The sequence below is a fragment of the Crinia signifera genome, chromosome 4 (genome assembly GCF_055691185.1).
Source record: "Crinia signifera chromosome 4, ASM5569118v1, whole genome shotgun sequence".
NCBI lineage: Eukaryota > Metazoa > Chordata > Amphibia > Anura > Myobatrachidae > Crinia > Crinia signifera.
The window spans coordinates 298,822,063-298,966,241 of NC_139220.1; the positions used below are offsets into that span (position 1 = coordinate 298,822,063).

General features: G+C 47.1%; 6 protein-coding genes across 11 annotated transcripts in view; 4 read left to right on the forward strand and 2 right to left on the reverse strand.

Moving 5' to 3' along the window:
• Window positions 1-217, forward strand: part of LOC146072812 (histone H3) — a 466-nt gene extending 249 nt beyond the window's left edge. The window contains exon 1 of the mRNA XM_083180007.1: window positions 1-217. This exon is cut by the window's left edge and continues 249 nt beyond it. Coding sequence (XP_083036133.1) covers window positions 1-162 — 162 coding nt within the window. The 3' untranslated portion in view covers window positions 163-217.
• A 706-nt stretch (window positions 218-923) lies between these two features.
• On the reverse strand, window positions 924-1,316 carry LOC146073251 (histone H2A type 1). Its single transcript, XM_083180440.1, has one exon. The coding sequence runs from the start codon at window positions 1,314-1,316 to the stop codon at window positions 924-926; it is 393 nt and encodes a 130-aa protein (XP_083036566.1).
• A 7,052-nt stretch (window positions 1,317-8,368) lies between these two features.
• Window positions 8,369-25,433, reverse strand: YIPF2 (Yip1 domain family member 2). The gene is made up of 8 exons (XM_083185155.1): window positions 25,281-25,433; window positions 22,851-22,993; window positions 22,651-22,731; window positions 17,237-17,324; window positions 17,045-17,161; window positions 15,958-16,124; window positions 10,353-10,535; window positions 8,369-8,690 (listed from the first exon to the last, which is right to left on the reverse strand). The coding sequence occupies exons 1-8, from the start codon at window positions 25,309-25,311 to the stop codon at window positions 8,595-8,597; spliced, it is 906 nt and encodes a 301-aa protein (XP_083041281.1). The 5' UTR covers window positions 25,312-25,433; the 3' UTR covers window positions 8,369-8,594.
• Window positions 25,434-25,663: 230 nt separating this feature from the next.
• On the forward strand, window positions 25,664-29,082 carry TIMM29 (translocase of inner mitochondrial membrane 29). The gene is made up of 2 exons (XM_083185156.1): window positions 25,664-25,833; window positions 28,344-29,082. Exons 1-2 carry the CDS (start codon window positions 25,716-25,718, stop codon window positions 28,934-28,936), a joined length of 711 nt encoding a protein of 236 aa, XP_083041282.1. The 5' UTR covers window positions 25,664-25,715; the 3' UTR covers window positions 28,937-29,082.
• Window positions 29,083-45,950: 16,868 nt separating this feature from the next.
• LOC146075683 (dynein light chain Tctex-type protein 2B-like) lies at window positions 45,951-68,078 on the forward strand. Of its 2 annotated transcripts, none has more exons than XM_083185158.1 (5): window positions 45,951-46,178; window positions 55,112-55,249; window positions 57,457-57,564; window positions 65,818-65,868; window positions 67,617-68,078. In XM_083185158.1, the coding sequence occupies exons 2-5, from the start codon at window positions 55,157-55,159 to the stop codon at window positions 67,962-67,964; spliced, it is 600 nt and encodes a 199-aa protein (XP_083041284.1). In that variant the 5' UTR covers window positions 45,951-46,178; window positions 55,112-55,156; the 3' UTR covers window positions 67,965-68,078. The 2 variants fall into 2 exon arrangements, with proteins under 2 accessions (XP_083041284.1, XP_083041283.1); XM_083185157.1 differs by lacking the exon at window positions 45,951-46,178 and adding an exon at window positions 54,046-54,321.
• Window positions 68,079-77,766: 9,688 nt separating this feature from the next.
• Window positions 77,767-104,955, forward strand: SMARCA4 (SWI/SNF related BAF chromatin remodeling complex subunit ATPase 4). 5 transcript variants are annotated; one of them, XM_083185159.1, is made up of 34 exons: window positions 77,767-77,905; window positions 84,550-84,788; window positions 85,215-85,347; window positions 85,660-86,037; window positions 86,263-86,361; window positions 87,199-87,457; window positions 87,702-87,828; window positions 87,913-88,086; window positions 88,228-88,401; window positions 89,044-89,211; window positions 89,311-89,361; window positions 89,704-89,834; window positions 90,966-91,023; window positions 91,220-91,341; window positions 91,478-91,625; window positions 91,819-91,982; window positions 92,613-92,679; window positions 92,787-92,897; window positions 93,137-93,379; window positions 94,721-94,834; window positions 94,942-95,049; window positions 95,147-95,233; window positions 96,053-96,099; window positions 96,208-96,374; window positions 96,565-96,728; window positions 98,034-98,261; window positions 98,365-98,484; window positions 101,570-101,788; window positions 101,899-102,149; window positions 102,234-102,342; window positions 102,428-102,529; window positions 103,339-103,471; window positions 103,722-103,861; window positions 104,379-104,955. In XM_083185159.1, exons 2-34 carry the CDS (start codon window positions 84,582-84,584, stop codon window positions 104,409-104,411), a joined length of 4,836 nt encoding a protein of 1,611 aa, XP_083041285.1. In that variant the 5' UTR covers window positions 77,767-77,905; window positions 84,550-84,581; the 3' UTR covers window positions 104,412-104,955. The 5 variants fall into 5 exon arrangements, with proteins under 5 accessions (XP_083041285.1, XP_083041289.1, XP_083041287.1 ...); XM_083185163.1 differs by having other exon boundaries at window positions 98,407-98,484; XM_083185161.1 differs by having other exon boundaries at window positions 77,810-77,922.
• Window positions 104,956-144,179: the final 39,224 nt, after the last annotated feature.

Consider the following 144,179-nt stretch of genomic DNA (forward strand, 5'->3'; position numbering starts at 1 on the left):
CGCTTCCAGAGCTCTGCTGTCATGGCCCTGCAAGAGGCCAGCGAAGCTTATCTGGTGGGGCTCTTCGAGGACACCAACCTGTGCGCCATCCACGCCAAGAGGGTGACCATCATGCCAAAAGACATCCAGCTGGCCCGCAGGATCCGTGGGGAGAGGGCATAGATACTTGGCACTTCTAGAAACCCAACAACGACAACAAAGGCTCTTTTCAGAGCCACCAAATCTTTCTAAACGAGCTATAGCATCAATGACATAGTAGTGTTCACACTGGAGGCATGGTAAGGTGCCCGGTTGTCCGCTAAAGGCCTTAATTACCAGACACACAGCTTGTGTTCGCCTTCCGTCCTTCACAACATGGGGCACTTTAAAAAAAAAATCTGTATACGTATACAGACTTGAGCATAAGTTACATTACTAGCTATTATAATTGGACATTCTTTCATATATATATATTTATATGAGACTTAAGCATAAGGTACATTACTGGCTCAAGCCTCGGCTGTTTCTTATCTTCTCCGTGATTTGTCACCAGCCTGTTACTTGCACGAAACAGGCACAATCTTCATCTATCCAGGGAACGAACAGACTACCGGCCTTCACAGTAAAACGACTGATGTTAAGTACAAGAAAAGTCTCAGTTCTAGCTCCTTCATCTCTTTCCAGGGCTAGGCACAAGTCTCCCTTCAGATAAGCGGGGCATGTTACGCGGGACGGTAATGCAATATCACTACACACGTTAAACTCAATTTACGTCCCTGTTGTTAAGCGTAGAAAGGCCACAGTGGCACTTACACCTGTCCCGCTAATTCGGGCGAATAACTTCCATGTATACATTTTAAACATGAATCAGCTCTTTAAGGTCGGGGTGGGTGGCTCTGAAAAGAGCCTTTGTGTTTTAGGTAAAGTATTTTTTTGCCGTTGAATTACTTGCTCTTAGCTGGCTTGTGGCTCTCGGTCTTCTTGGGCAGCAGCACTGCCTGGATGTTAGGCAGAACACCTCCCTGGGCGATGGTCACCCCACCGAGCAGCTTGTTGAGCTCTTCGTCGTTGCGTACAGCCAGCTGCAGGTGGCGGGGGATGATGCGGGTCTTCTTGTTGTCGCGGGCAGCGTTTCCGGCAAGCTCCAGAATCTCAGCCGTCAGATATTCCAGCACCGCGGCCAGGTAGACCGGGGCACCGGCACCCACTCGTTCCGCATAGTTTCCCTTCCTTAACAGACGATGCACGCGACCAACTGGGAACTGGAGACCAGCCCTGGATGAACGAGTCTTGGCCTTAGCCCGGGTTTTGCCGCCTTGTTTACCTCTTCCAGACATAATAGCTAACGGAGCAAAAAAGCTTTACAAATACAGATGGAAACCTGCGAAAGTGTAAGTGTAAAATACCGCCCTCCTCTTATATACTCAGCTACCCGATGCTGTCTGCTCTGTGATTGGCCTGCTTACAAATTAACCAATGCAGCTCAAGTTTATCCACAGACCAATCCGTATCTGAAGGGTGGAGTCAACGATGCTGCTTTTCGTCACACGACAATTCTACCCAATAGAGTAGCTTACAGCAGCGATGCCTCGTTTGCATAAGATCCCTATAAATAGAGCAGCTATAGCCGACGTACGGCACTTTTGCACACAGTCATTTCTTCTCGAATTTGAAGCGGTTATTTGTTGATAAGCTACAATGCCTGATCCAGCAAAGTCTGCGCCGGCGCCCAAGAAGGGCTCTAAGAAAGCGGTGACCAAGACCCAGAAGAAGGATGGGAAGAAGCGTAGAAAGACCAGGAAGGAGAGTTACGCCATTTACGTGTACAAGGTGCTGAAGCAGGTGCACCCTGATACCGGCATCTCCTCCAAGGCTATGGGCATCATGAACTCCTTTGTCAACGATATCTTTGAGCGCATTGCTGGGGAAGCTTCCCGCCTGGCTCACTACAACAAGCGCTCCACCATCACCTCCAGGGAGATCCAGACCGCCGTACGTCTGCTGCTGCCTGGAGAGCTGGCCAAGCACGCCGTGTCCGAGGGCACCAAGGCCGTCACCAAGTACACCAGCGCCAAGTAATCTCCCCTTCTCCCACCCACACCAACACAAAGGCTCTTTTCAGAGCCACCCACATCCTCTCTAATCGGGCTGAGACTGATGGTTTATCATTTATTTACTGAATTATTCTGCATGAGTGAACTATGAAACCAGTTCCCGTAATTTAGAACATGGCCGTCTACACTTAATATAAAATATATCATGAAGTATAGAGTATATACTCTAGTGCAGCAACTTCATAGGCAGTGTTACTGCATCTGATCGGATTGAACTGTTACTAAGTATTCGTGTGGTATGAATTTTTTACTTTGTCCGACTGTTGCATTTTGTAGTTTAAATGCAGTTCCAGTGGCTCTATTCAATCGAAGGTGAGTTTCGCGATCACACAATACTTGCTGAGGCACACAGGCAATTGCTGCTCCCTCTGAAACAGCGGTAACAGGAGCAGCGGTGTTTCGGTTCGGGGCTGGCTAAGTATAACAGTATGTTAAGATAACATTATTTTTGAGATGATTCGCAGACCGAGGCCGGAAAACTTAGCCAATATGGTGGACCTAAAGAACAAAGAAGCCGCGCATATCATTGGGATGATTTTGTTTAGTCCCGCTGAAATTTGGTCTAATCTCATTGGTCCGTTTTGAATATTCCTCCTATCATCCCAAGGAAGGTGGGATTTTACTGTGTATACCTGTTTTTAGAAGAGGACCTAAAGAACAAAGAAGCCGCGCATATCATTGGGATGATTTTGTTTAGTCCCGCTGAAATTTGGTCTAATCTCATTGGTCAGTTTTGAATATTCCTCCTATCATCCCAAGGAAGGTGGGATTTTACTGTGTATACCTGTTTTTAGAAGAAATACAAAGTATAGTAGCAAAATGGAAAATCGCTCGGTGAAGTATGTCTGTAGAGCTCACAATAGATATTTATATACAATGATAGCAGTTTAAACACAAATGCTTTATTTTACTTTAAATCTAAAAATACATAATTCGAATTTAGGGGCTGTAGAAGTTATTAGGGGCTGTAGAAGTTAAAGTGTTTATTTGCTATATCTTGGTTATGTATAGTATCTATTGTAATCCCTATATCACATGTTATACTTCACATGAAGGATACAACATCTTAGGGTAGTATATTATACTGACACTGTAGCAGTTACAAGAAACTCATGGAAAAAAATATATTAGGTGAGTGTATAGCTAGTATGTAGCTTCTGCTCCTAATCTGATATGCAGTAATTTGTAAAAACAAATATCTGTTACTTCTCTGACCGATATGCCTCTGTCTCGTTCATTACATCTACAGAATGCATTGAATTGGAGTGGTTAAATTATCAACCGCCATTTTTATTTCATGGTTGTCCTACTCACATATAGTAGGCCCTTATTCAGATCTGATCACAGTACAAATTTATTCTCAAAATGGGCAAAACCCCCTGTGCACTGCAGGTGGGGCAGATGTAACTTGTGCAGAGAGTTAGATTTGGGTGGGTGTGTTGAAACTGAAATCTAAATTGCAGTGTAAAAATAAAGCAGTCAGTATTTTCCCTGCACAGAAACAAAATAACTCACCCAAATCTAACTCTCTCTGCAGTGCACATGGTGCAAAATAACTCACCCAAATCTAACTCTCTCTGCAGTGCACATGGTGCAAAATAACTCACCCAAATCTAACTCTCTGCAGTGCACATGGTGCAAAATAACTCACCCAAATCTAATTCTCTCTGCAGTGCACATGGTTTTGTCCATTTGAGAAGGAATTTGCTCTGAGAGTGAACCAGAAGGCCCTATGGCCGGCAGGAACATAAATTACTGTAACCTTTGATCCTTGTACTAAAGGCACAGGGGGACTTGCCCAAGTGGCCCGGCAGTGAATAGATGGAACCCCGGAATGTCTGAGAGCTCTCTGTGTCCCTCTATCCACATGCAGGCAGAAAGGGATCAGGGGAGGGGTTGTGTGAGGGGAGCCCACTCCCACTACTAGCAAATGGCCACCCAGGGACTATGACCTCATGCGGCAACGGTAAAATGGTGGCTCACACTTGGCGTTCCCACTTTCCGGCACCACTGCCCCCACACACTGGTTCCCTGGTGGTCTAGCGAGATCGATGGCGGACCAGTCCAGCTGCGTGCTAACGCAGCCAGGCTGTTCCAGCCATTCAAGCATGTGCGGGGAGCGCGTTCCCTTTGTCGGTGTCCCAGTGCCCGTCACGGCTGTCGGTCCCCCAGTGCCCAGGGCCAGCCACAGTCACGCACCAGTGAATGGTGTGCGGCTGCCAAGCCCGGGTGATGGGGAGGCAGTGCAGGCGTCTGATAGGCACATTAGGTAGTGGCGCCACTGGCTGCTGTCATGTCAAAAATAGAGAGGGGCAGCCTTATTTCCTAATTTAAAAGACTTTATTTATTTTTCTAAGTGCGTGTTGGCTCCTGCCAGCATATCTAAATTTGAAACTAGCTGGGCCTGGAGGCGGGGTAGAGGAGGGGAGGAGCCTGATTGTCCTGGGACAGGACAGCCAAGAAGTTTAACCTTTCTGGTGCTAGAATGGTCTCGCTCATCCGCTCTCTACCCACTGTCATCCCTGTGGCCCTTGACGCCTCCTGCAGAAGAAATCAGGGGCAGGTATTCAATGATATTTTTCTCGGTACTTGTGTAGTTTCACGGCGCCACCGCGCGCACAGTGAAACTTTGAAACTTGGCAGTCTGCCAGAATCTGTGTTTACTGTGCACGTGCCGCTCTAGCTGTTCTGAGCGCATCGTGTGGCTGCTTTCCTTATGTAAGCTACGTTATCAGCATAGCGCTGGGCAGCAGCAGTGCAACCAGCGCTGACAGGTCACTGTGGTACTTGTAGTTCCACAGTGAAATAGGCAGTCCTGCGCACCGCTGCCAACCCGGCAATTTAGAAGTCTAGATTTAGACGTCTAAATCCAGACTCCCTGCAAACCGCTAACATGGGGGCATCTAAATTTAGACGGTAAAGCCTCTAAATTTAGTAGGGTCTAGGGGTACACTATTAAACCTGTTCACAATGACACTAGTCGACGTAACAGCTGTCGACCTTGTTAATTCCACTATCCACGCCAACCCGAAGTGTGGGGAGCGCAGCGGTACGCATCCTACGACCTTTTCATACCCCCACTATCAACATCGGCGTGGAGTTGATTTTATAAAGTGTGGCAAGCGCAGCGAGGGGACGCGGATACCTGTGAAGCCCGCAAGGGGATGCAGATACCTTCACAGGTATCCGCGTCCCCTCGCGGGCTTCACAGGTATCCGCGTCCCCTCGCCTCGCTGCACTCACCACACTTTATAAAATCAACTCCACGCCGACGTGGATAGTGGGGGTATGAAAAGGTCGTAGGACGCGTACCGCTGCGCTCGCCACGCTTCGGGTTGGCGTGGATAGTGGAATTAACAAGGTCGATAGCTGTTACGTCGACTAGTATCATTGTGAACAGGTTTAATAGTGTACCCCTAGACCCTACTAAATTTAGAGGCTTTACCGTCTAAATTTAGATGCCCCCCGGTTTGCAGGGAGTCTGGATTTAGACGTCTAAATTGCCGGAGGAGTCTAAATTGCCGGGTTGTCAGCGGTGCGCAGGACTGCCTATTTCACTGTGGAACTACAAGTACCACAGTGACCTGTCAACGCTGGGTGCACTGCTGCTGCCCAGCGCTATGCTGATAACATAGCTTACATAAGGAAAGCAGCCACGCACTGCGCTGAGAACAGCTAGAGCGGCACGCGCACAGTAAACACAGAGTCTGGCAGACTGCCAAGTTTCACTGTGCGCGCGGTGGCACCGTGAAACTACACAAGTACCTTTTTCTCTATGTACAGCTGCACATTTGTAGAGTTCCGGAGGGCTGGAGCATTCGCTGCCAGGCCTCCCTCTCACCCTATTCAACGCGGGGATTTTTAAACACACACACCCCACCTCCCCCCCCCCACCCCCCGCAGGGAGCTAGGGGGGGACGGTGCAAGGCAGGGAGATAGAATCCTCCCTGCCTGCGCCGGGTGCCGGACAGGTTCCCGACAGTCGGGATCCCGACAGTCATTTACCCGAAGTCGGGATCCCAACTGTCAAAATGCCGACAGCCGGGTGCCTGACGGACACCCGCTATTTTCCCTCGTGGGGGTCCACGACCCCCATAGAGGGAGACTAGAATAGGTGGCTCGCGTAGCGAGCCATCGTGCCCGCAAGGGGCTTTTTTGCGCTCGCCATGCTGTCTGACTCCGGGCAGTCGGGATCCCGACGTCGGGATAATGACTGTCGGAGTCCCATACCACACCCGCCTGCGCCGGACACTGTGGGGGAGATGGAGGGCTCCCGGGGACACAGGCCGCCCCCGAGGAGAGCTGGCAGGGGATGCAGTGGAGGTAGCTGCTGCGCTGGTCCCGCTCATTACATATGCATATGTGTGCAGTGAATATGTAATGAGCGGCTCCCCCTGCTGACGTCATGTGTAAAAAAAAAAATAATAATAATTAAATATATATATATATATTCATGTAATCCAAATAGCATGCCCCTTCACAGAATAAAATTACTGTTAATATCCCCCCCCCCCCCCCCAAAAAAAAAAAAAAACTTGATTTTAAAGATCACATTCCAGTTCACCTTAAAAAGATGTTGAATGCAAAACATTGAATCATGGCGAAAATCATGCTGGAAGCAGTTCTCCATCCCATGAAACAGAGAACTGCCCGGCACTCACTGGTCGCTTTTGGCAAACAGTGAACATTGAATAGGGTGAATCAGATTTTCACCGCAAGGAGTGAAAACAGCCCGATTCACCAAAAAAAAAAAAATAACGTTGAATCGGGAGCATTGAATACTGCCCAAGGTGTATGTCAATGTTTCGGGCAACCTGGCCCCTGAGGAAACCCCAGAACCTGCTCAGCATTAAGCCTTAGCAGTGTAACTAGGGTGGCCAATCCCGGGATCGGGATCCGCGGGATCCCGGGATTTGGCCCCCAAAACACCGGGATTTCAATCCCGGGATTGGAGTTTCCAATCCCGGGATTTCGAGATTAGACTGCGCATGCGCAGTCTAATTCCGGGCAGCGTCTGAGTGGGTGCTCAGCAGCTGCCCGGCTTCTCCCGTCCCGGGCAGTGCGGCTCTGCGCAGCGTGACGTCAGAGGTCACACTGCTCAGGCCGCACAGGCTGTCTGCCTCCATCCTGTCCCCGGATCAGCCCGCCCAGCCGTCCTGTCCCCGGACCAGCCCGCCCGCCCAGCAGCGGACCTGCCGGCACACCGGGCCACCAGCGGACCAGCCCGGGCTCCATCACCCCATCTCGCCCACCCACCCGGCCGCACCACGCATCTGTAAGTAAATATGCGGGGCGGCCGAGGTGGGTTTTTAATAGTAGGGAAGCCGATCCCGGGATTGGGCATTTTTCAATCCCAAATTCCAGGATTGGAAAAATGCCCCGGGATTGGCTTCCCTAAGTGTAACAGCACAACTATCTCCTATAGGGGTAAATGTATGAAGCTTGGAGAAGTGGTATTTATCCCCATAAAGAACATTATGGGCAAGGTTATAATGCACCAGCCAATCAGCTCCAGTATGTAATTTGAGAAGAGCTGATTGGCTGGAGCATTATCACCTTGCACGTAATGTTCTTTATGGGGATAGAGTGAGTTATCCTTGATTCCTCACTCTTCTTCAGTCTTACAGTCCTGCCGTTTCCATCTCTGTTTCCATGATCAGACCCTTTCTCACCCACGATTCTACTAAGACCCTCATCCACTGGCTGTCATCTCCAGGTTGGACTATGGTAATCTTCACTCCAATGTATCCTCAGTGCTGACGCCCGAGCTGGGTACACACCTATAGATGTATCTCTAGATGGATCGGGCAGTATGTTCTGCATATACAGTACGGACAACTGGACGGGAACTTACACACACCAGCCCAGTTGTGCTTTGGAACATCACCGGCTTGTGCAGCGACTGTACGGGTGGGTGATGATCACCCATGCCCACCACACGATGCACCGGTATATTGGCCATTGGCCACTGTCGATGCGATATGTCCGGGAACAATATATATCAGCCAGTGTGTGTGCACCATTAGAACGCTTTCTACACCATACTCCTACAGCGGCACCTGTCCCCCGCTTTCTGCCACCCTGATCCTTATTTCAGTGTCCTGTTCCATGATGCAGCAATGTGTATATACATGGCACTTCTACATTGTCTTTTTTTGCTCATTTATGTACTATGTTAGGTCGTGCGAACCTCCGATGGCACCATATAAAATGATAATTATCACCAGCAGCGGGAGTCCAGTGTTATCACCATTGTCTGAAAAGAAGCAATCGCCTTACAAGAGAAACCTGCCCTTTATTATCCAACCCTGGTCTTTCCCTAAGTAAATAATCTCAACCAATAAAAATAGAGAGGAATTTGATGAGCACAGAATAACTGAATTTCCATTGGACGTAAGAATAATGTCTGATTATGGGTAATGCAAAACCCAAAGTGCCGTATATCTGTCCCACTGTGTAAATGTCCTTCATAATATTGTCCATGTACACACATAGACACGGTTACTGCTTTTGTGTGGTTATGTGCAATTGTGGTGTAGTAGAGACAATGACAGAGGCTCCTGTAGTGCTGCCTTCCACTGTCCTGAAGAAATACACCTGTAGGAAATAGAAAAAAAAAACATTTATTCCCCTTGTTTTCCCTGTGTTTATGCAGGTTTACGTACAAGAAATAAGTGCCTCAGTGATAGTGACCTCATCTATTGGGAGTACCAGAACTGAGGCAGCATTGCTAACCACTTTGCCACCCTGCAGAGACGTCAAAAAGATCGATTAAGCCCAGTTGAGCTGCATACGGTTCCTGACTCTCCCGCTTAGTGATCATTATGGATATTAGAATTTACTAATATAGCATCAGCATTCTGAACTTTACAATTGGTATCTATACCAATTATGAATACTCTGGGCAGGTAGTGACATCTCCAAGTGCCGGGGACCCTTGATAGTCAGGCTGGGGGCAAGCCAAGCACCAAGGTAAGCTGCTGGGCGGCACCAGTGCGCAGGGTGAATGGATGCCGCACACAGGTATCCATACACCTCCTTCCTGTCTCCACTACTGCCCCCAAACTCCATGTTGACTACAGGACGCTGCGGTCCTGAGGTTGAGCTTCACCCATTGCTTTAAACTGGAGGTGGGTCGGATGACCCGGCATACCCATTTACACTGCCCTCGACCCAGGTCCTGTCAGTTATTTACCCTGGTCAAGCCATTTACCCTGGTCAAGCCCAGTCAGTTAAATTGCAAAGTGATATATGTTCCTTTTTTTTTCCAACATTAAATGCTCTCTTCTCATTACTGGGGGACACTGGAATTGCCATGGGGTACAGAGTGCTATGACAGCGCTTTCTGTTAGCAAAATATCAGATATGGCACAGAAAATCCTAAAGTTGTTGTATCATTTTTGTTTAACAAAAACATTTTAATATTAAAATGTGGCATGGACATGAACTATAAACCATTCCGGGCACCTGAGACCCCTTATACTTTCTCTCATACGGCACCAACTGAACGCTCCTGTCTTTGGTTCTGTGAAATTCCTGTTTAAGTGCAGTGGTCTCAGATTTCCTTATATCAAACGAAGGTGGCTTCACTATGATAAGGACCTATAGGAGACCTGCGGTCTGCAGAAAATACAGTCCGGTCCTGAAGGGCTTTGACATTCACCCAATCAAGAGATCAGTCACATCAATTACTGCATTGAAAACTATTGACCTGTAAGGGACCCATTTATTAATAATCACATTTGCAATATGCAATTACATCAGCAGCGTGTATCAAGGAGAACTTGCATGCACAAGGGCACCAAAGGTATCCCTTCCCTGCGATGTGATTGGAGTGGAAGCGGATAACCTGTGCATCCGCAGTCCCGCCTACCGCGTATGCGAAGCATAGCGAGCGATGCGAGGGGCTGTGGTTGACTTCCAACTGTGTCCATGTCGACTGTGTCAACATTCAGGTAAAAAAATAAACAGTGAAAAAACCCATGTTGGCCTAGTGACCTGTCGACCTAGACACCTTTCGACCTTCACCCCTGTTGACCCAACTGTGTCGACCTAATGACTGTCGACAATACAATCCACACCCCTCCATAGAAACCTATTGGGTTGGCGGCTGCAGTCGGGAATAGAGGAATCGCAGCAGATATTGGTGTTCCCCCAATCATACATTTGTACGATACAACATATTTGCGGTTAACCCAACCTTTAATGTTAAATGGGCCCGGAGTACTCCCCTGTAAATCATCTTTATAATGTACGTACCTTACAGCCGATAGCCAGGAGCACGTGTAGAACCAACATGCTGGTTACCATGCCAACAGATACCATTTTGTTGTCTTTGCGGATATGCGGCCAGAAGGCCAGAATGAGGACGAAGCCGGAGAGGCACATGGCCACCAGCAGGATGATCCAGCGGAAGATTTCATTAGGGAACACACACAGGACCTGAAAAACAGAGCAGAGATGATTCATGGCGTTACCCCTGTACAGATCCTTGGTACAGTCCTGGCTAATCTTTACTAATTAGAGAGTATTTAACACCTCAGGACACAGGGATACGGCAACACTTATCCATGGAAGAGCCACTATCACTGCAACTCATGCAGAGGACAGTGTGGTTTTCAGAAAGAAAACTTGAATAAACACAGCCCATCCCACAAACCTGACTAAGAACCGGACTCCGGAACACCGGACAGGCAGGGAAGGAGAGATTATAGCTTCCCTGCATGGTCCAGACCATTCCAGCTTTTACTAAACCCTCGGACCATACAGGGAGGCTTAGCCCGGTGACAAGTGTAACAGGCAGCCCTCCAGACGGGACAACCCCCCGGACTGGACACTATGACAGAGACTAATGAATGGAGCCTGTCCAATCTGTCATTTCGGGGTTCTGTCCGGTTCCGGTTTTTACCTATTACCATTTTTTTCCGGTGGACTTACTTGGAAGCAGCAGTGATGCACAGATATGGTAATGCTACACGAAGGCGCTTCTTACATGTATGTGTAATCCAGGGCTAGGAGAATGCAACATCGGAGCACTTGCAACACTGTCGGCAAGCTGACAGACCTATGAGGTGCATGCTGACCGCCACAGCTCCACCTATGAGGCCAGGAAATCTCTGTCAGGAGACGAATATCCTGGCCTTGGAACTCCTACAAAGTGGAGGTGACATGCCTCCGTTGCTTGAAACAACAGCTGTCACTGGCACCTCCCTGCCCGAAGTGCTGCAGACTGCCAATCACTGGGTATCAGAGTAGTCGTAACTATAGGTTACAAAGTTATCCCCCTAATGGTCGACAACTGAAAATGGTGGACATTGCCAGGTCGACACAAGCTTACTGTCCACATGGCCGACAATGAAAAGGTTGACACACGTTTTCCACCATTTTTTGTTGTCATTTTTTGTTGTCTGCGTCTACATAGGTTGACATAGACACTGTATACATGTACCACGTCCCCTCACATGGCCCGCTGCGCTCGCCATGCTTCGGGCACACTATTATATGCCCACTTGAATAGTAAAGTATGAACCAAGTCGGTCTACACCCAAAAAACAGGATTTCTGTACTTACCGTAAATCCCTTTCTCCGAGTCCACAGGTGTCACTGGAGCGTAGACAGTGGGGATAGAAGGGCGACCACAGGGAGCTAGGGCACTCTATGTAATTTCAGTGTGGCCAACTCCTCCCCTTCTACCCCCCCCCCCCTTCTACCCCCCCCCCCCCACGGAAATGGAGGGAACAGGTAAACAAAACTGAATGGCCAGGGAGCCGTCAGGGCATCCACCCCCGCTGCTGCTTGGTCTCGGGTCCGTGCGAAGTATAACGGAAGCTGATGGTTGAAACGTGATGCCATCAGGTCGACTTGAGGACAACCCCATTTTCGAACCAATCGCTGAAAGATCTGAGGATGAAGGCACCACTCTCCCTGGTGGACATCCTGCCGACTCAAGTAGTCGGCCTCCCAATTCTCCACTCCTGAAATGAAGATGGCTGAAATGGCGTCGCATGGTCTTGAGCCCATAGCAGGATTCGGCTCACCTCCTTCATGGCTGCCCGACTTCTTGCGCCGCCCTGTTTGTTTATATAGGCTACCGTTGTTGCGTTGTCGGACTGAACCCGTATTAGTCGACCTTGAAGGAGGGGTTGTGCTTGGATGAGAGCATAGTATACTGCTCTGAGTTCCAGGACATTTATATGCAGGCGAGATTCCTGACAAGTCCAGCGTCCCTGAAATTGATGGTCCAGAGTTAGTGCTCCCCATCCTCGGAGACTCGCATCCGTTGTGATGACTGTCCAGTTCCAAAGAGCGAAACGTTTTCCCTCCCTGAGATTGGCTGAATGAAGCCACCACGAAAGGGAAAGTCTCGCCCACGGGGACAGGGTCACCAGACGTTGTAGGTTCAGGTGCGAACCTGACCATTGTCTCAGAAGATTGAGTTGAAAAGGTCTTGACCTGAAGCGAGCATACTGGACTGCTTCGAAGGAGGCTGTCATCTTCCCCAGCAGACGTGTACAGAGAAGCACCGAGACCTTCCTGTGTTGTAGTACTAGACGTACCAACTCCTGAAGCGATCTGATCGTGTCTTCCGGTAAGAAAACCTTCAGTTGTATGGTGTCCAGGATCATATCCCAAAAACTGCATTCTCTGAGATGGTTGCAGCTGGGACTTTTCGTAGTTCAGGATCCAGCCATGTTCTACGAGTATCTTCTTGGTTAGATTGAGGTTTGTCAAGAGTTCCTCCTGTGAAGAGCCCTTCAGAAGGAGGTCGTCGAGATATGGGATTATCGTAACACCCTTTGAGCGAAGAATCTCCATCATTACCGCCATCACCTTGGTGAACACCCGTGGTGCTGAGGAGAGTCCGAAGGGCAGGGCTTGAAACTGCCAATGGCAATCCAGAACTGCGAACCTCAGAAAGGCCTGATTAGATAGGCATATTGGGATGTGCAGGTAGGCGTCCCTGATATCCAGGGATACCATGAACTCCCCCTGGCTCAAACCTGCTATTACAGATTGAATGGATTCCATCTTGAATTTTCGAGGCTGTAGGTACGGGTTCAGTTGTTTCAGGTTCAGGATGGGACGAGCCGATCCGTCCGGCTTCGGTACCAGAAATAGAGTCAAATAAAACCCTTTGTTCCTTTCTTCCATCGGGACTGGTAGAATCACTTCCATCCTTTGAAGCTTGGCAATTGCTTCCTTTAGAACATCTGCCTTTTCTGGAGAGGCCGGCCAACCTGTTTTGAAAAATCTCTGAGGAGGAGGAAGCATAAATTTTATCTGGTAACCGTTGGACACCAGATCCCGTACCCAAGCATCCTGGCAAGATTGAAGCCACACATGCTTGAAGTGTCTCAAACGCGCCCCAACCTTAAGGGTCTCCTTCAGGGAGAGGAGACAGTCATGCTTGTTTTGGGGTGGATTTAGCCTCCTGCTGGACTGTGGCAATACCTCTTCCTGGGCGACGAACGCTCCTATAGTCCTACCTCGAAATCTGTTTTGGGGACAAAAGGACCTAAAAGTGTGACTCTGAAAAGTCTTACGTGGAGCAGGTGGAGCCGCTGTAGGGAGGAAAGAAGACTTACCACCCGTTGCTAGAGAGATCCATTTGTCTAGTTCTGCTCCAAACAAGACCTCTCCTTTGAATGGCAAAGCTTCAACCGCCCGTTTGGACTCCGCATCCGCCTGCCACTGTCTGAGCCATAATGCCCTACGCGCAGAAATGGATAAAGCTGAAATACGAGCGGACATTTTACAAATGTCAGCCGAAGCCTCCATCAGGTAGTCAGAGGCCTCCCGAATGTGTTCGGCCAACAACATAAGTTCACTCGGATCTGGGTTATCCCTTAAATTAGCAGAAATCTTGGAGGCCCAAACCCCCATTGCTTTGTTCACCCAGAATCCTACCTGCGCTGGTCTCTGTAACACTCCTGCAGCAGTGAATATAGACTTTAAGGTAAGTTCTAACTTACGGTCAGAAGCATCCTTTAAAGACGTGGCACCAGGCACCGGCAGTACCGTCTTCTTAGATAGACGAGTCACCGATGGGTCCACCACTGGAGGCGTCTCCACTTTCTTCCTACTATCTGCAGGAAGTGGATAAGAAACATAAAATTTCCTAGGAATTTGACATTTTTTATCTGGATGATTCCAGGCCTGTGTAACAAAATCATCTAACTCCTCCAATTGAGGGAAGTTTGATGACTGCTTGGGTTTTTTTCCGAACAGCGAAGGTCTTTCTGGAGTCTCAGAGGTATCCACATAATCAGTGGCTAATTTAACCATGGCAATTAAATCCTCTAAGCCATGTACCACAGGATCAGCGTCGGGAAGAACAACCATCTGAGGATCCTGAGCCTCTGGAATAAAGCATTCTCCTTCCTCTAAATCAGGCATGTCATCTGAGTCAGAGTCGGCGACATGAGTAAACTGCCTTCACCCTTGTGAAAGAAGAGGGGGTGCAGTTGAGGATGCCTGGCCCCGTTCAACAGGAGCCACAGGAGTAAGGGCTTAGTTAACCCCTGTACAGCCGTGGCTAAAGAGATCTGCTGATCTCTGGCCTGCTCTCTGTCTTTCTGTGAAGCAGAGAGTTCAGAAGACAGACGTGTCATAACATCTGTGAGCTGTGAGGCCCACACAGGAACCTCCTGAGCCTTAGATGAGGAGGGGACAGTACATTTCTCACAGAAGGTTTCTCCAGCTTCAGAAGGAGTAAACCTCCCCTTACAGCCCTTGCATTTGGTGTTCACTCCTGCCATAATGAACAGTATATGACACCACACACTCACTTCACAGTACAGAGGTTAGGAGTGAGACTGACAGGGGAGACAGCAGAGAAAGGGTTAAGAGCTGGCCTGGCCAAACTTGCTTTATAATAAAAGCACTGAAGCCTATACTTTTGTATAGCCCAATCTGTCTCACCCTACTCTAAACCCCCACTGTGTACCTCACAGACTGGGTAGAGTCTATAGCAGGACGGTCACCGGAGGCTTATCAGCAGCGTGCAGAGGCGCCAAATGACACAAAAATGGCCGCCCGCATCGCTGAGGAGGGTTGGACTATGCGGGGTTAACTACAGCTGCCCGCGTTAAGCCCCGCCCCCTCCGGCCGCTCCGTTCCCGGTGCCAGGTTAATAAAAAAAAGAACCCTCTGCTAGCCGCCTTGCAGTCTGACCTCCACTAGCTGGAGAGAGGTCAGTAATACTCACAATAGCCGTCAGCGCTGGCCGGTCGGCGGCTTGGCTCGGGAAGCGTCCATCGCCGCCATTTGCATTATGGGGTGCGTGACGCCACACGGAGACTGAGGTCCCTTCAGCCGGGATCCCGGGCGCAGTGCTTTGAAGCAGCGACCGGGTCCCCACCGGCAGCTTCCCGCGTAGCAGGCAGGCAGAGACAGCTAACTGCCTGCCTGTCCTCTTGCTTGTATTTTCCCTAATCTAATAACTCTGCCCAGGAGCAGTCATAAAACATGCCCAGCTCCCTCAGGGCACAATCTAAGACTGCCGGGGGGGGGGGGGGGGGGGGGGGGGGTAGAAGGGGAGGAGTTGACCACACTGAAATTACATAGAGTGCCCTAGCTCCCTGTGGTCGCCCTTCTATCCCCACTGTCTACGCTCCAGTGGCACCTAGTGGAGGAAGGACAAAAACATGAAAAACTCGTGTTGACCTTTTGAGTGTTGACCATGTCCATGTTGACCTTAAGCTTGTGTCAACGGTGTTAATGCTGACCAGTATGTCAACCATTAGTGGTCAACCTAGACATTGACGACCCAGGGGCGGCATACCAGCGAATAAGCAGTCGTATTTAACGAAGCAATAGCAGCTCTTCCTTGTTATAGAGGAAGAGCTGCTATTTCTATACTTACTGTGGATGGGATGAACGCGGACAGAGAATACCCATAGACGCACACAGTCTCCATGAAGCTGTAGGTCCCGACAGACTGGCTCACTCCTTTCCTCCACTGCAGAAAGCCCCAGAGCCCTAAAGGCACCAGCCAGGCATAAGTGTATATTGCAATACCAGCGACCGTCACTGTAAGAGCAGAAAAGACCATCAATGAATACATCAGATGGCCACAAATAAGTGCAAATTGTGATGACAACAAGGACTCATTTACAAAGCGCAAAACAAGACCCTGAAATGCCGAATCAGACATCAAACTCTGCATTCCGGAGCTTGTAGTGTCAGGTCCTCCGGTCCGGGAGGTGCCCTGTCGGGGAAGGTGGGGCTGCCTGCGATTGCTGTCATCAGGGAGAGGAATAGGGGGAGAATAAAGCCTCCCTGTAGGGTCTGAGCATGTAGCAAAAACCAGAACGGTCTGGACCACACAGGGAGGCTTTAATCTCCCCTTCCCCATGTCTCTGGTAAAAGCTATCATAGGCAGCCCCCCCGGACAGGACATCGACCGGACGAAACACCCCTGGACTGGACACTACAAGCTCCGGTCCGATGTTCCATGGTCTTGTCCGGGTCCAGTTTTTACTTAGTCTCGACGCGCCTTCATTTCCACTGATGTAAACAGTTGAGCAAGATATTATTTCTGTTTGAAGAGGAACACACTTGCACTGGTCAATAGAAGATAGGTTAAGCTTACCGAACGGATCCTGAAGTGTGTGCAGGTAAGAGATCTATGGGGGTTATTCTAGTCCATTCTTTCTGACAAAATCCTTCTTAGATGGACAAAACCTTGTGCACTGCGGGTGGGGCAGATGTAACTTGTGCAGAGAGAATTAGATTTGGGTGGGGTTTTTCTTCAAAGTGAGATCTATATTGAAGTGTAAAATCATGCAGTCAGTATTTTCCCTGCACAGAAACAAAATAACTCACCCAAATCTAATTCTCTCTGCACATGTTACATCTGCCCCCCTGCAGTGCACATGGTTTTGTCCATCTAAGAAGGATTTTGTCAGAAAGAATGAACTAGAATAAACCCCTATGTGAGCTAGACTCACCCTTGTGGAATTGTGGACTGTAGATATAACCTGGCCGGTCATTCATTTCAATAAATGTTGCCAGGTTCCCGACAACGGTCACCGTGATCACCAGTGTGGCACATATCCAGAATGGCCCTGTAAAAGGAGGGAATAGAGTGAGTGTACGGATAGAAATGTCAGGCTCCGTGAGCTGGGAGAGCGCACACTTACCATATAAGTCTGGGTTATTGCGCAGGTGATGTTTCACAAAGTTCCTACCAGGAATAGGGAGGAAGGAAGCTTTGATCCGGTCTAAGACCTAAAATGTAAAAAATTATTAAACTGGCCGAACAGTATATTTGTTGATATAAGATTGATCAATTCCTACACAAAAGAGAGATCTTCTTGATCAACAGTTTAAAGCATGGGTCTCCAACCTGTGGCCCTCCAGATGTTGTGAAACTACGTGTTCCAACATTTATTGCCACATTTTTTTCCTATAAGAGCATACCAAAACTGTCTGGGCATGCTGGGACATGTAGTCCCACAACATCTGGTTTAAAGAATCTTTGTGGGAGATCAAGAAAAGCTTAGATAGAAGCTGATTGGTTGGTAGTTTCCGTCATTTTACAGGCTGTGCTTTAAAAAAAGTCAGCCAATCAGCTTCTGGCTTGCATTTATCAACTGTTCTTCGAGTATGATAGACAGAAACTGTTTGGTTGTTTCAGGCAACTTTAACATCAATACAGAAGGCTTAATAAACCTTTGCCTAAAGCTGGCCATACACTACTGAGATCTCTCACAAAGCGGTGTATGGCCAGCCATTGCCCTGCAGTTGCCCCGTCCTGGACCTTCCTGGGCGGCATGGTTGCATGCTCACGTGATGGATCACATGTGACCCCTGTAACCCCGCCCCAGGAGGAGGGTCTGAGGTCGGACATTCATGACAGTCCGACCTCCGACTCAGGTCCGATGCGCACGGGACTGCGCATCAGAACTAAGGGGACATCACACTCACCCGATCTGGAACAGGTGCACATGGAACAGAACACAAACCTTTCCCACTGGTAGGTATTTTATATCAGTACATATACACTGAATGATATAGATCAGTGATGTCACGGGTGGGTACGCAGTTGTGCATATAGTCTGCATGCTCAGGCAAGGAGGGGGGAGTGGTTAACAAGGAGCAGTAACGTGCATTGTTAACGATACCGACATACACACTACAAATTTGCATCACATGTTAGAATATGACCTCTCATAACATAAGAGATTCATATCTGGGACATTTCTATTAATTGTCTTTTGCATAATTGGTCAATTGTTACAATTGGAATGCCGCCAGCTGGAATTCCGGCTCTGGCATTGAGAGCAATGTTGGTATTCTGGCGTCAGTGTTCTGACCACGAGTCAGTATTTTGGTGCCAAGAATTCTACCAGCAGCATCCCGACCAGAAAGTGATTATATTTACACAAATACATGGGAGACTAAATCCCAGCCCTGAGGTTTATGCAGCACATTGTACAGATAGTCCTGCAGCCTTCCATACTTGATGCCCCTCCTGTTGCGCCTTGCAGTCCCCTCCTGCACTCCTCCCATGGTCAACACACAGCCATGGCTGCTTCAATGGCTGTCCCTCGCAGCAGCAAGTCATCCCCCACATCTGTAGTTCAGCAACACACAGCTGCCCTGCAGGACTTCACATACTTCATGGTGTTGTAGCAGTTTCTGCCTCTCCCCCTGGCGCTGCTCATTATCCAGAGCTCAGAGCCTCTCTCATTGCCGTAACTGTGTCTTTGGAGCATGGCATTCCTGGAAGCATAGCTGGTTGCAGGGGACTATGAGGCTGTACACACAGTGACATCCAAAGGCCCAACACCCTGATCCTCGCTGTCAATTTACACTTCCAACTGTAGCTTAAATTTCATCTTGGCCAGAAGAGAGTCGGAGCCACACACAGTGTCAGATGACCTCCCAACAGTTGGAATTCCGACGTCGGTCTTAAGCTGCCCATAGATGGTCCGTTCCCGTCCTTGAAAAAGCTGCTCTGTGCAGTGAAACGCGTTGGACCAGGCTCCTAACTGCCCACCACAAAACGCTGCCCTCCACTGCCACCTATTTCCACTGAGAACCGTTTGGAGATTTCTACTTGTTCACCATCACCGGCCATACCAACCTGGAGTGAGGCACTCACCTCTTGAAGGCAAGCCGCCTATCTAATACCCACCCAGGGTCCTTCAGCGGACACTCAACTACTATTTCCTATCCAAATTGGGAGGATCGCTACCCCCTACTACAATTGGAAGAAGAAAAAACTACTTTTGAGTACCGCCACGGCCAGTTTTAGACAATCCATCTGCTCCTCAATTTAAACGGTTATCCATTGGACTGTGGACTCAATACCAGGTGATATCACTTTAACAAGTGGACGCAGCTATTTTCATACATCCCTGCCATTCCCCCTTCCCCATCTTTTATATTGTGTACCTTATTACTGTGTACATTGTTTTTTATGTTTATTATAGCATGCTATTTGTATAAATAAAATATTATTTTTAATTCCTCACTCTGTAATCAATGAGCGCAGTCTACCATTCTTTTCTTGCATTTTCTATAGGGATTGACACCCCCTTTTTTTTTACAGCTGCTAGCGAAAGCCACTCATACAGGCGCCCCTACAGTTACCTAGGTAACTGACCCCCAATTTTTTTCTCCGTTCCCGGACCGTCCGGTCTGTACTATGAGATGCGCGCTCCCGTGCATCTCATCATACGGTACAAAAAGTATGTGATGAGCATACTTTTTGTACTAGCTGTTCATCGCATCACATGCACACTGCATGCACAAGGCATGCGATGCGATGTGTACTATTTAAGTCCCGAACGGATCCGCTACCAGGCATGTCCAAAGTCAGGCCCGGGGGCCAATTGCGGCCCTTGCTGTCATTTCAAGCGGCCCGCAGCCTCCAGCTGGAAGCGGACAGAGCATACAGAGAAGGGAGGGGGCAGAGTGGGGGACATACAGTGAAGGAGGGTCAGGCTGGGGGACATACAGTGAATGGAGGCAGTGATGGTCATTCAGAGAATGGGAAGCAGGGGCAGGCTGGGGGATATACAGTGAATGGGGGCAGAGTGGGGTACATAGTGAATGGAAATCATACAGTGAAGGAGGGTCAGGCTTGGGGACATACAATGAATGGAGGCACTGATGGATATTATGAGAAGGGGGGCAGGCTGGGGGACAGAGTGAATCGGTGCAGAGTGGGGAACATACAGTGAATGGGGGACATACAGTGAAGGAGGGGCAGGCTGGGGGACATACAGTGAATGGGGACAGGCTGGGGGAAATACAGTGAAGGGGCAGGCTGGGGGAAATACAGTGAATGGGGGCAGAGTTGGGGACCATTCTGATGTGATTAATGATTCAAAGAATTTCAGGCTGAATGGTCGGCCCCCACACTTTTATACTTCACCAAATCTGGCCTTCGTGGCAAAAAGTTTGGACACCCCTGCGTTAAACGGACCGTGTATGGGCAGCTTTACTGTTAAAACCTGAGTCAGGATCCGGTACTTGTGTACTAGCACAACGCCCATCACATCGCAGACCATATCGCATGCGATGGTATGCGATGCAACGCGATATCGGCCGATGTTGTACAATGGCATACAATTTTAAAATAGTATGCCATTGTATATGGCATACAATGCGATGCGATTATAAATTGTATAAGCAACCCAATGGGTGCTTACAATGGTTAAATGCACCCCACGCCACCCCCACTATAAATGTGAACCCGAAGCGTGGCGAGCGCAGCGAGCTCGCGAGGGGCGGCGGTACGCGTCCTACGACCTTTTCATACCCCCACTATCCACGTTGGCGTGGAATTGAGAATAGAAAGTGTGGCGAGCGCAGCGAGACACCGAGCCCGAAGCGTGGCGAGCCCCGCGGATACCTTCACAGGTATATGTGTCCCCTGGCAGGGCTTCACAGGTATCCGCGTCCCCTCGCCACGCTTCGGGCTCGGTGGCTCGCTGTGCTCGCCACACTTTCTATTCTCAACTCCATGCCGACGTGGATAGTGGGGGTATGAAAAGGTCGTAGGGCGCGTACCGCTGCGCTCGCCACGCTTCGGGTTCACGTTTATAGTGGGGGGTGGCGTGGGGGTGCATTTAACCATTGTAAGCACCCATTAGGGTGCTTATACAATGTAATATCGAATATGAGTTAAAATCGCATCGCATGCCATCGGGTGTATGGCATGCGATGCGATTAAAAAAAATCGGGCGACTAATTATCCGGGCGCCGTGCTAGTACACAAGTACCCAGGATCCTGACTTACAGGGGCTATTCTCCCTCATGGGAGGTCCACAACCCCCCTACAGAGAGAGAATAGAACCTGTGGCGAGCACAGCAAGCCCACAAGGGGCTTTATTGCGCACATCCCCCAGTTGGAGTACCGGCGGTTAGGATTCCGAAGTCAGAATCCAGACTGTTGCCCCCACCCCCCCATACCACACCCGTCTGAACACAGTGGGAACCTACTAATTTAAATGACATGCTTTGAAACCCCTACACCTGTAACTTACTTTGTCAAGCCCTGCATTATTGTGTGGTAGGGAAATAGATTGTAAACCCCACCGTGGAGTTAGCATTCATTCTAGCACCCTGCACCTTTCAAAACCTGTGCAGTTCCTCTTTCCTGCCTGGGGTGTCACTGTCTGTTTTGATGCTTCTAGTGCAGTTTGGACTGTATTTAGACACAGACCAGACTGTACTAGAAAGACCAGAGCAGAGAGTGACACCCCAGGCAGGAAGAAGGAACAGCACCAGTTTTGAAAGGTGCAGTGGGCTAGAATGAACACTAAAGGCTCATACAGACTTCAGCTGAAAGCCACTCAGTGTGTACGGGGCAGTGAAGAGCGGTAAGCACTGATTCACGCCCCGCATAATCGCTGCCCCGGCTGCTCATCTGTGGGAATTTCGTCTCGCTATGAAAAGCTGTTCACCCCGGGGAAAATTACTGATCAGGGGGAAAATCCCTTAGCGTGTATGCACTAAGCATCCCCCCCCAGCCATTTTCCCCATCATCGTTATCCAGACACGCTGGACATATATGCCCAGTGTGTATGGACCTTAAGCTGGAACTGAGCCTCTAAACATAGGATTTGACAGCAGATATGAACCACTTGGCCCATCTAATCTGCCCCTTTTTTAAACATGTTACCTCAAACCATATTTGATCCTTATTTCTGTGGAAGGATATCTATCCCAAACATGTTTAAATTGTAAAACTGTATTTGCCTCTACCACCTCTGATGGGAGGCTATTCCACTTATCTACTACTCTTTCTGTGAAGTAATTCTTCCTCAAATTTCCCCTGAATCTTCCTCGCTCTAGTGTCAGTGCATGTCCTCTCGTTCTGCTGCTCCTCTTCCTGTGAAGAATGTCTCCCACCTGTACCTTGTTAAAACCCTTGATATATTTGAAAGTTTCTATCATGTCCCCCCATTCCCTTCTCTGCTCTAAATTATACAAGTAAGTGTACAGCTCATTGTCATATATTGGCACTATATAAAGGAGCGACAATTTCATATTTCTGTACATACACAGTGGAGCCCGGCTAAAATCTGCATTTACATACTTGATACGTGTCTATATCAAAAAGATCTTGGTAGTATTGGAATGTCCAGAAGCCAGGGGATTTCTTCTCAGGTGTGAGGAGCTGAAATGAAAGAATCACAAAGGCAAATAGAACGAAGATAAGAGGTCATATATTCATTCACCAATAAAAAGAAACGGTCAGATAAAAACAACAGAAAAAACCCAATGAGCTACAATTACCTCTGTCTGATCAGTTTCCCCCTGTTCTTCCTCACTGTCTCCACCCACATGCAAAGTGGCGTGATCTGGCCTCTTCTCCTCGCTGAGGCTCTTGGTTGTGGCATTTGGACTTGCAGCGAGGAGGTCAGCGGCTTCATCAAACTCTACACATACAGATAAAAGTAAGAAAGTCTGATTCCAGCAAGTTAAGTTTTAACCTCTATAGGGGGGGCTCTAGGGGTACTTAAGACCCGGGGCCAGATAGAAATGGGGCCCGGATGGCAGCATTGCGCTAAGTACTGGGCTGCCAGAGACACGGACAGAAACGGCATTAGGAATGCGACAGCAGCACTAGCCGCGAGCCAGCGGGAGCTTCCTGATTGGCAGCCAATCATGAGCTGGGGCTTGCATAGGGCAGCCAATCAGAAGCCATTGCCATATTCCTAATGCTGGTGTGTCTGTCGACGTCTCTGATGCATACCTTATGTGAGAGCATGCTCATTGCCACCGTCTCATGTTCCCGAACGACTCAGGATTTCCACCCCTTCCTTGACACGTTAAATCAGTCACTGAGCGAATGGCCATCGTAGCTCTGATTGGCTGCCCGGTGAGGAAGGCGGAGCCGACAGTGACCCCGGGCTCTGCCTGATGACGAGGAGGGTGAAGTGCCAGGTAGCTGGCGGCATGGACAACCATAGCCTGGCAAGGAGGGGAGCCCTGCAACGGGACCAGCAGCATGCTGGATCCAGGAAGCTGGAAGAACTTTACTCGCCAGGCGAGCCAAGCAGCATGGGAGAGACGGACACACCCGGTGCTAACCACATGCCCTTTACCAAATGCTCCACTAGGGTCCAGGCGTGCCACTAGCACACCGGGGTTATTCTGGTTCACTTGCAAAGGCATTCTTAAATCGACAACACCATGTGCACTGCAGGGGGGCAGATGTAACATGTGCAGAGAGATTCAGATTTGGGTGTTATTTTGTTTCTGTGCAGAAAAAATATTGGCTGCTTTATTTCAACACTGCAATATAGATATCATTTTGAAGTAAAACCCAACCCAAATCTAACTCTCTCTGCACATGTTACATGTGCCCCCCCCCCCCCCCTACAGTGCACATGGTTTTGTCCATTTGAGAAGGAATTTGCCTTTGCGAGTGAACCAGAATAAGGACCATAGTATAGACACTCCATCACCTGAGTTGTGGTGTACCCGGGCTAAGAAGAAGTGGTGGTGGTGCGTGTCCCATTTACACTGTAGCTCCACCTACATTATCTACAGCTCCGCCTAGGTATGCACTCCACCTTTTCCTTATGGGGGCCCCGCAATTTGAGACAGCAGCCCTGGGTGGTCCATAACCAAATTAAGGAGAGTGATAAAGTAGAAATATAAATTACGTAGCATGCCAACATTTCAAATAGCTGATTGGCTGGTGCTTTCTTTCTCTCCACTGTATCACTTTCTACGACTTAATACCGGAGTCGGACCACAGATAAAAACCACGAAGCGAGCTGAAAAAAAAATAATCTGGGTCCATTTCCCCACGAATCCCACCCTGGTCCTGACCAGGATGGAACACGGAGAGGATCCAAGTGGGGGGCAGTGTAAATAGGTATGCCGGGTCATCCTACGGTCAGTATGGATGTTGGATGGGAGTGCAGACAGCAGAGGAGGCAGGGAGGAGGTGACTTGTGTGGTGTGCAGCATCCGTTCACCTCGAGCACTGAGGCTGGGGGCTGCCCAGCAGATTACCTTGGTGCTGGGCTTGACCCAAGCGTGTCGGTCCCGAGCCCCTGCACGGCAAACGGTGGTCCCTGCGCTTGGTGACGATGTTATCTCCAAGCGCCAACTTTTACACTGCCGCTCGGGACCGCAGTGTAAATGGAACAAATCCTGTATCCGACCTGGCTTGGAAATATGTTCTAAATACCAGGTTGGCTTCAGGATTTAGGTGTAAAAGAGGTGTGATTGCCTGGTTTATCTCTCTCGGGCTCTTCATATTTATTTACAGCTACTTATATAGCACAGCATATTCCGTTGCACTTTACAATTGGAAACAATAGTGATTAAACAAAATGGGTAGAAACACACCGACATAGAGGCCCTGCCCGCAAGCTAACAATCTATAGGGAGAATAGGAGGGATACACAAGGATAGGATTCCATAGCATGGCAGTCCCATCAGATTACAGGACAGTTCTGATGGGACATATCTAAGCAGAACTCCGCAGGGTGATGGTACATAGGCGCTATGCACCGCCGTTTACGTGTCACGTTGCAGATAAGAGTATAACTGCTATGTACTACCAGCACGCAGCGTACACGTCACCGTTACAGCAAGTGCCCTCTATGGAGCGTCTGCACGGCGCTATATTCAGCAGTGTGAGCCGATGTCGCCGGAGAGATAGGGACCTGCTTCCGGTACCGATGTGTGTGTAGGACCGCCACGTACCTTGGAACTGGAGCTGATCGGTGGCCGCCATGTCGTCAGCTGCAGCAGCGGCGCCACCTGGTCATGTGACCACTGCTACTCTGCTGCTGCCTCCATCACACAGCGCCGCGTCACCAACTCAGCTGACAGGGGCTGGGCTGTACCAACTGCAGGGGGGAGCTCGGTACAACAGCACGGGCCATACCAACTCTTCTCGAACGCGATGATTATATAAAACGTTATGTTTCGTGGATCTTCATATTTACTTGCATAATGTTTATAGTAATCTGTTTTATTTATAATGAGAAATGTTTGTGTTAGTAAAAATAAATAACGAATAAAAAAACTCATCCGCGGAACCTACCGGCGGTAAACACCGTTTCCTGCGGAATAATATTGGTGTAGCTCAACTAAGGGCAGAGACGAGGGCGGAAGTTGTCTCTGTGACAGAAAGAGATGGCCACTCGGCGTGCTGTGAGTGCGCTATGGCGGAGGTCGTGCTCTGCTAGTGCGGCCCCGGCGGTAGCGGAAACGAAGCCGGGCCGCTGGGAGCGGATAAAAAGCTGGAAGATGGGTGAGTAGAGTCCGAGGGGTGCGAGGGTTATAGCAGTGACCGATAATCGGGGGGGTCGTAACCTTGTTACCCGGGCAGGGGCACATGTGGTCGTCGCGGGGATTTGACGCACTGTTCGCTCTGATTCTTATAACTGTTGCTTCACCCTAATTAGTGTGCGTCCCCCTCTGGCTAAAAGCAAAAGGGTACTTGTGTAGTTTCACAGCGGCAGGCTACACTACGCTATCAACGTAGCCCAACGGCAGCCTAATGTAGTGTCCCAGCAGGAGCCCTGCATAGTCAGCGCAGTGTCCACGTCAGGCAGCGTAATCACCGTACTGTCCCAGGCAAGCCTAGTGAGCGCCTCTTACACAGCGCCGGTAACTGCCAGATCCCCTGTGCTGGCGGAGAGGGGATCATGTGGGCACCGTCGGAGAGGCTCTCCATCATACGCTTGTCGTAAAGGACTTATTTGCCAGTGCTCCATATAACATACTGGCAAATGCCTCCATTTCAAACCTCCACTATCCACATCAGCCCGAAGCGTGGCAAGCAGACGCAGTACGCGTCCTCGTGATCTGTTCCTACTAGGGATGCCAATCCCGGGGCATTTTTTTCAATCCCGGGATTCGGGATTGAAAAATGCTCAATCACGGGATTGGCATCCCTATCTCTATCTTAAGGTGGCCATACACACGCAGATTTATCTTCAGATCTGGCTGGTTGGAACAAAAACATGGTTATGGATGAGAGCAAATGACAGTTGACCAATTGCTTGAAAATGCTGGAAAACTGACAAACTGTCACTCATCCATAACCGTGTTTTTGTTCCAACCAGCCAGATCTGAAGATAAATCTTACTAGTGTATGGGCACCTTAACACAAGTGCAAAAATTGAACAGCAGTGTTCAGGCTCTGATATAAAGCCAAGTGTAGAGGTTAGACTGTGGTATAGATATTTTAAAGTTTACTGGAAAAAGAACGACCGATTACTACAGCCAAGGTGGATGCAGGTTTGAAGCTTTTGATTACTTGATTAACATTCAATACAGATGACCACATGCATAATAAAAATGCCCTGGCCGCCCACTATTTACTTACTTTTGCGGAGGTTGCTGAGTGGGTGGCCAGGAGCCGGGTATGCGGGCGGGAGGGCTGCTGGCTATGTGGCCGGGTAGGATGGCTGGGCGGGCTGGCGGAAGGCTGAGCGGCGGTACGGCGGTGCCCAGCGCAGCGTGCCCTCTGACCTCGTCACGCTGCGCAGGCCGCACGCCGGGTATGGGAGAAGCCGGGCAGCGTTTGAGCGGGTGCTCAGACGCTGCCCGGAATTAGACTGCACATGTGCAGTCCAATCCCGAAGTCCCAGGATTGGAAACTCCAATCCCGGGATTGAAATCCCGGCGTTTTGGGGGGCCAAATCCCGGGATTGGCCACCTTAGTTCCTACCCCCACTATCCACGTGGGCGTGGAGTTGATTTTATAAAGTATCCGCTCGCCTCGCTGTGATCGTCACGTACTCTCACGGGTCTTGCCACGCTTTGGGCTGACATGGATAGTGGGGGTGTTTCAGGAACACATTCACACCTGTCATGTCAGGCAGGTTAAAAATGGTCAATGGTTCCCACACAATGTAATAAGCGCTGACTGACTGTGTTATGCTGACTGACCGCTAACTACGTAAGCTCCAGCTAGCCTCGATGTACTGACTACGCTGGCTGCGGGAACACAACGCTGATACTGACAGGGACGCTAACTACACTGGCTGCAGGAACACGACAATGATACTGACATGGACGCTAACTATGCTGGCCGCGGGAACACTACGCTGATACTGACAGAGACGCTAACTATGCTGGCCATGGGAACACTACGCTGATACTGACAGGGACGCTAACTATGCTGGCCGCGGGAACACTACGCTAATTCTGACAGGGACACTACGCTAACTACGTAACTGCCGCCGTGAAACTACACAAGTACCAGCAAAAGTATTAAAGTAGCCCAGCCACCCCCACCTGTACATGCTACAGGTATGCTATTGCTAACGTGGGCATGGGCATCAATGGTTTTATACAACTATGATGGCGGCATTCCGATGTTTTGCCATCGAATGGTGGACATTCAATGATGTTCAGATGCTTGTACTGGGTCCTGCCTCCAGTCCTATTCAGGGGTGACCATGCTCAGAGGGTTTGCACATGTTCAATTTCGATTGATAGTTTTTTTTTTTTCTATGTAATTCATCTGATTCAATAGTTAGTTACCATAACCTTGAAATAAATTGATGGTGGAAGCTCAGCCATCATCTGATGATGGTCTTCCAATGTCCATCTCTATGCCAATGTTTGGGACAAGCCTAATCCAATCTGTCCACCTACTGGGAGTCTCTGCTCCGTCTTGTGTAAACCACTTTGTTTAAAAATAGTGAATTCTTCTAAAATTGGGACAGCTGTTTGGGTTTGACCAAGAACAGCTAAGAAGTACATTTATTGATAGTATTGCATTGCTGACTCTCTGTGCTCCCCTGGCAGTTTTCTGGACGAAAAACCTCCTGCGTGACTATGGTGAGGCCTGCAAGGACATCGTTGTGGGTGCCAAGGAGCGCCCGGGAAAAGCCACCATGTACCTTTCGCTGCTGGCCGGTGTAGGGGTGTGCTCCTCCACAGCCCCATCCGAGGACTCCTTCCAGTGCTGTCTGCTGGAAGCTTCGGCATCTCTTCTCCTGCTCTCCCCCTGGACGCGGAGTGGGAAGTCCGACCAGCACGTGCAGCGGCTCATCGAGCTGAGGAATGGGGGCCGCCTGCGCCATATCAACCTCCTTTTATTTTCGCTGGTATATGAGGCGCCTTATGATCCAGATTGCGATCTCTACACCACCCAGTGCCCGCACTTGCAGCCCCGCTGGTCTGACTTTCCACACAGGGTCCTGGACATCGGTTTCTTTGGACACTGGTGGCTTATCCAGAACAAGATGATAGACTTTGATGTAAATGAGGAGGAGTTCGCCAACCTTCCTGCAAACATGAGAACCATTTCCTTTAATGACCTTCACTCGCAGGAGAATGAAAAACTCTACGAGGGCAAATATCACCCGGTTGTGATGCTTGATGATCATGTGGAGTAAAATGGAGAATGTGCAGGGAAGAAACTGATGAAATATATCTAGGCTTGGAGAGAAATATAATACCAACTGGCACAGCATGTACAATGGCTGAAGCTGATTTGGTGATAATATCTCGCTTCTGGCTTTTATAAATCTTCCCCCTGTTTTTTTTGTTTTTGTTTTTTTTGTGTGTGCATTCGCTATGTATTTATATGTAGAAATGTGTGCACATTACACTTAATTTAAACAGGATGAACAAATTGATTGTCCTATAATTCCACTACAGCATGTGTACTCCTGATATTTGGGGAGATTTATTAAGCTTGATGAAGTGATAAAGTGGCCGGTGATAATGCAGCAGCCAATCAGCTCTTAACTGTGAAGCTACATGCTGAATTTTTTAAAATGACAGTTAAGAGACGATTGGCTGCTTCGTTATCACCTTCCACTTTATCACTTCACCAGGCTCCCCCTTTATTACTTATTAAGAGCAATGAGTATCCTTCAGGTTAAAAAAAAAAAAAAAGCATTTACTGGAATTCATTTTTTCCATTTGTCACTTCGGTGGTAACATGGACTAAATGCCTCTTTGTCCAACACCACAAACTCCACTTTGCAGCAAGCATCATGCCACAAAAAGTAAGCATGTCCTTTTTTTTAGGTGGGAGGAGTTTTGTCTTATGGTTTGCTTAGAGTGAACCGTTCTAAACATCACCAATGGACCTCTGCTTCACCACCTGCAGCCCCCAATAGCTTCCTGCTTTATGGTCTGATTTGTTTCACAAATACCTTCTGGTATGTTACTGCAGATAAGTGTCTCACTAATGCTGGCCATACATAACTAGTTGTTTGGATGGAGTAAAAATATGTTACTGGATGGGAGCAAATGGGCATAAACTGTTGGTCAGACAAGGTTCTATAGTTGAATCTGTTTTATATAAACAATTTGACTTAAGGTGCGTACACACGGATAGATTTGGCCAACGATTCAATCTCGTTGACAATTTCCTCTGAACCTCCTGCACAAACGATTTGGTGACAAATGATGAACGATTGAGCAAACGATTGATCTTTGACTGGCACCCTCCACCATCGTTAATCAGCCTTACCAAATTGTTCATCGTGCATACACATGAAACGATTGGTACACATCGTTAACGATTGGTCGCTGATCTTTTTGCATGCAGGAAAGATCAGCGACCTCTACCAACGACCGTCGGGTACGCGCATCGTCCGATATATCGTTCATACACACGGAACGATTTGAGCGATTGGTCGTTTCAGTCGGTCAGCAATGCCCAGATCTTTTGCCAAATCTACCCGTGTGTACGCATCTTTAATGTTTCTGTCCAACCAACCAACTGGTTGTTTGAAAATTGGTCTAGTTTAGTGTATGTCCAGCATGAGTGTAGTAAGTTAACTTCTTACTGAATTTAAGTCTTCTTTGCTGCTCTTATGAAGGTTATAGGACTCCTGCAGACTGTATTTGGCTTCCTGTCACAGATCAAAATAGAATTCTCTTGCATTGCATTCTTGGCTAAATCTAGAAAGTTGTTCACATGTGTTTTTTTTTTCCTTATTTATTTCTTGCAGCAATGCATAGGCACTAAATCGTTTATTTGATGTAGTGGGCTGGAGATCATCTGCCATTGTGGGCAGGTGACAGGCTGTACTGTAGTCTAAATATTGCTGAATTTACTGCTTGCTGATGCTTTGCATGTGTTCAGCAGTGAGCCTGTACACTAGGTAAGGATGAGCCTACTGAACTTATATGGAGATAAGACAAGTATCACAGGTGGCCTGGATAGTGTTAAGAGTGCGATACCTGTGAGCAGGCTCGGCAGCAGGGGAGGGGTCAAAAGGGATAGCTGTCTTGGGCCCCGACGATCTGAGGGGTCCCAAAAAGTGGCAGTGATGTACTCATCCACCCGCTCAGCCCCCTAGTCCATTAAGCCGACTGCACAGCCAGAGACAGACCATATCCAGCCGCTGCTAAACCATACCCAACGGGCCCCAAAGCTGCTGGGCTACAAATGATGACATAAGCGTCATGATTGCAGCGGAGGCAGGCAGTCATTCCTCCACCTAAGGTGCAACAGCTAGCACATGTGGATTCTGGAGGTGGCAGTGTGGTGGTCTTGGATTCGTTGAGGGAATATGTATTGGTTCCCAAGTCTTCTGTTGCTGGCCCTACCCATGAGAGCTCAAATGCTTTGCAGCACTATGTCATTTCTTTTGCTTGCAAATGTTTACTTATTTTCTGATACTCTATAGGGAACTATCAGAGGTAAAAAGAAGCATAAACCTTTTATAGCCAAAGTAGATGGCTGTAATAAGGCTGCTTGATGACCATGAATGACCAGATCTTATAACCTCCTTTAGTATGGTCAGAATTGAATGCACACCGAATGTGTTGTTTGTTCGTTTGGCAACTAAGTTTCAGATTTAAATATTGCCGTTCTCGGCCAATGATGGCGCATAGTATGATGTTTATGTAAATGTATGTAGGAGGTTTCTAGCACCAGGTCTCTCTAAAACATCTGGGATTACCATATAAATGATGGTCCTGTGAATGTGTCCACCCCTCCCTTTGGGTTTTAACATGAAACTTCTTCTGCTGACAAAAAAACCACCTGCAGCCTCCTTCATCCTTGTCTGTGGAGTTGTTTGGGTCACCTTGACCAGCAGTACAGAGCTTCAGTAGAACAATCAGTAGTGATGATGAGAATTCTAAAAATAGCTTTCTTTTGTATTTGACATTTATCACCTGGTGCAAAATCTGGCCAAATTATATCTGTAGTCCACATGTAATTTACAGTAAATTATCCTACACAAGCAGCATTTTCAATCCTCCTTAGAAATAAATAAAACTTTTTTGTGTATTGGAGACTTAACTGCTCCCTAGTTTCTGCTAGAGGTTCCTGAATCTGCAGTCTTAAGGCCCAGACGGGAAGCTTCTGGGAGGCTCCAGAGGGCTTGGATGCTCATACACTGTTGCTATACTTCAGTCATGTATGCCAGCTTTACTCCATACTGTCTTCACTAGAGCTCTTAAGGCTTTAACTGTTTGACAGTTATTACCTGGATGGCTGACAGACAGATGTATCAACCTTCAAAAAGTGATAAAACGTAGAGTGATAAACAACCAGCCAATCAGCTCCTACCTGCCATGATACAGGCTGGGTTTGAAAAATGGGAAGGGCTGATTGGCTGGCTGTTTATCATTTTCCATTGTATCACTTTTTGAAGCTTGATCCCTCTGGCCCAATGGCTAGATAGTCAACATTGACTAAAGGTTCATGTGTGACGACAACCCATACTGAATCAGGCACATTGGATGCAACTAAATTGCAACACATCTCAGGCCCTCAAAAGTTAAAGAAAAAATTTAAGGTGATATACGTTTGGATATTCCAGCAACATAGTAATCCCAACCGCAGCTCAAAATCAAGCAACGTGTCCACAGTACATGCACAGGAGATTAAGGTTCTAGAATGATTGACAGTCCTTGACTTTTGGACATTACTGAAAATTGTTGTGCGATCTTGGAACTAAGTATACTCCTTATATAAAAGGGTTGTGTGTGGGAAAGGGTTTCTAAGTAGAAATGGAGGCTCTTCGGTCTATTTACTAAATGGTAGCTAGTACACACTTAGCCAGAGCTAAATGTAGTCCTCGTGGGGCCCTAGGCAAGGTGCCAGTTTGGGGTCCCTCCCTCAAACATACCATGGCACTATATTTTTGTTCCTGACTGACAGCAGCATCGCAAGAGTATCTTGGTGTGTGCATGTGCAGCCTCGATGTAGCCCCCCTTCCTCGCTGCCCAGCCTCTCATTCCTCCCTGCCCTGGTCCCCTTACTTGCCTATCGTGACACAGCTGCTCCATGAAGCAGGTGATGGAGACAGGAGAAGCGCTTTTCTCATGTGGGGACATTGGGCCTTATTCTAGTTCACTCTTCCTGACGAAATCCTTCTTAGATGGACAAAACCATGTGTGCAGCAGGTGGGGCAGATGTAACATGTGCAGAGAGAATTAGATTTGGGTGGGGTTTTACTTCAAAGTGAGATCTATATTGCAGTGTAAAAATAAAGCAGCCAGTATTTACCCTGCACAGAAACAAAATAACTCACCCAAATCTAATTCTCTCTGCACATTTTACATCTGCCCCACCTGCAGTGCACATGGTTTTGTCCAACTAAGAAGGATTTTGTCAGAAAGAGTGAACTAGAATAAGGCCCATTGTGTGGACAGGCTGGCTTGCCTGTCAGCAAGAAGGCAGCAGTAGGAACAAGATCTCTCCTTCCTCTGCAACACTCCCTCCTTAGCACCTTCCCGCAGTGTTACTCTGTGAGTGCAGGCCGGTCTGCCACAGATTTTGCACTGGATTTCATGGGGGTCGTCCAAGAGCCCCTTTGGACCTGCTGGGCCCTAGGCAGGTGCCTTGCTCGAAATCATTGCTACAAGGAGCCGTACCCACTATTGTGTCAAGTGCAACTAGTACCTGTGCTTGCTTTTATTGAGACCACTATTCACTGCATGGATTTACTATCTCTTAGAGCAGGCATTCCCAACCATGCTCCTCCCAACAGTGCAGGTTTTGTAGATATCCAGGCTTGAGCACAGGTGACTAATACCCCTTTTACACCAAAATCCCTGGTCGGACCCTGGTCTTTGAACACAGGAGTTTCCAAGGTTGGACCCAGCTTCATACCCCATTTACACAGCACTGTGACCCAGGTCTGCGCCGTTTACACTGAACCTGGATCAGCCCTGCTTTTCCCTATGGATGACATTAAAAATGTCCATTTTAGGACTGATAAACTTCCAGCCAACCTTCCTTCAATGATTTAAAATAAAAATTAAAAGACATGACTAGTTAGCATTGAAGAATGTTGGTTTGTTTATTTTGTAAAATATTTTTCAAAAAGTTTTATTCAGTGCTCAAGCACACATAGCGGTATAAAAGTGCAGCATCTCCCATGTGCTCTCCCCAGCCCCCTTCCCCTACAGCAGCAGACCGAATCTCCCATGTGCTCCCCCAGCCCCCCCAAAGAAAAAATTAATAATAATATAAATGATACTGCATCCAATTATGATGTCTGTGTACACTGCCCGTATCCTTCCTGGCTGCTGTCTTTTGCCACTGCAGCGCACTGTGGAAAGGCGTCCAGCACTTCTGGTATCCTTTCAGCACTACCCGGATGTCCCAACCTGGGTTGGGACCATTTACACCGCCCACGACCCAGGTCCAACCAGTGTTGAACCCTGGTCAGGACCTGGGTAGGAGACCAGTGTTACTGGACCTGGGTTGACCCCTTTTACACCAACGTTGACCTGGGTTCGACCTGGGTCCAACCTGGGTTATTCCTTGGTGTAAAAGGGGTATTAATTAGTATCTGAGGGATTCTGATTAAACCATCTGTGCTGAAGCCTGGATATCACTAAAACCTGCACTGTTGGTGTGCCTTGAGGACCGTGGTTGGGAATGCCTGTTTTAGAGGATTAATTCCCCTTAAGAATGGGCAAGGGGACAGAAATGGGCCTGCTTTTAGATAGTCATGAAATCACATCCTGTGCAAGTATACAAATGACTATTATGGAACGACTGCTCATGTGTATGGATCGTAGTGTGCATGCTCTAGGCCAGGCATGTCCAAGCTGTTGTAAAACTGCACATCCCAGCATGCCTTGCCATAGTTTTTGCATCCCCTAGTAGCAAAACTATGGCAAGGCATGATGGGACGGTACTTGTTTCCTAGAACGGCGCCCGAAGCGTGGCGAGCGCACGCGGAATATGAGCCCGAAGCATGGTGAGCGGACGCGGAATACATGTTAAGTAATCCGCGTCCCCTCACGGGGCTCGCCACGCTTCAGGCTCGCTGTGCTCGCCACACTTTCTGTTCTCAACTCCACGCGGACCTGGAGAGTGAGGGTTTGAAAAGGTCGGAGGACGCGTACCGCTGCGCTCGCCACGCTTCGGGTTGACGTTGATCGTGGGGTGGCGTTAACAATTGGGGGGGGTCATTTCACCTTTCAGGGTGGGTATTTGGGGGTCTGTGGGCCATTTAACATTGTTCCCTATGTGAAATCGGGTCAATTGGGCCATTTAACATTGTTCCCTATGTAAAATAGCGGTAATCGTGTTGGCCGCTTCGCATGCGATTTTTTGGCCGCATGCGATGCGACCGACGCAATTTTTTTCCTTGCGATGCCTAAGCTCAAAATCGTGGGCGCCGTTCTAGGAAACAAGTACCGATGGGACTTATAGTTTCACAACAGCTGGAGGGCCATAGTTTGGACATGCCTGCTCTAGGCCAAACCGATAAAAATCAGCAGTCTGCAATCTCCTCGCTATTGGATTGACAAGAAGCTGGCATTTGGTGGTGACAACCAAACATTTTCTGGGGGGACCGTGTGACGTCCACTCTGGTCTCTATCAGCCTGTCTCTGTCGCAAGGTTGTAGAAGGGTCAGAGTTACACACACACACACACACACACGTACAGACTGGAAAATTCATTCAGTAGTGAGTTGTGAATCGATTTTCAAATCTGCGATCCATTAGCAAGTTATTTACAGACATGTACAAGGCAGGAATTCACTATCTGAGCAGCGGCTATCTGGTCGCAGGGTTCTGCAAATGTGCATAGCAGCAATCAAGTTTGAATCAGCCCCTATACATGCATGAACATGGGACATCTGAGAAACCCTTAAACTGTGTACACACGCTTCGATTTGCTTTAGATTCGATGTTAGATTTTATTTTTAGATTAGATCTGCCATAAGATCTTCCCATTCAATTTGGCATTAGATCTGTACTTTTGCATTAGATTTTGATATTGAATTTGATTTACATTCAAGGTAGTGTACACGTTCGATTTGCTGGATCAAATTTAGATATTTCCTTGGCTGCACAGTCTATTTTGCTTTTCGATTTTGAGAAAACGGGAGTGCGCATCCAATCGAATGCAGATCGAAAGTGTCCTAAAAACCATTCGATGTGTGTTAGATTTTGCTTCTATAAGCAAAATTGAATTGAAAACAGGGAAAAATTGAAGCGTGTGTTCACCGCTTTAGTCTCACACTGCTGGAGCCATTAAGCTGCATTAATTGATGAAGCCACTGGCTAAGGAACACTCAAAATGGAGCCGATGCTTCAGTTTTATCTGTTCCTAACCCAAATGCCAGGAGAATGTCAATCACACTGCAGTGTTTAAGGTCCCCGGACAAGTCGGACCTGAGCTCCCCCCGTCAGCTGCCCAGGAGAGCTCACTACAATTTGGCACTTAATGTGGCATTTTTTACATTGCATGCTATTTATCCCATGTAATTCCCGGGGGGGGGCAGAACGTCTGGGCTGTGGGTGCAGCATTGGGTGGGCAGTCTGCAGTGTCCCGGAAGCGCCGGGCTGGCACTGCGGACATCAGCGGCAGAATGTGAAAAAAATGAGCCTGCTGCTGATCAATGGCGAGCGCACTCACCGGCCGCAGTGTCTGCTCAGTGCTTTCCAGACACTGCAGACTTCCACCACCCCATGCACGCCATCCTGCACCCACAGCCCATGCGACTGCCCACCCCCTTCACATAGGTGTGTGCCAACGGTGGGTGTTAAAAAGCACCCGTGATGCGCCTCTGATGGGTCCAATCCAACAGATTGAACCTCCAGAAGTATCAATCTGCAGGGTCCGATCCGATGAGCATCGGGTCAGATGGGGTGCGTGTCAATCACACGGCCTAAATCGGATAAGTGAATGGGGGCCTTTGGGAGCACTGTGACAGACATCATAGGAACAGATCTACCCATGAAGATCATTAAACATCTGAGACTGTGTAAATACAGAATTGTTTACAGGAATGATTATAGTTAATACCAGTATTCGGCAAGTGAAGCATTCAATGAGTTAAGACAGAATGTATGCAGGCCGTTGCTAGGGCAACATACAATGTGATTAGATTGGGACAGTGATGCAATTAATTGCATCAATTAAAAGATTTAGAAAGAGGTGATTGTAAGTTGCTGAGTTACCCGGACGCTGAGGGGAAGTCAAGCTGACGTTCTACTGTACTATACTGTTCTTGCTGTATAGGGTGAGTACACATAATTGAGCGGTATATTAAAATAAAAAAGTAAATCTTGCTGTAATGTGAATCTGAAGGGCCAGTAGTCAATCGAATCTGATACTCTTACACGTTTTATAAAGTTTATTTTAATGTCTGCAGACTTTGGACTTCATATACTTTATAAAAGGATTCATAATGTATTACAGGTACACTACCGATTTTCCGGCAACCGTTGGTCCGGAACCTCTTTTAATCTGGAGAATTTTGATTTGTCCGGATTAAAAGAGTTTAAGGACCTCTTTTAATCCGGACATAGCAATATTCGGATTAAAAGAGGTTAAACTCTCTTAATCCGGAACACTTTCTGTGCATGGGCGTAACACGCAATAGGCGCAAGTGTCAGTGAGTACAGCTTCCGCGGACACTGCCGGTGACACAGGAAGCATCATGGCGTATGTGGTCAAAGCAAATACCATATGGCGTCCAAGGACCCAGCAAGTACCGCACATCGGCGGAACACACAGCATAAGCAAGTGCCACTGGGTACAGCTTCCAAGGACACCGCAGATGACAGCAGGCAGCAGTGGGGCTGATATGGCGTCCAAGGTCACAGCAAGTACCGCACATAGGCGGAAGACACAGCACAAACAAGTGCCACTGGGTACAGCTTCCGAGAACACAGCAGGCAGCAGTGGGGCTGATATGGCGTCCAAGGTCCCAGCAAGTACCGCACATTGGCGGAACACACAGCATAAGCAAGTGCCACTGGGTGCAGCTTCCAAGTACACCGCAGATGACGCAGCAGTGGGGCTGATATGGCGTCCAAGGTCACATTAAGTATAGCACATCGGCGGAAGACAGCACAAACAAGTGCCACTGGGTACAGCTTCCAAGGACACCGCAGATGACGCAGCAGTGGGGCTGATATGGCGTCCAAGGTCCCAGCAAGTACCGCACATCGGCGGAACACACAGCATGAGCAAGTGCCACTGGGTGCAGCTTCCAAGTACACCGCAGATGACACAGCAGGCAGCAGTGGGGCTGATATGGCGTCCAAGGTCACATTAAGTATAGCACATCGGCGGAAGACAGCACAAACAAGTGCCACTGGGTACAGCTTCCAAGGACACTGCAGGTGACACAGCAGGCAGCAGTGGGGCTGATATGGCGTCCAAGGTCCCAGCAAGTACCGCACATCGGCGGAACACACAGCATAAACAAGTGCCACTGGGTACAGCTTCCAAGGACACCGCAGATGACACAGCAGGCAGCAGTGGGGCTGATATGGCGTCCAAGGTCACAGCAAGTACCGCACATAGGCGGAAGACACAGCACAAACAAGTGCCACTGGGTACAGCTTCCGAGGACACAGCAGGCAGCAGTGGGGCTGATATGGCGTCCAAGGTCCCAGCAAGTACCGCACATTGGCGGAACACACAGCATAAGCAAGTGCCACTGGGTGCAGCTTCCAAGTACACCGCAGATGACGCAGCAGTGGGGCTGATATGGCGTCCAAGGTCCCAGCAAGTACCGCACATCGGCGGAACACATAGCATGAGCAAGTGCCACTGGGTGCAGCTTCCAAGTACACCGCAGATGACACAGCAGGCAGCAGTGGGGCTGATATGGCGTCCAAGGTCACATTAAGTATAGCACATCGGCGGAAGACAGCACAAACAAGTGCCACTGGGTACAGCTTCCAAGGACACCGCAGATGACGCAGCAGTGGGGCTGATATGGCGTCCAAGGTCCCAGCAAGTACCGCACATCGGCGGAACACACAGCATAAGCAAGTGCCACTGGGTGCAGCTTCCAAGTACACCGCAGATGACACAGCAGGCAGCAGTGGGGCTGATATGGCGTCCAAGGTCACATTAAGTATAGCACATCGGCGGAAGACAGCACAAACAAGTGCCACTGGGTACCGCTTCCGAGGACACTGCAGGTGACACAGCAGGCAGCAGTGGGGCTGATATGGCGTCCAAGGTCCCAGCAAGTACCACACATGGGCGGAAGACAGCATTTATTTATTTACAGTTTCATATATAGCGCAGCAGATTACGTTGCGCTTTACAATAGTAAACAGTGATAAAACAAACTGGGTAACAACAGACAGACTTGGCGGTAGGAGGGCCCTGCTGCAAGCCTACAATCTATAGGGATAGAATAGGGAAACACAAGGACAGGCACCAGTAATAGCATAGCAGTCCCCACCAAGTTACAAGTCCAGAAGGGAAGCTATATAATACATAAGTGCCTCAGAGGGTTATGCGTGTAGAATTTAAATATGGGTACAGCTTCCAAGGACACTGCAGGTGACACAGCAGGCAGCAGTGGGGCTGTTATGGCATCTGCACACTGTTCAAGTGACAGTAGTGCTGCTATGCCTTCCAAGAACAGTCGTGGAACAGGTACCATGACTGTTCTTGGAAGGTAAAGCAGCACTACTGTCACTTAAAGCGTAAACACAAGTCTATATCGGTGCAGGCAAAAGTTGAGACATTACGAAAACTTGACCGTGGTGTGTCTGTGTGATACATACAGTCTTGGTTCCTCAACAGTGTATGACAAAGATAAAAGAAAAGGGAGAAAATATTGCAGAAAGTGAATCTAAGAAGCAGATGAGCATTAGGAAAACTATGAAAACTGGTAAAAGCACTGCGCTTGATCGAGAAGGAATATTGCGCTCTATAAAGGCCAAGTATCGCACACTTTTCATGAAACACATGCTAGATGTGGTGAATTCAGGAAAGCCTATTCAGTCATTTATCAAAGACTAGTGGCCAGATTCTCTAAGCTTCAAAAGTGATAAAATGGAGAGTGATAAACCGCCAGCCAATCAGATCCTAACTGACATTTTTCCAACACAGTCTGTGACATGGCAGGTAGGATCTGATTGGCTGGTGGTTTATCACTCTCCATTTTATCACTTTTGAAGCTTAGAGAATCTGTCCCTTTAACATGAAAGATGTACTTTGGTTTGTTGCTAGTGCCTGGGAGAATGTAAATCCATTAACACGAAAGAATGGGTGGCATAAGTTGTGGCCTGCCATGGTGTTTGAAAATGCACCTGATGAAGATCCCAGTATTGCCTTCACAGGATTTCTGTACTGGAACTGCTGCCAACGATCTATCAAGTAGGCTGAACGAAGAAAACCTGGCAGAGTGGATGGAGGTTGACATTGAAATACCTGTTATACGTCACTGTACTGACTCTGAAATTATAGGTTTTGAATCATGAAAAAATCATTGAAAGTGATGATGGTGACAGTGAAGAAGATGTAATTGAAATCCCCACTGGATACTGACAAACTGAATGAGATGACAAGTGAGCTAAACAAAGGACTAGAACAACGTAACTTTGGGCCTTATTCTAGTTCACTCTTTCTGACAAAATCCTTCTTAGATGGACAAAACTGTGCACTGCAGGTGGGGCAGATGTAACTTGTGCAGAGAGAATTAGATTTGGGTGGGGTTTTACTTCAAAGTGAGATCTATATTGCAGTGCATAAATAAAGCAGCCAGTATTTACCCTGCACAGAAACAAAATAATTCACCCAAATCTAATTCACTCTGCACATTTTCCATCTGCCCCCTCTGCAGGGCCGCCGACGGGGGGACTGTGGGGTCTGGAGTCCCGGGCCCCGGCAGACATGGGGGCCCGGGAGTCAGCTGAATACCCCTGCACACTGCACAGGCAGTGAATGCAGCAGCCCTGCCAGTGCTGGGGATCGCAGGGAGGCAGTGGTGTAGCTAGGTGCCATGGTGCCCGAAGCAAGGGCATGTTTTGCGCCCCCCTCCCCCCCTCACCCATCATATGTAGTAGGCGGGGCTCTTGCATGGTGAAAACGGGTCGTAGCCTAATGGAAAGGAGGCATTGCATCACAAAAGAGGGTGTGGTATTACACATTATACCACACACTGTAATGCCCATTGCACATTTTAGCGAACTTCGTAATACCCATTACACATAAAGCCACATGCCGTAATGCCAATTACACATAAGACCACACATGATGCCCATTACCTACTATATAACAAACTGTAAGGCCCATTATACATTGTGTTCAGTGATTGTGTTGGATCGGTTTCTATTCAGTTTTTTATTTGTTTTATACGTCCTTTACACAGCATGATGCACATCACCGGAATAAATGCAGCCATCAAAGCCAAGCGAGTGAGCGCTCACAGCCAGGAAGCTGAATGCTATACCTGCAATGCTGCTGGTGCCTCACAGAAGGAGCACGCACCTACTAGTGCACACTCACACAGTCACATGGAGATAGCGCTTCTTGTAGAAAAAGGAATTGGAGTGGTTGATCTATCACAATTTTTTTTAATGATAATAGGCTGTTATATATAAAACCTCTTAAACAGAGTGTATGCACCCAAACCCACTCCTTAGGGCTATTGTGAAGTGCGGCTTTACTTTGGGCACCTTGTTAGATGGGCTGGGCCCTCGTGGATTATCCCTAGAATGGGAGGCCTGCCAACATGGAGGAGATAGGGGCAGTACTTGCAAAGTGGTCAATGGTATTGGTCAGATGTTGCCTGGGTGAAGGAGGTGCCAGTGGGACCAAAAGACTGGAAGGGGATACACTGGGGTACAGGTTGGCCAATCTGGGTGCGGGTACCTAACTGTCTGCATCCGTTGCCGTCTCTGACCGTTCACAACTTTCTGCTCCGGGTGAGGGCTGCCCTACTGTACAGTCCGTCCGACTGCTGTGCTGCTCCGGGGCCTCAGGCTGCGGGGAGGACGCTCTGCTAGCTTCTCCTACCTCACGCCCAGGTCCCGTCAATCACCGCCGAGCTTCTGTCCTGCTGCGGCGCTGTCACTGTGCTGTGCCAGTTCCCGTCTGATGGCAGCCTTGTGTGGGACGCTGTGCCGGTCTCCTCACTCCGCTCAGCTCTGCCACCCTGAGTGACACTCCTCTGCTGTGTCGCTACTTACTCCTTACTGACACGCTGCTTACTCCTTACTGTCCCACCCTGACCATTGGCAGACAGCAGGCGGGCAAGCGGCAGGCAGAGCACGGCTCCGGCGCCATGTGAAATCTCAGCGCCTGGAGCTCGTGCTCCGCCAGCTCCACCCTCGCTACGCCGCTGCAGGGAGGAGACCCGGCTTGGGGACCGGGAGGTGGAGGAGCCCTGCACCTACAACGCAGATCAGAGGAGGAGGCCTGACGGGGGACTGCAGGGAGAAGACTTGTGGACTCCCAGCAGGGGATCGCGGGGAGATGACGCGGGGACCGGAAGGAGGACTCCTGGCAGGGGATCGCACTGACTGATAGGAGGACTCCTGGCAGGGGATCGCGGGGAGATGACTCGGGGACTGGAAGGAAGCCCCCCGAAAGGGGATCGTGGGAAAGAGACCCATCTCGGGGACCGGGACCGCAGCACAGAACAGAGGAGGAGGCCAGTGTGTACGGTATGCTTTATACTGTGTAGTGTGTGTGTGTATATGAATGTATGCTGTGTATGTTTTGTATGTAGCTATGCAGTATGTTTTGTGGGGGGGGGGGGGGGGGGGCGGAATAGAAATCAGTCCCGGGCCCCACAATTTCTAGTGGCAGCCCTGTCCCCCTGCAGTGCCCATGGTTTTGTCCATCTAAGAAGGAATTTAACAGAAGAAGTGAACCAGAATAAGGTGCTTAATTCCCCCAGACAATCTGCCTACAGTCATACATGCATTTGTATCATCACGCCTAGACTACTGCAATGTCCACTACCTTGGGCTCCAATATATGTGATTAACCAACTATTTAATATATAAGGTTATTAACCAACTTCTCCCTTCACTGGCTACCTTGAAGATTGGAATTGCTTTTAAGATTGGCTTAATGACTTTGCCCTTCATGACCAGAGCCCAAGGTACTTGAAGCAGCTTCTGAATCTTTACTGCCCATCTCCATTACTGTGATCTTAAGGGGTGTACACAGGGAGCAAATTTGTGCTATTTTCTAAGCAATCTGACTAGATTGCTTAGAAAGTAAGCACAGATCTCTCCGTGTGTATGCTCCAAGAGATTAAATATCTCTTGCTAACTAAGTCAGTGCATGCAGTCAAAATCTAGTTAGATTGCTTAGCAAATCTAAAGGGGCATACACACGTAGAGATCTGTGCTAAGCAATTTTGCTAAGCAATTTTTCTAAGCAATTTTGCTGGTGTCAAGATCTCCCATGGAGAGCACATACACACGCAGAGATTTGTGCTATGCAATTTTGCTAAGCAATTTTGCTTAAGCAAAAAAAGGCCGGGTAGTGGTTCAGAATGAGAGATTGCGATCAGTATCTCTCATTCTGTACACATAGAGAGATTTGCAGTCATTTGCTAAGCAATTTGACTAGATTTTGACTGCATGCACTGACTTAGTTAGCAAGAGATATTTAATCGCTCGGAGCATACACACGGAGAGATCTGTGTTTACTTTCTAAGCAATCTAGTCAGATTGCTTAGAAAATAGCACAAATTTGCTCCGTGTGTACACCCCTTAAGATTGCTACTGCAAATCTCTCTGTGTGTACAGAATGAGAGATACTGATCGCAATCTCTCATTCTGAAAAACTACCCTGCCTTTTTTTGCTTAAGCAAAATTGCTTAGCACAAATCTCTGCGTGTGTATGTGCTCTCCATGGGAGATCTTGACACCAGCAAAATTGCTTAGCACAGATCTCTACGTGTGTATGCCCCTTTACTCAGATGATGGACTATTAACAATACCCAGAATCTGCCTGAACTCATCTGAGGGTAGAGCTTTCGGCTTTGTGGCTCAGACTTTATGAAACTCTTTCCCGCACAGTGCGAGAGGCCCCCACTGTGGAATCCTTCAAAAAAAATACACTCAAGACTTTCCTGTTCTCTCAAGCATTTCACTAATATCCACTTAAAGTTGTTTTGTTTTGTGTGCTGTAAAGGCAAATGTAAAGCATTTTGAGTCCTCGGGAGAAAATTGGGTACTCTTTACCTAGAACGGCACCCATCGCGACCATCGCGACCATCGAATGCACTAAAAAACGGGTGCGATGCGATGGCCGCGATTTCCCATAGGGACCAATGTTAAAAGTGAGATTGGACGCGATTTTAGTGTTCAATGCCTCAATGCCCGCGATTTTTACATAGGAAACAATGTTAAATGGGCCACAGAGCCCAAATAGTCACCGTGAAGTCTGAAATGGCCCCCACAATTGTTAACGCCACCCCACGATCAACGTCAACCCGAAGCGTGGCGAGCGCAGCGAGCCCGCGAGGGGCGGCGGTACGCGTCCTCCGACCTTTTTATACCCCCACTATCCACGTCGGCGTGGAGTTGAGAATAGAATAGTGTGGCGAGCGCAGCGAGCCACCGAGCCCGAAGCGTGGCGAGCCCCGCGAGGGGACGCGGATACCTTCACAGTTATACGCGTCCCCTCGCGGGCTTCTCAGGTGTCCATGGCGACGCGGACACCTGTGAAGCCCGCGAAGGGACGCGTTTACCTGTGAAGGTATCCGCGTCCCCTCGCGGGGCTCGCTGCGCTCGCCACGCTTCGGGCACGGTGGCTCGCTGCGCTCGCCACACTATTCTATTCTCAACTCCACGCCGACGTGGATAGTGGGGGTATGAAAAGGTCGGAGGACGCGTACCGCCGCCCCTCGCGGGCTCACTGCGCTCGCCACGCTTCGGGTTGACGTTGATCGTGGGGTGGCGTTAACAATTGTGGGGGCCATTTCACAGTTCAAGGGCACTATTAGGGCTCTGTGGCCCATTTAACATTGTTTCCTATGGCCAAATCGCGGGCATTGAGGCATTTAACAGTAAAATCGCGTCCAATCACAGTTTTAACATTGATCCCTATGGGAAAATCCCGGGCATCGCGGGCATCGCGTCGCACCCGTTTTTTATGTACCCGCGATGCCCACGATTTTTTACCCCCGACGCCGTTCTAGGTAAAGAGTATCGAAAATTGCTATATAAATAACATTATTAGAATTATTATTATTATTATTATAACATGTAGGAAACGGAGAAAAGGCCCATAAGGCCCAAAGAGGTGACTTTGATCTAAAAGCAGGATGTAAGAGCGCGCTGTGGAACGCATAACAGAGCGGAGCACTTCCGGGTATGACGCAAGCTGGAACGCAAAACGTCACTTCCGGCGGAACCAGGAAGTAACACGCTGGATAACATCAGATGGATAATTACAAAGCGCCAGCAGCTGAAAACGCTGAGAGAAATACAAGAACTGGACAGAATGCCAAAACGGAATACTGGGGAAAGGTGGGGAATAGTGGATAGGATGAGTCTATGTCTGGAAATAGGTTTCCCCGAATAGGGGTATAAATATAGCACCAGATGCTATAGCTCCATATGCCTTGACAAAGAGACCATTGTGGTCAGGAAACGCGTTGGCCGTGGAGCAGAGGGCTAAGGACTTGGGACTCGACACCAGAGGAGGCTGCAGGGACGCCTGTGTTACATCTATCTGCCTTTGTTGTCTGCATTTTTCTGTGTGGACAATATCGTTTGGTGAGAGTCCTATGTACCATATGCCTGTTATTTGTATTTTTTTATTGTCTGTGAATAAAGCGGTATTACACTATACCAGCTTTTCTTATTTCATATTCTACAAGTGAAAAGTGGACCACGTGGGAATCATTCGGTGATTTGACCGCCCCCTACATGCTGTTTTAGTCTACCTTAAAAAAGTAGACCAACTGAAAGGGTACGAGTCCTCCCATGTCCATTAAGGATTGGATGTTATCTCAGCTTGTTTAAGATTGCATTTAATTCACCATAACAGTATTACACTATTGCTGTTTTTCTATTTATTTTTGGGTGTTTGTCCTGAGGAATTGTGGAATAACCCTTGTTGAGCAGCGCCTAGAGGACAGTATTGGTATTTTCTTGTTCGAATGTGTGTCTGGTATGTAAGGTGATTCATATCCTTCAATACTACCTAAGGCAGCGACCCAGCGCACTGGTAATCCAGAAAAATCTTTGTATAAATTCTAAAAGCAGCTCAGTTACGCGTCTAAACTGTTTTCGGCTCTAAAGCCGCCCAGTGTGTATGGGCCAGCGGAGAGCGGTGAGGCCTGGTATTACCAGCAGAAGAGCGAGGGATTGGATGGCTTTCCATAAAGCCTTGCTATGGAATGGAAGGCCGTCCACCCAGGGAAATATCGCTGAACAGGGCGAAAAATTCTCAGTGTGAATGACAACCCGAAGGTAAGTAACTTGCTGTAATGTAATGTCATGTTTTTTTCAGATTTTAATTAAATCTATTTTTAATCAGCCATAAAACTATTGAAAGCTCAGTATGTTAGTTTCCATGGAAACAAATATATGCATGAGAGCCAAGGTGCCGAATGTTAGCAAAGTCTTCTGATATTCAGTTCTGCACTATGAATACGTTGTATGATTAAGGTGGGGAGCAGTCAGGGAGATATATAAAGTAAAAGGAGACAGAGAGAGGTTATACGGGGTAATAAAGGAGATATAGGGAGAGGATATATGGAGTAATAGGAGGAGATATAGGAAGAGATATATGGGGTAATAGGAGGAGATATAGGGAGAGGGTACATGGGGTAATAGGTGGAGATATAGGGAGAGGGTACATGGGGTAATAAAGGAGATATAGGGAGGGAGTATATGGGGGTAATAGGAGGAGATATAGGGAGAGGGTATATGGGGTATAGGAGGAGATATAGGGAGAGGGTATATGGGGTAATGGGAGGAGATATAGGGAGAGGGTATATGGGGTAATAGGAGGAGATATAGGGAGAGGGTATATGGGGTAATAGGAAGAGATCTAGGGAGAGGGTATATGGGGTAATAGGAAGAGATCTAGGGAGAGGGTGTATGGGGTAATAGGATGAGATATAGGGAGTGGGTATATGGGGGTAATAGGAGGAGATATAGGGAGAGGATATATGGGGGTAATAGGAGGAGATATAGGGAGAGGATATATGGAGTAATAGGAGGAGATATAGGGAGGGGTATATGGGGTAATAGGAGGAGATATAGGGAGGGAGTATATGGGGATAATAGGAGGAGATATAGGGAAAGGGTATATGGGGTAATAGGAGGAGATATAGGGAGAGGGTATATGGGGTAATAGGAGGAGATATAGGGAAAGGGTATATGGGGTAATAGGAGGAGATATAGGGAGAGGGTATATGGGGTAATAGGAGGAGATATAGGGAGATGGTATATGGGGTAACAGGAGGAGATATAGGGAGTGGGTATAATTGGTAATAGGAGGAGATATAGGGAGGGGGCATATGGGGTAATAGGAGGAGATATAGGGAGAGGGTATATGGAGTAATAAAGGAGATATGGGGAGGGAGTATATGGGGGTAATAGGAGGAGATATAGGGAGAGGGTGTATGGGGTAATAGGAGGAGGTATAGGGAGAGGGTATATGGGGTAATAGGAGGAGATATAGGGAGAGGGTATATGGGGAAATAGGAGGAGATATAGGGAGAGGGTACATGGGGTAATAAAGGAGATATAGGGAGGGAGTATATGTGGGTAATAGGAGGAGATATAGGGAGAGGGTATATGGAGTAACAGGAGGAGATATAGGGAGAGGTTATATGGGGTAATATAAGGAGACATAGGGGGAGGGTATATGGGGTAATAGGAGGAGATATAGGGAGAGGGTATATGGGGTAATAGGAGGAGATATAGGGAGAGGATATATGGGGTAATAGGAGGAGATATAGGGAGAGGGTATATGGGGTAATAGGAGGAGATATAGGGAGAGGGTATATGGGGTAATAGGAGGAGATATAGGGAGAGGGTATATGGGGTAATAGGAGGAGATATAGGGAGAGGGTATATGGGGTAATAGGAGGAGACATAGGGAGGGGGCATATGGGGTAATAGGACGAGATATAGGGAGAGGGTATATGGGGTAATAGGAAGAGATATAGGGAGAGGGTATATGGGGTAATAGGAGAAGATATAGGGAGAGGGTATATGGGGTAATAGGAGGAGATATAGGGAAAGGGTATATGGGGTAATAGGAGGAGATATAGGGAGAGGGTATTTGGGGTAATAAAGGAGATATGGGGAGGGAGTATATGGGGGTAATAGGAGGAGATATAGGGAGAGGGTATATGGAGTAATAAAGGAGATATGGGGAGGGAGTATATGGGGGTAATAGGAGGAGATATAGGGAGAGGGTATATGGGGTAATAGGAGGAGATATAGGGAGAGGGTATATGGGGTAATAGGAGGAGATATAGGGAGAGGGTATATGGGGGTAATAGGAGGAGATATAGGGAGAGGGTATATGGGGTAATAGGAGAAGATATAGGGAGAGGGTATATGGGGTAATAGGAGGAGATATAGGGAAAGGGTATATGGGGTAATAGGAGGAGATATAGGGAGAGGGTATTTGGGGTAATAAGAGGAGATATAGGGAGATGGTATATGGGGTAATAGGAGGAGATATAGGGAGGGGGCATATGGGGTAATAGGAGGAGATATAGGGAGAGGGTATATGGAGTAATAAAGGAGATATGGGGAGGGAGTATATGGGGGTAATAGGAGGAGATATAGGGAGAGGGTGTACGGGGTAATAGGAGGAGGTATAGGGAGAGGGTATATGGAGTAATAGGAGGAGATATAGGCAGAGGGTATATGAGGTAATAGGAGGAGATATAGGGAGAGGGTGTATGGGGTAATAGGAGGAGATATAGGCAGAGGGTATATGGGGTAATAGGAGGTGATATAGGGAGATGGTATATGGGGTAATAGGAGAAGATATAGGGAGAGGGTATATGGTGTAATAGGAGGAGATATAGGGAGAGGGTGTACGGGGTAATAGGAGGAGATATAGGGAGAGGGTATATGGGACAATAGGAGAAGATATAGGGAGAGGTTATATGGAGTAATAGGAGGAGATATAAGGAGAGGGTATATGGGGTAATAGGAGGAGATATAGGGAGAGGGTATATGGGGTAATAGGAGGAGATATAGGGAGAGGGTATATGGGGTAATAGGAGGAGATATAGGGAGAGGGTATATGGAGTAATAAAGGAGATATGTGGAGGGAGTATATGGGGGTAATAGGAGGAGATATAGGGAGAGGGTGTACGGGGTAATATGATGAGATATAGGGAGAGGGTGTACGGGGTAATATGAGGAGATATAGGGAGAGGGTATATGGGGTAATAGGAGGAGGTATAGGGAGATGGTATATGGGGTAATAGGAGGAGATATAGGGAGAGGGTATATCGGGTAATAGGAGGAGATATAGGGAGAGGGTATATGGGGTAATAGGAGGAGATATAGGGAGAGGGTATATGGGGTAATAGGAGGTATAGGGGGAGGGTATAGGGGGTAATAGGAGGATATATAGGGAGAGGGTATATGGAGTAATAGGAGGAGATATAGGGAGAGGGTTTATGGGGTAATAGGAGGAGATATAGGGAGAGGGTACATGGGGCAATAGGAGGAGATATAGGGAGAGGGTATATGGGGTAATAGGAGGAGATATAGGGAGAGGGTATATGGGGTAATAGGAGGAGATATAGGGAGAGGGTATATGGGGTAATAGGAGGAGATATAGGGAGAGGGTATATGGGGTAATAGGAGATATAGGTAGAGGGTTTATGTGCAGGGCCGGCGCCACCACTAGGCAAATCTAGGCATTTGCCTAGGGCGCCGGCCACTGGAGGGCGGCATTTTGTGCCGCCCGGTTACCTGTCCTACGGCGCTGTGTATTTAAATCTGGCAGCGGGGGTCCCTGCATTCCATTAGAAATCACGAGCGCTATCCGCCGGGCTATGCGGAAGCGCTTCTAGTGTGAAAACTCTGGCAGCACGGCGCACGCTGATCTCAACCAATCAGCGTGCTGCCAGTGTTTTCACACTAGAAGCGCTTCCGCATAGCCCGGCGGATAGAGCTCGTGATTTTTAAAGGACTGCAGGGACCCCCGCTGCCTCCGCCGCCAGATTTAAATACACAGCGCTGCAGGACAGGTACCCCCCCCCCCCGGCACCGGGGCGCCCCCACCCCGACTCGCCTGGGGCGCTCCGGTGCCTTGCAACGGCCCTGTTTATGTGGTAATAGAAGGTGACATAGGGAGAGGGTATATGGAGTAATAGAAGAAGATCTAGGGAGAGGGTATATGGGGTAGTAGGTGGATAAATATGGATGGGATATAGGGAGAATTATTGTAGATACATAAGGGGAAGTATAGGGAGTATTCGCATGACACAATAAGGGAAGGTATATGTGGTACTTAATCAGCCATCGGTGCTCCTTTCCGTGTGGCATAATGTGACTTTTGGCTCAATCTGTGCGGCATAATATGTAAGGGGCAAGTATAAGGGGCCTACTATTGTGTTGCATGATGTGTAAATAGGTATATGGTAAGCTACAATACATTCACAGACACACCCCTTTTTGAGTGACCACAACCCCTATTTCTGGAGTGCGGGGTTTCTCGAATATCTGCTGGAATTATTAAGTGGCCGCCCAGCTGAAATAATTGCCCTCCCCTGCTCTATGCTCACTGGGATGGTAAAGTATGAACAAGTCTTTTTTATATATAAAGAAATCATGAAAAACTCATGTCAACCTTTTTCATGTGTTGACCTATTGACTGTCGACCAATAGTGTTGACCTAATGACCGCATACTGTATTAATGCAGATCAATAGGGGGAGGTATAGGGGATGTACAGTATATGGAATATAATTGTGAATCAATATGAAGATCGTTGAGAAGGTATAGGGAGTATTAATGCAGAGCAGTATCGGAAGGTATAAGGGGTATTAACCCCTTCAATGGCAATCCCGAGAATTTTCCGGGCTGTGTCTCAGTGCCTAGTCTGGAAAGCCCGGAAAATTCTCGGGATTGCCACTGTTTAGAGCCGGGCTCCCTCCCCTCTGCCGCGCCACCTCCTTCCTCCTCCTCCCCTCTGCCGCACCACCTCCTTCCTCCTCCTCCCCTCTGGGTTTTCTATTGAAGTCCCCGGTGCCGGCTTATGACAAGCCGGCTGACGGGGCGCAGGTCCGGGCAGCGGCTGATTGACAGTTCAGAGGCGCTACCCGGACCCAGGGAGGCAGTGGTGTTTTTTTTTATAAGGGAGCGCTCCCCATAAAAAACTCACTCAGTGGGGAGCGCTCCCCCCCCCAAAAAAAAACAGCACTGAAGGGGTTAATGCAGAGCAGTATCAGAAGGTATAGGGAGTATTAATGCAGTAGCAGTATCAGAATGTATAGGGAGTATTAATGCAGTAGCAGTATCAGAATGTATAGGGAGTATTAATGCAGTAGCAGTATCAGAAGGTATAGGGAGTATTAATGCAGAGCAGTATCAGATGGTATAGGGAGTATTAATGCAGAGCAGTATCAGAAGGTATAGGGAGTATAAATCTGAAACAATAAGGGAAGGAGTATCCATATGATAGGTCGACAGTCAATAGGTCGACACCAAATGGTCAACATGCACATGACAATGGTTGACATTTTTTTTTTTTTCTTTTTCTTACTTTACCTTCCACATGGACTCTGACTGGAAATGGCAAAGTGTGCCAAGTGCAGTGCTAGCGAAGCGAGGAACCTGGCTGAAAACAGCGGTACACTATTTGGGCATCCCTGTACTCAAGTGTCGACACAAAAAACATCTTTTCATGTTGGCCTATTGACTGTCGCCATAGACAACGTCAACCCTATGATCCATAAACAAGGGAAGGAAAAGGAAATATTAATGCAGCACAATTAGACAAACCTCCTAAATGTCCCGATTTCCACGGGGCAGTCACATTGCTTTTTGGGGACTGTCCAATCCATGGGCAGTAATTTCCTACAGTGGAGGGGCAAAGCAGCGGTGAATAGATGCTATTTGCATACACCAGGAGCGTTGGGCAACTCACAGAGTGCTGGGTGTGCCCTCATAATGGGAAGCATATATCTGGTAAAAGTGTCAATCATTCGAAGCCAAACATCCTTTTGACGAAGTCATGCCCCCTTTGTGGGTACTTGCACGAGTGCACAAGACACAAAACATGCATGTTAAGAGCAGGTTTGCTTACTTGTTTCCACTCTGGAAAAAAGCCCAGAGGAGAGACTGTCAGCACTGCAGCACTATGGGGGGGGGGGGGGGGGGAGCCTGATGTAGACATCATCAAGCACCGACCCCCCAGTACTGCAAATCCCACAATTTACTGGTCTTTGGAGAAGGGGCGGGACTAAATGATGTGATTTCAATCTTTAGCCCCGCCTCCTCTGCTGAAAACCCACGGATCTCTGGTTAAGAGGCATGAATTAAGGGAAGTAGAGTGTGTAGTAATGCAGAGCAATCATGGGAGTTATATGGAGTAGTGATGCAGAGCAATAAGGGAAGGTATACAGAATAGAAATGAAGAGCAATAAGGGGAGGTATATGGAGTAGTGATGCAGAGCAATAAGGGGAGATACAGAGACTAGTAATGTTATGTAGAGTAATAAGTGGAGGTATAGGGAGTTGTAATGCAGAGCAATAAGGTTAAGTATAGGGAGTAGTAATGCACAGCAATAAGGGGAGGTATAAGGAGTAGTAATGGAGAGCAATAAGGGGAGGTATAGGGAGTAGTAATGCAGAGCAATAAGGGGAGGTATAGGGAGTAGTAATGCAGAGCAATAAGGGGAGGAATAGGGGCAATAAGGGGAGGCATAGGGAGTAGTAATTCAGAGCAATAAGGGGAGGTATAGGGAGTAGTAATGCAGAGCAATAAGGGGAGGAATAGGGGCAATAAGGGGAGGTATAGGGAGTAGTAATTCAGAGCAATAAGGGGAGGTATAGGGAGTTGTAATGCAGAGCAATAAGGGGATGTATAGGGAGTAGTAATGTAGAGCAATAAGGGGAGGTATAGGGAGTAGTAATGTAGAGAAATGAGTGGAGGTATAGGGAGTAGTAATGTAGAGCAATGAGTGGAGGTATAGGGAGTAGTAATGTAGAGCAATAAGGGGAGGTATAGGGAGTAGTAATGTAGAGCAATAAGGGGAGGTATAGGGAGTAGTAATGTAGAGCAATAAGGGGAGGTATATGGAGTAGTAATGTAGAGCAATAAGGGGAGGTATAGGGAGTAGTAATGTAGAGCAATAAGGGGAGGTATAGGGAGTAGTAATGCAGAGCAATAAGGGGAGGTATATGGAGTAGTAATGTTGAGCAATAAGGGGAGGTATAGGGAGTTGTAATGTAGAGCAATAAGGGGAGGTATAGGGAGTAGTAATGTAGAGCAATGAGTGGAGGTATAGGGAGTAGTAATGTAGAGCAATGAGGGGAGGTATAGGGAGTAGTAATGTAGAGCACTGAGTGGAGGTATAGGGAGTAGTAATGTAGAGCAATGAGTGGAGGTATAGGGAGTAGTAATGTAGACTTAGAGTAATGAGTGGAGGTATAGGGAGTAGTAATGTAGAGCAATGAGGGCAGGTATAGGGAGTAGTAATGTAGAGCAATAAGGGGAGGTATAATGAGTAGTAATGTAGTGTAGAGCAATTGGAGAGGTGGAAGGAGCAGTACTGTGAAGCAATAGTAGGCGGTATAGGCACTGGCAGTAGTAGTGTACAGTTATAAGGCGGTACATGGAGTGCTAGTAGTGCCAGCAGGTCCTCCCTCTCACCATACAATACACTAGTAACTCCCTGTGAACAGAATGTTGTTTAGAGTCAGGAGTTCTGCTCTATCTCTCCCTGATCTCTAACTGATTATCCAGGTCAAGTCTGGACACGAGTGTTTGCTCAGTGCAGCTCTAGTTTATCATGTGCTGCTCAGCTATTAACCATTCACATTTTGTACCCCTTTCCTACACCAATAACACAGTAAGTACATTTTAAAACAGTGATTTAAATATAATCCCCAATTACATATACAGTATGTCACCATCCCTTCCATATGGCACCTTCCTTTGCTCCAGTGTGATTCCTTGATAACATGGTTTCAAAGCAGGGTCTGATCTGCAGAGCACGAATGGTGGATTATAGATCGACAATAATTAGGTCGGCACCATAGGGTCAACAGTCAAAAAAGGCCGACCTTTTGCACTGTCAACCTTTTCCGTTTGACCTTGCTGACCTTTTTGCGCCTGTTGACCTATTGACTGTTGACCTTCTGACCGTCTCTGTGTTAATCCACTCCCACAGAGCAGTGTCATGTCGGACCTGCCTGTTGCTGTGTTTTACGGCCAATTCAGCCTGCTGATGTGGGCAGACGGGAGACCGTTCTAATGTTACCTTCAGCTACAACCTGCTCTGAAACTCATGTCAGAGGTCCTCATCTGTGCAGAGAAAGGGCTACAAACGCATCACCCGCTACTCCCCAAAAAAGTGGAGAGTATCCGTTTCACGCCAGTATATATCCCCAGGTACAGAGCGGTAAGTGAAGCCGTATTTCTCGAAGACCCATGTGTTTGATGAATAGCATTGATGATAGATTTTTAATAGCGTTGCGGTAAGTACAAAATAAATCAGTCTGAGTGGCGCATTTTGATAAGTAACCGTTGTATTGAGGAATAATCGGGGAGCAGCCAATCATAGCATGAGGGGAAGCAGATTCCATTACAGCAGGAGGCTCACAAGGGGCCTTATTCTAGTTCACCCTTTCTGACAAAATCCTTCTTAGATGGACAAAACCATGTGCACTGCAGGTGGGGCAGATGTTACTTGTGCAGAGAGAATTAGATTTGGGTGGGGTTTTACTTCAAAGTGAGATCTATATTGCAGTGTAAAAATAAAGCAGTCAGTATTTACCCTGCACAGAAACAAAATAACTCACCCAAATCTAATTCTATCTGCACCTATTACATCTGCCCCACCTGCAATGCATATGGTTTTGTCCATCTAAGAAGGATTTTGTCAGAAAGAGTGAACTAGATCCCTATATTTTTCTTTAATCGAGAGTCTTGCGTTTTACAGGGACAATTGTGCTAATCAAATCCACCGTTCTCACAGCCAAGAATTTCCTTTCTACTATTGGGATTTCCCCTGTGTACTAAACACACCTATGTGTGAGCCAAATATCAGCCCTCTATTTATTGACATAAAGGCTTAGTTGTCACAGTACAAGTGACACATGACAAATCTCCCTCGTCCATGTATACACAAAGTTCTATAGCTGGAGCCATTAACAAAGATATTTACCTGGAACCTTTACCTCCCAACACAGCTCTGCCGCCACCAGTTGACAACCGACTGAGGTGGGACTCACAGCATGACATCGAAGGGCAGCATGAAGAGAGCTTCTGTGGTCAGTGTTAGGCTGGTCGGCAACGGAGAAACCATGGAGAAATCCGTGCAGAGGCTGGTAAGGAAACTCTCTCCGAACTCTATTGTTGTCCTTAATGTTGTATAATGACAGAATCATTGGGGATGATGCTTATGTCACCGTATTCATGATTGGGGAGTGTGTCTGGAATGTATTAGCACTGAAAAAGTAATCATATTCCCCCCAGCACTCTATAATGGACTAGACAAAGAGACATACATCCTACATGATAATAGTAATGCAGAGATCTCTGGTACACCCATTTGCACAACGATGGAAGCCCCCAGCCATGGCAAGGCATCTCTGCTCTGGTGGTCCTACCCTACATGATAATAGTAATGCAGAGATCTCTGGTACACCCATTTGCACAAAAATGGTAAACCACCTGCATCTCTGCTCTATTGGTCCTTCCCTGCATGACATTTCAAAACTATTTCTGGTCATGCATTTATGTATTTCTAATCTGAAAGCCAACTTACCTGGAGGCACCTCAAGTTCCTCCAATATGGGACTACAAGGATCAGCATACTCTCCAACTCCCCACCATGCCTCTCAGAACAGTGATACACAGAATGGTATTTTTTCAAATCAATGCATTGGTGTTTTTGTCTGCACATGCCTTAGAACCAAGTCTAAGTGTAAAGCCCAAGTCAAACTTGTTTCAGTAGCGACTGAGAGGGCATAATTGGACTGTAGTATTCTCAGGGGGTGTGTAGTCAGGACATGGACATGACTTTGGGGGATTTGTGGAGATGGACGTAAGCAGAGATACGCCTTTCTCCAGATGTCTCTATTGCACCTTATATAGCAGTGGTGCCATGGCCCATCTGTTGTATAACTGCACATCCCAGCATGCCCTGCCAGTTTTAGCAATCCATTCTATAATATATGTGGCAGGGCATGCTGGGATGTATAGTTCCACAACAGATGGAGGGCCATCAGTTTGACACCACTGTGTATAGACTGGGTGCCGGATGACCTCCTGACAGTCGAGATTCCACTGGTTAGTATACCAACATTGGAATCCCGACTGCTAAATGCTCGACAGTTGGGGTCCTGACATACTGGGGATATTTTCCCTTGTGGGGGTCTATTACCCCCCATAGAGGGAGAATAGAACCTGTGGTGAGCCACCAAGCCCGCAGCGCAGAAGGCCCACAAGGGGCTTGGATGTGGCCCCCCGTCAGAGTACTGGCAGCCGGGATTCCGATGTTGTTATTTTGACTGTTGGAATCCGGACTATCGGGCCGCCATATCACACCCGTATAGATGCAGCCCACATTACACCCACAGTGCATTCACAGAAATATTTGCTGAGTTTGTAGTATCTATACAACCACCCCTATCTGTAGTCACATCATGTGCCCTTGTACAAGCCCTAGTTACTTTTAGAGATGGCCATCAACCCGCGATCACTGGATTTTGAGCAATGGTAACTACTTTTACCATGGATGCTGGAGAACCAGATGGTTTCCCACAATAGATGCAACCACTCCCCTTAAAACTTATAAATGGCATACTTGCCTACATTTGAAAACGGGTTTCAGGGAGATTATAGTTGGCAATAGAATTTTTTGCAAAGCGTCCCCATTGAGGGGGCGTGCCATGCTCCACCCAAAGGGCATGTCTAGTTCCATATATGGAGAGATTGTGAAAAGAGATTGTCAAAGAGGCATCTAGAAGCGTGGGTGTGTGCTGCTACATCTGAGAGGAATCTTGTAAAATGACTTAGATCCAAATGTAGATGAGCCCCAGAGCAGTCAGTAAGAGATACTATACTTGGCAAAGTGCTGGGAATGGTGCTGATGATCCAATGTAACTGTATCTGTCTCTCATTCCTTTTTTCCCCAAAAATGTAACAGTGTAATGTGGGCTAGGTGACATGAGGGAGATTGCTAGCCTAATGAGGGAGAGAGGGAGATTGCTGCTATTTCAGGGAGTCTCCTGCAGAATGCAGGAGGGTAGGCAACTATGATAAATGGTCACATGTCAAACCCTTTCCAATGAAATCCTAATTGCGAGTGGCACCTTGATGCACGCGCAGTGCGACCGCGGCACATGTGCCATCTGCCAAACATCGGCCATAGCTACTTCTCTGAATTAGGCCCGATACTGATTTCTTTTGAATAAACATGATATTTGTGTTCGTTTTGTAATATGAAAACTATCATGGTATCTATTCATTAGCATATAATGTATATACTGTATAATGGAACATTGCCTCTCTCTTTGTCCTCCATATCTAGCTTCCAGTAAAGAACAAACCTACACTGGGTAATGTATCAGTCACCAACCAGGCATCGTGGAGTATATCGGGTCTGCTCGCTGCACAGAGGATGACAAAGAACCTGAAGGTACATCAATATTATTATTATTTTCATTGCCTTTTATTTATAAGGCGCCACATGTGTTTCGCAGCGCTGTACAGAGGGCATACAATGCAACAGTACAGGGTGACAGAACTTAACATTACAGTAAATAAATAAAATAAAAAAGAGTACAGGAAACAAAAAGCACCACAATACAATACAAACTACAGCTTAGATGTAAGTAGCAGGAGAGAGCTATCAGCTTTATTGGCAAAGTATACTTGGGTATACTAGAAATTAGATTTGGATTGTTGTGCAACATCCAGGGTAGGAACAAGTAAAACAGTGACAGTACAGATATATATCACATATATATATATATATATATATATATATATATATATATATATATATATATATATATATATATATATCTCCTATATATTTGGCTACATCTCACTCAAAGTGGGTGTCTGTGTCTATAACGCTCTGTTCCTGGACTTTCCTCTTAATGGGGGTTATTCTAGTTCATTCTTTCTGACAAAATCCTTCTTAGATGGACAAAACCATGTGCACTGTGGGTGGGGCAGATGTAACTTGTGCAGAGAGAATTAGATTTGGGTGGGGTTTTACTTCAAAGTGAGATCTATATTGCAGTGTAAAATCATGCAGTCAGTATTTTCCCTGCACAGAAACAAAAAAACTCACCCAAATCTAATTATCTCTGCACATGTTACATCTGCCCCCCTGCAGTGCACATGGTTTTGTCCATCTAAGAAGGATTTTGTCAGAAAGAATGAACTAGAATAGACCCCTATGTGTGATTGCCTTCATCTGTGCTGAACACCTTTCTGAGAAATTAACCTGTTTTAAAACAGGTGATGGCAATCATACATTAAGGGGAAGTCTAGAAACAAGAGCATTGTGTCCCTCCTGGAGAGGGTCATGTTGGGAGGTATGTGACAGAGAACCAGCCCAGTGAGCCCACAGACAGTGCCAGACACCCACTGCCTTCCCATGTTGCCCAGCACTGCTACTCCACAGCCACCAGGTGAGCGCCCCCCTCCCGCGATTTGCGGCAAAACCTCCCCCCCCCGCGCACCCTCCCCTCCCGCGATTCGCGGCAAAAACACCCGCTCCCCCGCGACCCCCCCTACCGCGATTCGCAGCAAAAACACCCCCGCGACCCCCCCCTCCCGTGATTCGCTGCAAAAAGAACCCCCCCACGACCCCTCCCACAATTCGCGGCATAACCACCACCCCGCGACCCCCCCTCCCGCGAATCGCGGCAAACCCTCCCCCGTGACCCCCCCCCCCCCCCCGATTCGCGGAAAAAACAACCCCCTGCGACCTCCCTCCCGCGATTCGCGGCAAAAATAACCCCCCCCGTGACCCCCCCTTGCACGATTGGCGGCACCCCCCTGCGACCCCCCTCCCGCGATTCGCGGCACCCCCCCCGCAATTCGCAGCAGCCCCAGGATTAAATGGCACATGCAAAACACTGACATGGCTATGGTCGACAATGAAAAAGGTTGACATGAGTTTTTGAAGATTTATTTTTACTTTTTTTAATTTTTTCATATTCATTGTCATGTGTCGACATGGACACCAATGAAGTGACACACTTATGTCAACATTTACATGTGTTGACCTTTCTGTGTTGATTTTTTCTTGTGGCGATTCGCGTCACACCCCCCGTAACCCCCCCTCCCGCGATTCGCGGCACCCCCCGTGACCCCCCACCTCCCGCAATTCGCGGCAACCCCCCACCGGAACCCCTGTGAACCCCGCCCTCCCGCGATTCGCGGCACCCACCCCCGCGACCCCCCCTCCCGCAATTCGCGGCACCCCCCCCCCGTGATTCGCGGCAGCTCCAGATTAAAATTGCACATGGAAAACACTGACATGGCTATGGTCGAAAATGAAAAAGGTTGACATGAGTTTTTGTCATTTTTTTGTCATTTTTTGAATATTTTCATATTCATTCTCATGTGTCGACATGGACACCAATGAAGTGCCACACTTATGTCAACATTTACATGTGTTCACCTTTCTGTGTTGATTTTTTTCTTGTGGCGATTCGCGTCACACCCCCCGCAACCCCCCCTCCGGCGATTCCCGGCACCCCCCACGCGACCCCCCCCTCCCGCAATTCGCGCCAACCCCCCACCGGAACCCCCATGAACCCCGCTCTGCCGCGATTCACGGCACCCACCCCCCGCAACCCCCCCCTCCCGCAAATCGCAGCACCCCCCGCGATTCGCGGCAGCCCCAGGATTAAATGGCACATGCAAAACACTGGCACGGCTATGGTCGACAATGAAAAAGGTTGACATGAGTTTTTGAAGATTTATTTCATTTTTTTAATGCTCTCATATTCATTGTCATGTGTCAACATGGACACCAATGAAGTGGCACACTTATGTCAACATTTACATGTGTTGACCTTTCTGTGTTGATTTTTTCTTGTGGCGATTCGCGTCACACCCTCCCGCAACCTCCCCTCCCGCGATTCGCGGCACCCCCCGTGACCCCCCACCTCCCGCAATTCGCGGCAACCCCCCACCGGAACCCCTGTGAACCCCGCCCTCCCGCGATTCGTGGCACCCAACCCCGCGACCCCCCCCCCCCTCCCGCAATTCGCTGCACCCCCCGTGATTCGCGGCAGCTCCAGAATTAAATTGCACATGGAAAACACTGACATGGCTATGGTCGACAATGAAAATGGTTGACATGAGTTTTTGAAGTTTTTTTTTTTCATTTTTTGAATATTTTCATATTCATTCTCATGTGTCAACATGGACACCAATGAAGTGCCACACTTATGTCAACATTTACATGTGTTGACCTTTCTGTGTTGAATTTTTCTTGTGGCGATTTGCGTCACACCCCCCCCCCCACAACCCCCAATCCCACGATTCACGGCACACACACCTTCCCCGCGATTCTCGGCACCCCACCCCGTGACCCCCCCCTCCCGTGATTCACGGCACACCCCCGCGACCCCCCCCCCTCCCATGATTCGCCGCAACCCCCGCCCCGTAACCCCCCCTCCCGCGATTTGCGGCACCCACCCCCGCGACCCCCCCTCCCGCAATTCGCGGCACCCCCCTGCGATTCGCGGCAGCTCCAGAATTAAATTGCACATGGAAAACACTGACATGGCTATGGTTGACAATGAAAAAGGTTGACATGAGTTTTTGAAGTTTTTTTTTTTCATTTTTTGAATGTTTTCATATTCATTCTCATGTGTCGACATGGACACCAATGAAGTGCCACACTTATGTCAACATTTACATGTGTTGACCTTTCTGTGTTGATTTTTTCTTGTGGTGATTCGCGTCACACCCCCCCACCCCCCTCCGCAACCCCCACTCCCGCGATTCACGGCACACACACACACCCCCGCGATTCTCGGCACCCCACCCCGTGACCCCCCCTCCCGTGATTCACGGCACACCCCCCGCGACCCCCCTTACCATAATTCGCCGCAACCCCCACCCCCGTAACCCCCCTCCCGCGTTTTGCGGCAACCCACCCCGCGACCCCCCTCCCGCGATTCTCTGCAATCCCTCCCCTCCCGCGATTCGCAGCATCCACCCCCCACAACCCCCCCCCCTCCTGCAATTCGCGGCACCCCCCGCGACCCCCCCTCCTGCAATTCGCGGCACCCTCCGCGACCCCCCCTCCCGCGATTTGCGGACACCTAAGTTGCAATACAGGGCATCTTTCATACAATTCTAACCATATTTCTCATATACAAACGTTCACAAATTAAGGGGGCGCAGCCCCTTACGACGGTGTGAAGAGCGCCCGTAGGGCGCGATGAATCACCTAGTATATATATATATATATATATATATATATATATATGTACGTACAGATATGCACTAGACGTGTCCTGGTTAGGGACATGGTAAACATATATTTACTGAGCTGCACAGCACCCAGGCAGCCATTCAGTGGCACCACTAGGTCATTGCAAAAGCCAGCTATGTAAACAGTAAAACACAGTACAGATATGGAACACTGCAGAAGAGACACGGGGTACATATTTATGGCTGGTTTATGGAGGGTTGTGTGAAGGGGAAGCCATTTGTTTGTATCAGTGACACAGAAAGGGGAGGTAGGGCCTGTTGGAAGGGCGCAGGTTCCTGTGACCCCCTTCCCTGTTGCATGAAGCCGCAGTTGCAGAAAGAGAGAGGACTGCTGCTGCAGCAGCCTCTCTCCCCAGCCAAGTACTCGCACACCCTGCCACCCAACAGAATGGATACCTTTTATCAGAACTCATGTACCGGTGGGGATCCGCATAGACTTTACATAGACAATGATTGGGAATAGTAAAGTGTGCCAGGCACAGCAGTGGCAGAACAAGGCACCTAACCTGAAGCATGGCATCGGAGGTGGTGCATTAACTGGGGGTCCACGTACTCAGGGGTTAACATTGAAACACAAGAAAAGTGATAACCTCCTGTGTCCACCTTTTTTCCATGTTGTCCTTTTGCGGTTGACCTAGGCACTGTTGACCTTATGATCAGGGTTGCCTACTTTTAAAGTCTCCTCTCTGGGAGAAGCTCGGAGAGGAGACTGTAAGGGTCTGATGTAAACTTCATCAAGCTCCGCCCCAGTACTGGAAAGTCCACAATTTGCGGGTCTTCAGAGAGGGGCTAAATTACGCAATTTGCATCTTTAGCTATGCCCCTCCTCCCACAAAAAGCCGCAAATCTCTGGATTTATTGCTGTGGTCAGGGAGGTTCGGGGGGTGCCGCCAGTTTTCGGGAGGGTTGCCCACCTTTCCGGGGGGTCCGTGAGGGGGGAACTGATTTTCAGGAGCCTTTCCCGCCATTCCAGGAGGGTAGGCAACTCTGCCTTTGATCCATATGTTTTTGCATTAGTAAGTGCAGTGCAATTTCTGGTATCAGTTGGTGCATCCTGTTTTTTATTTCATTTGCAGCCAGCTCGCACGTTTCAGTTTATAGTTATGTGTTGTGATACAGTTTTTGTGCTCTAATCATTGTGCCCCCCCCCCCGAAACTCAGGGCCTCGTATGTAAGTCACCTTTGTGCTAACCTTTTGCCAGGCCTAGCCATGATGATGTGGTCATGCCAGGGTTGCCGAGAGTCTCCCGAAAATCGGGTCCCCCTCCCGTCCCCCCGGAAGGGTGGGCAACCCTCCCGGAATCTGGGGGACCCCCCTGAGCCCCCCGAATCGCGACATATAAATGCCGCAACCCCCGGGTCTCAGAGGAGGGGGCGGAGCTAAAATTGCACAATCGTGTCATTTTAGCCCCGCCCCCTCCATGGAGATAAGTAATTTCCCGTAATGGGGGCGGGGCTTAATGATGTCACAGTCAAGCCCCACCCCCCGATCGGGTAAGGAAAGTCTCCTCTCCGGAAGGTCTCCTCTCCTTGAATGCGGAGAGGAGCATTTAAAAATCGGCAACTCTGGGTCATGCTGTCACATGCCTGGTTCCATCCCAAAATGTTAAATGCCAAAGTATATGCTGTAATATGGCAGTCAGGAGCTGGCTGGTAGTATATCACTCTTTGTCAATACCCCCCAGGCCTTGGCTTCTGGAAGGGCCTGGGCAGCTAATTAAAAATTTTGCCCACCGCAACCCCCCCGACTGCCTCCACTGCGCTCAGTGTGCAGAACAAAGCAGGTCCCGGAGCGCAGACTTAGTCACCCCAGGATGCCGGCGGCCAATTAAAATGCTGCACCGGCTTTTGAGCCATCAGAGCTCATGTACCAGCAGCCAATCAGAGCAGCTGCCGAAACGCTCACCAGCCGGTGCTGCATTTTAATTGGCCACTGGCAACATGAGTTGAAGAAGCCTGCGCTCCGGGACCTCCGGGCTGCAGCTCAGCAGAAGAGGATATGGGGGAGCGGGTACCGGGTTACGGTAAGTCAAGTGAGGAAGGGGGGCCCGGACTGGAAATGAGTCCCGGGCCCCAAAATTCCTGATGGCAGCCCTGAATGCAACTAACGTGGGTACTATACTATAAGTAGACAAAAAGGCTGTTGATAAAAATAAAATAGTTTCTGCATCTGTTGTGCCAATATATACCACAAGGTGGTGCTATATGAAACAGGATCATCAGCACCATGGACATTTATTAGAAAAATATGTAAATACTAGAAATGCCCTTCTTTCCTGCTTACTCCTGTGTTCCCATGCAATAACAACATGGATGGGAACACACATTTACATAAAGAAATACATTAAAATATTGTTGCTAGATTGTGGTTTAAATGTTCAGTAGGGTAGTCATATGCATATTATTATTATTATTACTGCATATTCTGTGGTGCTTTACTGTTGGGCAACTAGTACAACAAGCCTGTGTAGTAACAGACAGAGAGGTAAGAGGGAGCTGCTCTCAAGCTTGTTATTTCTGAAATATCACATCTCCCAACATTGACCAGGACCCCTCGTGCACCTCGAGTCGCACACGTGCAGGAAAAGGAAGTGGAGCCTTGCCAGGAATGGACGGGGCCTCACCGAGCTCCTGAAAAAGGGAGGGCAGCCTTGCCGAAAAGAGGGCAGAGTCTGGCATCACCCAGTGCCATCCCTCTGTGTACCCAGCATTCTCTAAGATGCTGGGCTGACCCCAGGCTCTCACTGCACTGTAGGGATGGCCATCACAGTGATCGCCATCAATAGTTGCCACCGATGGTGATAGTGCAACTACTCATCGATGTTCGCATACAAAATCTGTTTGGTTATGCTGTGCCTTTGATAGAGGGAAACTACCTGGCAAAACTATTCTACATCGGCCATAAACCATCGATGATTATGGATCATTGATGGTTGATTGTTGGCCTTGCCTACTGTACAGTGTATAGATGTCATACACAGAGCAGCGGTGATAGTGCTCCCCTCCGGTCACTGCAGCCTTTGGGAGAGACAGCGGAACAGTCCTAGTAAAAATGGGGACTGTTGGAAGGTAGGGAATGTCAGTGTATTTAGTGGATGTACACATTTTCCATATTTACATTTTTTGAGTTATGAATAATCTGCTCTGCATACTACATACAGTTGTGCTCATAAGTTTACACACCCTAGCAGATTTTCTGCCCATTTGCCAGAGAATATGAATGATAACTCACTCATGGTTAGTGATTGGGTGAAGCCATTTATTGTCAAACAACTGTGTTTGCTCTTTTTAAATCATAATGGAAACAGAAACTACCCAAATGACCCTGATAAAAAGTTTACATACCCCAGTTCTTAATACCGTGTATTGCCCCCTTTAACACCAATGACAGCTTGAAGTCTTTTGTGGTAGTTGTGGACGAGGCTCTTTATTTTCTCAGATGGTAAAGCTGCCCATTCTTTTTGGAAAAAACCCTCCAGTTCCTGTAAATTCTTGGGCTGTCCTACATGAACTGCACGTTTGAGATCTCCCCAGAATGGCTCAGTAATATTGAGGTCAGGAGACTGAGATGGCCACTCCAGAACCTTCATTTTATTCTGCTGTAGCCAATGACAGGTCGACTTGGCCTTGTGTTTTGGATCATTGTCATGTTGGAACATCCAAGTACGTCCCATGCGCAGCTTCTGGGCTGATGAGTGCAAATTTTCCTCCAGTATTTTGTCCCAGTGCCTGTCATCAGCGGGCGGATTGGCCCACCGGGAAACCCGGGCCATTTCCCGGTGGGCCGGTCCAGATTTGGCTGGGCCACCGACCGTGCTACGAGGGCCGTCCGGCGCTGGAGAGATGACATCATCCTATGGGCAAGATACTTGCGGCCAAGATACTTGCGGCCCAGTACTCCCCCCCCCCCCCCCCCCCCCGGGTCAATAGCATTTTGTTAAAGCGGCAATCATTTACAATTCAAAATCACAGTGGTTTTGCAGTGTAAATGGTTGCTGGAGATTTCTTACCAAATCTCTCACTTTCTGAATCTCTCATCCTATTTAATGTCCCCCAATGCGTTTATATATAATAGATGTCATTTCAGGCTCCACTTTACTGTACAGTGACAGTGTGTACAGTCACGGTCCTCACGAGACTGGTTCTACAAGGAGCACCTGTTGGGAGTGGCTCTTCCTATTAGTAATCAGTACTTTTTATTAGGCCACGTCCACGTCTAGACAGATGGTGTAAGGAAGTGATTTCATGTCTATAAGTCTAGGGAACTGAGGCAGCAGTGCTTAATGGCAATTCCGAAAGTTTTATTTTCTTTACTCACCCATTAAGGCCAAACAGAAATACAACAAAGGGGCTGTAACTGTACCCAAAAACTTCTTATAGGTAATCTGATCCAATTTCTGTTCTCTTGTGTTTCCTTCAGGAGAGGAGGGCTCAGAAAGTGGCCAAGAAGATTGAAATTGTAGAGCCTCAGGTGAGTGTCGGGGAGCCTTATTATAACCATCAGCTCATTGTTGTCTACTTTACAAAGGCAATGTGCAGATTCTAGCAGACACTCCTGTCCAGGATAGTCCCTGCATGGACTACATGTAAATGGACGGGGGGATGTCCAGGTGGCCGCAGTGGGAGGGTTTATAATACACAGATGAAGACAATTCTGCCTGTCAGCTTGCTGCACTCCACACACACACACCCCACCACTACCAGGGCTGTCAGCTTGCTGCACTCCCCCCCCCCCCCCCCCCTCCAACAGGGTGGTCACAGTCTGGACCAAGGGGGGGTGCACATCAGTGGTGTAACCAGTGGCGTAACTACAAATTTTTCACCCCCCTGCCAAATATTAAGGCAGCACCCCCCACCCAAGAGAGTTAACAAGCTCTACCCCCCACCCCCCGCAGGCCGGTACGGTACCTCCTAGCGCTGGCATTTCTGATGGGTCCCCAGCTCTCCCAGCTCCGGCTGCTAATAACAAGTGACACCCGGAAAATGGCTGCCCCCATAATGCAGACAGCTTTTGAGGTATGGGGGCAGCCATTTTCTGTGTGTCACTTTCTGTTAGCAGCCGGAGCCGGCCCGGGTCCCGACAGAAGCGCCAGCGGCAGGAGGTACCAGCGGGCGGGGTGCGCTTCGCTGGCAGACGGGCAGCCAATGTTGGGAGCATTTTTAGAAGTAGGAGCCGCGTCTCACCTACCCGGCATCCGGCAGCAGCAAGGGGAGCGGCCCGGCCACACTGTCACTGACAGCTAGCCGGGAAACCTGGCACAGGAGTAGCCAGACGCCCGGCTCCCCACACCCAGAAGCGCCGGCGGGCGGACAGCAGCAGGTAACTATAGACCCGCAGTCCCCCGCGCCCACACCTTCTTAGCGCCTCCCCGCCACCGCGGGGGCTGCGGGACTATAGTTACGCCACTGGGTGTAACTATAAATTTTTCTCCCCCATGCCAAAAAAAAATTGTGGCACCCCCCCCCCCCAGTCCCCCCCCTTCTTTAGTAAAACATGACAATGGTGCAGACTTGTTACCTGGGCCACTGTGTGCCACCATGTGTAGTGCTGCAGCTCCCCAGGAATGACGTGCGCCCATGCGGCATAACAGGGAGGACATCCTGTCCGCTGACATACTGTAGCCTTCCGTCACCAGCCTCAGCTTCCAAGGACCAACCAGGGATACTAGCAGAAATGTGTGCAGGTAATGACACTGGCTGTCCCCAGGTGCAGAGGAGGCGAGTAGTCTGGGGTACGCAGCTACAGTACACAGCCACCGCCGCCCACTACTACTGAGTGACAGCCAGTAGTAGTGGGAATGGACATGGGGGAGACAGAGAGGTAATGTGTGTGGGGCATTATTGGGGGGGGGGCGCCTAAAAATATTTTGGCTCGGGGGAGAAAAATTTATAGTTGCGCCACTCCTGCACACACTGGGAAATCATACGGTGGTGAGCGGCTTGTGAATGGATTTGCAATATTTTCGCATGTCGGACTGAGCAATTTGCAGGCTTGGATGAGGCAGGAGTTCATTCTGATCGCACGGCTCTGAAAATGAGCTGCCCAGTGATCAGGTTTGAATTAGGCCCATAAGCCCCATAATCATTCCTAATAGCCCTAACAATGTAATCCCCAACAGATAAATAAACATTGCAGCCAGAAAACTGCCATTATGTAATAGATTTAACATTGCTCCCAGTGTGTTATTGTCAATGTTTTATTTTTCTTGTTGACCCCAGCCTCCGTCATTCGCCTCTCGCCCCAAGGAGAAGGTCCAGCTCCCAGTCATCAGACGCATCCTAGAGAGCTACCTTCCTGTCCAGCTGGCGGGGATGACCTATGACCCCACAAAGGTGCCATCACTAGTGAAAGAGATCAGCGAGGAGGTCAGAAGCCAAGTGAAGAGGGTCCTGCCTACAAGATACAAGATGCTATGTGTGGTGACCATGGGTGAGAGGGGACAAGAAGACATCACCGTGGTCAGCCGCTGCCTCTGGGACCCTCATGCTGATAACTATGTGCCTTACTTGTATCAGAACGACAGCATCTTCTGTGTGGTGTCTGTCTATACTGTATTCTGCGAGTGACATTGCACCCAACACCCGTATATATGATTAGCACCCTGTCTGTACTATACGATATGACTGTCACTAAGTGTGTCCTTGTTATTGTGTATACAACACTTCTGTGAATCAAAAGACGCCCACTTCCTGCCGATCATCTTGCGAATGGCTTTCAAAGGAAAAAAGTAGCAGGTTTTCATTACGGCATCGCCTCACACAGGCGTACTACGTTCATATGCATGCACAGTCTAATGATAATTGGCTGCGGTGCTAATTCGCACAGCAGCAATCAGGACTGAATTAGGCCCAGAATCTCAGATATTTACAGGTGTAATAACACTGAAAAAAAGCTGGAGGCTATGCTGGGAAATAAGGCCACAAACACCAAGTGGGTCTAGACGAGCAAGCTAAAGTCCATTATATCCGTGCTTTTAGTACTGTTGATTGTATCGTATCTGGTACAAAAAGCACAGTGTTCATCGCACCGTGTATGGGCACCTATAGAAATGTCACACTAATCTATATAATGTATACCGGGATGTGGACAGGATCCCAGTGGTTGCAATCAAGGGCATTGAAAGTGCCGCCGGTAGGGTGTGGCCAATGGTAGGGGGGGTTGCTAAGCACCTGTAATAAATAAATAAAGAGAATTTGCAGGGGGTGCTGGCTGTGTGCCAGAGAATAGGCTGCTGCAGCTGCCTCTCTCCACCGCTCATCACTGAGCAGCATGTGCTGAGCGGGGAGAGAGGCTGTGCTGTTGCAGCAGCCTGTCCTTTCTACTCCAACTGCCCGGTCTCTTCAGCGGGTGACACGGGACCCTCCATCAGTACCAGCTCCCCCACTCTCGACGGTACTGGTTGCAATCCTGATAGTCAAATTCTCAAAAGATCCCAATGAATACTGGGGGTAGGGTTAGGCATGAGGGGGAGGGTAGGCTGGAGAGCGGGGACAGTGGGTTAGTATTTGAATACACACCAGAAACTATTGGGATTTTTAACATTGGGATGCGGTTGTCAGCATTCTGACCCTCAGGATTTTAACCGCCGGGACAATACAGTTTTACCTGCTGATTGAGGTGATCATACTGCTGCTGACAATGCCTCAATGGTCTGGTATTCCAGGTGGGATTGTGATACGGATATGTGACTCCTGGTGGCAGTGTAACATCGCTCTGGCATTCCAGGTGGTAGTGTGACTTTTTTTATTTGGACACATGCCTAATTCAGACCTGATCGCAAAGCTGCTTTTTTAGCAAATGGACAAAACTATATGGGCTAGATGTAACATGTGCAGAGAGTTAGATTTTGGTGAGCCATTTCTGTGCAGGGTAAGTACTGGCTACTTTATTCTTACACTGCAATTTAGATTTCAGTTTGAACACACCGCACCCAAATCTAGAGGGTTGTATACATGGTGCGATTCCTGTTCTATTCAATCCTGATTCGATCGGGATCGAATCGCACGACATAGTGTACCCATTCAATTTTGACTATGGAGTACAGATCTGTACTATATCTGTTCTATATAGTCTTGCCTGTACAGTCTTTTTTTTATTCAATATAGACTGAACAGGAGCATGCATCGACATCGAATCAGGATCAAATGTGGCTGAAAGCCGTTCAATTTCGATTCGATTTTGATTATGTAGTCAAATTCAAATGGAAATTGACCCTGAATCACACCTTGTGTAGGGGCATAACTCGCTGTGCACATGTTACATCTGCCCCACCTGCAGCACACATGGTTTTGTCAATTTGCCAATAATACAGCTCTGAGATCAGTTCTGAATTAGTCACCTGGTGACTGTGTGTCATCTATCTGGGTCTCCTGGTGGCAGTGTGTCATCTCTCTGGGTCTCCTGGTGGCAGTGTGTCGTCTCTCTGGGTCTCCTGGTGGCAGTGTGTCATCTCTCTGGGTCTCCTGGTGGCAGTGTGTCATCTCTCTGGGTCTCCTGGTGGAAGTATGTCATGAGTCTCCTGGTGGCAGTGTGTCATTTCTCTGGGTCTCCTAGTGGCAGTGTGTCATCTCTCTGAGTCTCCTGGTGGCAGTGTGTCATCTCTCTGAGTCTCCTGGTGGCAGTGTGTCGTCTCTCTGGGTCTCCTGGTGGCAGTGTGTCATCTCTCTGGGTCTCCTGGTGGCAGTGTGTCATCTCTCTGGGTCTCCTGGTGGCAGTATGTCATGAGTCTCCTGGTGGCAGTGTGTCATTTCTCTGGGTCTCCTAGTGGCAGTGTGTCATCTCTCTGAGTCTCCTGGTGGCAGTGTGTCATCTCTCTGGGTCTCCTGGTGGCAGTATGTCATCTCTCTGAGTCTCCTGGTGGCAGTGTGTCATCTCTCTGGGTCTCCTGTTGGCAGTGTGTCATCTCTCTGGGTCTCCTGGTGGCAGTGCGTCATCTCTCTGGGTCTCCTCATGGCAGTGTGTCATCTCTCTGAGTCTCCTGGTGACAGTGTGAGTGTCTCTGCTCTGGTACTCTTGGGGCCAAATGTCATTTATCAACAAGTGATAGTACGTGCTGTGTAAGATAAATCAGCTGACAACTGTTATGTCACTGGCGTAACTACACTAAGGCAGCCACCGCCACCGCTTGGGGGAGCGAGTGGCAGCGCTGTCTGTGTGGGCGCCGGCATCCAGCACTTTCTATATACTTGCCGGCCGCTGCCCACGCCGCATCGCCGGTGCACACTGCGCTGCCGGCCCGACGCCCAACAACCTCCCCTTCCCCCGGCAATTACCACTTATCTGCCCGGTGACTGTACTGAGTGAGGTACAGAGCAGCCCTGTGCGGACCCTCCCCCTCCAGTCTGCCGGGGCTTGATGTCACGCTCTGGTGACTGCCCCGGCGCGAGAAATGAAACACAGGACGCCCGCAGTGTTATGACGCTCTACTGCCCAGCGTTCCTGAGTCCTGCCACGGGCTCTGCAGCCATAGCCTTCTCTGGACCTGCCGCTGCAGCCTCCGTGATGCCTGCCTCCACTGTCCACATGACCCACCGTCGCTGCTGCCCTGCACTCCCTAATGTGATGCCCTGCTTCCCACTGCAGCCTCCACGGGACAATGGCCGCTGCCTCTACGGTACACTGATTGTCTAAATGATGATTGCTGTCCTTATCTCTATCTCTGCTGTCTTTATCTCTCTCTGCTGTCTTTATCTCTCTCTCTCTCTCTCTGCTGTCTTTATCTCTCTCTGCTGTCCTTATCTCTCTTTCTGCTGTCATTATCTCTCTCTGCTGTCTTTATCTCTCTCTGCTGTCCTTATCTCTCTCTGATGTCCTTATCTCTCTCTGATGTCCTTATCTCTCTCTGCTGTCCTCATCTCTCTCTCTGCTGTCCTCATCTCTCTCTGCTGTCTTTATCTCTCGCTCTGCTGTCTTTATCTCTCTCTGCTGTCCATATCTCTCTCTGCTGTCCATATCTCTCTCTGCTGTCCTTATCTCTCTCTGCTGTCCTTATCTCTCTCTGCTGTCCTTATCTCTCTCTGCTGTCCTTATCTCTCTCTCTCTCTGCTGTCCTTATCTCTCTCTCTCTGCTGTCCTTATCTCTCTCTCTCTCTGCTGTCCTTATCTCTCTCTCTCTCTGCTGTCCTTATCTCTCTCTCTCTCTGCTGTCCTTATCTCTCTCTCCGCTGTCCTCTCTCTTTCTCTCTCTCTCTCTCTCTCTCTCCGCTCTTTCTGCTTCCCTCTCTCCCATGTCTTTTCTCTTTCTGTTGTCCTTTTGTCTCTCTCCACTCTCTTAGTGAGAACATGCATCCTGGCTATATATATATATATATATATATATATATATATATATATATATATATATATATATATATATTTGTGTGTGGGAGGGGGGGGGGGGGGGGGGGCGCCACAAATTTTTTAGCAGGGGGGAGCAAAATTTATAGTTACGCCACTGTGTTATGTGTTCAGATCCTGTCAGATGTTTGAAAAATGACAGTTGGGAACTGATGAGCACCATTTATCCTATGCAATGACTTTTATCACTCGATCCCATAGCTGGTAAGCGTGTCTGAGATAGTTACACCTTTGCTGTTTGATTGTTCAATGTACACAGACTTTGTTTCTTTATGATGAAATGATAAATAAATATTTATAGTTACATTCCGCCCGTGTGTGGGTGTGAAAAATCCCAAATCCTTCTGGTCCCAAGCATTTCATATATGGGGAACTTAACCCATATAACATACTGTACGTTCACCTTAAGGATCAGTGCTTATACCAAGAGCCGCCAATACAGAAGGATCCCTTGTCAGGAGTCCCATCAGTTACAGTACAAGTATTATTTAATAATTCTATTTTATTAACATAGACATAAGGGTTTATTTACTAATATGGGAGTTCTATTCAAGATGAGATGTTGCCCATAGCAACCAATTAGAATAAATTTCTTATTTATTTTGCACCTTCCAGAATATAATAGAATCTTATTGGTAGCCCATAACAACATAACCATCTTCAAGAGAACTTGCATCTTACTAAATAAGCCCCAACAGTTCAATGTTAGAGCCATTGATATGTAGTTGGGGGAGGTTCAGCCTCTTCTGTCATACTCCAGTATTGTCCAGAGTTATAATACAAAGAAGATATTTATACGTTATAATATCTTTGTATTATTCTATTTAACACAATCCTCTTTCTATTATACTTATAATTTGTATAGTCGTACTTGTAATATTCTAATCATTTTCTGTGTGTAGATCTGGCTGTGATACTAGCCAGTGCTCCCTCAGCCATTTACCTCACCGTTTGTCATTGGTTAGAGCCCCTGTAACACCTCGTCTCTTGGCCCTTAGAGCCCCAGTAACACCTCCTCTCTTGGCCCTTAGAGTCCCAGTAACACCCCATCTTTGGGCCCTTAGAGTCCCAGTAACACCTCCTCTCTTGGCCCTTAGAGCCCCAGTAACACCCTATCTCTGGGCCCTTAGAGCCCCAGTAACACCCTATCTCTGGGCCATTAGAGCCCCTGTAACACCACATCTCTGGGCCCTTAGAGCCCCAGTAACACCCTATCTCTGGGCCCTTCGAGCCCCTGTAACACCCTGTTTCTGGGCCCTTTTCTGATTTTGGCGCCTACAAGGACTGAAGAGAACAGCAGTCAGCCTCAGCCTCATGGTAACCAATTGAAATAAAATGATGTAAATTAATAAGTAATGTATCTCTTCTTAATAAACTCTCATTCACAGAACATTTTTTTGTGTAATATTTTTAGAAAAGTTATTTAAATATGAGAATAGTATTGTTAGAAATGTGTGTACGGGTGATGGTTTCAGCAGCGTTCAAGGTAGACACCAGCAGATTGTAAAATGACCCATTTGCAGCTTGCAGAGGTCCATCAGATCACCAGCCGGTGACGGACTCTGTGGTGCAGGTGTTACTATGCACATGGGCTGGAATGATATAAGGCATAGGACACGGATAGAGTGGTTCAGATCAGCACAGTGTGAAATGACAGATTGTAGGCTCAACCTTGCATGCTGGATTACTAGGCTGGATTTCAACAGGAACACTGGATACCTCTGGCAGGAGGATGAATGTGGTAATGCAGGATACCCCTGGCAGGAGGATGAATGTGGTAATGCAGGATAACTTTGAAAGGATGAAACCATTAATACAGGATACCTCTGGCAGGAGGATGAAACTGGTAATGCAGGATACCTGTGAAAGAAGGATGAGACCATTAATGCAGGATGCCTCTGGCTGGATGGTAAAGCCAGGAACACTGGATACCTCTGGCTGGAGGATAATACCAGTAATGCAGGGTACCTCTGGCTGGATGGTTAAACAAAGGGTTGCCTACCCGGTACTTGTGTATTATCTGGGCGCCCGATTTTTTCATTGCATGCCACTACTTAAGGCATGCAATGCGATGCAATGCAATGCGATTTTTCATTGTAAAGACCCGATTTTTAATTGTATAGTCAGCCATGGGTGATTTCATACCCCCACTATCCAACTACACATGGAGTTGATTTTATATAGTGTGGCGAGCCCCACGAGGGGACGTGGATTACTTTACATGTATTCTGCTTCCCCTCACGGGGCTCGCTGCGCTCGGCTTGCTATATAAAATCAACTCCATGCGAAGTTGGATAGTGGGGGTATGAAATCACCCATGGGTGACTATACAATTAAAAATTTGGTCTTTATAATGAAAAATCGCATTGCATTGCATGCCTTAAGTAGTGCGATGCGATGTGAAGCGATGCAATACTATGAAAAAATCGGGCGCCCAGATATTACACAAGTACCGCCTACCCTCCTGGAATGGCCGGGAGGGTCCTGGAAATCTGGTCCCCTTCACGGCCCCCCGGAAAGAGGAGCAACCCTCCCGCAAAGCCTCTCCTGGAAAGGGCAGCCAGAAAGTAGGTAAGTATGGTTAAACAGGAGCAGCACAGGATACTTCTAGCAGGAGGATGAAACCAGTAATGCAGGACATCAGGCAGTGCAAGCATACAGGATACAATGCAAGGCAGGTTTTCAGGATACCAGGCAAGGCAGCTTTTCTGGAAGCTGGGACGCTTTCAGAGTGCAGAAGCTACAACCAGCAAGGAATAGCTGGGCTGAGAGCAATATAAAGGAGTGTATAGCCAAACATGGCAGTTTCCATAGAACAGCTTCTGAACTGCTAATGAACATCAGCTGGGGAACCCCACGTGTGCCCAGCTGATGAGTACCTCCGGACACCCGGTTCTCTGTTTTGATAGTAACCCCCGGAAGCTGCCAGGCAGAGACATGCCACTGTCCAGGTTGCTTGGTAATTTCTGGGACCAGCAGTGCGCATGTGCTGTAGTTGTCTCCTGACGCTTGCCAAGTGGGAACATGCTGGTGTCAAACCCCCACAGGTGCTGGAATACCAATCACAAGGAGGAAATAGTGTTGCAGTCTCTGGAACTAATAAGTAGATGTCTGTCTCCCTCTAAGGGGCCCATTTATCAAACCCTATTTGCGGCTAAATCCCCGAAAACACCCATTTTCGGGGTTTAGCCGCAAATATCAAGTATCTCCTAAATGTATCAAAGGGGGACCGCAGCAGGGATCTCCGATTCCTGCTGTGATCCCCCCTGCACTGCCGCCGGCCGCATCCCCCATAGGTTTCTATGGGGGATGCGAAGCTGCCCAATGTATTAACATTGGGCAGCCCGGCTTTGCATCCCTGGGCTATCGCCATTCTGGGATGGCGATAGCCCATTGTAGCCTATGGCTACGTGATCGCACTGCCGAGCGGGACAGTGCGGTCACAGGGGTCGGCGGGGGTCAGCGCATAACCGCGCATGCGCAGACCCCCCGGCTTCCGGGTTAGGGCTTCACAGGGACATGCTCCTATCGGAGCCCTGTCCCTGTGCCCTTCTAATGATACATCCCGGCGGTGTACTTCAACACCGCAATGCGATGTCCTGCGATGCCACTGCGCCGGCATCGCACTATATTGATAAATGCGTCCCTATGTCATGAACACACAGTAACAAGATGGCACTGACATGCACAGTTATAGTTCTGGCAGCCATCTTGGTAAAGAAATAAAGCACTATCCCTGTAGCAGCCATATTGGAGACAGTAGCGCTATCCACTTCTAACAAGGATGTGTTCAGTGAATAATATAACCAGGGCCGCCAACAGGGGGGTGCTGTGGGTACAGCTGTCCTAGGCCCCGGCCTCTGGAAGGACCAGGGCAACTAATTTCACCCACCGCAAACCCCCCTCCCCCCAACTGCCTCCGCTGTGCTGCCTGCTTCTTCAATGCAGGACGCCGGTGGCCAATTAAAATGCTGCACCGGCTTTTGAGCCAATCAGAGCTCGTGTACCATAAGGCGCCTATTGAATTATTGTGCTAGACTTTTTATTCTAACTTAAACATTGGTTACCCCTAGAAATAAATCACACGGACACATGACCTGAAATAAATCACACGGACACATGACCTGAAATAACCACACGGACGATGAGCCGCCCCCATTGGATTCAAGGCACAGCCCGCACTGTGACGGTCTTACCGCACCTCCTATTGCATGGTGAGGACAGTTCTAGTAAGTGGCCATCGTCCCCCCTCGGGGGCAGGACTCACCAGCCTTCCTGGCAGAGGGTGGCAATACCGCACAGCGACCTCCTGTACTTCAAACTTGACCGCTGGTCGAGAGCGCCCTCCCGCCAATTCTAATGAAATTTTTGTGAAGCCAAATTTGAGTGAAGGCCGAAAGGCCGGGTGGTAGAAAAGAAAGCAAGGGAGGGAGGGTGGGAATCCGGACTCAAGAGGAAGAGGATCACCTGACTACCACCTATATACCCCTGCCTAAGCTACCGCCCCTGCTCACCTGATTGGCTACACATAACAACCCTGGATTCTATGGGGTAAGAGAAATTCTTCAATTGGCTTCTTCATACCAAACACAAAATTCCCAGGCTCTTATATGCCCTCATGCCTAGGCAGCCCTCGCTTTATCTTAGCCAATCAGAGTAGCTGCCGGTACACAAGCTCTGATCGATGGAATAGCAAAACTATGTTTTGCTTTTTTTTTTTTTTTCTTCAAAGTGCTGGGACACGGTGCATAGCTCCGCCCCCCAACACCCGCGAAGCCTCGCCCCCGTGTTTTGATTGGCCAACAGGCCAATCAATCAAACACAATGGATGACCATCGATATGTAAAAATATCGATGGTCATCCATTGCATAGTTAAGCACTATCGATGGCAATGGCAACGATGGCCATCCCTAACCAGCATTGCATGGCAGGGGCGTGGCTAAAATGACGCGATCGCTCTAGCCACGCCCCTAAACGGCTCATCACAGCCGTGGCTCCGCCGCTTTTTCCTCCCGGCTTTAGGCCCGCCCCCCTGCAATACTGAGCTGGCTGCTCTCTCCCGGAAAGAGCAGCCAGAAAGTCGGCAACCATGAGTTAAGCCTGACATCGATGGATGGAAACTATCTGGTTCTCCCCCATCAATGTCAAAACTCTTCGACATCAGCCATAAACCATCGATGTTTTCTCGCCATAGATGTTAGATGACCTTCCCTACTTTAGAAGAACAGAAGTTGGGAGGTATGGATTGGATGGTGTATTATCTCCTTCGACTTTTTCTCCACCAGGCTTAAAACATATGCCCCATTATGAGTAATTGGAAATATCAGCAGTCTAAAGGGTCTGGAATTCTATGGGACTGTTTTAAATGGAGACAGAGAGGTCTATAAAATGCTATGTGCAGTAAATATAACAAAAACGCCCCAATCTGCAAAACTGCTTCCAGTTTCTCCGCCCTGGGGCTTTATTATTGCCTCAGACACGTGTTTTTCCATCCGCCGCAGTGGAGAAGCAAGTGCGCATGCGTCAATTATTCACAGTGCGCTCCAAGCCTCGCCAAGGCCTCTGATTGGCAGCTGAGAATGAATGGAAAGCCACGCCCATTTCCCCCTCCAGGCAGCAGACCGGCATTTCTAGGTTGCTATTGTAATCTCATCACGTGACCGGCCGCGGAGGCCAACGCCTCCCAATAATCCAGGAGCATGTCAACCAATCCAATGAAATCCTGCATTAAGTTAGCACTAGTGTATGTGAAGGCCATGCTGGTGCTCGTAGTGCCTACAACGTTCAGCGTTCCCTATGTGTGTTTTACACAATACCTTATAAATCATTTATAACCTCAGCTCCCATTCACGACATGTCTACACAGTGTAAAATGTTACCGAGACAATTATAAATGCATTGGGGTCATGTTCTACTGCACAATGCAAAAGTGGCACTTGCCCTTTTCAAAAATGGTCGCCTCCACTGTGCAGTCTCCAAGGCAACCATCTCCCGGCTCCAGCCCGGTGCCCATTCTTCTCTACAGAGAGGCAGCGCGCAGCGGCGTGGTGATGTCACGGCCGAGAAGTATATAAAGCGGAGGGGGAGGGGAGAACGGGATAGTTGGGTAGAGAGGTGGCGGCAGAGCAGCTGGAATCGGTAACCGCAGGAGGCGCGGAGACCGGTCCTCAGGTAGTGACCGGGGGCAGGTAATAGTTGGGTAGCCCCACCAGGGGGAGCCCTAAGTGTACCAGGGTAGAGTGGGGGAGGCTGCTGGGCAGGCATTGAATGAAGTGGGCGGGGCGTGGGAGGCGCAGAGGGGACAAAGGGGCCCGATAGCAGCGAGGGCTCGGAGCTGGAAGTGTTGGGGTACTGGGGCAGTGCCACAGCTGGGTCCTGGCAGGTGTGGAGGCAGCGTATTGGGCGAGAGCCCGGAGGCTGGCAGAGCCGGTCTGTACAGGTACCTTGCGTGGGTGCAGTGGGAGGGTGGGGGATGGTGGCTGGGGCAAATAGGGTACAGGGAGAGGATGGTGCCTGGGTACATTGGGGTACGTGGGGAGCCTTTTGAACTGGGTATATTGGGGTATAAAGGGTTGGTGGTGGCTGGGGTATATAAGGTACAGGGAGGATGGTGGAGGTGATATATGGGGGTACTTGGAGGGATAGTGTTTGGATTGGTGGAGGTGGTATTTGGAGGTACAAGGGGGTGATCGGGGCTGGATATATGAGGTGGTATAAGGAGGTACAGAGGTGGCTGGGATATGTGTGTGTGTATGTATATGTGTGTGTGTATGTATATGTGTGTGTGTATGTATATGTGTGTGTGTATATATGTATGTATATGTATGTATATATGTATGTATGTGTGTATATATATATATATATATATATATATATATATATATGTATATATATATGTATATATATATATATATATATATATATATTAGTGTTTTGGTGGAGGTGATATATGGGGTGCAGGAAGAGATGGTGACTGCGGGTGGGAGAATGGAAGCTGGGGTATATGAGGATACAGGGGATGGAGACTAGCTAGAGTTTGAGGTTACTGGGGAGGATAGTGTCTGTTTCATGGGTGTACAATGGGAGAATGTTGGTTGGAGTGACAGTATAGGGAGGTATATGGTTAGAATGAAGTATATGTGTGGATTGGGTGTATCGGAGGTTATGAGTATGTATTGTGTGTACAGGGGTAGGATGGGAAATGTGGGTTATATGAGGCTATTACAGTGAAAGTGTGGGCTACAAGGTGTAGATTGTAAGGGGAGAATGTAGTACATGGGTACAGTGAGAAAAGAGTAGTGCAGGTGAATGAGGCTACAGTAAGAATAAAGCACTTCTATATGATATGTTGGTACAGTTATAAGGTGTTTGAATACAGAGTGCTACTGGTCACAGTAGGAATATAAATAAAGGCACTTCTATAAGCTGTTTATTGGGGATGTCAGCAGGTGTATAGTGCACGTATCTGCATGCCTGCTCCTGTGCTATGTTCCCTTGGCACAAGTATGAACCATTCTTGTGAGCACAGACTGGTTTGATTGTGTTTTGTCTGTGGGATCAAGGTGGTGCATGTGTCTGGCAAGCTGGTGGGCACAGGTTGTTGTGTCCTCTGCCTGTCTAATACTGTATGTGTGTACAGTGGTGTTTAATGTGCCCAGGTTGTATGATGTGATCAGACAGCTGTTGCTGCTTTAGATGTGAGTGACATGTTCATTTTTAATGTACAATGTATTTTATGTGATATAAGTAAAATATAAATTGTATGCATTGACAGTATTTAAGGATACAATTCTCTTAACGTTCGGTATTGGAGTAAAATACTCTGCATTTGCTAGTTTGTCATTACGTTCTGTAGAAAATGGTCACAAGCTGCTTTGCCTCATGCTAATTGTCTACGCAAGGGCACTACTTATTTCTGTGCATTGGCACATTATGGCTGATGTAACCTGCTGTGCAACAAAAAAATGGCTAAGTGACATGCATCTTGGGCAACTTTGGGCCTACAGCCCCAAAACTGAGCATGTACAGCTCTGACTGAGTTCTGTCAGTAGGATGTCTTGTCAGCTGATACTTTTCAGGACGTCTAAAGGTGGCCATAGACTAGTGACTTCTCTGAAGAGAGATGTCACCTGCAATATCCCATGCTAACCATATCCTGTGATTTTGCATACAATACATTGGATGAAATCTCAGCTAAGCCTGGCGATGCAACATCTCCATTTTGCAGGCCATGTGATCTTCAGACTCCGATGCGATAGTCACAGGACCGCGCATTGGACCTGATGTAAACATGCGATTTTGACACTACATTTGTTTTCTCCCCGAAATCCTATGAAAAGAGCCCTAGTGTATGGGCACCTTAAGTGTTGGCCAAGCAGTAGTGTTGCAGAATGAGGCAGTACTGCAGTTTCTTGCACCAATGTGTAGGTTTAAATATTGCACGCTCTGTCTCTCATAACATGCAAAATTGTATCACAAGCTGGGGTCTGAAGTTGTTGCATTCTGAATTGATTCAGTCTCCTAATGGAATAGGAAGGCCTGCTTGTTTCATGCATCATGTCCGCCACAGTTTGAAGTAACTGCAGGTCATCACAAGCATCAAAGTCCCATCCATTGATACTGAAAACTGTTCAGCTGCCTATTATCTTCACCTGATGAAATCCCACATCAGCAGGTCCTAGCTTATACCCTGTCAGACATTGGAGGCCCTCGTCAGTCTCACCTGTGCTGCCTTTGTTTATATACAGTATAGTCGGATATAGCCTCCCAACCACTGGGGAATCCAAAGAATCGGCGTGATTCTGCACACGTTGCAAATAACTATATATATATATATATATATATATATATATATATATATATATATATATATATATATATATATATATATATATATATATATATATATATATATATATATATATCTACAAAGGAGGCTGCTATTCCCATATAGATGATATGGGTTGTGATTTTTAGATGTCTAAACCAATGTGATATTAGTTTGACCACTGCTATGGTGCCTGGATGGACAGCTGGTGTGGTTACCGAATTGCAGGATATTGTACGCTTACCGGTCATATACAACAACATCTGGGTAATACAGCTACTTGGCAGTGGGCAGCAGAGGCTGTTGGGAATGATGTTTTGGTGCACTCTACAGTAAAGACGAGTTCTCAGCCATAGTTTGGAAAGTACAGATCACCAGTCATGTATAGGCTGCCGCTGTTCCATTCAAATTCTTAGCAATGCTTATGGTTAGAACTGACCTGTATATAAATTGCTCATCATGCCGCCTTTAGTACATCCAAGACTAAGCAGCTATCTAATTGCAGTGTACAGTTAGCGTTGGCAATGTTTAAGTCCCTCTCCCTCCTTTAGCTGGTCATACAGAATCCAGATGGCAGGTTCTTGATCTTTGTTCCTTAAGAGCACAGTGGCCACTACTACCAGTTCATGGGCCATAGACCATTATTACTCATGATTGTTGATATCTGCCCAAGAGAGGTAATTTTATTTGGTTGTCAGTCCAAAGAGGTGTAGTGTGTTAGCCGGTGCCCGCTTTGTACATGTCTACCATCAAGTTGTAACCTTCACCTGTAACCCCTGGTGCTGACCTCTGGATGTTGTTGTTGGCAAAGATTAAGGGGCTCATTTATTAAAGAGTGGTCAAACTCATCGTGGGTGAAGAAACTCATTGCATATGATGGTGCTCCATCCAACTGTCAGTTTTCAAACACGTGACAGGAGCTGGTTATCATGCACACTAACTGACATGTGTATGAAAAATGGCAGTTGGCAGCTGATTGTCCGGAACACCATTTGTCATGCACAAGTTTTATTCACAATGAGTTTTAGCACTCGTTGATAAATGGGCCTCTATGTATGATTGATTGAAGCAGATTCCAGTGCGCTTTACAATAGTATGATGCACTTTATGCCGCAGTGATGTCACTGGTTCATAGTGAATTGATGTGATGTTCATTTAATACAGCGGTCTCCAAGGTTTACGGATGACCCGTGCATGTTTCCAAATATATCTGTGGGTTGCAGAGGTTTGCCACAGATCTACCTACTTTGGGTTCCATCCAAGAAGCCGTTCGTGTTGGTAGGCTCTTGTTACCTTAACATGTTCTTGGTTAAGTAGCGTCTGAGAAATGATGGTTTTACTTTTGATTAAGTACCGGGGTTCCGAAGGCAGAATGTTTGTGGTCAGGGGTCCTAGATGGGAGTGCGGGTGCCCAGCGGGGTATACCGGAAAGTGTTTAGCAGTCAGGGTGATGTAGATGTTAAATGTCTGAGCCCTCCCTTGTGTGCAGAACTGCTGTTCTCCGCTGAGCGTCTGCCAGGGCATCGATAAAAACATCAATAATTAATGCATTTTTGCCTTTGAAGCCGCTCTTATGTCTTTTCTCCCTCATTACCGTTATAATTTTTCTTTTCCATCTGGGAAACGGCAGCTCGTTCCAGAAACGCCCGGTTCTCTCCTGGAGAACAGACTTTGTGTTTTATCTCTCTGCTTAATTCCATTTTTAGTGTGGTGCCTGCCCTGGCCTTATAATTAACACAAGGAAGACATCAAAGGGAAAATATTTCCCCGTTACAAGTGTAGCAAGGCGTTAATCGGCTTCTTCTCTTTTAATCAAATCTCCCGATGCTATTAAAAAGCGGCTTCAGGAAACCACCCCCACTTTGTGCCATAAATACTAGCGAGCCTGGTGAAGAGCAGAAAACAAGCTGTAGATCTGAGCCGCGATAATGCTGTTCCCTCTTTATTCTATGACAGCCGATGTAAATGTTCTATTCCCTGGCTGCCATATCTAGGGCAATGAAGTCATTTATTTTTAATGTATTTCTTCGTATTAAAGAGAAAGTGTTGCCTGGCGGGCAGAGTAACACAAACGGCAACTACCCCTCTGTGCAGCTGAGGTCAGTGTCATGATGTCATAATGAAGAATATTCATGTGCACCATTCATAGTGATCTGATTTGCTTGAACTCTCGCTGCATCTCCAACATGGTAATACTGGCATCTACAGTATGGAGGTATAGAGGCTGCGAATCCCTGGTGGCCAATAGCAGCTGACACCAATCAACAAGAGGATATATGGAGGTGTTGCCTGTAGCAATCTATAAGAGACTAGCTATCCTTTTAGATAAAATATTTGAATAATGGCTAGAACGTGATTGGATACAGAGTAACACCTGTCCTAGGGTGCTAAATCCCGGTGTTATGGGGCCTACACACTGACTGTATCCAATCACGTTCTAGCCATCATTCCGTGATCTAGTCAGTGTGTAGGCCCCATAACACCGGGATTTAGCACCCTAGGACAGGTGTTACTCTGTATCCAATCACGTTCTAGCCATCATTCCGTGATCTAGAGTAACACCTGTCCTAGGGTGCTAAATCCCGGTGTTATGGGGCCTACACACTGACTAGATCACTTAGAAAACGACTCCAATCGCTCCATGCGATACACAGCCCCACACTTGACTATCGCCTGACAAGGTTTATACTGCATGCAGTATAAATCCAGTCCAATCGCCAGTGGTCTCACTGGAGAACACTGGCCCTGCCGGATCGCTCAGCACATGTCGCTAACACATCGCTGTATGAGTTCATCCTCTTACAGCCCAAGTGCAGTGGGGATTTGCTGATGGATGTGTAAATACAGGTTTTTAGGGGCACCTGCTACTTATAAGTGTGCACTGATCAGTGGTGAGCCAATTGTATGCATAGATGGTGGGCATACTGCAAGATGTATACTGGCAAGCATAAACATCCTGTGCACACTGTGCTGGGACACATACACACAATGGCCCTTATTCTGGTTCACTCGAAAAAGGCAAATTCCCTCTGAAATGGACAAAACCATGTGCACTGCAGGGGGGCAGATGTAACATGTGCAGATAGAATTAGATTTGGGTGGGTTATTTTGTTTCCGTGCAGGGAAAATACTGACTGCTTTTATTTATACCCTAAAATATAGACCTCACTTTGAAGTAAAACCCCACCCAAATCTAACTCTCTCTGCAAAAGTAACATCTACCCCCCCCCCCCCTTGCAGTGCACTTGGTTTTGTCCATTTGAGAAGGAATTTGCCTTTGCGAGTGAACCAGAATAAGGGCCAATGTCCGTGTAGCTCTTCACCCTGGATGGGCATGTATATTTATTGCTGTGGAGCCATTTCCTGGCACGTGTGTGGACGAGCCCTGTATTACAGTACACCTCTGTCATTTTATAACACTAGTCTGGGTGAGCGGTTTCTAATAGGGAAGTTGCTGGCCTGATGCTGTGGTTATGTGGTGTCTTGTTGGTTGGAAGTGGTCGGAGAGCTCACCGCACTGGCTTCTGCAGGAACTTGCTGATTTCTAATGGGTTACTTATAGCCAGCCTTAAGCAGAAGTCGGTATCACATGTAAAGAAGGGAGAAAGAAGAGAGCTTAATGAGTTTGGCAGTGGTGCTGTTGCTCCTCATGGCATCAATGTGAGTACAGGAACATGCATGTCTGATGTGTGCTCCTCTTCTAACACTCGGGCAGACTTACTAAGCTCAGTGAAGTGGTAAAGTGGCCGGTACTTTTATCATGGGCCAATCGGCTTTTGACTGTCAAGTTATAGGCTGGGTTTGAAAAATGACGTGATAATGTAGTCAATCAGCTCCTGTCACCGATTTTAATAAATCTACCCAACAATGTGATGTCTGCTGAAGAATAAAGGTAGATTACAGCTAGTTGGGTATTTTCTCTCGTATCAATATGAATGCCTGCGTAATGGTGTTTTACTTATGTAACTATGTCTTCTGTTCCACACAGATAGACATTGATTGAAGAGCCTCCTGGAAGCAATGTCCACTCCAGATCCGCCTATGGGGGGAACCCCTCGGCCTGTCCCTTCCCCAGGGCCAGGCCCTTCTCCTGGTGCTATGTTGGGGCCTAGTCCTGGACCATCCCCGGGATCAGCGCACAGCATGATGGGACCGAGTCCTGGGCCACCAATCACATCTCAAGGACCTGCTGGATATCCACCTGAAAGCATGCACCAGATGCACAAGGTCAGTCCCTGGCTTCCCAATGTGGTGGGGCCGTGATCAAGTGTCGCTCCTACATCACCCAGGGATCTCTGCAATCCTGAGACATCTCAGGAGGAGAAGTGGCCCATGGCAACCAATCAGCACTGAAGTAACATGTATAATTTGCATAATAGAAAATTATACACTGCTGTTGATTGGTTGCCATGAACCACTTCTCCACAGTCTCCTTCCTTATCACTGCCCAAGTCTGTAATCTACTGGAGACGTTGCCTCTAGGAAGCGAGTCCCACATGATAAATGCTCCCATTATGATATGAAGCTGCAGCTTTCTCCTCTGTAAATGGTCGCTTGGCTCTGGTGTCTTCTCTGTGACTGGATAGCTTGGCTGTAGTATTTGCATATGTATGGGTTCCTAAGCAGCCTCTGTGCTTTGATTCCTCCTCTCAGCCCATGGATTCCATGCATGAAAAAACGATGCCAGAAGACCCACGTTACAACCAGATGAAAGGAATGGGCATGAGGCCAGGTGGTCACTCTGGAATGGGACCTCCACCAAGTCCGATGGACCAACACTCTCAAGGTACACAAATTACCCTGTCAAATACAGGAGTCTGCCAGCAATGTATTGGTCTGACCCCTTACTCATAATTTACACCAAGTATATTTGCAAGTAACTACGAGAATGCAGAGGAAATCCAAACACTGCAATGGGGATGATCATATGGGGAGACCCTAATGCTATGGCCCTGCTGGTCGGTATTTGGACGGTGATGGCCCGCTCTCTGTCTTTAGATCTTCCCTAGACAGTGGGCTGCTTGGGCAGAGTTGAGGTATACAGAGTCGTTCTCCTAGGTAAAGGTTCAGAACAGTAATGGTGTGTTTGTATTCTCAGGTTATCCTTCACCTCTGGGAAGCTCAGAACATGTACCAAGCCCTGTGCCCTCTAACGGACCCCCTTCAGGACCTCCGTTGCCCTCTGGGTCGGGAGGGGTCAACATGGAGAACGCCGACCCTCAGCAGCAGCAGCCAAGCCGCAGCCCAACTCCCTTTAACCAGAATCAGCTGCACCAGCTGCGGGCACAGATAATGGCTTACAAGATGTTGGCCAGGGGTCAGCCGTTACCTGATCACTTGCAGATGGCTGTACAAGGCAAGAGGCCCATGCCAGGCATGCAGCAACAGATGCCAACTCTACCTCCACCTGCGGCTTCCGGCACTGGCCCTGTACCCGCCCCAGGGCCAGTGCCACCCAGCTATAACAGACCTCATGGTGAGAATGCACAGATATCCATGGTGGCTTATTGTAATGAACTCTGGATAATGTCAAACACGAGGACAGTCAGGATTTTATTGTGTTCTCAATACTCATGGCTCCCATAATCCTCTCCTCTAGTTATATATAATATCCTGACCCTATACCACATAATGAAACCTGCTTTATTGCCCCCTCACTGTACTATGTATCTGAAAAATAAATACCTCATTCATAATTTAGGAATGGCCGGGCCTGCCATGCCACCCCCAGGGCCGTCAGGAGTTCCTCCTGGAATGCCAGGCCATCCTCCTGGAGCACCCCCCAAACCCTGGCCAGAAGGTAAGCCTTTTCCTACATGTTACTGGACTGTTGTGGAACTACATGTCCCAGCATGCCCTGCCACAGATTTAATATAATGGATTGCTTAAACTTTGGCAGGGCATGCTGGGACATGTAGTTCCACAACAGCTGGATGGCCATGAGTTTAACACACTGTAGTATAAGAAGGCGCTGACCAAACTAGACCGTATAAAACATAATTTGACAGGATGTAAAAACCATTCTGCCCATCTAGTCTGAACCTTTTTTAACCATATTGTTACCTTTTAAACCCTATTTGATTCCTATTTACTTCTACAGATGTCCTTATGCCTATCCCAAGCATGTTTAAATTGTTCTGCTGTCTTAGCCTCTACCACCTCTGATGGGAGGCTATTCCACTTATCCACTACCCTTTCTGTGAAGTAATTTTTCCTCAGATTTCCCCTGAACCTCCCTCCAGGGTCAGTGCATGTTCTCATGTTCTAATACTTTGCTTCATATGCTCCATGTAGGTAGAGGGAGGTAACCGTTCAGGGCGTCATGGACGGTGTAATGGTTAGCATTACTGACTCAGTCATGGGTGGAGTTTGTATATTCTCCCCCTACTTGCGTGGGTTTCCTCCAGCTACTCAGGTTTCCACCCACAATCCAAAATTATACTGGTAGGTTAACTGGCTGCAAAAAAATAAATGAACCCTAGAATGAATGGGTACATGTGGCAGGGACTATAGATTTGTAAGCTCCACTGGTACAGGGACTGATGTAAATGTACATTCTCTTGTAAAGCGCTGCGGAATATGTGTGCTCTATATAAATACCTGATAAATAAACCATTATTGTGTGTTTTTGCTGTAGGTCCCATGGCCAATGCTGCTGCTCCAGCCGCAGCACCTCAGAAGCTGATTCCTCCACAGCCAACTGGTCGCCCTTCACCTGCTCCTCCTTCCGTGCCACCTGCTGCTTCTCCTGTCATGCCACCCCAGACACAGTCACCTGGTCAACCAGCCCAGCCCCCTCCTATGGTACAATATCATTCCAAAGCCAACCGTATCACGCCTATCCAGAAACCCAGAGGCCTGGACCCAGTGGAAGTGCTGCAGGAACGGGAGTATCGGTGAGACCCTTTCTGCTGGCTTTATTGGTGCCCCATGAAATGCTAGTCAGTGTTTTATTTTTGAACATGGTGACTGTCCTCTGTCGGTTGTGACCCTCTGAGTCTTTATTTTCACTGCAAGGCATCAGAAATCTATAACTGCAGGACATGGTCTTAGAAAAAAACTGGAATAGGATTGTTTAAAACTTGTATAGTCATTTCATCGGACTGTTCATATTAGTAGTATATTTACGTTTTCTTACAGACTCCAAGCACGCATTTCGCACAGGATCCAGGAACTGGAGAACCTCCCAGGATCCTTAGCTGGCGACCTTAGGACCAAAGCTACTATAGAGTTAAAAGCTTTGAGGCTTTTAAACTTTCAGAGACAGGTGGGTACTAGAACTTTAATTTAGATTAAAGAAGGGCCTTTGGATTCTTCCGCCGATGGTCATTCCATGTTTTTACTGTTCCAGCTCCGACAGGAAGTGGTGGTCTGTATGAGGAGGGACACTGCCTTGGAAACTGCTCTGAACTCCAAGGCTTACAAACGCAGCAAGCGTCAGTCCTTGCGTGAGGCGCGGATAACTGAGAAGCTGGAGAAGCAGCAGAAGATTGAGCAGGAGCGCAAGAGGCGGCAGAAGCACCAGGTGAGGCTGGAAATGTCCTGGGAAACTTCTGAGTGTTAAGTAGAAGATGGTTCCTCTCCTTCTGCTTACAGAGAGCTTCTCCGTGGCTGCATTTCCTGATTTCTCTTCTGGCCCTTACGCATTTCTTTACTTTCTACGCAGGAGTATCTGAACAGCATTCTACAGCATGCCAAGGATTTCAAGGAGTTCCACCGCTCTGTAACAGGGAAGATCCAGAAGTTGACTAAGGCTGTCGCCACGTACCATGCCAACACAGAGCGGGAGCAGAAGAAGGAGAATGAAAGGATTGAGAAGGAGAGAATGCGTAGGCTTATGGTAAGTTCTGGTGTAACCTTATCTCTGCTAATTGCTCGTTCAACAGTGGTAGCTTGTGTGCCAGGAGAATCCTTTCGGATTCTACTGAAGAGTATCTAGATTGCAAAAGAGACATTTGTAAGTGGCTTTCCAGTACTCTACACACCACATGCACAAACAGCAACCCCTTGTATGCTCACCAAAATGTTAATTCATTCTAAAACAATGTCTGCCAGTGCCGAGACTTGATTGCTACGGAGCTGCAGGTACCAGACACTACCTCAGCCCAACGTAGACTGGACAGAAGGGACAACGAAGGTCCTACTTTGGGAGTGGTGGCAGTAGGCCTTGGTTACAGGGTCAGACATTTTCAGCACTCTGGTCAGCGTATACCCTGCAATGGTGCTATGCCATGACAGTGGCTTGCTGAAATCGCATACGTCCCACCGCTTGTCCTCTGTAACTTGGTTCTTAACAGGCAGTGGCCTGTGGCTACAATCCAATGTCCGAAACCGGGTCATGAGAAAACGAAACAAGATTTCTGTACTTAAGCATAACAAGCTAACGAACCTCTTTGTAACTTGTTTGCCTAGCTTCATTAGGCTTGTCATGTCAATACAGCATCAAGGGCAAGGTTACTTTTACACATTGCTTTCCTTTCAGGCAGAGGATGAGGAGGGCTACAGGAAGCTGATTGACCAGAAGAAGGACAAACGTTTGGCCTACCTCCTGCAGCAGACGGACGAGTATGTAGCCAACTTGACCGAGCTGGTGAGGCAGCACAAAGCGGCGCAGGTACTGAAAGAGAAGAAGAGAAGGAAAAAGAAAAAGGTAAGATGACCGGGTGGCTTGTGTTGGCAGAAGTTGAAATATGGGCAGAAACCTTTCATTTAGAGTTGTTTGTAATTTCTGTTCAATTGTCTATTTCAGATGCTGGAAACCACAGAAGGTCAGCCGCCAACACTTGGCCCAGATGGAGAGGTAAGACTGAGAAGCCTTTACTGGCTAGCGGCCCACAGGGGATGCGGTCACCAGGTCAATAGGTCGACCACTATTGATGGACATGGTCAAAAAGCTGACACAAGCAATATGTTTACATGTAAAGAGTCAACGTGAGGGTTTTTTTTTTTTTTTTTTTTTTATACTTTACAATTCAAGGATTTAGATCAGGGAAACATTTAGAGACCCAATGTGCAGTTTGTGCCTTCAGCCGCAAGATGGCGTTGGCTGTCTGACACGCACTATGGGGTCGCTGATAATCAGAGAAAATGATGATTTTCTAGAGGCTTTGGTCTGTGATATAAAACTCTTTTCCTTTTTCAGCCTCTGGATGAGACGAGCCAGATGAGTGACTTACCCGTAAAAGTCATCCACGTGGAGAGCGGGAAAATCTTAATCGGTGTAGATGCTCCGAAAGCTGGGCAGTTGGAAACCTGGCTGGAGATGAATCCGGGGTATGTTCGGTGTGAGGGAGGGGAGAATATGGTAACCCCGTTTTTCCAACATGGAATGTCAAACTGGAACTTTGTTTTCTAACTGTACGATCGGTTGGCTCTCCCAAAATACTATGGTCATTATCTATCTGCTTCATTAACAGATCGCTTCTTCATGCGCCTTTTAACATGTTTGACTATAGCTGGCTTTACTGAAACCATACCAGGTTTTAACTGATATCTGTGCTTGAGCTTAAATCCTACTTCCCTACCTGACCCTCTCCATGAGGGAGAAAATGCTGTTCCTGAACTTCCCTGGTAATGTAGGATTGCCATCGCCTGTGGTGAAACACCTTTCTTATCCATTACCTAGCTCCCCACAGGTGATGACAATCCTACATTACCAGGGAAGCCCAGGAACAGAGCATTTTCTCCCTGAAGGAGGGGGTAAGTATGGCTTAAATGATTGAAAGTTTATTAGACCTACGGTGTCTTGGTTGACATGGTCAAAATGTCGATATACGTGTTTTACAATTTGTGTCGGTCGAGGCATACTCTGTATAGGTTTACTGCGCCCGCCATGTTTTGCAGCTAGGCATACCTGTTCTCTCTCTATGCCCACTGGCATGGTAAATTTTGAACAAGTCACTTTAAAAAAAGGAAAATATCACGAAAAACTTATATCGACTTTTAGACCATTTTGATTTAACGCATGTTGTCATTTTTCATGTGTCGACCTAATTAGTACCTACGTTACGGTTATTTTAGGTTAGGCAGTCCTAAAGTCACCTGTGTGAAAAGTGGAGTTTCCATTTCAGGGTCCATGGGTCCCACAGGGGACATCGGGGTTGTAGGCGGATCCAGGGGGTCCGAGGCACCAATCAGCGAAGCTTGATAAAGATTTTCCAGGATGCCTAGGTGTTTCTGGCTTTCCAGCCCATTTTCATGGTCCCTACATGGTGATTGACCCCATCCTTCTAATCCTAAACTTGTACTTCTGAGACTCTAGTACACGCGCTGGCCGTATTAGGAAATTGCACTATTCTGGAATCTGGTCCGTAGTCGGGTGGGAGACTGTGTAGCTGCAGCGCTGACCTGTCATAACTCCAGATGTTTGCATGGATTTGTGACTCTGCTTCTCATCCTATGTAGATATGAAGTCGCGCCCAGATCAGACAGTGAGGAGAGCGGATCAGAGGAAGAAGAGGAGGTGAGAGCATTAAATGGCAAAGATCCTATATGCACAGCAAACGGCTTTATTATTCCTCTGTTGCTGTTTAATGGTGTGACCTTACCTGAGGCGCAAGATGTGTGTCCAGCCATACTAGATCTTACTTTTTCTGGATGTTTAGCATCTAACCCCAGGCATCCATAAAGCTGTGTCCTTTGCCTTACCTTCCTCCCAGGAGGAGCCAGAGGAACAGTCTGTGCCTTCTGTCCCCACCCTTCCGGTAGTAGTGGAGGAGAAGAAAATTCCTGATCCAGACAGTGATGAATTTCCAGAGGTGTACGCTCGGGAGATTATAGAGTGAGTATTTCTGGGGAACGCTGTTAATAGGGCTTCTCTGCCATTGGGGAAACTGTCTTCTGCCGTCTATTCCCAATGACTGCTGGGGTACGGTGTGTGTGTGATGGTTGGTGAATGTGGCAGTTTCTCTTCCCAGGAGCGCCAGGCAAGACGTGGATGATGAATACAGCATATCACAGGCTGAAGCAGGACTGCGCTCTTACTATGCCGTTGCACACGCCGTAACCGAGAAAGTAGAAACGCAATCCACTCTGCTGGTGAATGGTATCCTTAAGCAGTACCAGGTGAGGAAATCAGGGGGCAAGTACTTGACTAGAACATATTACCATTGCCACAAGGTGATAGTCATTCCAAAGTTACTGGCTACAAAGAAATGGCTCTGCGTAGCCTGTGCAGTGGCGGTTCTGTAGATATATGTATGAGGCGCGCAGTATGCCTGGTGCATCACATTGAACACTACAACTTTATTGTTCTCAGATCAAGGGCTTGGAGTGGCTGGTTTCTTTGTACAATAATAACCTGAATGGGATCCTCGCTGATGAAATGGGTCTGGGGAAGACTATTCAGACCATTGCTCTGATTACATACCTCATGGAACACAAGCGCATCAATGGGCCCTTCCTCATCATAGTGCCACTGTCGTAAGTGAAGCTTCCTACTGTCTACGTTCTGTGAGTTGTACTTGAGGTAGGGAACATCCCTGTTCTCACTAAGTAGCCCCCTCATCCCGTCCGAGCACCGACTGTCGGGATCCTGACTGTCGGGATCCTGACTGTCGGGATCCTGACTGTCGGGATCCCCACTGTTGGCCCATCATTCGGCACCCGATTGGTTAGGGCGACCCATTTCTACATTACCTACTGCTTCTGCTCTTATCAACTTTCTGCTTCAATATGTAACAAAAGTTAGCATTAGGGATGCCAATCCTGGGATTAAATTCATCAATGTACTGACTAACTAACACCCCGCAGTTTCACTTACCCACAAACTGTGTGTGGCGGGTGGGAGCTGGGTGGTGCGGCGGGAGGGAGATGGGTGGCAGCGTGACCTTTTCACATGTCGTGCTGCAGCACCACACCTTCGGTGTCAGGAGCAGCCGGGCAGGGCCTGATTGGGTGCTCAGAAGCTGCCCGGCATTAGATTTGCGCAAACTAATCCCATAATTGGAAGCTCAAATCCTGATGTTTTTAGGGCAGAATCACTCCATTTCCGGGATTGGCCACTCTTATTGGCGTATTGTTTAATGCCCCTACCTGTCTTTACTTTGCCAGGACGCTGTCCAACTGGGTGTACGAGTTCGACAAGTGGGGACCATCTGTGGTGAAGGTCTCATACAAGGTAATACCGCAAAATTAAGTATTTTCAGTATTTACACGTTTTATTTAAGTCAAAGCTCAAATGTAGAAAAATTAACCACAAACCGCTTGCATTTCTATCTTTACCAGGGTTCCCCTGCTGCTCGCCGCGCTTTTGTTCCACAGCTGCGTAGTGGAAAATTTAATGTCCTCCTCACTACGTATGAATACATCATCAAGGACAAGCACATTCTGGCCAAGGTAACGATGGCTTCATGTTCATATCCTCATCGTTTTGATGCGGCGATGTAGCAAGCCTTGGAGGGTGCTGAAGTTGTCTAAATCAACCCAATATGCTTCTGACTGACATTTCAAATACTGTGCAAGATAAATGTCAGAGGCTAGTTGGTTACTTTGGACAATTTCTCCTCGTTCTCAATCTCCAAGGGTTTGCTACAGCTTCCCTCCTTGATGACCTTTTTTTTTTTTTCCTTCTCCAGCTCCGTTGGAAATACATGATTGTAGATGAAGGTCACCGCATGAAGAACCATCACTGCAAGCTGACGCAGGTTCTCAACACTCACTACATCGCCCCACGCCGCCTGCTGCTCACAGGGACGCCGCTGCAGAACAAGCTTCCGGAGCTGTGGGCCCTTCTGAACTTCCTGCTCCCAACCATCTTTAAGAGCTGCAGCACCTTTGAGCAGTGGTTCAATGCTCCGTTTGCTATGACTGGAGAGAAGGTAGGGGTCTGACCATCTATAGCAGTGGTTCCTACACTTGGTCCTCAAGTGCCTCCAACAGTGCATGTTTTCCAGGTCTCCTCACAGAATCACGAATGAAATAATTAGCTCCAGCTGTGAATCTTCTAAAATGTGTCCATGAGTAATGAGTGCACCTGACGGGTGACCTGGTAAACATGGACCAAAATTGGGAACCACTGATCTATAGGAGCCACTAGTCTCTGAAGGACAGTTATGGAGGTTTTTAAATTCCTATTACCCCCTCCCCCTTCTGGGATCAAACTAGGGTCTTGTCCCAGTTCTGATAGGTAGAGTGCTCAGCTGAACATTGCGGTGAAAACTATATCCCTGTTTAAAGTCAGTCAGTGTACATGTGCCAGAGACCTCACAATGCCAGATTTGGCTTTGTTTTTGTGTAGGCCGATTTTTCACCCGATTCCAACAGATCGGGATGAGACATCATCCCATCGGGTCCGGTGCCAACGGAGGTCTGACCTGCTGCCAATCCGACCTTCGACTCTGTCCCCCTCCCGCTGGCGGGCAATTGGGGTCGTATGCGATACATCACATGTGAGAGGACTACATGCGATGTATTGCATGGGATCCTGCCGCCTGTGAACGTCCCCGGTGGCTCCATGGGGATCGAATGGCCATACACTGCTGCAAGACATCGCAGTAGTGTATGGCCACTTTTAAAGTTATTTAAGTAATTTACAAAATGAACCAACATTATATTGGGGTAAAGCATTTCCTAGCGTCGTAGTTAGGTTACTGATGACTACTTTAGATTTGCAGAGAGGCTGCGACGTTCAGATGCTCGCACTGGGGTTCTGGTTGTCTGAAACTTATACACATGGCCTGCTCACTATATGGCCACCATTTTTTGGGCCCAGAATAGTCCCTATTTCTTGGTAAGAGGGTGAATATTTCTTGTCTCAATTATGAATTAGCAACTCCTCGATGGCTGTGCTTGCCATGATGACATTTGTTTTTGACCGTGCTTAACACAGCTGTGTATAACCCGATACCAATATAGTCTTGGCAGACTCCTCTGCACCGGTACAGAGGCCAAGAGCTCATTGTAACCTGTGTTATAAACCAGCTGCCCCACGCCAGTTATCCAGCTCCACTCTATGCATTACTGGTCTACATTATTTAGGGCTGGTATTTTCTGACCCATTTTTGATAACTCATTGTCCTTGCAGACTTTTTTTTTTTTTAATATGTTAGATTAAATCAGGTAATTTCTTATATTTTCCAACTAGCTTGCTGTCGGCATGCGCTGGTGTTTGCAGGATAGCTCTTGTGGGCACAGTGTAGATTGTCAATATTGTCTTCCAGGTGGATTTAAATGAGGAAGAAACCATTCTAATTATTCGCCGTCTACACAAAGTGCTCCGCCCCTTCCTGCTGAGGAGGCTTAAGAAGGAAGTAGAAGCTCAGTTACCAGAGAAGGTAACTCCTTTTTTTTCTACTTGGTGGTAGTTGTGTATTAATTGGAGGTAACCGAACCACTAAACCTGCCTGCTTCAGAGCATAATATAATGTATTTCTGATTTTAGGTGGAATATGTTATCAAGTGTGATATGTCTGCACTGCAAAGGGTCCTGTACAGGCACATGCAGGCCAAGGGCGTCCTCCTCACAGACGGTTCAGAGAAGGACAAAAAGGTAAGCAGATCCTGCTATTCCAACCTCTCCCTGCTGTTCCTCCTTCGTTGCCGATGAGTTCTGATGATAATGGGATATATGACTGTTCCTCCCACAGGGTAAAGGCGGTACAAAGACGCTCATGAACACCATTATGCAGCTAAGGAAAATCTGCAACCACCCGTACATGTTCCAGCACATAGAGGTGAGCTGACGTCCCTGCTTGTGGGTGTTCCGGGGATGAGCAGATGTACGGTTTACCAAATAGAAAAGGAGATCCATGGGCCTCTAACTTGCGTTATTAAAGTACAACTCTCAAATTTGTGTCGGTACCAACCATAAAATGCCACGTAGCTGTGCCACCAATTTCTTCAAGGTAGGGATAAAACATGTACACCACACACACACCTTATTTTCAGAGTTCAGCCTCTCCGCTTATTGTGTGTGCGGCATTAGAGACTTGGAGGCTTATCCGTTCTGAGGCTTTAAAGTGGATATGGCTGTCTCTTCAGTTACTGTGATCTAATGCGAGTTGTGCACCACTGATCAGTTCCTGGCAAATTGATTGGTTCATAGATGTAAGCTAATGCCCTTGCAGATGAGATCCCATAGGCAGCGGATTTGTTACTATAGACTAATGCTGCTGCTATCTGGAAATAGACTGGCTCAGAGGTGGCTAAAGGTATCTGATCCACTGGCTCCAGTTGCAACATCTGCATTTTTGGCGCTTATCCCGGTTACATCCCCAAATCTATCCCCGACTCAATCACTGCCCAACAAGTCATTGCATGCGACATTGCTTAGGTACCTTGATTCATACGCAGTGTGACTTGGACTCGTGCGCATATTGATGATTAACACTCCAAAACTATCTGCATGGCATAGATCTCTGAATCAGGCCCAGTGTCACCACTCCTAAGCCACCTTGTGGGTGCTTTTTTTTTTTTTTTTTTTTTCAACATGCTTAAATGAAATGTTTGTGTGTGGTTCTGTAAAAGATCCTTACCATGACTTATTTGTACAGGAATCCTTCTCCGAGCACCTGGGATTCACGGGAGGCATTGTACAGGGGTGAGTATCTGCCCACCCTTCCATTGACCATAAATGGTGGGCGTCCTCCATGCAGTGCTTTATGTGCTGAGGATGCCATGGTTCTGTGCTGATCCTAGTCTCTCATAGGCAGGACCTCTACCGGGCCTCTGGAAAGTTTGAGCTTCTGGACAGGATCCTCCCCAAGTTGCGAGCCACCAACCACAAAGTCCTGCTCTTCTGTCAGATGACCACACTCATGACTATCATGGAGGATTATTTCGCTTATCGTGGCTTTAAATACCTCAGATTAGATGGTACGTAGACATCAGAGATTAACAAATACTAGTTGGGTGTCACATTAGGCTTGGATGATGGTGCTGCCAATTAGCCGATATTTATGCACCACATTCTCTAATGAGCTTCAGAATGTTGACCAAGAGCACATCCCTTCTGTCAAGCCTGGAGTAGCGGCTCATTTATTTCTCCGTATTGATCTTTTCCCAGGAACTACAAAAGCAGAAGACCGTGGGATGTTACTGAAGACTTTTAATGAGCCATCATCTGAATACTTCATCTTCTTGCTCAGCACTCGTGCTGGAGGCTTGGGTCTTAATCTGCAGTCTGCAGACACTGTTATCATATTCGATAGTGACTGGAACCCACATCAGGTATAGAAAGAGGGCGTTTCCTTTTGCTGGGAGTTTCCTAAAATGCTTCCAATTGTTGGTCATGCTAACATGCCAACTCATTCTCTAGGACAACACTCATTTATTTATTACCAGTTTCTTATATAGCGCATACATATTCCGCTTCGCTTTACAGAGGATATTTGAACATTCACATCAGTCCCTGGCCCAGTGGAGCTTACAATCTATATTCCCTACCACATGTACATGCACACAGACATTCTAGGGTTAATTTTGTTGGAAGCCAATTAACCTACCAATATATTTTTGGATTGTGGGAGGAAACCGGAGTACCCGGAGGAAACCCACGCAAGTACGGGGAGAATATGCAAACGCCGCACAGTTAGAGCCATGGTGGGAATGGAACCCATGACCTCAGCGCTGTGAGGCAGTAATGCTAACCATTACACCATCCATACGCAACCTTTCTCAAAACGCCCTAGCAGTCTCGGTTTTAAGGATATCTATACTTGATCTCAGATGGCTGAATCAAAATGACCGATGTCCACATGTGCTCAGCCACAGATATCCTTCAATCCTGGACAGTTAGGGTGGTATTCAATTGTTTTTCACCAGCATTTCAGCTTGCCATCCCCGGGGGGGTGAACTGAAATGCCCGAATGGGTGGCTAAACCTGACCATAATGAGCACAATAAGCACAAAAAATATATAGATCAATTGAATGTCACCCGACGATGTCCCGTTACTTTAGAAGGGAGATTTGGCGCAATATAACAATTGAATATCACCCTTAGCGTCATATGGACAGTGTTTAAAAAGGAACTAAGGGCCAAACTGAGTTGTGCACAATAACTATTAAATACATAATGGAGCAATTTTATTTAAAATACATTTTAATGTGTAGAAGTTGCATTTGGACCCTTTTGTGGAAGGTAGCGGAAGAGCAGCAACTAAGACGTTTTGATGTGATCCTGGACATAGATGCAATATCTTCTATGGCCATGCTGCATGACAATCGTTACGAAGTACTTCTGTAACTGACTGATCTGCATCTGATGCTGCAGCTTTGTACATAATTCCTCTATGCAAATCCAGCAGGTGCGGCATTTTGCATATTTCACACTTTTGCAGTGGTGAATGCATTTGTGCACATTTCTGAAACAGGTCCCAAGGCCGTGTTATACCCACATACTGTATATTACAAGATTGTAATGAGCGGGTGATGGTTCAACACTGCAAAATGGCTGCTGGCGACAGGCTGGAAAGTCTTTGCTATGGCAGCAAAAATGGTCACCAATGTTAATTGTTGGGTTTTCGTTTGTGCAGGATTTGCAGGCTCAGGACCGCGCTCATCGTATCGGACAGCAGAACGAGGTGCGCGTCCTGCGTCTGTGCACCGTGAACAGCGTGGAGGAGAAAATCCTGGCCGCAGCAAAGTACAAGCTGAACGTAGACCAAAAGGTCATCCAGGCTGGGATGTTTGATCAGAAGTCTTCCAGCCACGAGAGGAAAGCGTTCCTACAAGCCATCCTGGAGCACGAGGAGCAAGATGAGGTGCGGAGCGTTTCACGGCTAACTGCAGCATTCATCAACTCTTGTGTGGGAGAATTTACTTGTCCCGGGGCAAGGATGTAACTTGTCTTTACTATATCTGTAGAACATGACATCCAGCCTTAACGATCCCACATTCGCCCCCCAGGAGGAAGATGAGGTTCCGGATGACGAAACTGTAAATCAGATGATTGCAAGGCATGAGGAGGAGTTTGATTTGTTCATGGTAAATTGCATTGCTGCATTTGTTCTCCACATGCATGCAAAGCCTAGTCTAAAACTTTCTATTTATCTGTTCAAGATGATTGATAGTAATAGCGATGTGCAGGTTCGGATTTACTTGGATGTCAAAGTTGGTTCTTGTAGGCTATCGGCTTCACATGTTTTGGATCAAAAACATGTGACCAGCAGATCAGGTAAATCCAAAGCTGCACATCTCTAGATCCAAGTCCAGTGTGGTGTCAATGTGTGATGATAAAATGGTAGACCAGCGCGCCTTTCAGCTCTAATGGTGCATACAAGCCTAACGTTTACTGCGGTTGCCAACCCTTGCATATGGGGGGAGGGGGGTGTAGGCCGATCTGTAGCATGGCCATTCCGCTCCCATGTATGTACAGTGGATGGAGGAGATCGCGAACAACCCATGGGAGCGCGCATTGGCAGATGCTGGGTGCATACACACTGGGTGATCAAATAAACGATCTCACTCAGAAGGGCTAAGATGAGCAATATTGCTCATTATCACCCAGTGTGTACTGGGCTTAAGACTCTTATATGCCTTTAGCGGCAGTATAGTGCGCAGCTATTAGAGATACTTCAATAGAATACGTCTGGGTGAAACCGTGAGATGGGCCCTGTTTACATCCTGTCAGACAAGAGAGATTTGATTCATGAGGAAAACTGACAGTGATTTGATCCTGTACTTTGCAAGTGTAGGAGTCTGTTGCCATGCAGTGCTGAATTGGAGGTTGGGTAAGTAAGTTTAATTTATATAGCGCACTTTCTCCAACAGGACTCAAGGCGCGTTACAGACCTTAAAAAAATAATGCACATAATACAGAGGATGTAGGTAGTACAATAACGGGCAATGCACATAATAAGTGGGTGCCAGATGACTGACCACCAGTCATTACACATATGTTGGAATCCTGACTGCTAGAACCCCAACAGATTCTGGGGTTCTCCCATAGAGGGAGAATAGAATAGGTGGCGAGCCCACTGTCTGAGTCCCGGCAGTCGGGATTCCCACGTCGGCCTAAAGACTGTCAGAATCCCGACTGTCGGTGTGTTATACCACACCCGAAAAGGTACCAGGAGCAGCAGCCATTTTAGGTGTAGGATTACCCTGGGTGGAATAGATTACCCCTAGAAGAAATTACACAAAATGGGTGATTTCAATGTAGACTCTGGTCCATGTATCTTACATCCCATCCACAAGTGCACCAGATGAGGCAGCCATGGTGGGCGCACTACGAAGGTTACGCTGTAGGAGGCAAGCCATACAAAGACCCAATGCCGATATTGTGTAGTAGTGTGATATACCCTGCACAAAAACATCCACGTGACCCACATCCTGCCTGCAGAGAAACCATCTGTGTGCACTTCATAAGTCCGCACCGTTGGGGTGTGCAACCTGCCAGCGCTGACCTATGTATACATTACAGGATTATCCCATGGCAGGGTAGATGTATGCTGCAGGGAGGGGGAGATAGAAAAGATATAAACACACCTTTGCAGGGGACTGACTAAAGGAAAATATTTAAAAATAATTTCCATAGTCCTAGTCTCATGAGAGCAGTACAGGTGGTTATGAGAAAGTGGGGAGCACATTTAAGTGTTGCTACATAGGCTAGCAGTGGTGCTTCCCCTCACATATCCATGCTCACCATGAGGGGGTAGTCCTGGTGTTCTCAGCCACAGGGGTGGTTTGCCCGGTCCAGGTGTCCTCATGGCAAAGGTGAGTTGAGGCCACATAATGTTCCTGAGTTTTGTAGTTAATAATGCAGTCCTTCAGAAGTAATGTTGGTCGAGTGTTTGCCTTCTGGTTTTCTTTAATACCAATATAATTCTGCTATTAATTTAAAGCCGACCCTTTATAACTAGACCCTTCATATACTAGATCCCTAGTGTCCTGATCTAGGAATTGTAGATATAGTTGACCGGATCATGTGGTTGTGAGAGGACATTCCTTTGTGGTCAAGCTGGAGCCCTCCAGCCTGGAATAGAAATATGAGCAGAAGCTGGATCACCCTTGCTAGGAAAGGGGAGACTATATTAGCAGGGTAATACCTTCCTCAGTAGAAAAGCGAATTTGTAGGATTTTGTTTCAATGTCCCATAGGCTGCATCAGATGGTGTAACCTTCTCTGCTGCTACAGTTACAGACATCCGATGTGCTGCACTTACAACCTTACTGCTTCCGATCCACCTGTTGAGTGGTGGCTGTGTTTCTTTTAGTTACCAGAATATATCCAACGCAGTGGTACCTAGATCTGGTCATTTTTCGGTGGCTGCGGTGAGGTTCAGGACGACTGTTGTAGAAATCAGTTGGCGAACCAAGATGGGATAGGTTATTTAGGAATCTTGGAGGGGAGTTGAGGAGTTTTGGGTCAATATTACATTTATGTTGTACAGTGGGGTGAAAATATTTGTAGGAATAATGGAATGGTAAAATGGTGTGTTAATGGAGCAAGAGGCCAGGAATCTTGGAGGGGAGTTGAGGAGTTTTGGGTCAATATTACATTTATGTTGTACAGTGGGGTGAAAATATTTGTAGGAATAATGGAATGGTAAAATGGTGTGTTAATGGAGCAAGAGGCCAGGAAACCTATCTCCTCTACCCTTTGTTAGAGTACACTCTCCATGGCCACAAGATGGCGAATGATTGTAGCTGTAGCAGTTGGTTGTTGCTGGTTTTCAGATGTGAAATACTAATTTCCCTACATTTTGTAAGTTCGTAAGGCAGTCTCAGTCAGGATGCACTGCAGTTTGCGAGGTGGTGTTTCATACCCTACCATCCACTAGGGCTTGGCGGGAGAATAGAATAGTGTGCCCAAAGCATGGCTCCCCATGCGAGGGTACACGGATACAGTGTCCGTGTTGACTTATGTCGACATTCGGCACATAAAACTTAAAAAACTCACGTCTACCTTCCGACCCGGTCAACATTAGGCTTGTCGAGCTTCATACAGTCAACCCATACCAGTCGGTACATACCAAAGGGTCCTTTAAACTGCCACTTTTGGGGGTAATTCCTCCCAGAGTGGTGACCGTAGGGAGGCAGTTACCTCTCAATAATGTCTTATTTCCCAGCGAATGGATCTTGACAGACGGAGAGAAGAAGCTCGCAATCCCAAGCGCAAACCTCGACTGATGGAAGAGGATGAGCTGCCATCGTGGATCATTAAAGATGATGCTGAAGTGGAGCGTTTGACCTGTGAGGAAGAGGAGGAGAAGATGTTTGGACGTGGCTCCCGCAACCGCAAGGAAGTGGACTACAGTGACTCGCTCACAGAGAAACAGTGGTTGAAGGTGTGAACTGGGCCACTCTCATTTAAGGGACTATGAGAACATGCTGGATTTTCAGCTCAAACCTGCCCTGTGTGGTCTTCACATAAATACAAAAACTTATTTGTCTGCAGGCCATCGAGGAGGGCACGCTGGAAGAGATTGAGGAAGAGGTACGTCACAAGAAGACCACCCGCAAGAGGAAACGAGATGTAGATCCGGGTTTGTGTACTCCAACCACAAGCACACGGAACAGGGAGAGGGAGGATGATGGCAAGAAGAAGAAAAGAGGACGACCTCCAGCAGAAAAACTCTCCCCCAACCCTCCGAATCTTACCAAGAAAATGAAGAAAATTGTAGATGCAGTCATCAAATATAAGGACAAGTAAGAGCTTCAGCACCTTCTCATGGATCATTTAAAGGTCCCCCAGAATAGGTAGGGCATTAAACATCTGCTCCTCCTCTTTAGTGGCAGTGGACGCCAGCTGAGTGAGGTTTTCATCCAACTTCCTTCCCGTAAAGAACTTCCAGAGTATTACGAATTGATCCGCAAACCAGTGGACTTCAGGAAGATCAAGGTAAGACTGAGCATCGTCCGCAGCATCTATGTTGGGGGGGATGCTAACAGGTTGGTGAATCTGATCGGGCTTTGTCTCTCTCTAGGAGAGGATCCGGAATCACAAGTATCGCAGTCTGAATGACCTAGAGAAAGACGTCATGCTGCTTTGCCAGAACGCTCAGACCTTCAATCTGGAGGGGTCTTTGGTGAGTGACTTATAACTGACCCCAGGACATCCATTTAGGGTGTCGTCTAATCCATGGCCTTTCCTTCCCAATTTTGTCCTACCAGTTGTGTTTGGAAAGACTTTACTGATGCCGCTCAATGCTTAAGGCTTTAGGCCAAGCATGTCCAAATTATGGCCCTCCCAATTGTTGTGAAAATATAAATCCCAGCATACATTGCCAATGTTTTAGGATTCCCTAATGGTAAAACTATGGCAAGGCATGATGGGACTTGTAGTTTCACAACAGCTGGAGGGCCATAGTTTGGACATGCCTGCCTGATCCGGTCTGGCCAACCGGTTGCTCTCCAGCTCTTGTAAAACTACACAACCCAGCATGCCCTGTATGAGTTTTAGCATACCCTATTAGCAAAATGATGGCAGGGCATGCTGGAACTTGTAGATTCACAACTAGGGATGGCCATTGACCATCGATTTTAAACCATCGATGGTTCATGGCCGATGACGACTACTTTTGCCATCGATGGGGAGAACCAGATGGTTTCCCTCCATCGATGGAATAGCAAAACTATGTTTTGTTTGTTTGTTTCCCAAAGTGCCGGGACACGGAGCATAGCCCCGCCCCACGTTTTGATTGGCCCACAGGCCAATCAATCAAACACAATGAATGACCATCGATATGCAGTTAAGCACTATCAATGGCAACAATGTCCATCCCTATTGACAACAGCTGAAGAGCTACAGGTGGGCCGAGGCCTGTTCTAGATTGTTGCTGTTGAATAGACTATTGGTAGACTAACACAGTGGTTTATTTAATATGTGGTTTTCCAGATCTACGAAGACTCCATTGTGTTACAGTCGGTCTTTACCAGTGTTAGGCAGAAGATTGAGAAGGAGGAGGAGAGTGAGGGAGATGAAACCGAGGAAGAAGAAGAATTGGAAGAGGAGTGCTCGGAATCTGAGTGTGAGTCTTAAAATGAGATTGATTGATTTGAGGTGCAAGACCCTATTATTCCAGGATCTAGCGGTGCAGCTACTATGCCTGGGATCCTGTGCTAGCTGGGAGTTCATTTGCATACATGCACAGATACGTTGTTCGTTCTCCTGTTCAGCCAATCAAAGATGGAGAACATGTCACTCTGAGCAAGTGTAAGTTTATATAATGCAGGTCTTTCACAGGCCTCTTGCCAATCATCCTTCATCCTCCCTTGCAGCCCGTTCAGTCAAGGTGAAAATTAAACTGGGTCGGAAGGAGAAGATGCAGGATCGCATGAAGGGGCGCAGGCGCACCAGCCGAGGGTGCAGGGCCAAGCCGGTGGTCAGCGATGATGACAGTGAAGAGGACCAGGAGGAGGTGAGTTCACCTAGCCTCATACTGGCACACACAGTGATGGTGGTGGTAGTGCTGTGGTCTATGGCTGTGTTCTTGCACCTTGCCTAGTTTCTCCCAGTGACTGGATTCCCCAGTGTATGGCTGCATAGATCATCTGTAGCACACAGCACACCTTTACTAGCAGAAACTTGCACCATGCTGCCACCTGCTGGTTGCTATTAAATTCTAATTGTGTGGTTTGAAAATGCCTTAATTAACCATGAGAGCATTTCATTCTTCACACCACCAGGTAAATATGGCTTAAATCAGTGGTCAGGGAACTCGGTCCTCATTACCCCACGCAGTGCATGTTTTGCAGGTCTCCTCACAGAATCACAAGTGAAATAACTCCACCTGCGGACCTTATACAATGTGTCTGAGTAATTAGTACACCTGTGCACCTGCTGGGTTACCAGCAAAACATGCACTGTGTGGGGTAATGAGGACCAAGTTCCCTGACCACTGGCTTGAATACTAACATATTTTATTTCTATAACAGGAGCGCTCAGGTAGCGGCACTGAAGACGACTGAGATACTTCCTGAACATTCCGATAAATGCCATGTTTCATTCCCCTGCGTGCCACCAGAACGCCTATTCCACCACCTACCCCCAAGACCACAACCCCCCCCTTTTATTTTATTTTCTTTCCGTAGGACGCTAACGGGTAGCCTGAAATGTAGTGTACAGAAGAAATTCTTCCATATTTATATAAATGAGTTCTAGGGACGTTACCGCCTGTAGCATCTTCTAAAAGCATTAACTATCTGGCCGAACCACTAGGCCTCTCAGGATAGGTTCAAAGGATTGACTTTTGATTATATATAAATATTTTTTTTATTATGGCAGCACTGTTTCAGTTACAGTATGGGACTTGCTGTAGTGTCAGCCGTGGATGCATGCAGTTAGCAATCCACTCATTAGTACTGTATTTTACAAAAAAGGTCAAAAAAAGCCGTGTTCCCGCTCTCGCGCTGCACCAGGGCCGGGGCTGGCAGCGATAGCTGTATGTATGTGTCAGTGTCACTGGATTTCAAGCGGTTATAAATTAAAACAAGATGAGATACCTCTCCCGGATTGACGTGTATCTTTTTTTTGTACACCTTTTCTTTTTATGTTGTGGGACAAAATGTAAATAAAAGTATGAGGCTCTCCTAAAGTTGGGATTTGGTTTGTCTGGAGTCTTCCGTTGTTTGATCATAAGGAGGAATCAGGATTGGGTCAGATAGACTAGACTCATTTATTTATTTTAAATATCTGACCTTTCTTGGGCGGCTGTGTTGTCTTCATGCTGAGCAGCCAATCAGTGTTTCACAGCTCAGAGTTTGTAGATGGTTCCCCTTTTAATGCTTGTTATTGGTTGGTTGGATGATTGAGAGAAGAAATGGGAATTGCATACAGCAGTGGTTTTCAATACACTCCAGGTTTTATGGATATTTATGCTTGAGCACAGATATGGTCATACTGACTAAGATACTAATTAAGTCACCTGTGCCTAGGCAGGAATGTTCTTAAAACCTGGACTGTTGGGGTTGACGACTGCATTTGGAAACCATTGGTATGAAGCATTAATGTGGTTGACAAGTTCTTCTGAATATTTGGCCTTTTTTAAAACCGTGAGCCTAGTCTGGAAATGATCTGTTCTTATCCCTAATATCTGCCATGTCCTATATCAGCGATTCTCAAACTCTGTCCTCAGGACCCCACTCAGTTCATGGTTTCCTGGTCACCCGACAGGTGCACTCATTACTGACTGGCTGCACCTGTTTCTCTTTCAATGGTCCTGGTGACACAGCTCAACATTGGGATGTAGGAGGGTCCGAAGGAGCCAGGCACCTATCCTAAAGCTTTAGAGGGTAGGCTCCTCCCCTACTGCATCCCAGCCTCTTCAGTTCGTGTTAGGTGCCCACTGGAGTGGGTGTTATTCTAAAGGGCTGCAGGAGCAGCCGAAGAATTAGAGTTAGTTAGGGTTTTTTATTATTTTATTAACTTTTCACTCTAGCTAGGTAGGCACAGTGTGAGGATTCACATTAGTGAATCCTCACACTGCTAGCGCAGCAGGAGCTGACAGAAGCACGTCCTGTCAGCTCGCTGTGCACAGGGGAGACGCTGTCTGGCCTCCCTGTGCAGCGCTTACAGCTTCTTTTAAGAAGCTGCCTGGGCTCCAGAGCGCTCTGAAACCGGCTTCACGCTAGGTGGGGATCATGGGGGACAGGCGCTCCGTGATGGCGGCGGCCATTTTCTGCGGAGCTTACACACTGAGCTCCTATATGAGAGGACAGCAGTGTGTTACAGGCATGTTCCAAGTGGTCCCCGGCCGAGGGGGAGATACTGGAACTAGGAGATCCTACTAAGGGAGCGGCTGTCTGGGGGTGGTTGGCGCCAAAAGTCACGGACCCCGCAGCAGCAGGGACTTGGTCTCTTCCCTCACTCTGTTTTGGCGCCATTCGGAACACTTGCAGCGGAGCTGAGCTGGCTGACAGATCCTGACAGAGTAATTGGATTTCCTGGGTATCGCTTTCCCTATCTGAAGACTACAGACAGCTAAGTGACTGAGTGCATTGGCTCTGTGTAAACGCCTGTACATTTGCGCTGTGACTGTTAATTGTGAACATCATGTCTGTGCATCAGTCTGTGGTTTTGGGGGAGGGAGCCCCAGATACATTGAGCGCTTGCAGTGTTTGTACACTGAAATTTATCCCTGAGCAGATGGCCAAGGGGGGCTTGTGTATTGCTTGCGCTGCTGTGAAACCCATGGGGAGTGAACCTCAGAGGGTAGAGCAATTGGAACCAGCGTGGGCCAGTGCCCTGGGCAGGTCAGTTAATGCTTTAGTGCAATTGCTGGACAGACAGTGATGTCTTGGTAGATTCTCAGAAACCTATGTCATCATCTCAGCAGTCCTCTGGCTCCTTGCCTCTTACCCAGGCAGATCCTGCTTTCCTACAGGTGATGCAGGATACTGCAAAGGGGATCAACAGGTTTAGTGAATTGCTAGACAAAATTGATGTTGATGCTGTGGGGACCCCTAAAAGGTCTTACTCAGTGCCTTTAATGATTGATTGAAGAGGATGGAGCATATGCAGACATCCCCTGGGAGCAGGGTGATGATTCTGAGGATTCCTCAGCCGCAGGGGTGGAGGATTTGATTACTGCTGTTAAACAGGCGTTAAATTTGTCTATGGAAGATAAAACTCCTGCAAAAGGTGTATTTAAACGGCAGCGTAAGGAAGCTGTTACATTCCCTTCAGATGAAGGTTTACAGGATTTATTCGAAGGGTCTTGGAAAACGCCCGATAAAAGGCTGCTGATGCCTAAGAGATTCTTAAGTCTGTACCCCATGCCTGAGTCTCATGCGGATCTCTGGGAGAAAGTTCCAGTGGTTGATGCTTCTGTGGCACGTTTGTCAAAAGCTACTGTTTTACCAGTGCAAGGGGGAGCAGCTTTTAAGGACCCCGTAGACAAAAAGCTGGAGGGTAACCTCAAAGCAATATTTGAAGGGGTGGGATACACCCTTCGTCCTCTGATTGCTTCAGCCTGGGTCTCTAAGGCCATGATTGTGTGGGCTAATGATTTGTGCACTATTTTACATGCTGACCCTTGTGTGTTGTTGCTTGCGGAGAAGCTGAAAGCAGCAGCAGAGTATGTGCTGGAGGCTGAGGAGGAAGCTCTCAAAATGGCTGCTAGAGTTTCCACAGTGTCTGTCAATGCCAGGAGAGTGCTCTGGCTTAAGGCTTGGGAGGCAGATAATGAGTCTAAAAAAGGCCTTAGAGGCATTAGCTTTTAAGGGTAAGCTGTTATTTGGATCTGAGCTGGAAGAGATTATTAAGCAGGCCTTTCGGCCCTCCCCTAGAGGAGGTGCGTCCTTTCGAGGACAGTCATTTAGGGGAAAATTTCAGTCTTCCAGGGCTAAGGCCCCAAAGTCAAAATTTGGTTCCTTTCATAAGAAACCAAACACCAAAGGAGAGGACAAACCCTCCGCATGACTGCCAGGGGATTTGCACGGCGGTGGTCAAGGTGGGGGGGCGTCTGTCACAGTTCAGGGACGCATGGGCATTGTTAGACCAGGATTCCTGGGTATTAGATATTATAGCCCAGGGTTACAGAATTCCCTTCAAAGGTCTTCCTCCGAGAAGATTTATTCCCACACCACTACCAAAGGAGGCTCGGCTCCGCACGGCTCTTTTGGGAGCGGCTCACTCTCTCTTAGAGAAGGGGGTGGTGATCCCGGTCCCCAGAGCGGAGTGGAAAAGAGGCTTTTATTCCACTCTGTTTCTGGTGCCCAAACCAGACGGGTCCTTCAGACCAATTCTGAATTTAAAGTCACTGAATGTCCATTTGTGGGTAGACCATTTCAAAATGGAGTCTCTACGGTCAGTGCTACTAAGCCTGGACCAGGGAGAATTTTTGGAGTCCATGGATGTCCAGGACGCGTACCTTCATGTTCCTATACACCCAGAACATCAGGCTCTGTTGAGGTTTGCGATAGGAGACCTGCACTTGCAATTCCAGGGGTTGCCCTTTGGACTGGCCACAGCGCCAAGGGTATTCACCAAAATAATGTCTGTAATGGCGGCTGTGCTTCAACTGAGGGGAATCACGGTGATACCATATTTGGATGACCTGCTGTTCAAAGCAGAGTCAGCAGACAGGTTGCAGAGTCACTTGGCAGAAGCCATCAGTTTTTTGCAGGCTCACGGCTGGCTTTTAAACTTACAAAAGTCTCAGTTGGTGCCGTCACAGAGACTCCAATTCCTGGGAGTTGTTCTGGATACCCACCTACATCGGGTATTTTTACGAGAGGCAAAGGCCAGGGATCTGGCTGCCTTGGTCCAGGAGATTCTCGGCTCTCGGAGCACATCAGTATGGAGGTGCCTCAAGCTGCTGGGGAAGATGGTGGCGTCTTTCAAGACGTTGCAGTTCGCCAGGTTCCACTCTCGAGTGTTCCAGTGGAACATTTTGACGACTTGGTCAGGAAACACGCAGACCATGAAGTCAGAACAGATAGTGCTGTCTTCAGAAACTCGATCCTCCCTGAAGTGGTGGACAGAGGTGGATTCCCTTAAGTGGGGTCGGTCCCTGCAGTCCTGGAGCTGGCTGGTAGTCACTACCGACGCCAGTCTCATGGGCTGGGGGGCAGTAGTCTTGGACCTGCGTCTGCAGGGCTTGTGGACTCCAGAGGAGTCTGTCTTACCGATCAACATCTTGGAACTGAGAGCTGTGTGGAAGGTGATTTCTCTGGCGGGAGACAGGTTACAGAGGCTCCCTTTAAGGATTCAGACCGACAACGCCACAGCTGTGGCATATCTGAATCACCAGGGAGGCACACGCAGCAAGCTGGCTATGTGGGAGGTGTCCAGAATCTTCTTGTGGGCGGAACAGAATGTTCCAGCATTATCAGCTATATTCATACCAGGAGTGGAGACTATAGAGGCCGACTTCCTGAGCAGGGAGGAGCTGATGGAAGGGGAATGAAACCTGAACCTACAAGTATTTCACCAGATTACTTTGAGGTGGGGAACCCCGGATGTGGACCTGATGGCATCCAGGTTCAACCATCAGGTACCCAGGTTTTATGCCAGGATGAGGGACCCACTGGCAGAAGCAGTGGATGCCATGACTATCCCCTGGGAGGGGAATCTTCTTTATCTTTTTCCGCCAGTTCCAATGCTGGCAAGAGTGTTGAAAAAGATACAGGCCCAGGCAATCCCAGTGATTTTAGTGGCCCCAGATTGGCCAAGGAGGTGCTGGTACTCGAGGCTTCAGAGACTGTCTGTGGACTCGTGGCGTCTACCTCTGAGGTCAGACCTTCTAAAACAAGGATCGTTCAACCATCGGGATTCAGCTCAATTATTTTTGACGGCCTGGCTGTTGAAACCGCCATTTTAAAGAATAAAGGATTCTCAGAGGCGGTAGTTAACACAATGATAAAAGCCAGAAAGTCAGTGTCTTCTACAAATTATTATAGGGTCTGGAAGACCTATATTCGATGGTGTGAAAGACAGAAGTCACACACATCACGCTTTAAATTGGCAAAATTGTTGGAGTTTTTGCAGGATGGCTTTTCCTCCGGGTTAAGCCTTCAGTCACTCAAAGTACAGATCTCGACCTTGTCTATTTACTTCCAAAGAAGGATAGCATTGTTACCGGAAGTACAGACCTTCCTGCAGGGGGTGTCTCTGTTGAAGCCTCCCTACAAACAACCAGTAGCACCATGGGATTTATCTCTGGTTTTGGAGTGTCTTCAAAAGGCACCTTTTGAACCATTAAGGTCGGCTGACCTTAAATTCCTTACATGGAAACTGGTATTTTTGTTGGCAGTGGCGTCAGCAAAGAGCGTATCGGAGTTGGGAGCATTGTCATGCAAGTCTCCCTTCCTTATATTTCACGATGATAGGGCTGTCCTTCGGACAGTACCCCAATTTTTACCAAAAGTAGTCTCTGCTTTTCATCTAAATCAGGAGATAGTTCTGCCTTTGTTCCAGCCCCCAGAGGGTTCAAGGAAAAGGGACAAATTGAGAAATTTGGATGTTGTGCGCGCCTTGCGCATTTATGTGGACAGAGTTAAGAGTGTCAGGAAGACTGATACTTTGCTTGTGTTGTATGACATACACAAAATTGGTTGGCCTGCTTCTAAGCAGACCATTGCTAGGTGGTTGCGCTCTGTTATAGCGTTTGCATATACTAAAGTTGGTAGGCCTGTACCGGCCAGGATTAATGCGCATACCACCAGGTCGGTTGCCACCTCTTGGGCGGTTCGACATGGGGCAACAGCTGAGCAGGTTTGCAGGGCTGCCACTTGGTCATCTGTTCATACCTTTGCCAAATTCTATAGGTTCCATGAGTTCGCGTCGGAGGACGCATCATTCGGGCGAGCAGTAATGAGAGCTGCAGACCTGAGCGTACCCACCCAAAGGACCGGCTCTGGAACGTCCCAATGTTGAGCTGTGTCACCAGGACCATTGAAAGAGAAAAAGGGATTTTTGTAAGAACTGTTCGAATCCCTTACTCTGATATGGTCCTGGTGACACAGCGATCCCTCCCTTACGCTCAGTAAGTATGCCAGTGTTCATGATGTTTCATGTTATATGGTTAAAAGTTATTTTTAAAAAAATGTGCATATAATGTGTGCAGGCGTTTGTACTGAGTTAATGTATTCCAGTGGCTTTGAAAGATTGAACTGAAGAGGCTGGGATGCAGTAGGGGAGGAGCCTACCCTCTAAAGCTTTAGGATAGGTGCCTGGCTCCTTCGGACCCTCCTACATCCCAATGTTGAGCTGTGTCACCAGGACCATATCAGAGAAAGGGATTTGAACGGTAAGTTCTTACAAAAATCCCTTTTTTTAAAATGTGTCAATTTCACTTGATTCTGTGAGGAGACCTGCAAAAAAAATGCATTGTGCGAGGACCTACTTTGAGAACCTGTGCCCCATATAATAAAAGCTTAATGCTGCATCTGAACTCTGTGCTGCTGCTGGCAGCCATTGGAGGACACCTGACATAACTCCAGGTGGGGATGCAGAGACACACACCACTGCTCAGCATGACAGCGCCCCAGCTCCCAGCAGTGTGGCTAGCTCCACTCTACATGCTGCCGGCCTCCCCTTCCCTTTCCAGAGCACTTGAGTGCTTACTTCCACACTGCCATGGGCAGCTTTCCAAGCACTCAGGCGTCACATGATGCTGTCCTAGCCAGCTCTGGTCTCTTCACTAAATGCATTACAGTAATATGGGCTGCACTCTACAGCAGCAAATTGTTTGGAAAGGTGAAGCTGCCCATGAGGATCTAGAGGTAAGTACTCGCCCGCACCTCTCTGTCCTGGGAGTAGGGATGGTGTCCCATTGTTTGACGGGCTTCAAACTAGTTCATATATGGTTATGAAGAATGTAATCTACCTACAAGCAATGCCTACCAGTTACTACACGGGTTGTATATTTTGTCCATATGCTGCAGGTCTACATTGATCATGTTGACGTTTATTTTGGCAACAAAACGTCCATGGTGACTTACCTGGTCTGGTTGCTCCAGTGGTGTCCTTCAGGTCCAGCGGTCAGCTGAAGACTTCTGGTGGGCTCAGTGGTACCTCTAGTAAGTATCACTAATCCTCCACCTTGTGCCTAACCCCCCTGACCAGGGTGTATGGAGAATGTCAGCTTTGCAGTTATGGCAATATTATTGCAAAGGTATTGGGGTATAAATTCATTGCAAGACCGCAACAAAGGCAATCCAGCTTTCTGACATATTACAGTTGAGTAAACTCTAGATAGGGGGACAAAATGTATGAGAGATCTGGGCATTTGCCGGGGGGAAATCTGGTAATAATGGTAAATGCAACCTTTTTCAAATAAAACCTTCCTATATACTCGCTGTATATTTAACTAACAACATACACATAAATTATTGCAGCATAAAAGCTACTTCTTTATATATAGATAGATTTTTTCTGTTATATAGGGCATGTAATAAGCACTTTTAGTGGCATAATGTGTGCATGTACAGGAATTAGTTTAGCATGATTCCCGTCTGGATACTGGCTAGATAAAGCGTGTGCTACAGTAATCTTGAGTATACACCTGACGTGTTTCACAGAAGGTTAGTTTGACATTGATGAAAGCATTGCTACGGCCTCCTGTGCTCTCCCTGCCCTACTGCAGTGTCTGCACTGGTGCCCTTATTCTGGTTCACTCGCAAAGGCAAATTCCTTCTCAAAACAATGCTGTACTGCATGGGGGCAGATGTAACTTGTGCAGAGAGAATTAGATTTTGGTGAGTTATTTTGTTTCTCTGCAGGGAAAATACTGGTGGCTTTATTTTTACACTGCAATATAGATCTCACTGTGAAGTAAAACCCCACCCAAATCTAACTCTCTGCACAAGTTACATCTGCCCACCCCTCCCCCCATGCAGTGCACATGGTTTTCTCTATTTATTTGAGAAGGAATTTGCCTTTGTGAGTGAACCAGAATAAGGGCCTGTATCTGTGAGGTGTCTTTACTATCATGTACTGTGTGTGTTATCCCTTAGGGATATTTGGAAATTACAACTGGGCTGGTAAACCCGATAGTCACAGACTAACTCATTGTATGACTGGAACCTAACCATTGGACAACATGTATATAATTTGCCCTGACAATCCATGGAATGCTTTGGTTTCATGGCTGCCTTTACAAATGTGCAAGGTCAGGCCTTTACCCTTGCGGAAATGTCTTTAGTTCCTATACTAAAACACAATCATTGAATGCCCTTCATCCACAATTTCCTGTGACTGTCCCAAGTGCCACGCCTACCTCTTGCTGCATTCTTTAATTGTGTAAAGGGCAAAGCACTAACCCTTTCTGCCACTAGATGGTGCTGTAGATTTTCTTAAATTCTTTCTCCATTGAAATTGCTGTGAACAATTTGCTCCTGATTGGCTTCGTGTGGGTAATTAGCCACTGTTGGTTAACAAATGAAAATAATTTTACTATTTTTTTTTTTCATGTTTTTTGGGGTCTGTTGACAGACATGGATCCCCAATTAGTGTAATTGTCTTGCTATGTTCAGCTATTATAATCTGACTATACCAATATGCATGGAGAAGTATAAATAAGAAAAAAAACATGGAAAACTCATTGACTTTTTGGAATAGACATACATTAGGTCGACAGACACTAAAAAAGTGCACTGCAGCATATTCCGTTCTTTACAACTGGAAACTGTGATAAAACAAACTGACACAGAGGTAGGAGGGTCCTGCTCTCAAACTTACAATCTGTAGAGACCAAAGTCTCCTATGAAAATATAATGACACCCAGATGTCAATCTCCACTTTGCACAATTCCTGTTATTAAGAAAGGATAAAATGACCAGTGATGATCCTGTGCTAGTAGGTCACTAATCCGCTCTGATACAAACGTGGAATCTGCCTGCCGCTTGTACACACCTGTGTGGGAATGGCAGCTGGGTATTCAAGCATGGAAACAGAGGAGTGATCATGAGCAACAACCGGTGTAAATAAGATAAAAATGCTGGTATATGGGGGTTCAATGGGTAGGAAAAAAAAACAGATGGGGGTACCCCTAATGCTGGGTGTTGTCATGTAAAGTGTTTGGCTGTAACTGAAGCTAACCAAGCATACGCGTTTCAGTCAGTCACTTAGCTTCATCAGGGACCTGTATATGTAATGTAAATTCACACTTCTGTTTTGGGAAATAATTTGGTTGGGGCTATTTTGTGGACCTTATGGGTTCACAGCTTCATTCTACACCTCCAGCTTTTCTCATCCAAGTTTTGCGTTGGAGGCATTCGGGTGAGATGGGATTAATGTGTTGTGGGCCTAGGCCAGGCATAGCCAAACTGGACCTCCTGCTGTTGTGAAACTACACATCCCAGCATGCCTTGCCATAGTCTTAGCATTCCCTAATGGCAAAACTGTGGCAAGGCATGATGGGACGTGTAGTTTCACAACAGCTGGAGGGCCATGCCTGGCTTGGGTCCTTTTATTTTGAGTGGAACTGGATGGTATTTGTGTGGACCTGTTCACAGCAGAGACACAGGCCCATTTTTTGCAGACTGCTGCTGCTTTCTTTAATGACCTTGGCCGCAATAGTGTTGAAGATGCTCGTAGGTGCAGTCCTTAGCAGCACACTTGTATCATCAGCTGCTCCGTGTAAGACCTGTCAATCCTTGTTGGCCAATGCCGTACATCATCTTTTGCCTCAGGCAGATTACACCTGCTATATCTTGGCTTTGATTCAGAAGTGTCTTCAGGTTTATATACTCAGGCATGCTGCTGTGCAGAAGACGTGCACCTCAGAGGGGCCGCTCAGGACTTTGTCAGCAAGGCTGGACATGTAAGGCAACAGCTGGCTGTCAATCGGTGCACAGATTACATAATGTTTAGATCTGTTTTGTGTAAGCCTCCAGCGATTGTCTAGTAGTGATATCCCTCTTATATAAACATGCTGAGGGATTCTCCGCAGGCAGCTGTGCGTTACCGAAAGCAATGTTGTATCTATCATGCAAGCGGAGTGCTCCTCCCCAGCTACAGCCATTATGGAAACTGCAGCTGTTATCCCTGCTCTGTGTGTGTGTGTGTGTGTGTATATATATATATGTGTATGTATATATATATATATATATTCCGTTTTATATGCACCAATTGCTAGGGTCCTCTACCAACCCCATTTACAGAACCCTGACACATTTTGGCAAGTCTTATATAACCATAATACCACAGCCTAACCACCCTTACCCTCCTGCAGCCTAACTCCAATCACCTGATGGTTGTGGGGCTGTGACTTGTACCACACCTATTCTGAGCTGGTTCTCCCAAGAGGTCAGCACCCGAGCTCAACCGCTCTCTTTACTGCCAATGTGCTTTTCATCCCCACTGCATCCCACCCTCCAGCCAAAGCAAGGTTCTACCCTGTCCCTCAGGTATTGCATCCTAAAGCTGTACGTTCAGGCCTGCCTGACTGCAAAGTCCCAGTCTGACTCATCTTCCTTTCCTCTGGATCACCATAGGGTGCCAAACTAGCCCTTTTCAAAAGGCTCTTCGCTCAGAGGGAGATTTATCAAACCAAGGAAAGAGATAATGGACCAAGCACTCCGCTTCTGTCATTTGTCAAGCACAGCCTGTAAATCAAAGTTAAGTTAAAAAGCTGATTTGTTGGTATTGTATCTCTTTCCATGCATCTGAAATGACGTTCTAGCATTCAAGTTTCATTTGTTTTGGCAGCGTCAGCTAGTGTATCACCATCTTGTGTGAGTCATAACATGTTTACCTCCTGTGGTCTCTGCACACATTGTGAGATAGAAGCTCTATAGAAGATGGGTATATAGCTCATAGCAACCAATCAGATTCTATCTATTCTCTTCTAGAAGGTGCTAAATAAGAGGAATCTGAGTTGTTGCTATGGGCAACCTCCCATCTTCAACAGAACTCTATGATTTTTGCCATCTTTGGTACCGAAAACATACATTTATATCAGACAAAATTATAGGAATCATAATTTCTCCAATCCGTTTGATGGATCATGCCAAGTCTCATCTGCAGCAGATAGTCGGAAATATCGGCCTTCATTAAATACACCCCGTAGGCTCGATCGGCCTCTAAAGGCAGTGAATGCCGATTTCACATAATACATGTATGATAAGGTGTCTGACTGTTACCAAAGTCTCTCAGCCTGAGACAGTGATGTTTTAAGAAATGAGGGGGCATCATGTGCCTCTCAGATATATGGCACTGGTGTCAGCGTCTTGGCCATCTTTTATGCAAATGTGATATTTCTAAAACCTGCGCCAGTGGTGAAGACCATGTGTTTGGGAGCAGTATATCCTGCGCCAGTGGTGAAGACCATGTGTTTGGGAGCAGTATAGCCTGCGCCAGTGGTGAAGACCATGTTTTTGGGTGCAGTATAGCCTGCGCCAGTGGTGAAGACCATGTGTTTGGGAGCAGTATAGCCTGCGCCAGTGGTGAAGACCATGTGTGTGGGTGCAGTATAGCCTACGCCAGTGGTGAAGACCATGTGTTTGGCTGCAGTATAGCCTGCATAGAGTCCCCTTGACTCGAGTGCCCATATGCACTGCACATTTCCCATTTATATATGCCATGAGAGAGAGATAATGTATTATGTAAAGGCTGAATTGTTTTGCTGCTGTTCTAGCCTTCCTTCACTCTTCCTCGTGCTCCAAATGCAGTGTACTGCTAATCAGCTGATGCTACTGTCTATAGATAGTGCAGCCTGTGACTGGGTAGAGCAGGAAATATCACCAAGCGGAAACCTTGCAGTGATACTGCTCCTGCTGACTGCAATTAATCAGGGTTTGCGGCAGGGAAACAGTTAGAAGCCTGTAACATTCATATCATTGTAATTTTTTTTAAACAGCCTATAACTCGGCAGGAGCTGACTGACTGGTGCTTTTTCTCTCTTCACTTTATCTTTTTCCAAGGATTGATAAATCTCTTGGCTTGTTTTGTACAAATGTTATATAATATTCTACTTCCTGTTCCTGCTGCTTTTGATTGGCCAGCCTCTGGGAATAGGGCATTGATGCAAACATACATGTGTAGTGGTCTATGGGTCCCATTTATTATAGTATCTGCAATGCGATCTGGGTGGCCTCTACCGACCAGGATGGAATTGCAACATGCAATCTATTCCAGTGAATGTATGTCCCTACCGATGCAGCTCGCTGTGATCTGCTTCGCTGGGGGTCTGCAGGTGCATGATAAGTAGTGACCACACTGCCCCGCCAACAGGGAGATTTGTAGCCCATTGGCTACAATGGCCTACCACCATCTCAGAATGGCAGTAGTCCTAGACACTTCTGGGAGAAGCTGTCTCAGACGAGGAAGGAGGTATTGTAACAGGGATTGGAGATTGCTGCTGAGGTTTCTCCGTGATAAACTAGGGGGATACTTTAATATTTGCTGCTAACCCCTCAAAACAGGTGTTTCTAGTGAATTGTCTGATATATTATACACCACCGTCCTAATCGTTATTCATTTGTTGATAGTAACAACGATGTTGGGTTTCGATGTCCCATTCCTAATGTTCTGTACCCGTTTAAGTTTTGCACATGAGCAGTAACAAATGTTCTGGGTGAGAACCATACTCCTGACGCACACCTGAACTCTTATGTCCATCTCTAAATCCGCCCTGTCCTGTATGAGACGGTATTACCCCATGCAGTACTGCGGTGTAGTGTTCTTCTCTGTACCACAAAGGAAAGAAATGACACGGTGTCCACCGCTAGACTGATTGGGTAACAAGTTCATGTTCTGCTGCAGCCGTACAGTGTCATTTCGGCATCATGCGGAAATCCCTGTGTGGCCTCTGTTAGGAGGAAGGACAATGTCTCATGCACAATACACCGCTGTAAATTACTGTCCTGTCACCGGATGTGTTATGAAGTTTTGTCTTTTGACGGCATAACAACAAATAGAAGTTACTTCATTATTTTAAATACTTCTATAATTCTTGGTCATTTTTGCCGTGTATGAGAATATGGCTGCATAGTCGACTGAAGAAGGTGCAGGTAGTGTCGCCTTGGATGGCTGGACAGTAGCATAGAAAAGTTGTACATATTTATTTCCATGCCCTTTCATGTCTCCATTGTTTGTTGGTTCCAGTCGACGGTGTCTAGGAATAATGTTATAGGAACACGTTGTGCGGCCATATTAGGGTAAACTGTGTCTGAAAATGTATTCCCCCCTCATATGGGTAAAACCATACACCTATTATTCCAATGTTCGGAAACTACAGCTGATGGGAATTAATAACAATGGTTATAGACGTATAATACCCCTTTCACACCAGAAAATGCAGGGACTTATCCGTGAATACAGTCCACGGCTGAAGCATTCCCAGGTTGGCCCCTTTCACACAGGCCTAGTCCCTGCATTTTCTGGTGTGAGGGGGGGGGGGAGGGGGGGTGCAGCCGGGACCAGACTGGGGATCCGGGCAGTGGCGGCTGGGCACTTGTAACGCTATTTGCCGGGCAGCTGGGTGGGAAGTGCTGAATTTAAAAATATTTTGAAACGACTGGCCGGACGCTGATTGGCTTAGAACATCCAGCCACTCTTTTCAATATGTTTTCAAATCCAGTGCTTCCCGCCATGTTGCCAGGCAAATAGCGATGCAAGGGCCCAGCCACTGCTGCCTGGATTCTTGCAGTCTGAACCTTGCTGCCTGCTTTCACACCAGCCAGTAACCCAGGCTGGTCGCGGGAGCAATCCTGCTAGCTAGCTGGGTTGAAATCCCAGCAAATTTTCCTGGGAACCTTGCACACCAGTGCTAGTTGTGGGTTGTTCCTGGGGCTAACCCGGGAATTTTAGCTGGTGTGAAAGGGGTATTAGTGACATAATGGGTGGCCTATGGGTCAGCACGCTCAGGCTGATTACACAGCATTCATTTCAGCTGCCCTAGTACAAAACTTGTGCCTTCCATTAGATAGATACTATAGTGTGGACCGGCTGCCTCCTCCGCTGTGGCTCAGAGGGTTAATAGATTGTGTACAATGCCTTCCAGATTCCAGTCATATTGCAAATATTTCCTCCCTACTGTATCTCTTCCCCGCACAGGAAAGAGGCCGAGTCAGAGTGGTGTGATCCTACGACAGCAGTGTTTCCCTAACCTCCTGGCAACGCGTGTGTTTGACTGCATGGGGAGAGGCACATCACAAGCCTGCAAAACAAGACACTAGGAGACAGTGTTTGGATATATCACTCTATCAACTAGATATTGTGCATTTAAAATAACCTCTTATATGTAAATTCAAAACTAATCTTATTGACGTTCTGGGTTTATTCTTAAACAAGCGGACTAGTGCTATACTTAATAAGTAGGATTGAGAGCTGCCATCTAATTATTTTCTTGATATAGTCATATACTTGAACACTAGGCAGAAATAATCACCCATTCTGTGTACTGGGATGAGATGAGATTTAGGTGATGTATGTCTTGCCATTTGCCAGCTGTTGTTGTACCCCAGATCCAGCCTGCCCACCATCCCCAAAGCCATAACAGTACTCTAATGTGAAATCTAAAAGTCTCCAGGGGTTATATCCGGATGGCAGGTCAACATCATGTGGATGATGTGGGAAAATGTTTAATGTCACAATGGTTGATGCATGCAACAACATGTTATTGGGTTTTTTCCTACTTTGCCTTTCACGCATGTGCAAGCCCTTAAACTGTGGTTTCATTCAGGAAAATTTAAGTGCTACAAATGGCAGTTGTGGTTTGCTGATTTAACGCATATCTACAACTGCTGAATGAGGGCCTATGGGGCTTATTCAGACCTGATCGCTGTTCTGCTAAATTAGCACGATTGGTGATTGCCTACGGACAGTAATAAAAAATGTGCAGGATTTTATCTCAATATGGCCTCACGCATGCGTACTATGATCCCTACACTTGCGCAGCCTATCGAAATTCGGTCAGGTCTGAATAACCCCTATCCCTATAGATTATAAGCTTGTGAGCAGGGCCCTCCTACCTCTGTTGGTTTGTTTAATCACTGTTGTTTCCAATTCTAAAGTGCAACGGAATCTGCTGCGATATAAGCAGCTGTAAATAATATGTGCCAAGATCTACAAATGATAGATAGGTAAGATGTATACAGGTAAATAGATACGATGGATCCAATTGAATTAATACATTAATTTTGTATAAAAGTTTTGTTTTACTTTAACGTTTTCTGTCTGAGTTTAAATTCAGTCATTTTGTTCGCAATTAATGGAAATCTAAAAGCTCAGCAGGTGATCAGGGCTGCAGTCTGTGCTGCTATAAATGAATATAGCCCAATATACTGTATATCCTGCATGCACACGCGTTCATTCACCTTTCGCTGACACTCCCATCACTATTCTTTCTTTCTTTAGGGACGATACTGGGTTGGTAAAGAAAATGTTCCATAAGTACAGTACAGTATAATATTTGATTTAGATTTGGGTGGGGTTTTACTTCAAAGTGAGATCAATATTGCAGTGTAAAAATAAAGCAGCCAGTATTTACCCTGCACAGAAACAAAATAACTCCCCCAAATCTAATTCTATCTGCACAAGTTACATCTGCCCCACCTGCGGTGCACATGGTTTTGTCCATTTGAGAAGGAATTTGCCTTTGTGAGTGAATCAGAATAAGGGCCCATGTGTCTGATCGATCTGTGCCTAGGACCAATGCAGGAGATGGCCTTTTCCTGGTGACAGTGAAACTGAACATTGTATACATTTCTCAGCGTCATCTGCATAGTTTCTCCCTGCTCAGGCATTTAACCTAATTGTACTGGAGCTGGGAGGTGCACAATATAAAGTGTCACCCTGAGCCAATAATACATCTCTATTCTATCAGGAGAAATGTTGGACTCACCCTGACACTAACTGCTCGCAGAATTCATCCAACACTTTGCTTTATTGGATCCGTAGGACAGTAGTCCCCAAGCCTAGATGCTGTTTATGGCCTGTGTTATCGCTGCTTTACAGGGTCCAATATCCTGGTTATTTTTATGCACATTGAACTTTAAAGTTTTCTGTGTTGATCTTATTGTTGTTGTTATTATTATTGTCATTATATCTAATAAGGACCTAGCACCACGCAGTTTCCCGGTTACCAAGATTCTGCTGCGCAAGGTCTGTTATATGCATGCACAGAATGGGCCTTGTGATCTTTACTTTCCTTCTGCCACTGTTTGTCAGGCAGCGGCATTGAGGTGATTGGGAAGGGTTGGGGTGAGGTCTGCATTCCCAAAAACGGGGGCATTTATCTCTGTTTTCTTGGAGGGGAGAGCCAGGGTTTACTGGCCTCGCAGCCCCCACTTCCAACAGTCAGCTGAGTAAGGACAGTTCTACAGGACATTCCTGCTATTTGGACTGTACACTTTCCCGCTGTCCCATTTGCAGCCCACAGTGTCCCGCGGGTGGGTAGGAGGTTGGGTGGGCCTTTCAACACCCTCTGTTCTGCAAAGCTTGTGATCTTTGCGTAGATGCTGAGCACACACGCACACGGCATCTACAGTGTAGGGCTGTGAGCCGGCGCTGCACGCGCAGGGAACTCTGGGCACGCCTCTGAAATGCTGAGCATAGGCCACACCCCTTCAAAGGGTCCTGCTCTCAATGACCTAAAAGTTGGGAGGTATCTGCGTCGAACATCATACACACAAAGTTGGATCCAAACTTGCGATGACCGTCCTGGGATTGCTGCTATATGCAGTAGATGTCACTTCTACTTCCATTCCCATGCTAGGTGGAGCAGAGAAACACTTGGTGGAACGCTAACTGGCTGGCTGCCTGGAGCCCTAGCTTGCCCTGTGCCCCCGGGGAAACTCAGGGGTTCCTGGTATGGCACCTGCACTGCGCACTCTCCCTTTAGGCTAATGCTTCACATCCTCACCCTGGGCATTTTGGCTGGGGTAGGACAATTTTTCATACCCACCCCGGCCTCCAGGCTGGGGTCTCTTTTCTTATTTATTTATTTTCCGTCTCATGTTTGTCACATTTTCCATTTTTCATTAGTTTTGTCATGTTTTTTCTGGGCTGTGTGTACAATCCTTATGGGCTACCCACTTACCAGAGCTCTCTCCTTCAGGGAAGAGCTGCAGACCCAAGTGCGACCCCGAGCGGCAAGGCAGAGGGAAGCCTACCGAGGGTCTCCAAGCTTTGGCGTTGAGGACCCACCCACCCTAACCATTCCGGGGGTTGAGGAAAGAGGGTCGCTCTGAGCTTCGGCGAGCAGAACCCACGATCCCTATTTTCCCCTCTTGGGCCTTTTGGCTGAGAGGGGAGTAACGGGGCCTTTGTACTTTGGGAGAGGTTCCATACGTATGTACACCCCCATGCACGATTTAGGTCACTGCACTGGCTGTTGGAGCACCACTCGGGCTCCAGATAAAAAAAAAAAAAAAAAAAGAGACGTCCGTTCTACTGAGATCTCCTGTATGTCCATCCTGTAGATCAGACAGAAATACAATGCTCTCTGAATCAGGCCCTTTATTAGTATCATGGTGCCAAAATGCAGCCGTAGATTGTGATTGGATTCTTGGAAATTCCAGTAGATAAACAGACTGGTGGTTCTAGGCTGCACCAAGAACAGGAAGTCACAGCCTTCTCATAATGTGCTTCTGATAACATTCCCAGTATGAGACATTGCGGCCACATATTACTCTTGTCGCTGATCATGGAATGCTGCTTGGAATTGGCATTAGGTCGACGCAGGAAAAGGTTGACATCAGTTTTTCATGATTTTTTTTTCTAATTTATTTGGACCTTTTGACTTGCCATTGTCAGCATAATGCTTGTGCAGGGTTGTCCCAGAGTTGGCCAGGGAATGGCCGGGAGGGTCCCGAAAATCTGTTCCCCCTCCCGGCCCCCCGGAAAAGTGGGCAACCCTCCCGGAATCCTGGGCACCCCCGCTTAGCCCCCTGATTGCCGCTATCTCCATCCTGCCCTTAGCATTTAAATAACCCTATCTGCCGATCTCCGCTGAGGGGGTGGGGCTAACGCGTCACAAATGTGTCATTATAGCCCCGCCCCCTCCACGGAGATAGACAAAGCGGGTTATTTCCCATCCTGGGGGCGGGGCTTAATGATGTCACACGCAAGCCCCGCCCCCGAAGTCATGTTGGAAGTCTCTCCGGGCTTCTCCCGGAGAGGCGACTTCAAAAGTCGGCAACCCTGTGCTTGTGTCGACCTTCCAACCCAGCCGACCTAAGCCCTGTCAACCTTCAGTGGTTGACCCAATGCATGTCGACCTAAATAACCTAGTGACCATATGACAGACACTCGAGGTCTACATGCTACACTAATTGGGGTCCATGTGCGCAGGTGTCGACATCGACACCCAAAAAAGTGAAAAACTCATGTTGACCTTTTGATGGCGCATTCTGTGTTATGGACATTACACAGGAAAAGGGTAATTGGTGGGATGTAATGCCGGCTGAGATTGGCAAACTGTCACTTACAAGATATGGTTTTGTTTCCGGATACCGGCGGCAGCATTAATTTCCCACGATTCACTTTTTTGGGGGGGAAGGGGCGAGGTAGTCGAATTTTGCACAGCGCCCCATTGAGGGGGCGACTCATGCTCCTCCCAAAGGGCGTGTCTAGTTCCATATATGGAGAGATTGTGAAAAGAGAAGCGTGGGTGTGCACTGCTACATCTGAGAGGAATCTAGTAAAATGACTTATATCCAAATGTAGATGATGAGCCCCAAAGCAGTTAGTAAGAGCTACTATACTTGGTAATGTGCTGGGAAATGGTGCTGATGATTCAGTGTAAATGTATCTGTCTCTCATTCCTTTTTTCCCCAAAACAGTGTAATTTGGGCTAGGTGACATGAGGGAGATTGCTAGACTAATCAGGGAGAGAGGGAGATTGCTGTTATTTCAGGGAGTCTCCTGCAGGAGGGGAGGTAACTAAGATGTAACAGTGTAATGTGGGCTAGGTGACATGAGGGAGATTGCTAGACTAATCAGGGAGAGAGGGAGATTGCTGCTATATAAGGGAGTCTCCTGCAGAATGCAGGAGGGGAGGTAACTAAGATGTAACAGTGTAATGTGGGCTAGGTGACATGAGGGAGATTGCTAGACTAATCAGGGAGAGAGGGAGATTGCTGCTATATAAGGGAGTCTCCTGCAGAATGCAGGAGGGGAGGTAACTATGACTATACCCCTCATTTAAAACATGTTCAGGATATCCACTTTCTGGTAATTTTAGGACAGCCCATGACAACAGATTAATATAGAAAGTCATGAAAATATGAGCAGAGGCATTCATTTATTATTTATTTGTTTTTGTATCACTGCACAACAATAAGATGTATTACGCAGCCCTTCCCGGACATACACTGCACATATGTGTTTTGCACTGGCCTGCATTGGATTGAATGACACAATTTGTACAAGGAAGTGTCAGATAGTCTTGGACGCTGCGTCCTAGTATTCACTCTGTACCTTGTGACGGACGATCAGCGTCTTATCACAAGCCTCACAAGCTGAAAGCAATTATATTAAATAGAAAATAAAAGTTCCTGTGAAAACCATATTCTGGTGTAGAAATATTTAAATGACAGAAAGAATTGTGGACCTGATTCAAGTGACGGATTATTACGCACAAGTTGGGCCGCAGTGCGCCTGTGCTGCAGTGTGACTGTCTCCCCGGTAGCAGTGCCCTGGACACAGCACCATGATTGACATGCTGAAAGGCATTTTGGGGAGGAGGTGGGAAGCTTTTGTCAAAATGGAGACCTCACTTTTGTGGGCGTGCTGAAGGCCGTGTCTGCATCTTTGGGCACGGATAAGCTAGCTTTGGGCCTTATTCAGACCAGATGCCGCTGTGCAAATTTGCAGAAGTGTGCAATCAGATAGCAGCTCATTCACTTTCAAATGAATTCCCAGTCTGTGCTAGTGTGTGTGTGACTCTGACCCTTCCACAGCTCTCTGTGCTAGTGTGTGTGTGTGTGTGTGTGTGTGTGTGACTGACCCTTCCACAGCTCTCTGTGCTAGTGTGTGTGACTGACCCTTCCACAGCTCTCTGTGCTAGTGTGTGTGACTGACCCTTCCACAGCTCTCTGTGCTAGTGTGTGTGACTCTGACCCTTTCACAGCTCTCTGTGCTAGTGTGTGTGTGACTCTGACCCTTCCACAGCTCTCTGTGCTAGTGTGTGTGTGACTCTGACCCTTCCACAGCTCTCTGTGCTAGTGTGTGTGACTCTGACCCTTCCACAGCTCTCTGTGCTAGTGTGTGTGTGACTCTGACCCTTCCACAGCTCTCTGTGCTAGTGTGTGTGACTCTGACCCTTCCACAGCTCTCTGTGCTAGTGTGTGTGACTCTGACCCTTCCACAGCTCTCTGTGCTAGTGTGTGTGACTCTGACCCTTCCACAGCTCTCTGTGCTAGTGTGTGTGACTCTGACCCTTCCACAGCTCTCTGTGCTAGTGTGTGTGACTCTGACCCTTCCACAGCTCTCTGTGCTAGTGTGTGACTCTGACCCTTCCACAGCTCTCTGTGCTAGTGTGTGTGACTCTGACCCTTCCACAGCTCTCTGTGCTAGTGTGTGTGACTCTGACCCTTCCACAGCTCTCTGTGCTAGTGTGTGCGACTCTGACCCTTCCACAGCTCTCTGTGCTAGTGTGTGCGACTCTAAACCTTCCACAGCTCTCTGTGCTAGTGTGTGTAACTCTGACCCTTCCACAGCTCTCTGTGCTAGTGTGTGTAACTCTGACCCTTCCACAGCTCTCTGTGCTAGTGTGTGTAACTCTGACCCTTCCACAGCTCTCTGTGCTAGTGTGTGTAACTCTGACCCTTCCACAGCTCTGTGACAGAGACAGGTTGATCAAGGTCAGAGCTGACGTCGCACACCCTCCCTGAAAACACCCAGGCACTCCTGAGATTTTCCTGCCACTCCCAGAAACGTCCGGTTACCACCCCCAAAGCCGGCTTCCTGTAAGTTAAACTGCAAAAGAAGAATATGCTGGCTTTTGGCGCTGTTTGTCGTCACACATGCACCACCACCCAGACACATGTGCAGTCATTCGATAATCGATTGGCTTACAAGTTCCAACAACAGCGATCAGGTCTGAATAACCCCCTTTGGCATGTACGTTTTCTCACTCACTCTTAGATACCGATGTGTGGGCACAGAAATCACTGGAGGGTATCATTTTACATAAGACGCCACTGTGACATTTGCATCTACTAACTGCTCCTGCTGTGGCTAATGACACAGTAGTACACCACTGAATCAGGCCATATGTCACCACAGTATTGTAGTACAGGGCGTTGGTTATCTGTGGCCTATATTTAATGTCACACACTAGTGTAAACACAGAACAGAAGGAAACCTCTACAGACCAATCCCTGAGTCACAACACAGTAAGATCACAAGTTTATGACCAATGTGTACTAAATCTCATCAAGTACAGTATATACAATGATAGCTGATTGGTTGCTACGGGCAACTTCTCCACCTGTCCTCTTTAACAGGTTTTATACATCTGCCCCTAATTGCTGTCCCTTTTATTGGAATTAATAGGCCTCAGATGTGATTTTGCTGAGGTGGGTGAGATGGGTATTCTATTTCAAGTGATGTTAATAGGTGACTTAAGCCATTTCTCCCAATATTTTTAAAGAATGCAGCGGGACTCCTGCGCGCTTCTGTGAATAGACGCTGTATGGAGGAGCAGGTTGTGATGGTGAGGTAGGTGGAGTAGCAGATTGCTGTGGCAGGGTGGGCAGTGTAGCAGGTTGTTATGACAGGATAGACAGAGTAGCGGATTGTTGAGGTGGGGAAGGCTGAGTAAAAGGTTGTATTGGCGTGGTAGATGAAGTAAAAGGTTGTTGTGGCTTGGAGGGGTGGAGTAGCAAGTTGTTATGGTGAGGAAGGTGGAGTAGAATATTGTTGTGGCATGGTAGGTGGATTATTAGGTTGTTGTGGCTTGGAGGGGTGGAGTAGTATGTCGTGATGGTGAGGTAGGTGGAGTAGCAGGTCGTGATGGTGAGGTAGGTGGAGTAGCAGGTTGTGATGGTGAGGAAGGTGGAGTAGCAGGTTGTGATGGTGAGGAAGGTGGAGTAGCAGGTTGTGATGGTGAGGAAGGTGGAGTAGCAGGTCGTTATGGTGAGGAAGGTGGAGTAGCAGGTCGTTATGGTGAGGAAGGTGGAGTAGTAAATTGTTGTGGCATGGTAGGTGAATTATTAGGTTTTTGTGGCTTGGAGGGGCAGAGTACTGTAGCAGGTTGTTGTTGTGAAATAGGCAGAGTAGCAGGTTGTAGAGATGGTTAACTCAGCTCTCTTCCATGAGCGGCTCTGAATGGTTCAGCTCACGGAAATAACAATTTCTTTGGAACGGCTCACCGGCCAGCAGCATGTAACAAGTAGCTCCCCTGGCAAACAGTGCACTGGCCGCTGGTACACGAAGGCTCTGTGTCCCCCTGCTGGTGCCCAGAGGCAATGCAAGCATTGTGAAGGAGCCGAGCAGGTAATAAAATCTCAGCGAGTGCCAGGCAAATGGAGTCAGAATACTGTGATGGAACCATCCATAGTGTGGCGCTCTACACGGCTGTGTACCTGGTGTAATGGCTGGGGTGGGCAGCTCCTGCGTGAGCCAGTGAACAGTGAGCTGAAGTTCATGGAGCAAGATGGTTCTTTTCTAATCACTGCCAGTGACAGCCTAGAGTGTGGGCCGTCAATGCAGCCGTCAGTGACAGAAGAGGACAACTCTGGAGCAGGTAGATGTGAATGTAATTAAAGTGTAAAAGTGGTGACATTAAAGTTCAGCTCTGCTTGCCTTATTTACACATTCTTTTTACAGGTTTTTTACAAGCATCAGCCCAGCGTCCACTTCCATGGGACACCTCTGGACTTCAGACCTGGACGGGGAACTCCCTTTTTATGGGGAGGGGGGGGCGGGGTCTGACTCTGACTCCCCCACTGACCAACCACGGTGCTCATGGTACGGCCAGAAGACCTTGTATAAAAAGTATCCCCCGGCAGTGGCATGACACCGTGCTGGATCCAAAATACGTGGGACCCCCCGTTATTTTGTCCCCCATATTTTTTAAACCAGGACTGGCTCAATGAGTCCGGGGTGGGTTTGGCTCAGGAGGGGGGACCCCTACGCCATATATATATATATATATATATATATATATATATATATATATATATATATATATATATATATATATTTTACCAAAAACTACACGTGTAAAAAATCACACGTGTAATAAATCACACATTTCCATTACCCAAAATTGCCAGAAATCACATGCAAATTCCATTTCTACCCCTGAAACCACATTTAATTACATTTGCAATTTTGGACTAAAATATGCGATTTTCAAACATGCGATTTAGTGTGGTTTTGGAACCTTACCAAAAATCGCATTCTATTACATGTCACCCAAGGAGCCAGATTCAGTGGACATGCCAGTAATACGGAAGGTGATGAGTTCCACATTTAAAATGGCAAAGGCTCGTTTTTAAATAGATTTCCTATTAAGCAACGGGGTTTATGAAGGTGAGGTACAGTACAGTATGTTTTATATATAAGACTTCCTCTGACTCACCCCTCGGAAGGCTGTCTTCCTGCTTGCCGTCAGTCCTACTACTGAAATCACTAGCACATTCTATAGGAAACTTATATAATGCAGTAATCTTCAGAAACACGATTACAAAAGTAAAGTAAAATAATACGTGTTTTACTGTGTGGTTCATTCTGGGTTTTATTTATATATATATATATATATATATTAATTACACAAAAAAGAGGTACCCCTTCAATGCGCTATAAGGATATTGGTCGGGCAGCAACCCCGTTAGTCCCCCCTGTTAGTGGGGGATATGGGGAAAAGGATCGATATAGAAAAACAGAGTGCGCCCCTGGTATGTAGTTCCACCACCAAATGAGAAAAACCGTAGTGACAATATACAAATCACTTTCCAACAGGTTTAATACAATTTTTCTCTCATAAAATACAATATAAAAGCACTTTTTTCATCTGTGAGGAGTCAATGTTCAACAAGTGCATGGAAACAAGCCAACGCGTTCCTTCGAAAACGACTTCATCAGGGGTAACATTCTGGGTGGTGGAAAAAAAACAAATTACTCACTATGTATAGCGAAGTGGTAAATTAAAATGTAATAAATAATAAAACAATAGGAGTACATAGTAATCTTCAGAAACACGATTACAAAAGTAAAGTAAAATAACACGTGTTTTACTGTGTGGTTCATTCTGGGTTTTTATATATATATATATATATATATATATATATATATATATATATATATGTGTGTGTGTGTGTACAGTACTTGGATTCTGTTGCGCTGATGCTATTATATGTCCAGCAAAAACCACTGTGTCGACACACACTGAGGTCGATGGCACCAAAGTCTGTTAATGAGACTGCAGCTCAATCCTCCAGAGATGATGTAGCTCCCGGGTTCACAGGAGATGGCAATCTAGGTAGAACAGAGGAAAGGAAGAAGGCGCTTCCTGGTGCATTAAAAGAGATTTATTTAAGAAAAAGCGGAGTGACAAACTCCAAGGTACTTCAAAGGTATGCTCGTACCTATCATAAAAGCTCTGTGGGCTGGTTACCACACGGTTAAAACGCAATAACAGCTCACGCGATCCGTGCCGGTGTCTGTCGGGACGCTGTAGGGAATCCCGGAGATCAGAGCAGCCGTCCGGTGAGTGACAAGTTGAACGTAGCAGGCCACGCCCTGATGCGTTTCGTCACTGCGGACTTTATCAGAGGGCGTGGCTACTGCTTACGTTCATCATCTTTATATAGTGAGCTGCTGTCAATCACATGCAGAGGGGCCCGGCTGGTATTAGCCTATCAGAGGACCAGGCTTAAAGCCATAGTTCCTATTGGATATTTTTTACCGATACCGATAAAATATCCAATAGGAACTATGGCTTTAAGCCTGGTCCTCTGATAGGCTAATACCAGCTGGGCCCCTCTGCATGTGATTGAAGTCCGCAGTGACGAAACGCGTCAGGGCGTGGCCTGCTATGTTCAACTTGTCACTCACTGGACGGCTGCTCTGATCTCCGGGATTACTGGGGGCAGAGACTGATGATGTCTCCATTAGGCCTCGCCCCCAGAAGTGCTGCTGACCGTGTCCTCTCCGGGGTTCTCCCGGAGAGGAGACTGTAAAAGTCGGCAACCCTGCAATAAAGTGAATCTGATTCTAAGCCAGCTAAGGCTGCATGTGTAACACAGTGCCCCCTGTATCCTTTCTGCACAAACCTCCACCGCTTTTATTTCACCTTACTAATACAATGTGAAACAGAGAAAAGAATTCAAACTACAAAATCGTGCGCTGATTAGCAGCCTTGGTAACCACCTCCAAAAAGATTGAATCACCACTTCAACAGTTAGACATACAATACCAAACGGGTTTTGGCAGGTTTCCACGGCGCTACTTGTCAATCAAATGAGGTTCCTCAATAAAGTATACCCAAAAATGAGAAAAATTTGCAATAGTGTAATACTGTCAGGTTTAAATAATATAATAAACTTTGACCATAAATTATTATAGACTCGTACCAGATGGTTATGTCTACACATTTAAGTAGACACAAACGTTTTAATTGAGGGACAGAGTGTCGTCACCAAGGATCAATCAACTCTTCTTTTCTTCTCCTTATTTGAATATTCACTCATATAGGATGGAAAAAGGACATCATGGTGCAGTATATCCAATTTATTTACTTAAAAACCATATAAAATACAGGGATGTGAATCTAGAGACTCTCACCATTCAGTTTTGTCCACAAAGATTTGCAGACAAATAAAGCATGTGATGTAATGGCTCTCAGGCGTCCCCGGATGCTGAATTCTGTAAGGATGTCCAAAGAAACCTTCTCCCTGTTACCAGAAATTGCCAGGCAGCCGACCGGTATCGATACCTTGCGGTATCTTCCTCAGGGCATATGGTTCTGGCTGTTTGGGGCGGAATATTTATACCTCCCACACTTTGCAGTTAAAAAAAGCCTAATAACAGACACACTATCCACTAAGATCCTAACAAAAAAACACTAAAACCAGCTTAAGTCCGTTCCGTGTATTCTTCTTGACGGCCTTGATTATTTCTGCTGTGAAGACACAATGTTTTTACCGCGACTTCCGGTCGCGGCTCGAGGCGGAAGTGATGTTTGCGTGACACCGTCTACTTCCGGCTTGCGTATCATCTGCCGGAACTTACGGTATCGTGTATTCAGGTCCTGCGTGATGTTAGGTTCCATGTGCAACTCTGCGTCTTTCCAAAATGTTCCTCTTTCAATACATATTGCGTCAGGTTCCCATATAAAGTGCGGATGTGCCTCTATATGTATATTTACCTCAATCATGATAAAAAAGGGGTATCAATAACAGATACAAGCAGAGTAAATAAACAATCATAAAAACCACTTTGTTTCGAAGTCTTTGTTAAGACCAAATGGAACAAGGGTATTAAAATTAAAAATAGTTGTCATCTCTCTCTTTGCTAATTTTTTTGATAAATCTCCACCTCTTACGTCTGGGATTATTTTTTGTAGCACAAAAAAAAAATTTTATGTGCAAAATATTACAATCATGATGCAATTTAAAATGCTCTGATAATGCATGTACTACCAACCCCTTTTTAATATTTCTGAAATATTCTCCTAAACGAACCTTAAAAACCCTACCAGTTCTACCAATATAAAATTTGTCACATGTGCATTGGACCGCATATATGACATTGGAAGAATTACAGGTTAAATTTTTTTTTCCCATTTATGTCAACTTTTTCTATTTTCATCCCGAAAGTATTCGTAACATTTTTGCAGCCGACACAACTTCCACAACGATAAAAGCCTTTTGAGGTAATTGTAGACTTTTTGGGGGAGGTAGGACAAAGACTCTGTACCAATTTGTTCTTTAAATTTGGAGCACGTCTAAAAATTACATTGGGATTTGATGGTATTTTGCTTCCTATTACTGGGTCTTTACTGAGAAGTCCCCAATGTTTTTTTTATTATTTTTTTGACTTCTAGATGTTGAGTTGTATAGTTGGTCGTAAAAGACCATTTAAAACGGTCCGTTTCATCTTTCTGTTTTTCTTTTACCACCAGAAGGTCTTTCCTATTACAATTTTCTATTTCACTCGTAATTTTTTCTAGAAAGTCTTTGTCATAGCCACTCTGAATGAAACTATTTTTCATTTCATCTGCTTGATTTTTATAAGTAGCTACTTCCGTGCAATTTCTGCGTAACCTTTTGAACTGTGAGGCTGGTATAGTATTCAGCCATCTTTGGTGATGACAGCTGTCTTTGTTGATATATGTTCTTGAATCTGTGGGTTTTATATAATTTCTAGTTTTTATCATATTGTCTTCGATGTAAATCACCAGATCTAAGAAATTTACACTGGTTTGACTAATGTCAAAAGTGAGGTTGATTCCTCTATCGTTGGCGTTGAGGTATGTACAGAACTGTTGAAGGGTTTCTTTGTCACCTCTCCACATAAACAAAATGTCGTCTATGTAACGACGCCAGGACACCAGGTTTGCCCCATATGGGTGGTGGGACCAGATGTACTCGGTCTCCCACGCACCCATAAAGATGTTTGCATAGCTGGGGGCAAACCTGGTGCCCATAGCTGTCCCCCGTTTCTGTAAGTAATAATCCTCTTTGAAAACAAAATAATTGTTGTGAAGTATAAACTCTATTCCCTCAGTTATGAAATTTTGTACATTTTTCTCCATGTTAGATCCTTGAAGTGCATTTTTGACAGCCCTAACTCCCTGGTGATGTTCTATTATTGTATACAATGTGGACACATCAGCGGTTACAAGGTAGCAGTCATCATGCCATTCCACTTTCTCTAAGAAATTAATTACATCAAGGGTATCTTTTAGATGTGAGGCATTCTTTAACACTAAAGGTTGGAGATGGAAGTCTATAAACAGGGAGATATTCGATTTTACTGAGTCAATCCCTGCAATTATTGGTCTTCCAGGGGGGTTTATAGGGTCCTTGTGGCTTTTTTCTCCTTTAGTGTGAGATTGTGCTTGATCTTATTGTGATCTAGTTTTTTTTTTACTAAAGTATTAAAGGACTCTAAAAAACAACCCCTCAATTATGTAGGATTAAATTTTGATTTGGGTTTGAAAGGCTGAATGGTTTCTATACTTTCTGTCTCATCCTGGCTTTTTAGCTCAAAATTTTTTTTTAAAGTCAATTTTCTTAGAAATTTTTGCAAATCCACAAAGATGTCAAAGGGATTTGCTGGAGTGGATGGGCAGAACTTCAAGCCTTTTTCAAGGACTGACCTTTCTTCTTTTAGTAGGAGATGGTCACTTAAATTAAAGATTTTAACTGTTTCAAGTTTTTCAACTTCCCCAGTTTTACGTTTTTTTAGTGACCTTTTCTTTTGTTTGTTTTTTACTTTGGTGTATTTCTTTTTTCCTAAGTTTCCACCCCGTTTACCCCTTTTCCTGTTTTTAACTATCTCCAATGTTTTTGGTTTCCTCTTTGGTCCAAAAAATGATGGTGTTGGGGGGTATAGGAATCTCTCCTTTCAACTGTAGGGTGGTCTAACACAGAAAATCTATTCCTCCATTTTATAGGGGTGTGGTTATTTTGTACTTCAATTGGAGGATAATTGACAATGGTATGTCTGTCTCCCCATTCTCCTCTATTGTTCCTATAATTTGGTCGATCATCTGTATGATTTCTCCAATTGTTATTATTTTTATTGTATTGTTGGAATTTATTATAATTAGGTTTATAAATCTCCTTAGATTTTGGGGGTTCTTTTTCAATTACCTCTGGGGCTTTCATGTCTCTTTCAACTCCTTCTAGACTTTCATCGATCACTTCAATGTCATCTGTTTTTTTAGTGCCGCTATGTTTAAATTCAGAGATGAACGTTCAAAACGCCTGAGTGATCTGTTTTCTAAAAAAATAGATGACATTGAAGTGATCGATGAAAGTCTAGAAGGAGTTCTGGACAAATTAGAAAGAGCATTATTAAAAGAAAGCAAAATTATATGGGAAACAGCTACGTTAGAAAAATATTTATCGCTGGGAATTATCCCTAAAGGATTGCAGATAGAAAAAAAAGCTAGCTTTACCACCTCTAGTACTATATTTGCAGAAAAGTGGGAAAAAATGCTTTTTGATTGCTCATGTAACCTCATTAATTTAATCTTGAAAGAGAGACAAGGGGACCTTGAATTTCTAGGTAAAGAAATCAAAGATATAAAATAAATGGCAGTACCATTCAAAGATCTACCTGACTTCAAAGAAAGGGAAAAACATATTTGTCAGAAAATAGAAAAAAATGAATCTATCATAATGAACCGCAAATTAAAAAAACTACAAAGAGACATGAAAGCCCCAGAGGTAATTGAAAAAGAACCCCCAAAATCTAAGGAGAGAGAAAACCTAGTAAATCAACAGGACACAACTGTCCCTAAAAAAACACCATATAAAAAGAATCCCTATAAATTTAACAAAAAGATTTCTAAACCTAATTATAATAAATTCCAACAATACAATAAAAATAATAACAATTGGAGAAATCATACAGATGATCGACCAAATTATAGGAACAATAGAGGAGAATGGGGAGACAGACATACCATTGTCAATCATCCTCCAATTGAAATACAAAATAACCACACCCCTATAAAATGGAGGAATAGATTTTCTGTGTTAGACCACCCCCCAGTTGAAAGGAGAGATTCCTATACCCCCCAACACCATCATTTTTTTGACCAAAGAGGAAACCAAAAACATTGGAGATAGTTAAAAACAGGAAAAGGGGTAAAAGGGGTGGAAAATTTAGGAAAAAAGAAATACACCAAAGTAAAAAAAACAAAAGAAAAGGTCACTAAAAAAAACGTAAAACTGGGGAAGTTGAAAAACTTGAAACAGTTAAAATCTTTAATTTAAGTGACCATCTCCTACTAAAAGAAGAAAGGTCAGTCCTTGAAAAAGGCTTGAAGTTCTGCCCATCCACTCCAGCAAATCCCTTTGACATCTTTGTGGATTTGCAAAAATTTCTAAGAAAATTAACGTTAAAAAAAAATTTTGAGCTAAAAAGCCAGGATGAGACAGAAAGTATAGAAACCATTCAGCCTTTCAAACCCAAATCAAAATTTAATCCTACATACTTGAGGGGTTGTTTTTTAGAGTCCTTTAATACTTTAGTAATGGACGACATAAAAAAACTAGATCCCAATAAGATCAAGCACAATCTCACACTAAAGGAGAAAAAAGCCCTAAAAAGCCTAACAGAGGACAAAAATTTGATAAAGCCTTCAGATAAGGGGGGGGGGGTATTGTGTTGCTAAATAAAAAAAACTACGAAGAAGAAATTTTAAAACAATTATCAGATATAGGGACATATTTTATATGTCCCTATATCTGATAATTGTTTTAAAATTTCTTCTTCTTTTAATTTTTTTAAAATTAGAAATAATCCCACTCAAAAAATCAACGATTCCCTAAAAATCCTCATTGAAAAATATGAGAAGAAGGGCACATTGTCTGAAAACGAATCAAAAAACGAATCAAAGTTTCTTTATATAGATGAGCCAATAATTCCCACCATCTATATTTTACCCAAAACACACAAGGACCCTATAAACCCCCCTGGAAGACCAATAATTGCAGGGATCGACTCAGTAACATCGAATATCTCCCTGTTTATAGACTTCCATCTCCAACCTTTAGTATTAAAGAATGCCTCACATCTAAAAGATACCCTTGATGTAATTAATTTCTTAGAGAAAGTGGAATGGCATGATGACTGCTACCTTGTAACCGCTGATGTGTCCACATTGTATACAATAATAGAACATCACCAGGGAGTTAGGGCTGTCAAAAATGCACTTCAAGGATCTAACATGGAGAAAAATGTACAAAATTTCATAACTGAGGGAATAGAGTTTATACTTCACAACAATTATTTTGTTTTCAAAGAGGATTATTACTTACAGAAACGGGGGACAGCTATGGGCACCAGGTTTGCCCCCAGCTATGCAAACATCTTTATGGGTGCGTGGGAGACCGAGTACATCTGGTCCCACCACCCATATGGGGCAAACCTGGTGTCCTGGCGTCGTTACATAGACGACATTTTGTTTATGTGGAGAGGTGAAAAAGAAACCCTTCAACAGTTCTGTACATACCTCAACGCCAACGATAGAGGAATCAACCTCACTTTTGACATTAGTCAAACCAGTGTAAATTTCTTAGATCTGGTGATTTACATCGAAGAAAATATGGTAAAAACTAGAAATTATATAAAACCCACAGATTCAAGAACATATATCAACAAAGACAGCTGTCATCACCAAAGATGGCTGAATACTATACCAGCCTCACAGTTCAAAAGGTTACGCAGAAATTGCATGGAAGTAGCTACTTATAAAAATCAAGCAGATGAAATGAAAAATCTAGAAGTAAAAAAAATAATAAAAAAACATTGGGGACTTCTCAGTAAAGACCCAGTAATAGGAAGCAAAATACCATCAAATCCCAATGTAATTTTTAGACGTGCTCCAAATTTAAAGAACAAATTGGTACAGAGTCTTTGTCCTACTTCCCCCCAAAAAGTCTACAATTACCTCAAAAGGCTTTTATCGTTGTGGAAGTTGTGTCGGCTGCAAAAATGTTACGAATACTTTCGGGATGAAAATAGAAAAAGTTGACATAAATGGGAAAAAAAATTTTAACCTGTAATTCTTCCAATGTCATATATGCGGTCCAATGCACATGTGACAAATTTTATATTGGTAGAACTGGTAGGGTTTTTAAGGTTCGTTTAGGAGAACATTTCAGAAATATTAAAAAGGGGTTGGTAGTACATGCATTATCAGAGCATTTTAAATTGCATCATGATTGTAATATTTTGCACATAAAAATTTTTTTTGTGCTACAAAAAATAATCCCAGACGTAAGAGGTGGAGATTTATCAAAAAAATTAGCAAAGAGAGAGATGACAACTATTTTTCATTTTAATACCCTTGTTCCATTTGGTCTTAACAAAGACTTCGAAACAAAGTGGTTTTTATGATTGTTTATTTTCTCTGCTTGTATCTGTTATTGATCCCCCTTTTTTATCATGTTTGAGGTAAATATACATATAGAGGCACATCCGCACTTTATATGGGAACCTGACGCAATATGTATTGAAAGAGAAACATTTTGGAAAGACGCAGAGTTGCACATGGAACCTAACATCACGCAGGACCTGAATACACGATACCGTAAGTTCCGGCAGATGATACGCAAGCCGGAAGTAGACGGTGTCACGCAAACTTCACTTCCGCCTCGAGCCGCGACCTGAAGTCGCGGTAAAAACATTGTGTCTGCACAGCAGAAATAATCAAGGCCGTCAAGAAGAATACACGGAACGGACTTAAGCTGGTTTTAGTGTTTTTTTGTTAGGATCTTAGTGGATAGTGTGTCTGTGTCTGGTATTAGGCTTTTTTTAACTGCGAAGTGTGGGAGGTATAAATATTCCGGTTTCTTTGGACATCCTTACAGAATTCAGCATCCGGGGACGCCTGAGAGCCATTACATCACATGCTTTATTTGTCTGCAAATCTTTGTGGACAAAACTGAATGGTGAGAGTCTCTAGATTCACATCCCTGTATTTTATATGTTTTTTAAGTAAATAAATTGGATATACTGCACCATGATGTCCTTTTTCCATCCTATATGAGTGAATATTCAAATAAGGAGAAGAAAAGAAGAGTTGATTGATCCTTGGTGACGATACTCTGTCCCTCAATTAAAACGTTTGTGTCTACTTAAATGTGTAGACATAACCATCTGGTACGAGTCTATAATAATTTATGGTCAAAGTTTATTATATTATTTAAACCTGACAGTATTACACTATTGCAAATTTTTCTCATTTTTGGGTATACTTTATTGAGGAACCTCATTTGATTGACAAGTAGCGCCGTGGAAACCTGCCAAAACCCCGTTTGGTATTGTATACCCAGTGCTTAAAGTGGTCCTGGTGAGGTGGTGGAACTCTCTTCCCCCCCACTCCCCCCCCCCCCCCCCCCACATATGTCACAGCCAGGGTGGGTGCATGTGTGTTCGGTGCCACCCTGCAAGCTCTAAATTTATGGCCTCTCTCACATACCCATGAAAGGAATAATGTGGGCCACGTAATGCCACCTCCAATGCAAATTATGCCCCACAGTGCAAAACAATCCAATAGGCTAAAATCCGGGACAGTGCGCGCCGCAGGCGCGCGTCAAAAATTTAGGGCATGGCTTTGTGGGACAGGGGATTATGCACCCCTTACATATTATGCAACATACGTGCCGCTTACCTACATGCTCATTGCTAGGGTTTTCTTGCTCGATGCCAGGGTTACATGCTCAGTGCCAGGCATTTCTTGCTTGTTGCCGGGGGTTACATGCTCCGGGACAGAGGTTACATGCTCCATGCCAGGGGTTACATGCTATTGTACTCATAGGTATAGAAGTCTCCATCTCTGTGGCTCTTGCTTGGGTTCATGCCTGGGGTTGGTAACATGCTACGTGTGTTAAGGAGACATCCGGGCAGAGCAGTGGAAACCCGGCTGTCTCAGTTACATCTGTCTGTGACTCCTCTGTGTCTGTCCCTGCCTGCAGCTTTGCTATAAAAGAGCCTGCTATAAAAGACCCCGCTGTGCAGGGGCTGGCTGGCATCTTTCAGCCTAGGGGGCAAACTCAAGCTGCGGTCCCTAGATTTTCTACCAGCACATTTTAACATGGTTTGGTTTTAAAGGGGGTGGAGAAAGAGAGCAGTGGGAGAGACCGCAGGGGGGAGGCGGAACAGTGCTTGAGGCCGCAGGGTAGACGGGGAACAGTGTGAGGGGCCACAGGGGAGATGGGGAACAGTGTGAGTGGCCACAAGGGAGAGGGGGTACAGTGTGAGGGGCCACAGGGGACCAGTGGGACAGCAAAAGAGACAGTACGAGACCAGAGGAACAGTGGGAGAGATTGCAGGGAACTGTGAGGGACTGAAATGGACAGGGGGACAGGGGACACAGAGAAAGCAAGGGACCAGAAGGACAGTGGGAGAGACCACAGAGGGAAGGGGAGACAGTGAGTGATTGCAGGGGAGTGAGAGACAGCAGGAGATAGGCAGTGTGAGAGACCACCCCCCCATACTACACCCAGTACATGATACACAGCCCCAACCCCCATATTACACCCAGAAGAACATGATACACAGCCCCAAACCCCCATATTACAACCAGTACATGAAACACAGCCCCAACCCCCATATTACACCAAGATCATGATACACAGCCCCAACACCCATATTACACCCATTACATGATACACAGCCCCAACCCCCATATTACACCCAGAACATGATACACATCTCCTCTCCCCCATATCACATCCATTACTCACCCACTTGGTGTAATCCTGTGCAGTGAAGATCAGGGAGTCACCCAGAGGCTCACACAGCCTCCCAGCTCACAGCAGGCCAGCGGCAGCAACCTTCTCATGCCCGTCACTGCCGCTGTGTCTGTCTCTGCCTGCAGCCTTTCTATAGAGACAGCCAGGCAGAGCGTTGTAAACCCGGCTGTCTTTCATGCCTTTCGCGGCTATTTTAAATGACGCGCCGGGCTCGGCTCACGGCGCAGCCGCAGCTCCAATTGGCTACAAGTTACAAGCTTGCTGATTGGCTGCCGTGCAGTGAGCGGGGTCCGGCGTGTAATTTTAAATAGCCGCGCAGTGCTGAGGAGTCGCGTCGTGGGAATAGACAAGCAAGACAGCCGGGTTTACATCGCTCTGCTCGGCTGTCTCTTAGGCAAAGCTGTAGGAAGGGGCAGACATACGGGGAAAGGTGACCGGACGGAGGCGGAACCGTTCCGCCTCCAATATGGAACTGATGGAACGCAGTTCCGCCCCGTTCCGGCTCACTTTAACCCCGGTGTATATCTTACTAATACAGTCAGATCAGGAGGAAGTGCAGGTGATTGATGTGATGCTGTGTTACCAGTGGCGTAACTAGAGCCCCGTAGCCCCCGCGCTGGCGGGGAGGCGCTTAGTAAGTGAGGGCGCCGGGGGGGCTGCGGAGCTATCGTTACCCACTGCCTCCACTTAATGCCGCCGCCGGTACGTGCCGCATCAGTCTGCGGTCCCGGCTCTCCCTGCTCTCCTGCTAATGAAAACTGACACCTAGAAAATGGCTGCCCCCGTACTGCAGACTGTTTTTGAGGATGCTAGAGGAGGTGCAGGTATGTGTGATATTTGTTATCTGTTTTTTTGCATTCTTTATGTACAATAAAGACCTGCTTTTTCAATAAAAAAAAATCTCTTACTAACTGTTTTGGGGCTCATCTACATTTGAATATGTAATTTTAAAAGATTCCTCTCAGATGTAGCAGTACACACTCACGCTTCTCGGTGCCATGTTTACAATCTCTTTTCACAATCTTTCCATATATGGAAATAGACACGCCCTTTGGATGGAGCATGACATGCCCCCCCCCCCCCCCCCCCCCATGGGGCACGGTGCAAAATTCTATTACCAACTATAATCTCCCAGAAACTAGTTGCCAAAAGTAGGCAAGGATGGAATTAGCAGAGTGGTAGTGTAAATATATGTACTGGGAGGGAGGGAATGTATCCCACCTTTCCACTGTGCCCAATAGTCACATTGCCACCCACCTCACTGAAGCTCAGGTGATTGGCCTCATTATCTCTTATCCTGCAGTCAGTGCTCTAGGTCTCAGGGCTGCTAGGTGATCTATCAGCTCCCGATACCTCAGGGTCACGGCCAAGTGCTTGAGGTCATGGAACGCTCTGTTGGGAATGGTGGTGCCCTCTTCACATGCTTCCTGAGTGAAGGTGTAGTGGTTGTGCTTCCTCGGCAGACCAAGGCCCTGAACAGTCCCTGGACAGGCATCTAGCTATACATTTGTCCGGCAGCACCTCTGCTTACTGGGGACAGTGAGGGTCGGGACAGCAAGAGTGGAAGAAGGAGAGCGGGAGGTGTACAGCAGTGTGACCCTGCTTCTACAAGACTGGAGTAAAAGAAAGACCACCACACAGGCACAATCCTGGGGGAGCAGAGATGAAGAGAGGAGAAAATAGCACCCTGGGCACATCACTAGTTGTGATAGATAGATAGATAGATAGATAGATAGATAGATAGATAGATAGATAGATAGATAGATAGATAGATACCATATATTGATGGTTATCAGCTCAGTTCAGAGTGTCTGCTGAAAGGTAAAATGTTGACGTTCCAAATAGGCGAGAGTAGCGACTAATATTTTTGCTGACATAACCAGTGTCCTTGTCACTGCTGTGTAATGACGTTGGAAAGGTCAGTAAGCCAAGGTCCAGTTTGTCTCCACACCTCCCTGTGATCTCTATAGAGGTTTTCTGCTTTCCTGGACTTCACTGCGCCAAAGCCTGTAAGTTTGGTCCGGTGAGTACTTACTGTATGTGGCCAATTACAAGAAGGCCAATATTGACCTTTACAAAATCTCATAAGAACTCCCCCTGTGGTCCCAGCTTCTTTCTGGAACAGAAAAGACCAGGTCCTATTTGTGCTGGAAATTTATATATATATTTTTTATATCTCATAGTCATTGGTGCAGGATCAGATTAACAACAGGGCAGAGCTTCAGGACTCTGCATAAGCAAAGTCCCATCGTCATGACAACATGATCTGGCCACAGGGTCAACCATAAATCCCAAACATTTACATTTACATTGTTTGAAAATGATGCAATTTTTCTGCTTTACCTTATATAGGTGATCTTGGGGCTGTTAGTTTAAAGGTGAACACACCCATATGGCACTGGCCACACTGACACAGAACTGGTCACACCCCCTCCGCTTTTCACAATAGGCTCGGAATAATTTTCATCCCATGTGCCCCTTAATCTGGCCCTGCACCCACACGTCCACTCCTTGTTAATCACTCTGTGATCGGCTTGCAAATATAAATATTTGGCAGGCCTCCCATGTGTGCATTGCGGCCAATGTGCATGTGCAGTAGTCCAAACATTGGCCAGTGTCCAAATTCAGACCTAGCCAAACAGGTCTTAATTGTACTCCGGACAGGGCCGAATTAAGCTTTCGGGGGGGCGACTTTAGACAGGGGGCCCCCCTCCCACTTGTCATTACTGGACGCAAACTGCATGGGAGAATATTACACTGTCAAAACACAGAGTAAATGCAGTATAAACTTGGTCATTGGGTAACTGCAGGGGGAGGGGGGATTAATATAAACATAATTATATATATATATATATATATATATATATATATATAAAACCACATGAAAAGCCTGTGTTTGTCCCTCTGTACCTTACTCTGTAGGAGCCCTGACAGGCTCAGTGCTGCCTCTGATTAAAAACCCTCCCATGACGAGGCTGCTGCTGTCCTATATGGGCCTAAGAAGCATATGATGAGCTCCACCAATCAGAGCTCAAAACAAGCCTCTGCCCTCTGGTGCAAAGTCTCATAGGACTTAGTCATCTCCCAGTAATGCACTGCACACTTGTTCCAGTCAGTGTGCCTTGGCTAGTGATGCTCAGTACCATTAATCATTGTCACATTGGCAGATAGGTGAAGCTGCAGCACTACCCCACTGCCATGCACAAAACCTTTAGCTAAAAATATACATGCCAATCACAGGGGGCCCCTCGATAGAGAGGGGCCCAGCAGTGCCCCAGGCATGGGGGGATGCTCCGGTGCTCACCTGCCCCCCTGGCGCTGTACAGGGGGGGGGGTGCCGGTGATTGTGGCGACAGGCCACTGCGGCGTTCCGAGGGGGGGGGGCTCCGGTGCTCACCCGGCCACTGAACAGGGGGGGGGGGAGGGTTGGCAGGGGGTGTCGGATGATGCAGCAGCAGGCAGCTGCGTCATTTCCCTGGGGCGGGGGTGTCGGGTCATGCGGCGACCGCCACTAAGTAACTCCAGGGGTAGGAAGGGGGATCGAGTGATGCAGCGGACGCCGCCTAGTCGCTCCAGAGGGGGGGGGAGTTGCTGCCGGTGCCACTCACCTCCATGGGGGGGGGCTGCTGCAAACTGGCGCCCTGCAGTGGCCGGCCCTGGGGCCAAGGAGTACTGACCCCCTGTGCCCCCTTTATTCCGGTCCTGACTCCGGATGTCAAACACATGCATTTTGGTCACTTAATTTATCACCCGATTTCCCGGTCTGTTGCAATCATGTGAAAAGTGTCCGAATCGGAAAAGTGTATGGCCAGCTTAAGAAATACTTTTTGGCATCTACTTAGAAATCCAGGTTTATCAGAAAAGTTGCCATAGTTTGCTCCCTCTTCCATATCTCTAGAGACCTCTAGGGAAACTTACTAACATGGGAGTTATGTTTCAGATGGGATGTTGCTATGGGCAACCAATCAGATACTATCTATTATCTTCTAGAAGGTGCTAAATAAATAAGAAATAAATTCTGATTGGTTGCCCATAGCCCCCCTCTAGTGTTCAAATGGGGTTGTCCGGGTTGCTGTGGGTATAACTGTCCTGGGCCCCGGCCTCTGGAAGGGCCCGGGCAGCTAATTTTCCCGCCGCAACCTTCCCCCGACTGCCTCCGGTGTGCTCCCTGCTTCTTCAATGCAGGACGCTGGTGGACAATTAAAATGCTGCAGCAGCTTTTGAGCCAATCCGAGCTTGTGTACCATTAGCCAATCAGAGCTCTGATTGGCTCAACAGCCGCTGCTGCATTTTGATTGTCCCCCGCTGTCCTGCATTGAAGAAGCCTGTCCTTCGGGACCTGCAGCAGGAGGGGGGGCCCGGAGGGGCTCGAACTGGAAATCAGTCCCGGGCCCCAAAATTTCTAGTGACAGCCCTGACGGAGACAAGGGGCTATATTTTATTTATCCTCTTTTTTACAGTTAAGGCCCCCATACACTAGCCGATTTTGGTCAGATTTCAGCCAGATCAGTCGGATCTGGCCGAAATCGGACCAAAATCGTCTAGTTTTGATGTCCCCTCAGATCCGATGCGCGGTCCCGTGCGCATCGGATCTGCGTCGGGTGGTCGGACCTGCTGCACGTCCGACCACCCGACTTGGGACCTAGTGGGGCGGTGGAGGGAGCAGGGGGGGCTGGGGACGCTGCGGGGGACACGTCTGTGTCCCCCGCTGCTGGGGACAGCGTCTGTGCGGCGAGAAGGTAGAGGGAGCAGGGGGGGCTGGAGACGCTGCGGGGGACACGTCTGTGTCCCCCGCTGCTGGGGACAGCGTCTGTGCGGCGAGAAGGTAGAGGGAGCAGGGGGGGCTGGAGACGCTGCGGGGGACACGTCTGTGTCCCCCGCTGCTGGGGACAGCGTCTG

Coding starts and splice junctions, on each gene's coding strand:
- LOC146073251 (XM_083180440.1), bottom strand. CDS start 1,316: ATGTCTGGAAGAGGTAAACAAGGCGGCAAAACCCGGGCTAAGGCCAAG.
- YIPF2 (XM_083185155.1), bottom strand. CDS start 25,311: ATGGCGGCCACCGATCAGCTCCAGTTCCAAG. Junction 22,994..25,280: donor CGATCAGCTCCAGTTCCAAG/GTACGTGGCGGT, acceptor CTGTATGTGTAG/AGTTTGATGAAGCCGCTGAC. Junction 17,162..17,236: donor CAATAACCCAGACTTATATG/GTAAGTGTGCGC, acceptor CTCCTTTTACAG/GGCCATTCTGGATATGTGCC.
- TIMM29 (XM_083185156.1), top strand. CDS start 25,716: ATGGCCACTCGGCGTGCTGTGAGTGCGCTATGGCGGAGGTCGTGCTCT. Junction 25,834..28,343: donor GATAAAAAGCTGGAAGATGG/GTGAGTAGAGTC, acceptor CTCCCCTGGCAG/TTTTCTGGACGAAAAACCTC.
- LOC146075683 (XM_083185158.1), top strand. CDS start 55,157: ATGACATCGAAGGGCAGCATGAAGAGAGCTTCTGTGGTCAGTGTTAGG. Junction 55,250..57,456: donor AGAAATCCGTGCAGAGGCTG/GTAAGGAAACTC, acceptor CTCCATATCTAG/CTTCCAGTAAAGAACAAACC. Junction 65,869..67,616: donor TTGAAATTGTAGAGCCTCAG/GTGAGTGTCGGG, acceptor TGTTGACCCCAG/CCTCCGTCATTCGCCTCTCG.
- SMARCA4 (XM_083185159.1), top strand. CDS start 84,582: ATGTCCACTCCAGATCCGCCTATGGGGGGAACCCCTCGGCCTGTCCCT. Junction 91,024..91,219: donor GATCAGAGGAAGAAGAGGAG/GTGAGAGCATTA, acceptor CCTTCCTCCCAG/GAGGAGCCAGAGGAACAGTC. Junction 91,626..91,818: donor GTATCCTTAAGCAGTACCAG/GTGAGGAAATCA, acceptor TATTGTTCTCAG/ATCAAGGGCTTGGAGTGGCT.